Source organism: Urocitellus parryii, chromosome 7 (assembly GCF_045843805.1).
Source record: "Urocitellus parryii isolate mUroPar1 chromosome 7, mUroPar1.hap1, whole genome shotgun sequence".
NCBI lineage: Eukaryota > Metazoa > Chordata > Mammalia > Rodentia > Sciuridae > Urocitellus > Urocitellus parryii.
The window spans coordinates 42,117,477-42,261,655 of record NC_135537.1 but is presented as its reverse complement, the minus strand read 5'-3'; the positions used below and the strand labels follow the sequence as shown (position 1 = coordinate 42,261,655).

Genomic DNA, 144,179 nt, shown 5'->3' with positions numbered 1-144,179 from the left:
CTAGAACTAGTGAAGTTATTTGATTATCTAGAGTCACTTTTAACATTTGGTAGGTAGGAACAAAGGAGTTTTTAGGTTACTTACTCTGCTAATATGAAACTATTAATCTTCGACTCAGGGACATATGAATTAAGGGCTTTTATTTCTGGGCTGGCTATTGAATCATCACTATCCACCTTTGTGTGAGTTCCTATATTATTCCAGCTAGTCTCTTCCTAGCTGTGGGTAGTTTTCTCATACATATGCATTGGTCAGTACTCAGTTGAATACTTGATAGGGACTCTGAAAATCTGTGGAGCTGTCTCTGCACAGCTCTCTCCTCTAGTACTCTGTCCTGAAAATTCTATCTGTCTTGGACTTCCTGACATCTCATGTGTGTCTCCTCAATGCAGGTGCCTGTGGGGTTCATCTGGACTTCTTTTACCTGTGAGTGGCCTAGAAGCTTGCTCAAGGCCATAAGCTGCAGCAATCATAAGGGTGACTTCCCTATTTCTCATCTTTCATGGAATACTATTCCTTGTTGCCTAATAGCCAATGTCTTAAAATAATTGTTTCATATATTTTGTTCATTTTTTCTCTTTTTGTAGTTTAAGTCAGAATGATAAAGCTGCTCTCTGTTACACCAGCATGTACAGAAGTACAAGTCTGACTAATACATTTATTGTATAAATAATAATAATAGTAGTAATAATAATAACACTTAAATTTTCCTCCTCTCCAAGAAAGGAATTGAAGAATATAAATGGCAATTATCTAAATGCATACATTTTAAACATAAATTGTTTGAATTGTGCCTGAAGGTATTTTTTTTTCCTCTTGGGAGTAAAGTGTGTTTTTCCAGCTTTCTGAAAAATTTAAGTGATAGCTATATCTACATGAAATGACTCATTCCTTTTGAAAAAAAAAAAAACTCTCCATTATTTGGAGAAGTGCTTCTAGAATCAGTTTACAAGTTTCAGTGGCTAGGACATGGTGATTTTAGAAGTGGTCCAAGTCACTGGGTGACTGGTATTGAGAATAATCGTTTTTTCCCTACAGTGTTTTCATATTATAGGAAGTTTCCCTGAGGAATAAATGTAGAGTTGTCCCCAATATATGTACCAATTTTTACTTGGCAAAATATTATATAAAACTTCTTATAATTATTAATTGCATTAATAATTTTATGGCTTGGACCAATTCCTTGGAAGTACCTTTGGCAAATGCTTATTTAATTGTTCAACACCCAAATCAAGTGCAGTTTTCCTTATAAGTCTTCCAGAATGACAACCCTACCTTCTTCTGTTGCACCTATAGCATTTTGTAAATCACACTATTGTAGCCCTCACAGGGCTTCATGGTCATTAGTTATTATCATGTCTCTTTCCACCTTTAAGATTGTCATGTTTTTCCATAACAGGATCCTTTTGTTCATGTTTATATTGGTCCTTCCCATTTACCCTTATTACATAAAGGCCATAATATTTTTAAACTGAATAAATATGCATGACATTCAGGGATGGGGATAGGAAATAACATGGGTAGTAGCCAAGGATAACTAGTAAACAGTAGTGTAATATAAAGTTGGATCAGTAGGGTGCGGTCGGAATAAGAAGAATGGGAAAAGTTAGGAAGAGCATTTGCACTTAAATCAGTAGAAATAGCTAGTCACTGAAGATGTTTAAACAAAGAAGACCATACAAGTTGTACAAAACCATGTTGAGCATTTTTCCTTCCCCCCAAAGTTCAAATTTGATCATCTTTAAATTTCATCATATTACCAATATTTTAAAAAGTACTTCAAGGTACAAAATAAAAAAAATTAGTATAGAATCTTCCTTAAAGACTTTTCTTCTCAAATACCTGAGGGTGTTTTCTAAGTTTCATAAAGCTACTTTAAAAACCATCTATGTAAATGTTCTGTATTTGCACTGAAAAATAAAATTCTTTCAGAACCGTTCAACAATTAGTCACCATCATGTCGACTTTACAGGAAACTTTTTCTTCATCTTATATATCTGGTAAAAATCTAAAATAATTGAATATAATGTCAGAGGAATGAGGAAATGTTGATAATGAACAGAGAGACTGAATATCTCAAAATGCGCAAAAAAAAATCAAATTAGAATATCAAGGAAAAAAAGAGTAGTTCATACAGTGTCACTTAAATCTGTTTCAAAGAAATTTATTTTAAAAATAACTCTAATTTTCTAAAGTTTGGCAATGAACTTGTAACACCTCCAGAACAAGGACGTAACTACTTGTATGAAGGATTATTGTGAAATGAAGTTGAAATCCAACATGCAAAAATAAAATCCAGTGCAGTAAAAAAGTCAAAAGGAATCTGTAGTTTGTGGTCACACCAAGCAAGTGATGCACTGCTTGGTTCCCAACTCATAATGAGAGCCTCTGGTCTTCATGTTTCCTACTGCCTCCTGGAGAGCACCCTGGAATCCCACTGCTGCCTCATATGAAACACACAGGGCATAGGTCTACAAGGGTAGAAGTGGGGCTACTGTATGTAGGTGGTGCAAGCCCGGGACTGAGCCAGTCACTCCTTCCTTCCTTGTTTCTTCATTCTCTCCTTCCTTCCCTTCAAATTGCTACACTGTGTGTGCAAAGGCAACAGAGATTCAAAAGGACACATATCTCTTTGTTCAAGGAAAGGTAAAATAGGGATGTGAACAAAAGGAATTCTATGGGATCAGTTGAACTTAAAAAATGCCAATGAAAACACAATTTATTTTGCTGTTATTTTTGTCTCCCCTTCTTCCCTATCCATTCTCCTCCTTGGACCATGGAAGGCATGCAGACCCCTTAGGACTACATTGCCTACCTTCTCTGAACAGCTGACTTCCTGTTAGTTGCTGCCACTGAGACTGCTCAGGTCTCCAGCAGTAGTTGAGTTGCACCAGGACAGAAGCACTGCTCCTCCTTCTGTGTAGCTCCAGTTCTCATTAGTCTTGCTGACACTCTGTCTCCTCCTTCCTCTTCATCCCTAGACTTTGTGATGGGTGTTCACCCCTTTTTGGTCTCTGTATGCATTAATGGCCTTGGTTGCTGCTTTGGTAAACAGTCATGGGTCACTTAATGATGGGGATATGTTCTGAGAAATGCATTGTTGGGTGACTTTGTCATAGTGTGCACATCATAGTGTACTTACACAAACTAAGAGAGCTATGATATCACTGGATGACACATTCTTAGGGGACCATTGTCATATATGCCATCTATGGTTAACCTAAATATAATTATTATATAGCACATGATGGTAGTTTATTTACCTGAACAACCCAGAATGCTTTCTCTAAGCCTCTGCTTGAAAATAAAACATAGTAAAATAAAAGAAGATTGTTGTTTCTGCCTGGGAAAGTTAAGGAAGGGGTAAATTTTTTCATTGATACTTAAATGATAAGTATCTTCCAAGCGTATCAGCAAGAAGAGAGAATTACATATAGAGGAGAGAATTCCTAGAAATCATCGAGTATAAGATGTCATGTTATGATTATGGCATTATGAAACATAAGGCTCTATTTATTCACCAAGGGTCAAGTCCCTAATATTTATTTAGGTGATCTTCTTTGAATTCACTGCTTCGGATTATTTACCGAATTTGGCAACATTTCCATCCTTTTTAAGTTAGTAAAAACAAAAATGATGATTTATTTGTCAGTGATTATGTATCATATGTGGTTCTAATCCTTTTTGTTGTGCAATGTTATGCAGGATGCTGGAGAGGGTGAATAGTCCCATCAACAAAACACCTAAACATAATGTTGGAATTTCCTTATGATCTGCTAGAAAGAATGGCAAAAGTCCATCAGTCTTTAAAGCAAAATATTAGGTTATTACCTTTATGGTAATAACCTTTATTATGTGCACTAGAAGACTCAGAATTCCAGAATAGACCTTAAAGATCATGTGATGTATTGTATCCCTTTGATAGTGTATTGAGTATTCCCAGTATATACTCAGTTACAACCTTGTGGAACTCCTTTATCCTATCTTGCAACATTATCTAGAAGACAGTTAATCTTCAAGTTAAGCTGAAAAATAGCTCCTCCTTCTATTAGAACTGCATCCCCAAAATTCCTTCTGTACTACTCTAATGTTACACGTGCTCCCTGGGAGATTGACACAAAAAAACACTGCATAATAATATCTACCTCATTTAATAAATTCTGCAGCAAGCAAATCTACTAATTTTTTTGTAAATACAAGTTTTCCAAATATATTTGACCACAAAATATTTCTTTATGGTTATATTTATTACAACATATTATAACATTCTGGGAACTGATTGCCTTTGCTAGGCCCTCTAAAGAGTGAAGCATGAAGCAAGGGAAAAAGTGGGGCTATTGTATGTAGGTGGTGCAAGCCCAGGACTGAGTGAGTGAGAAAGGAAACCAGGCAGGCATGAATAAGATGTGTTGACTGCCACTTCACAGTGAGCCAGAAGGTGAGACAGCAGAATGTTCTACAGCGACTTTATCAAAACAGGATCATTCTCACAGGGACAAAGGAGGGGGAATTTATCACTTTTAGTTTTGCTGTCACTTCTCCCTGCTGCTATCTTTGTTTCACAATAGCTCTTCCTCCATGGCCAATAGGGGAGCCCTGTCCTTGAATGCTAAAGTGGTGGAGATGTGTCCTGAAGAGAAGCTCAATCTGTGGGGTTTGAGGGCCATTCAGATCCCAGGCCTCAACCCAGATGCCGGCCAGCTCCTGTAGCTTGGCAAGATGGATGCAGTGTTGTTCTGTGGAGTGGCTCCTTCAGGAGAAAGGGAGGTTGAGGGAACTGAAGAAGGCACACACCACCACCTTAGAGGTATGCATCCTCCTTTCATAAGGCCGTCCTTTAAACGTGAATAAGTTTAATAGGTCTCTGAGAATTTTTAAATTCCTGAGACTGAATCCCTTGGTTTGCCTCCCTGATGGCTGCTCTTTTATTTATTTCTAGTCTATTTTAAAAGGATGCTCTAAGATCAAACCAAGCCCTAGGTTTCAGACAGGACTGTTCTATGTTCTAAACAAAGAAGTATTTCCCTTCATGCTGCCAGAGACTGCATTGCTTTTTATGGAAGCTCCATCACATTCTTTCTTCACAAACCTCTCAGATGTTTTGTTTTCTTTTGCTGCTGCCTACTCATCCTACAGTTAAGTTTTGAGGATTTCATTATCCAAGAGTAGCACTTGAAACTTTTCTTTTTAAAATGTACTGTAGTTCTAATGAGTCTATTGCCTCAGTCAACCAGTTTAACCCAGTGGTTTGCTTATATTATTTGCTTATATGGTTTGCATGCTCTCCAACTCTTCACTTTCCATTATGCTACATTATAACCCCAGCCCCAGATCTCTTTTTAGATTTGTACTAATCTTGAAATTCAAGGGTCTCCAGACATTTCTGAATTCTCAACACCATAATTAAAAAATAATTAAAAATTAGATGTGTGTATAAATTATATAAACATATAATTATGTTATTATAGTATCATATTAATAAATCCCAGGAAAAGCCTTCTAAATATTTATTATCAGCTCAAGGAAGTTTTGTACAATTTTGAAATTAGAATTAATTTCAAATAACCTTAAATATCCAGGGAAATAAAGAAACTTGCTTCATAGTTAAAAATCCTATATTTTAAAAATCTTGCTAATTATATTGTCATTAATTAATATCTCAAGACAAAATAAGATTCATTAATTAAATATAGTGAATGGAAAGATACATATGATGTTTTCTAAATTGGGGTCAATTTATTTGGGGATCTGATTAGTTTTTCATTTTTGTCCCCTTAAATATGACTGAGAGAAATGTTGAAATTTCAGTTTTGTCATTTTCTTGTTGTTCACTTCAGTTCATGTTATTGGTGTTTTGATTTTTTTTTATTTCTTTATAGGAATCTTTATCTATTTTGTGGAAATGTTCCTTTACTTAGGACCAGATAATATAATCTTTAAACCCACTTCATGAGGCATATGTGAATGAATCCACTCTCAGGGTGTGCAGTACCCTGAGAGCAACTGAGAACTTGAAGTGAGTCTGTAACCCTCTGCACACTGGGGAGAAGCCTTGTGCTGGGAGGAACCCTGTGCACTGTGTGTGGTAATATTACCTGATTCCAAGCTTAATACAGGTGTTATTATTGAGTCCTATATTAAATATGAGCTTTAATATTTAAACAAACTATTGGATTTATAACTAATAAAAATATTAAAGCTAATATTGGTTATAAATTAAATAATGTGTTATCTTCACTATTTTTAATATAAATATAGCTTCTAGTAGTCCCATGGTACACCCAATGGATCATCTTGCACAACCTATTTTGACAATCATTATTCTAAATCATGTCAGATTTATAATGGCACTTGGAGTAACATACTTATCTCTCTGCCTCTCAGCAATCTGGTAAAAATAATGACAGGTCACTCCTGTTATAAGTTTGGGTCCCAAATACATACTTCTCTTCTCCTTTACCACCTAATGGTAAGGAGTACAACAGATAGTTAAGTGGAAATCAAAGTATTAGCCTATTTAGGGATGTCTGTTACTCCCAAAGTATAATGACTCATGGATGAGATGAAGATGTAACTGAGATTAACATAGATGTCTCCTCCCTCAATCTACCCCTCAGCAGCTGGCCCTGAAAAAGACTGGGATCTGCAGATCAGCCTCACAATACTGCTGCTCAGAGAATCCGTCTATCTCATGGTGACTGGCAATGATGCTCACTAACTGCTGCTCAAAGAGGAACACAGCAGAGAGCTCAAGAGGGTAGGAGGGGCTCTAAAATTTACCCCTACATCTGCTACTGCCAGGACAGAAGATATCATGTATTTGTCCCATTTTTCTCACTTATCTAAGACATAGCAGCTGATGAGAGTCAAGAGGAGCTTCTCTTCTAATGCTGAGGGGCAGCAGTATGTGGGGTGTGTGGGAGGTGAAACACCACCCCGACCCCCACTGCCTGCTGCAAGACTCTCATAGGTGGTCTGCCCTACTCTTCTTCCTGTAGGAGGTGCAAGAACAAAGCAGAGAGAATAAAACCAGTAATGTTCCCCTTAACTCCCCAAACTCAGAATTCAGTAAGCCCCATCAATGAAATGTAAGGATAGATAAAAAGGATTCCTTCCCAAAAACGTTACCTGGCAGAGCTCGTAAAATGATTACATAAAGTATTCATAGAAAGTTCCTGAACATGAACACACACATAGTAGGCATTCCTTAAAATTGGTTTAAAAAGTTATAATGGTCCTTGAACTAATTGAACTATGATGGGAAGACGTCCGTAATTACTAATAATGACTAATTTTTCAACAAGCACTTTAGTTACTCCTTATATATTATTGCTATTATTAAGTACCTAACAAGGTTTGTTGGCATAGAACAATACATTTCCATGAATTGAACTTGGGCAGTAATTCAATAGAAAAATTTATAGGCAGTGTAGAACCCCTTAAATTGAATTAGATTCTTAAACATAGTACTTATAGTACCCTTGATGTAAGCTTTTTTAAAGCATTAGGGGAATCAAACAAACAAGGTCTATATTTTTGCATAGGGTGTTTTATGTTCAGTGCTGCAATATTTATGTTTGGCACTATTCACTCCATGGGAAAATATAGGCTGTGTGTCTTTTATTTGCTTGAGAGTTCAGACTCACTGATACCCAAGGGTTTACTACACCCACAGGTTTTGTCACAATACTTATATTCTGAAAAGGGATTTTTTGCCACTCAAAAGCAAGTAAAGTCTAATTTTGTAATTGTTGTACACTGTAAGATGTTATTTAATATGTGGAGTACCTAAATGATCTACCATAAGTGAATGACATAACATAGTCTATTTATGCAGTAAAATGGCTTGCCAGAATCGGTTTCATTTCCAACCAGTGGCCAATTTAAAGAGTTTTATTCTTTTTTCCTGCTTTCTTAGGCCATTATTAAATTTACTGTCAAAGCAATCAAGAACAAATAAGCCAATTCTCCCAAATCCAATAAGAATAAATGGAGGGCTGGGGTTCTGACTCAGTGTCAGAGTTGCTTGTTTAGCATGTGTGAGGCACTGGGTTCGATTCTCAGCCCCACATATAAATAAACAAAATAAAGAATTACTGACAACTAAAAAATATTTTAAAAAAGAATAAATGAGTGCTGATTTCATCATTTCAATTAATGTTTTGCCTATGAACTATCTAAGTATTTCTTTCTTAGAGGTGTTCCGATTTCTCAGATCTTGAAATAACAACAGTCAAGGTCAACTCGGCAATATTATTATTTACAAAGGCTATGTAAAGTACCAGTTTTCTTTCTCAGAAATAGCAGAAGACAAGCACTGCATTTTTCTTTTGATTGGAAGGACCCAATGGTATTTATTATTTGAAAAGTTAAAGAAGGACTATTGCACATATGAAGCTACAATGGTCAAGAGTCTGCTGACCAGAAGTCAGAATCTGAATTAGGAAGCAGGTGGTGACTGTAAAAGGATCAAGACTTTCTGAAATAAAGAACATGCATGATCCAGCTGTATCCTCCTTCTCTCCAGTCTGCACCAGCTTTTGCTCTACCTATATACTATGCCAAATTAAAAGTATTTCTATTATTAAAATAAAGAAACAAATAATTTTAATAATAGTAGCAATCATTTTTTGAGTACTAGTATGTGTCAGGGACTTTCCAGAACCATTGAAATGCTTTTCCACTGCAGAAACTGAAGTTCAGAGAGACGAAGTACATTGAGCAAGATCATGCAGCTCTTAGGTCAAGGAGCGTTTGGCTCAAGCCAAATCAAAATCCATGTTTTTCCACAATGTTGTTATTGTGTTAGAAGAGAGTTAATCTCATCAAATAATTATTTGTGTTTAATTTGTACAGAAAAGCTAAGCTATTTGGATTCTGGTCCGCTGCCATTCACCAGCAATATTTCTGTAGGGAAGAACTATGCTAATTTCAGTTCAATGATGCTTATTCAAAGCCAGGGATTTATGAGTATAAATACCTCTGTGATTAAAAAAAGACAATCTTCTATTCTTCCAATCCATCAAGTTAACTGTTTCAGAATAAAACAGTGCTTAAATAAGCTGTTGCATATGGATGTTTAACAAAGAAATGAAATCAACATTTATCCGAACAAGACATCTACAAGAATTTGCTTTCTTGACCCTAAAAGATCTTGATAGAAGTGGGGTGTACATTAGGTCATACTATAGGATGAGTTCATAGAGATGAATTAGTCACCAAAGAACCAGAGGTTGTTAGTAGTCAGTTTTCTCAAACACCATGCTGTTGCAGGGTATCACAGACGCAGAAAGAATCAGACAAATCTGGCATTCAGTTATGGCATGGCAACTAACCATAAACAGGCCAGGTTCTGACTTAGGCATAGGGTTAACAAGAAAGGCTAGACTTCTTACACTTATTCACTTCTGAGTAACAGTTCCTTTCATGATCCAGTTCTGTTGTGCGGCTTTTGCAAATTATTCTTGAGACCAACCTAGAGTTCATTTCTTTAATCCTCTGGGTAAGTCTGTAACCCTCCTGATACCTGCAATAAATTCCTTCCTGCTTAAAGGAGTGGCTTGGTTTTGCACCTGAATTCTGATTGATACCTGTGTGCATAGAATGGGTTCTGCTTCTTAGATTCGCTGGTTAAAGGAATGTGCATTTTGAATTAGCCCATATCGTTTACATTTCAGTGTTACTTAATATTTTAGGTGTTAAACATCATAATCACATCCTAATCCAGGAAAACGTACACACCTATTTATTCTTTGTTTACCAGAGTGCCAGAGGACTTGACTTTTCTTTAAACTCAGAAAAACTGGCAAGAGATAAGGCTCAAGGAAATAAAAAAATACAAAAACATCAGGGGAAGATAAGATGGAACTTAGAGGGCTGCATGGAGCATTGTTTCCTCTAACTTGCCCCATTTCTTTTTCATGTGTGTAACAGAAGAAGGACAAGGGGGCGGGGAGAAGGGGAGGGGGAGGAGAAGGAGGGAATAAGGAAAAGAATGGGACAGTCACAGCCAATGTTTTAAAAATCATATAATAGAAAACAGAGACCATCCCTGAGCGCCAGTCATACAGGAGGATTAAAACACCAGTCCAAAGAGAGCATGTTCACCATCTTTGGTTAGCAAGTTTAACTATAAGAAGGAGCTGCCTCCCTCCTCAACTCCTGCATTCCCATATCTTTGTGTGTTTTCCAAGAAGAAATCGTTCTTTTCAGATTTATTGAGACATAACTGTCAGGCCAAAAACTGCATACATTTAATGTACACATCTTGATGAGTTTGGATTATGCTCACATCTGTGATATTATCACCACAACCAAGGTACTAAAATCCATCACTTCCAAACGTTTTCTTGTGTTCTTTTACAGTTTTTTTGTGGTTTTTTTTTTGTAAGAATACTTAACATGAGATATATTATCGATATATTTTAAAGTACATAATATAATATTGTTAACTATAGGTATTTCATGGTCGAGCAGATTGCTAGAACTTTTTCATTTTGCAAAACAGAGATTTTATTCAAATAAATAGACATCTAGTGGTCATAGATTGGAAGAATTAATATTGTTCAGGTGCTCCCATATCTAAAGATAGCTGTGATTCAAAGTAATTCCTATGAATATTACAATGGCATTTTTAAGCATAAATAGAAAAAACAATCCTAAAATTCTTATGGAACTACAATAGAGAAAAAAATAGCCAAAATGATTTTGAGAAAGAAGAAGAAAGCTGGAGGCATCTATACTTCCTGATATCAAAATATATTGCAAAGCTATAGTAATCAAAATAGTATGCCACTATTCTAAAATCAGACATAGACCAATACAACAAAATAGAGAATACAGAAATAAATGCATGTGTAAGGGTCCGGCGAAGCGTCAGAGGAAGAGACCACAAGAGACTGGCTTCATGCAATAAGCAGGAGGGAGTTTATTGAGGATCCAATTCAGCACGCTGAGGCCCCAGGCAGGCTCCCTCAAAAAGCAAGAGCAGCCCAGAGCCCCGAGCAGAGGTCAAGCAGTGCTTAAGTACACTTTTTGGGGAGGGCGAGGGCTTTGCATACATCAGAACAAATCATTATGAGGCACGGGAAAATTGAACAACAACTCTGAGACATGATTAGTACATTCATTGGCGGGAACAGATTGAGCAGGGATGATTGGTCACTCCTAAGCGGGGTACACATTCAAACTGATTGGTTTTAGGGCCTAAAGGACTACGTGACAAACTACACAGAGTCCCAGGTTATTAGACAATCAGGGAGTCAGTGGGAATATTAACTGGGCAGTTAGGGTATTGTCCTAACAGAGGATTTTAACAATACCTGGTCCTTCACTTTTTAACTCAGGCCCTGCAGCTTGGAAACTTTACAATGCCCCGTCTTTTACACTTTAACTCAGGCTTTGCGGCTTAGAATCAGCTTAGAAATTTTACCTTTACACATATACATGTGGTCAACTGATCATGGACACGGGTGTCAAGAACACACAAGTGAATGTAGAAAAATAATGTTAGAAAAACTACATGTCTATATGTGGAAAAATGAAATTGGACCCCTACCTTATCCCATATACTACAGTCAACTCAAAATGAATCAAAACCTTAAACAAGACTCAAAACTATAAAATACCTAAAACAAAACACAGGGAAAGCTTCTTGACATTATCTCTTTTTATTTTTTAAAGAGAGAGAGAGAGAATTTTTTAATATTTATTTTTCAGTTTTTCGGTAGATACAACATCTTTATTTTATTTTATGTGGTGCTGAGGATCGAACCCAGTGCCCCGCGCATGCCAGGCGAGTGCGTTACTGCTTGAGCCACATCCCCAGCCCTCTTGACATTATTTCTGGCAATGATTTTTTTTTATCACCCCAAAAGCTCAAGCAAAAAATAATAAAAAATGGCACCACATGAAAGTAAAAAGTTTCTGTACAAACATAGTGAGAATTCATCCTACAGAGTGGGAAAAATATTTGCAAATCATCTATCTGTTTAGGGGCTAATATAAAAAATACATAAGTGCACTCAATTACAAAAAAGAACAAACGAGTTGATTAAAAAGTGGACAAAGGACTTAAGTATGATGAGATTGTAAGATGGTACAGTATTGAAAACAGCTTGCAGGATTCTCAAAAAATTAAAACAAACTGTGACAGGACCCAGTAATTCTGCTAAATGTGTATCCCAAATAATTAAAATCAGAATCACAAAGAGACTTCTGGACTGTAATGTTCATCATAGCATTATTCACAAGAAGCCAACAAATTGAAACAACCCAAATATTCATTAACAAATGAATGGATAAAGAATATGTAGCTCTGGGCTGGGGATGTGGCTCAAGCGGTAGCGCGCTCGCCTGGCATGCGTGCGGCCCAGGTTCGATCCTCAATACCACATACCAACAAAGATGTTGTGTCCGCCGAGAACTAAAAAATAAATATTAAAAAAATTCTCTCTCTCTCTCTCTCTCTCTCTCTCTCTCTCTCTCTCTCCCCTCTCTCTCCTCTCTCACTCTCTCTTTAAAAAAAAAAAAAAAAAGAAAATGTAGCTCAGTTGGTAGAGTGCTTGCCTCACATATACAGGCCCTAGGTTCAATCCCCAGCACCACACACACACACACACACACACACACACACACTCTGAAAATATAGGATATTGGTATAATGGAATATTATTTAGCCTTAAAAAAGAAGAGAATCCTGCCACTTTTGACAATATAGATGAAATTGAAAGACATAAAGCTGAGTGAAATAAGGCAATCACTGGATAAATGCTACATAATTTCATATAAGGTATCTAAAATAGCCAAGCTCATGGTTAAATGATGGCTCCCAGGTGCTGGGGGAAAAGGAAAATAAGGAATTGTTCTTCAATGGATATGAAGTTTGTGTTATGCTAGAGGAAGTCTTCAAGGTGCCCTAGTCATTAGAGTCTTAACACTAAAATCAACCCCTCTTTCTAACCCTGTCCCCAATCAGTGGAACCTTTTAAATTTCCTGACTTTGACTTATCCCAAGAAATCAAGAAAACAAATTATTAAAGTAAATCATGTCCAAACTCACCAGAGTAGAAATTCTTCTTATAATATCCCTGCAGAATGGCCATTTAACCTCTGCCTGAATAGTTATGTTAATGGCTTTGCTGCCTAATTAATTAAGAAAAGGAATTCAGGTCAGATGTGAGGAACAGTCAGGTACTCTTCCTTAAAAAGCAATTAACTACTTGATTTTAACATTTACACTCTTTGAAAACATAATGTTTATGTACTTTGCGCTTCCCACACCCCATTCAGGTGTAAACAAAGTGACAAAGTGTTAGCCTTTCCTGGTGCATCTGCTAACACAATATTAACTTCTCTAACAGCTGAGTATGGCTGGACCTTCACCTCTACTTTATTTCTTCAAAATAACAGTTGTCAGATGCATAAATACAGACATGTCTATATAAATAAAACCACAGAAATAAACATATGCAGAGAATCATATGCTCCTACTAAAATAACACAACTCAATCAATTGATGTTTTTGCCTTTTCAAGTTCCTGTGATAGTCAAAGATTTATTCTCATTGATATGGTAGACCACACACAACTACAGTGTAGCTGGGAGCGCATGGTGTTTGGGTATGCTAAAGAGAAATGAACTCATTTTTCTAGAATGAAAGCATGAGTCTCAAGCTCAAAGCTTATAGAGACCAGGCAGTTGATATAAATGAAGGAACTCGTGAAGAACTGGTGTTTGGTTGGAAGCATGTGCCCCACCAAAAGAAAGACCCTAGGAGACTAGAAAGCACTAACCAAGTCTTTCATAAAGAAGTATAGATTTGATTTTTTAGATTTTTCTATTTTTAAAAATAGCCAGACAGCTTTGTTTTTAAGAAAATCTCTTTATTTGTTTAATATTTGACACAAATTTAAAACAAAGAAAACAAACTACTAATCAAACAAAATACATTTGCAGGCTCATGTGCCTCTAGTTTTATAACTTGTCTTAGACAAATGGGTCTTTTCAGAATCTTTCCTAAAAGTTTATCTTTATTTAGTTGTCTATTCAGATATGAGTAAGATACTTCTCTAATTTTGTTAAAGTGCTTAAGCTAAATTAGAGGGAGAATGTCTTGGAGATGAATCATCTTAGAACAATGATTGTTACTTAGGATGGAAGCAGTTGTGCTAAGTTTTGGGGGAAAGTCCAGAAATAAAAGTATTTCCTCAGAGAAAATATGTTAAAGACAGTCTTAGGGCCACTGTCCCATAGATGGAAATGTTCTGTATGTGTTCTGTCCAAAAGGATAGCCACTAGTTACATGTGACTGCTGAGGAGTTGAAATGTGGCTAGTACAATGAGCCAAATTTTAAATAATATTCCATTTAAGCTTAAATTTAAATAGCCATTTGTAGTTAGTGGTTTCTGTGCTGGAGAGAAGCTCTAGGTGTATGCCTCAGAACAGGGCATTTTTTTTCCATAGATATTACCCCAAGTACATCTACATAGATACTGTCAAATAGATTTCCAAGTTTGTTTTGCTGATGTATATGTTTAACAGCGATTGGGTTTCTATAGCTGACCACTTCAACACTTGGCTTGGAAAAATCTAAAACTTCTAATAGTTGGATGACTAAGATATGAACTATTTGGCTTTCTACTTTGAACTTCCTGTTCATTCTATCATCATATTTCTATTGGGCTGTGTTTCTTATTTCCTTTCCTCTCTCCCTCTCTCTCTATTACTTCCTATCTTCTTTCCTACCTAATTTGGAAAAGCAATTTATAAATTCTCTATTTTAACCTTTTACATGTTAAATGAATATAAGATATTCCTCCAGTCTATGTATTGTTCTTTTACTTTGTTTGTAGTATTGATCAGACATTTTTAAATTTTAAGGTGGTATTGATAGGGAACAGACATATATGAGTGGTGGGAACATGAATTTAAGGGAATAATTCTATAAAATGGGCTCATTGTGCTGACCCCCCACTAGCTTTCTTTACCAAGAAGCAATTTACCTGCAGCCCTACCTGGCTTATAGGATAGATGACATTCCTCAGCAAATCTGCAGGCCTGAAATAATGTCAATAAGAGTAACCCTGAAGGAGGAAACTTTTGTGATCCTTTCATAGACCAGACCCAGGAACTCAGAGAGATAAGGATGTTTTCTCCTAACCATAAAACCTATAAGAATCTGTGGTTTATAATCTAATTAGAACTGGTTATCATGGGCCAAAGTACTTAGGATTGTCATGGCAGTGGGGACTTCAAAGTCTGTTGTTCTCCTGCTGTCAGTCACAAGTCAAGAGGTAGACCTGGGCAGGACTCTCTGGAAACAAAACAAGTGCAGAAGAGGCACTCTGTCCCTCTCTTCTCTGAGAGGACATGCTCTCTCCCTTGAAAGTGTCCCCTTTCCCGCCCTTCAGTAAACTCATAGCTCTTACTCTGAGTGACCTGTCTGAAATCTGACTTGATCATAACAATCAAGGTGTGAAGGAAGGATCTTCATGCCGTCTCAGTTTCCTGGAAGGCCCATGTCCTGTAACAGTAGATGTTTCTATCACTATATGGCTTATGTTGTCTTTTTTTCTTGTTTAAGAAATTTTTGCAGAAACAAAATCTATTTTATCTGATTTAATGTAACTCAAACAACATTCTTTTGCTTTAGAGTATCTGGATTTAGTAAATAAAATAAAAGAAGATTCCAGTTAAATTCGACCTCAGACAAATAATGAACATTTTTCCTTTTATTATAAGTATGTCTCATGAAATATTTGGGACATACTTATAACAAAATTATTCATTGTTTACCTAAACTCCAATTTTAACTGATTATCCTATATTTCATATGTCAACCCTATTTTGTTTAGAAAATGCCTGATATATAGTTTTCTTTTATTTGCCTTCCAAGTCTTCAAGACCCTTAGGCATTAGGTGTCTCTCTCATGATTAGCATTTAAATGGGATTTATTTTTTTACTTAACATAAGAGTATGCCTTTCCTGGTTCAATATACGGAAATCAATAAATGTTATTCACCACAGCAATAGACTTAAAGATAAGAACCATATGATCATCTTGATAGATGCAGAAAAAGCAATCGACAAAGTACAGCATCCCTTTATGTTCAAAACTCTAGAAAAACTAGGGATAACAGGAACATACCTCAATATTGTAAAAGCTGTCTATGCTAAGCCTCAGGCTAGCATCATTCTGAACGGAGAAAAATTGAAGGCATTCCCTCTAAAATATGGAACAAGACAGGGATGCCCTCTCTCACCACTTCTGTTCAACATAGTTCTCGAAACACTGGCCAGAGCAATTAGACGAAAGAAATTAAAGGTGTAAAAATAGGAAAAGAAGAACGTAAATTATCACTATTTGCAGATGACATGATTCTATACCTAGCAGACCCAAAAGGGTCTACAAAGAAACTATTAGAGCTAATAAATGAATTCAGTAAAGTGGCAGGATATAAAATCAACACGCATAAATCAAAGGCATCCCGGTGTATCAGGGACAAATCTTCTGAAATGGAAATGAGGACAACCACTCCATTCACAATATCCTCAAAAAAAAAAAAAAACTTGGGAATCAACCTAACAAAAGAGGTGAAAGACTTATACAATGAAAACTACAGAACCCTAAAGAGAGAAATAGAAGAAGATCTTAGAAGATGGAAAAATATACCTTGTTCATGGATAGGCAGAACTAACATCATCAAAATGGCGATATTACCAAAAGTTCTCTATAGGTTTAGTGCAATGCCAATCAAAATCCCAATGGCATTTCTTGTAGAAATAGATAAAGCAATCATGAAATTCATATGGAAAAATAAAAGACCCAGAATAGCAAAAACAACTCTAAGCAGGAAGTGTGAATCAGGCAGTACAGCAATACCAGACTTCAAACTATACTACAGAGCAATAGTACCAAAAACAGCATGGTACTGGTACCAAAACAGGCAGGTGGACCAATGGTACAGAATAGAGGACACAGAAACGAATCCACAAAATTACAACTATCTTATAATTGATAAAAGTGCTAAAAGCATGCAATGGAGGAAGGATAGCATCTTCAACAAATGGTGCTGGGAAAACTGGAAATCCATATGCAACAAAATGAATCTGAATCCCTTTCTCTTGCCATGCACAAAAGTTAACTCAAAATGAATCAAGGAGCTTGATATCAAATCAGAGACACTGCGTCTGATAGAAGAAAAAGTAGGCTCCGATCTACATATTGTGAGGTCGGGCTCCAAATTCCTCAATAGGACACCCATAGCACAAGAGTTAATAACAAGAATCAACAAATGGGACTTACTCAAACTAAAAAGTTTTTTCTCAGCAAAAGAAACAATAAGAGAGGTAAATAGGGAGCCTACATCCTGGGAACAAATCTTTACTCCTCACACTTCAGATAGAGCCCTAATATCCAGAGTATACAAAGAACTCAAAAAATTAAACAATAAGATAACAAATAACCCAATCAACAAATGGGCCAAGGACCTGAATAGACACTTCTCAGAGGAAGACATACAATCAATCAACAAGTACATGAAAAAATGCTCCCCATCTCTAGCAGTCAGAGAAATGCAAATCAAAACCACCCTAAGATACCATCTCACTCCAGTAAGATTGGCAGCCATTATGAAGTCAAACAACAACAAATGCTGGCGAGAATGTGGGGAAAAGGGTACAATTGTACATTGCTGGTGGGACTGCAAATTGGTGCGGCCAATTTGGAAAGCAGTATGGAGATTCCTGGGAAAGCTGGGAATGGAAACACCATTTGACCCAGCTGTTCCCCTTCTCGGACTATTCCCTGAAGACCTTAAAAGAGTGTACTATAGGGATACTGCTACATCGATGTTCATAGCAGCACAATTCACAATAGCTAGACTCTGGAACCAATCTGTATGCCCTTCAATAGACGAATGGATAAAATAAATGTGGCATTTATACACAATGGAGTATTACTTTGCACTAAAAAATGACAAAATCATGGAATTTGCAGGGAAATAGATGGCACTAGAGCAGATTATGCTAAGTGAAGCTAGACAATCCCTAAAAAACAAATGCCAAATGTCTTCTTTGATATAAGGAGAGCAACTAAGAACAGAATAGGGAGGAAGAGCATGAGAAGAAGATTAACATTAAACAGGGATGAGAGATGGGAGGGAAAGGGAGAGAGAAGGGAAATTGCATGGAAATGGAAGGAGACCCTCATTGTTATACAAAATTACATACAAGAGGAAGTGAGGGGTAAGGGAAAAATAAACAAGGGGGAGAAATGAATTACAGTAGATCGGGTAGAGAGAGAAGATGGGAGGGGAGGGGAGGGGGGTTAGTAGGGGATAGGAAAGGCAGCAGAATACAACAGACACTAGTATGGCAGTATGTAAAACAGTGGATGTGTAACAGATGTGATTCTGCAATCTGTATACGGGGTAAAAATGGGAGTTCATAACCCACTTGAATCAAAGTGTGAAATATGGTATGTCAAGAACTATGTAATGTTTTGAACAACTAATAATAAAATTTTAAAAAAAGAATACAAAAATAAAATAAATGCTGGCAAGGACATGGGGGGAAAAAGTGGGTTATACACTGGTGGTGGGAATGAAGTTAGTTCAGTCACTATGGAAATCAGAATGGTTGTTCCTCAAAAAACTAAAAATAGAACTACCTTATGAACCAGCTGTCTATTCCTCAGGAAATAGCCAAGGAATTAAAGCCAGCAGACTATGGAGATACTGCATAGCCATGTTTATTATATACAATTCACAATAGCCATGTTATGGAATCAGCCTAAGCTAGCATCAATAGATGAATGGATAAAAATGCACAATAAAACATTATTCTGCCACAAAGAAGAACAAAAGTGTAATATTTATATTAAAATGGATGAAACGGAAGATCATAATACTAAGTAAAATAAGTCAAACAAAGAAAGATAAGTATCACATTAAACAGGGACGAGAGGTGGGAGGGAAAGGGAGAGAAAAGGGAAATTGCATGGAAATGGAAGGAGACCCTCATGGTTATTGAAAATTACATACAAGAAGAAGTGAGGGGAAAGGGAAAAAAAATACAAGGGGGAGAAATGAATTACAGTAGATGGGGTAGAGAGAGAAGATGGGAGGGGAGGGGAGGGGGGATAGTAGAGGATAGGAAAGGCAGCAGAATACAACAGACACTAGTATGGCAATATGTAAATCAGTGGATGTGTAACTGATGTGATTCTGCAATCTGTATACGGGGTAAAAATGGGAGTTCATAACCCACTTGAATCAAAGTGTGAAATATGATATGTCAAGAACTATGTAATGTTTTGAACAACCAACAATAAAAATTTAAAAAAAAGAGTATGCCTTTCAAAGGCAAATTAAATCCATTTACATTTATTGTGGTTACTTCTTTTTGAATATTTACCATGTTTTTCACTATGCTTATATTTTCTCATTCTCTTCCCAGCCTTCACCTATGTTAATTGGATGTATTCATTCCTTCTTTTCCATGCTCACTTGATGCTATCTATGATCCTGTATTATTTTAGTCATTGACCTTAATATTTAAACAAAATTCTTTATTGAAGTTTTAGATTGTTATTTTTAGAGATCTGCATGCTCTTTTATCATATTTTTCTATTATTCTATTTTTCTATTATTTTAATTCCTTCTCTTTTGTGTATTTAGTATTTTAAGTCACTTTTTGCTAGGAGCCACAGCAAAAGTATTATGATACATGGCACCTTTGGTTTAGGTGACTGCCAGCTAGCCATTGAGATGATATGATTATGTTAAGCTTTACATTCATATGGAAATTGGACTCCTGCTGTTCACCTTGGCCTGTTACTGGACTCATGTTATGGGACTCCCGGAGAGTTCCCATTGGTTGGGGAAGGATAGTAGGAGGGAATTTCCGGGGGAGGTCCGGGCCCCCAGTTCCGGTGGAGACACACGTGTGTCGACCGGCTTGTTAGCAGGGCGCACGTGGGGACTGGCGGCCTTTTTAAAAATAAAGCTTTGTTTCCTGCTTGAGCGGCTTGTGTTTCTGTGCCCAGCCGGATTGTGGCAACTTTTTTCACAGTCTCTGTCAGAATGCCTCATACTGTCAAGTTGGAGGAGATCCAATAGTGATTTTTACTGAGAATTTTTATGATGGTGTACTGGTAGGAAAGCAGGTCTGATACCAGGTACCACAGAGGGGACACATAGAACCATTGACTCATATTCTTTACAGTAAAAAGTTTGAAGAACAGTCTCACATCAACACCATAGCACTGTTTGCAAAGCATTTTCATGTATAGTAATTCATTTAATATTCTCAAAATTCTTGTAGTAGGAGGGGATAAGACAGATATAATAATTGAGACCCTAAAGATTTTTTAGAAGATTAATTCAGAAATTGTTTTCTTTGCTTGAATTTCAAATATTCTATAAGCATAAATTCCAATTTCAGGTAGTACTTTGTTAGTACAAAATTATGTCTCTTTTATTTAACTTTAGTCACATTTTAAACATATACTCATGAGATGAATGTATTTTACCCAGAGTTCCATGCATATTGTTCCTTCATAAAACATTGCCTGAAAAATGAGAATAATGAAGAAAGCCACATCGAAACTAGGTTCTTTTCAGAACACAAATTTAATATGAACACTACATCATCCTTACATTTAACACCAGAGTAGATGTTTAATAGCACAATAAAATTAGCATTATTTTCTTAGTTACATCTTATAGTAACAGTTCAATGATTTATGTTGCTATTTTAGTTAAAATTGTTAGAGGAAAATGCGGTTTAATCATGTAAAATAAACACACTTTTTTCTTGTTAAATTTTGTAGCATAATCCTTAACCTCATCAGTTACACAACCAAAACTATGTATGTCATTCACTTGAAAGCTGTCTGGATACCAGATATAATATTGAAGAAAAGAATAAAGGTCTGTGTTTCCTTTTGCAAATCAAGACCAGCAAACTTCTTATTTAATCAGTAAAATGATGCTGAGAACTTTAAATAAAGAAACCTATTGAAAGAAGGCATAACAGTGGACTCTACTTTGATTAATTAAATAATATAACTAATAAGCAACCCCAAATCCTTCACCTTTGTCTTATTAAAGAAGCAACTTGTCAGAGAGTAGTTTTAAAATTGTATCCATTGCATACATACCACAGACTGAAGATGTCTCTACAAAGGTTTAACACTTCTGATACTGTGTTAGAGGTGGACCTTTGTGAGGACAGGAGGGGTTCTGTTACACATTCTTACTCAGTATTTGGGGGCAAGTGTAGGGACTGGGAACTGTCTTCCAAGCATCCTGTGAACAGTAAAAAAAAAAAAAAAAAAAAAAAAAAAAAACATCTATCCTTTTCTCTAAAGTGCACTCACTGTCCCAAAAAGTACTTGGTATTGGTAAATCAGTGAGTATATATTGACTGAAGAAATGAGTGAATGAAAATGGCCAAAGGTTGCATTTTCCCACCTTACACCTTCTCCTGAAGTCAGACCAGTCCAGATGGTTATAAAATAGGCTTCACAGGATTGTGTCAATTGCTACCTGAAGGACTTGACAGTAGGTTGTCCTCCTACACCTGCCATAGGGTAGACATGCCATAGGGTAGACAGCACACTACTGCTTTATCATCTGTTTTTGTTCTTGCCATCTGAATGAGGTCCCAGTGTCCCAGTGACTATGCCTAGGCTCTCATGCTCTAAGGACCACCACTATTCCATCCCCCCCATGTAAGTGAATTGACCATCAGTTGCTTTGCTACATCCTTTTCCTCCCCTCAATAGAACTACCTTTCTGTAATTGGGGGACCTGGCTCCATCTTGCAGAACCATCACTCTCTCCTTTGAGGGAACTTTTCTTCCCCTAATGAACACCATATGTCTTCAAATAAATTGCCAATCATATTATGCTTCCATCTGCTTTCCCAGAAAGTTGAATTTCCAATTGGATTGAGAGGTCAATTAGAAAACTTCTGTAGGACTTTTTAAATGAAATGAAGAAAGAAATATAAGTCCTTTCTATTTTCATCTCTGGAATATGGTGACTATAATTTGTTGGGGATCAAAGTATTTTGTGTATGTGAATAGAAATGGCCTGATAAAACTAAGACAATATGCTAATGATAGGAGAGAAAGGAGGGAATGAGAGAGAATGAGAGAACATGAAATAAAGTGGAAAGTGAAAGAGGAGAAGAAGAAAGAAAAGAAAGAGATGAGAAGGATGGTATTATCGGAGTTCAAGTTTCCAAGTTTTCCTTAGAGATTTAACTATACCCATGAACATGAACTTCCCTGGGTGTCTTCTGGAAATGAATTCTTTTTGCTCAAGTTAATATGAACTTTTTGGCACTTTCAACCAAAAGTCCTAATGAACATATGTGAACAGGCAGCCAAATCCCAATTGTAACATGGTGGAGCTCTGGATAGTAACTGTTATCTACATATCCCTATACTTCACCAGTGAAATGGGCTCTCTAGAAATCTCAGAATCCCCTAGGTGACTGATGTCCATCTTATGATTTTTCTACTGTACCTTTGGACACTGAATCTTGCCTCTGTTAGCTTATCTTTTATTTTTTTTAATTTACCTCAATCCTTTACCCAACTTGGCATTATCATGTCCCAGACTTCCATGATACTCAGCTATGTTCACAGAAGCTGCCAAGGTCTCTTGGTTCTTGAAAATATGCTTTTATCCTTTTTCTTTTTCATAGAGTTTTGGGAGCTAGTCAACACACCTATGTTTTAGAAAGATAACCTTGTAACTATGTGAAGAATAAATAATGCTGATGGAGTGGAGTAGGGCAATGCTTGAAGGTAATACATTAAGAGGGTGGTAAGCAATAAGGAGGGTCTGATTAGAGGAAAAAGCAGTGAGGTTTGAAATAAATATGTCATAAAACCTATTAATCAATCAGACATGAAATTCTGGATTTCTTTCATTGGTTAGCCATTCAAATGGAAATTTTGTGGAAACAGCCCCTTTATTTATTCATTTCTTAAATAAGCCAAACAAAAATATCGAGTTTCAACAGGATAGAATGTTGTTTGGAGAACCAGCAAATAATGAAGGTTAGATCACAAAATGAATAATTTTTATTAGAGCTGCTATTATGATGGAAAAGTTATCATTGGTTGGAGCAGAGGTTGGGCAAAGAATGATAGAAAATCCATTGTGGGGTAAGGAGACTTCCACAGCATCAATTTGGAAATAGCTGTTCTCACTCTGAAAGAAAAAAGAAAAAGCAAACCCCTCATGGGTGGGGTTAAACATGTTGTCCATAAAGAGAGAAGGCTCCTTTCCAGAAAATTACTATGTTTGCCATGAAGAACAATGACACTTGGCCCAGAATGAGGCAGTGAAGAAGTTTGAACTTTGAGGATGAGTTTAAAGTCCTCATCACCACTCACTCTCTTTCTGCCTTTGGATTTCTCTTCCACACTTATAATTTATTATACTTTGAGCATTGATATGTAATTTCCATATTCAGGACTTACATCTGTATTCTTGAGGACCTAGTATGTAGAGCCCCTGACTTATACACATTGCAGATCAACACATATATTTGGGGAGAATAGAAGTATTGCAGGGAGAAAACTCTCAAGAATGCCATCTTGGGGATCTCAAGGGAAGGATGTGTCTGATATTAATGAACAGGGCTATTCCTATATAATAATGCCTCTGGATAAAACATGGAATGAATGAAGAGAAGCAAACACCTTTTGTTGTGCTGCTCGTGATGATACAAACTTTTGGAGGAGACTCACATTGCATTCTTCTAGTATTACCATCCAATTCACCATTTCAAATAAGTTTTCAAAAAGTGTTGGCTTTTATTATTTGGTTATCTTTGAATTTCTGGTAACAGTGAATCTCCAACTTGGCTGCCTCCAACCTCAGCCACACCACCAAACGCCACTGCTCATCTCCAAACATGGCTGCCTCCATCTTGGGATACCACCATTGCCATCTCAAGATGTAGAAGACTCCATCTTGGGTCTAGGTCTACAGGCCCAGTGTCTGCAGGTTTGCAGCTGCTGATGCCATCTCAGAACATAACTGCATTTGTCTGGGGACACTGACCAGGGCCTGGAGGTCCATTATTGAGGCACCTATGGGTTTGGATACACCTGAGGTCTTCCAGCTGGGTGTGCTAGTAGCCACCATCTTGCTACAGAGGAGGGAGAGAACTGGGCTCTCCCCAGCTCAGTGAATCCTGAAGCACTTGGATGGACCAGTTATCTACAGTGGGTTGGGAAGTTGGAAGAGGATGTGAAGGCATCTTGCTCTTGGTTTGCCCAGACAGTCAAGCACCCATCAGGTTCCCAGGGCCCACTAGGGCTGGCACTTGGTATCTGGTCCCCAACTCCTTCCATAGTCAGGCATCCACTAATTCCCTGGTCCCAACAGGGCCTTCCAGCTCCCAAATCCCCAGTCTCACAACACTTCTTTACCCACCAACTTGGTTCAGTGCTCACAGCTGTGTGGCTGGCCTGCAGCTCTCAATGCCTGGTCCTAATTAGCCCCATACAGAACAGTTCTCTGTGACCAGTGAACAGGACAGAGTACTCAACCCTCAGAGAAGTGCCTGACTCTTAACAGGAGCTATTTGCTTTAAGACTATATATTGTTTGCATTGGGTACTGTTAATATTGATCTTCCTCTTAAATGCAAGGTACTGGAAACCTTCAGGGACACGATAAGTCCACAGGGTAGAAATCTTACTGCTTCAGATCCACACAGCTAGATGGGAAGACACACAAACAACATGAAAAAAAGAAGGGAGAAAACCACCCCAAGCAAACTGAAATACTCCAAGAATAGAATGCATTAACAACACAGTAAAAGAAATGTTGGCGAAGGAGTTCAGAATGTACCAAGTTAAACTGATTCATGACATAAAGGACAATGTAAGGAGGAAAATCAGAGAGAAATTTCAGGAAGTGAAAGATCACTTCAATAAAGAGATAAAGATTATAAAAAGAAATCAAGCAGAAATCCTCAAAATGAAGGAATCAATAAACCAAATTAAAATTCAATGGAAAGTGTCACCCAAAAAACTAAACCACTTGGAAGACAGAATCTCAGGAAAATAAGACCAAATATATAATCTTGAAAATGAAGATGGCCACACAGAGAAGATGGTAAGAAACCATGAAAAGGACTTCCAAGAATTATGGGATAATACGAAAAGATGAAATTTAAGGTTTATTGGGATCAAGAAAGGTGCGGAGATACAAACCAAAGGAATGCACAATCTTTTTGATGAAATAATATCAGAAAATCTCCCAAAACTGAAGAATGAAATGAAAAATCAAATACAAGAGTCTTACAGGTCCCCAAATATACAAAATTACAACAGACCCACTCCACGTCACATTATGATGAAAATGCATAGCATACAGAATAAGGATAGAATTTTAAAGACCTCAAGAAAAAAGTATCAGATAGGGGGGGAAACCAATTTGGATCTCGGCTGATTTTTCAACCCAAACCCTCAAAGATAGAAAGTCCTAGAACAACATATACCAAGCTGTGCAATAAATGAATGCCAAACAAGAATTTTATATTCAGAAAAATTATTCTTCAGTTTTAAGATGAAATAGAAACCTTCCATGATCAACACAAGTTAAAAGAATTCGCAACTAGAAAGCTTGCACAACAGGACATTCTCAGCAAAATATTCCATGAGGAAATGAAAAAAAAAGTGAAAATCACCAAAGGGAAGAACTACACTGCAGAAAAAGATGATTAAAGGAGAAACTAAGTCAAATTAAAAACCAAATAAATAAAAATAAATAAATGAAAATGATTGGGAATATAAATCATATCTTAATAATAACACTGAATATTAATGGTCTAAACTCATCCATCAAAAGACACAGACTGGCAGATTGGATTAAAAACAAGACCTGACAATATTCTATCTCCAAGAGACACACCTCATAGGCAAAGACATCCATAGAATAAAGGTGAAATAATGGGAAAAAAAAATCACTCACATGGATTGTGTAAACAAGCAAGTATTTCCATACTCATGTCAGATAAAGTGGACTTCAAGCCAAATTTAGTCAGAAGGGACAAAGAAGGACATTTCATACTGTTTAAGAGAATTATACATCAAGAAAACATAGCAATCTAACAATTGTACATTTTTATGCCCCAAACGATGAAACATCTACATATATCAAACAAACCCTTCTCAATTTCAAGAATCAAAAAGACCACAACACATTAATACTAGGTGACTTTAACACACCTCTCTCATCACTGCATAGATCCTCCAAACAAAAACTAGCAAAAAAAGCAATAGAACTAAATAATATAATCAATAATTTGGACTTAACAGACATATATGGAATATTTCATCTTTTGGCAAGTGAATATATTTTCAACATCTCTAGCAATTAGAGAAATGCAAACCAAAACTATGCTAACATTTCATCTCATTTATCTCAGTCATTTCCTGATTTTACTTTGTCAGAATGGCAATTATCAAGAATATAAGCAACAATAAATGTTGGTGAGGATGTGGGTAAAAAGGTACACTCATACATTGCTGGTGGGACTGTAAAAAGGTGCAACCATTATGGAAAGTAGTATGGAGATTCCTCAGCAAATTTGGAAGGGAACCACCATTTGACCCAGCTATCCCACTCCTTGGCTTATACCTAAAGGACTTAAAATCAACATACTACAGTGACACAACCACACCTATGTTTATAGCAGCTCAATTCACAAAAGCCAAACTATGGAACCAACCTAGATGCCCTTCAACAGAAGAATGGATAAAAAAATGTGGTACATATACACAATGAAATTATGGCATTGTAGGTAAATGAATGGAGCTGGAGAATATCATGCTAAGTGAAATAAGCCAATCCCAGAAAACCAAAGGCTGAAAGTTTTCTCTGTGGATGCTAATTCACAACCAGCTAGGGAAAAATAGAGATACTTGGGATTAGACAGACTGGAGTGAAGGGAGAGGAAGAGGTATGAGAGAGAAAGGATAGTAGAATGAATCAGACATTATTACTCAATGTACATATGAGTACATGACTTATGTGATTCTACATTGTGTACAACCAGAAGAATAAGAAGTTACACTCTGATTATCTATGATGTGTCAAAATGCATTCTACCTGTCATATATAACTACTTAGAATATTTTTTTAAAAAAAATGCAGTTTCTGCTCTTTCTCATTGTGCAAGCCAGATTTTACTTTGATATGGATTTATGTGGATGGGAGAAACATATAGGGACATGAAGGTGACTCAATATCTATTGGTCCTCTTTTCCATCCACTTTGTCCCTTCCTGGAAAGGAAGACAGAGACAGCTGCTTTTAGCAAAAAATTGGCAGTTTCTCCTAGAGAGGTTCAATTAGCAAAGGTGATTTCCTCATTGTCTCTCAGACGCAGCCCCTACCTGGTAGGCTGCTGCTCCCCAAAGGACAATGGTAGCATTTCAGCTGATTTAAGTTATGATGGATGGGGACAGTTGCATCTTACCTGTCAGTTCATTGTATCAATAAGATTGAGCTCTCCTTTGGGTTGTCCAAGACAATAAATGCAGAACAGATCTCCCACCCTTTTCTGTGAGGAAGAAACATCATATTCAACATTCCAGATTGCCTATTTAATTATCTTGTTAAGTGAAAGAGGTTTCAAATGTAAGTTTGTCTTGCATGCTGAAAGTGAAAAGCCAACACAATATACATAAACTGACACCCCCATCCTATAATCTTTAAAAAGATTGTGAAAATCAAAAAATTAGTAACAGAAAGATTAAGCTAGGTGTATGCTATAATTTAGATATAAATCAGTATCTAAGTTTAATAGTGTTCATTTTCGAATGCATAAAGTAACTAATAAGGAAATGGTAAGCATCTGAAACATCCTAAAGATGTCAAACTGTATCTGTGGGCAGAAGACACAGAAGTTAGTAAAGCTACCAGAGCTCCACCTTCCTTTTGGTAATGTATCCAGCTCTGCACCCGCATACCCAGATCATTTTTTATTGCAAACATCTGTATCTGTTTTCCCAAGGGCTTTCTCATTTCAGAGACAAGGAAAGCTGAAAGTGCTGGGAAAGCAAATAGGTGAGACCTAGAGGATGAGTACTTCAAATGTCTCAACCTTCAGACGGGTTCCCCCTGAGTAGTTCTCTACATAGTTTTTCAGAGGTCCCTAGTAGGATTGAATTCCAATCACCCATAAATGGTAATCTGGTCACTGACATTCAATGTGGACATCAGTTCCTTTCTTGTCGCATTTTTCCACTCTCTACCATCCTTCTAGTGGTTATTCCCCAAATAAATTACTTGTGCTCAAATCGCCATTTTAGAGTCTGCTGCTGAGAAAGCTAACCAAGGAGAAATAATAGTTTTACATTGCTACTGCTATCTGTTTATGAAAATAACATTTGCTCATTAGAGGAAATTTGGAAAACACAGAAGTTTTAAAGAAGAAAACAAAATAGCCCAAACATAAATGTAAAAAAATGCCTATTATTAAAATTTTTATGTATTTTCATCCACAAGAATAAATATCTAGGAAAATGTGTTTATCAAAGTTTATGTAAGTAACTATGCTACCCCTGAGATGTTTAACTTAGCAAATTTTACTTCTAGTCTCAATTTTCTTATGAGCAAAATGTGTACACGAATACACACACACACACACACACACACACACACATGACAGGATCCTTATAAATATTAAATGCCATAAAATATGGGAAAGTATCTAATGCAGGGTAGGTGACTAATATTCATAGTTATTATTGTTCTCCATTTCAGGAGTTTTCAATGAAATAGAGTATCTGGCCATGACTTTCCCAGTCTACTTTGGTAATCTCTAATCAAATCCAAATGTTCACATACAATAAATACTTAAAAATATATGGATCAGTGCTTCTCAAAGTACAGTTTAAGGAGAAAATCACCTGGGAAGCTCATTGAAAAGAAAATGTACAAGTTCTACTAAATCAATCTTTGAAGAAGAGCCCAGGGATATGCATTTCAGAAGAAGCAATCACTTACATGAAGCTAGTGAAAGCAGCCTGGGAAGTCTGAGACAGTGCTGTGGCTTTCACTTTTGTTGGAGTCAGACCCACTGGAGAACAATCTGAGGATCTGGACGGAGACTTTGTCTACTCTGAAAAATCATAGCTGTTAAGACCCTGGATTTTGAAGCCAGAAAGACGAGTTCAAATCCTGGCTTAGCACTTGCTGTTGAATTTTGAGCACGTTGCTTAAATATCATGAGCCTCGGGTTCCTTTCATGTAAGATATAGGCAATAATGCTAACCACCTCAGAGGATTGGGAGGGCACTGCTTAAAGGAGATAATAGGGCAGGTAAAGCATGAAGCATGGCACTGACCACATGGTAATTGCTCCATAAATTCCATCATCTTTATCATCACTGTCATATCCTCTAAGGAAAACATGGTGAATATAATATTATTAACAAAGTATTTCTTGAAAACACCCAAAAGGTAAGTTGTAGGTGGGCTGTCTCTGCAGAGAGACAATATATTTGTAAGATAAAGCAAACGTTTATTATTCAATTGGACCATTATTCAGGAAAAGTGTTAAAACTGGTGGAATACTTTGACAATGGAAATCCAGGATTCATGCAGGCAAAGAAGAATATGTGGTCACCCAATTTATAATCCATTCCCCACTTTGCAAAGAACCTTTACTTGAATGGAAAATAGGAACACTGCAGATATTATCACTTTCTGATGGTATCAAAAACTTATACATCATTCCTGAGTTGCCCCAATTGTAGAAAAAATCCAGGCTAAAACTATGTTTTCCCATTTTGTATTAAATAAATTATCTCATGCCTTAGCAGGCTGTATTTGCCAGATGTGTTACTTTTTAGATTTGTCTACTAGGTATAACCACATAATGGATAGAGTTATAAAAAAGAGTGTCTGAGCAGGTCATAATATAATTTCTGGGCTTGGAAGAAGAGGAGGCCTAATGCACTGGAGAATCATAAATAAATAAAGATTTAGGATAGTTTGATTATTTGGACTCTATTCTGGCGCCATCACCAGCTGGCTGTGTGAGCAGAGGGAAATTACTAGCCTCTTCTGTGTTGCACAGCTCTATCATCTGCAGATTGAGAAAAATGCCACCTGCCCTGTGTCCCTCAGAGACTGGTAATAAGATCAAATGAGATATCATGGTAAGTGTTTTGAAAAAGTATGACAAAAGAACATTTATTCTTGGTAAAGATTGGAGCCTCACTTCTTAAACAGAGAGCACCCGTATCTCTTTTTAAGCCACCAAGGAGAATTGAAAGAGGCAATGTATAATTATAATAAAGCTCGAAAGATCTGGTCTCCTGGGCCTCATCTTCCTCGATCTCCCATTGTTGTGGCAGATGATTAATCGTCAGGCTCCTTGACTTCCCTCTTTGCTGGCTCGCCATCCTAGGGTCCTCGCCACTTTTCAAATCCATCCTTGGGTTTTGCAGCCATCCAGGGCAAAAAGCCTTCCCTGGTGTTAGGGCATGCCAGAGCTGAACCCAGAACCCCCATTAGCCTAATTGACAGCACGACTTTCCCCTGGGGAGAAGAGTGATAATCTAGCTATTTATCTTGTCTGTAGGTTTATCACCACTGTGCTCAGGCAGAGATGTTTAAATATAAAAATGAGGTAAGGCACATTCTTTCCAGACTATGTGCCATTAAAGCCAGGTTGGGGGTCAGAAGAATGAAAGGGGAGCATCTGGGATTGTGGTCCTCTCTGTTGCTGCTTTATGTCTCAAGTGGCCTTGGAGTAAGGGGCCGCACATGAGGGCACCAAAGGACATCTCTTTGTAATTGGGAGCAGGCTGGAGCTGCGTGGCCACTGCTACCCATGGAGCGACTGCCTGCAAGCGGCTAGACTGCTGCTTTTCTGCAAGGCAGGAGAGGCCCATTAGAAACATGAAGGGGCGGCTTAATTCTGCAACAAGATGTGTACAAATGTATGCCTCCTATCAAAAGCCATGCAACAGCTTCCAAAGTTAATTAAAAGCTAATTTTCTAATGAGGTGGCAACACTGGCAACAACATGCTATCAGTATGAGAGCCACCGCCAGCAGCCGGTGAGGGAACAAGCAACCTCCCTCTTACAGGATGGAACATCCTACCTGCATCCATTAATTAGCCTCCAGCTGTATTGCTTTAATACTAGACACTCATATAGACTGTCATAAAAATCATAAATTGCTTTGGCATTGCCATGCTAGTGTTGATACTTATTATACAGCAGGACTATTTCTAGCCATAACACCACGGGCGATGGAATCCATTCCTGGAAATAGTAAGTCTAGGGGCAGTGCCATGGACACTCTGTTATGTCAAGTGCCATGGGCACTTTAATCCTTTAGGCACTTGTTAATTGTAAACCAGACTTGCAATTAGCTTTAATAAATAGAGGGAAAGTGCCTTAAATTAACTGCACTTATGTTGGTTTTGCCTCTTGTTTTGATTTCAAACACATAGCCAAGCAGGATGACTCCTGGTCATTATCTTAATGATATGGGTCTCCTGGCCATAGTCAGAATGTGCCAGACACCTGTGGCCATTCCTTGGCATTCTTTATAGGAAGTATGTAATGATGTCATGCAAACAGACCCTGAATATCATCATATGAAAAGAAAGCATTACTATAGAAATTCAGGATTATGGATACTTGACACATCATTTGTTTGTTAAATGATATCAACAAATAATTTGAAGACATATTTAGGGTCTTTAATATAACCTAAGAAATTGAATAAAAGTCTATTTGCTATCATTTAGTAATTTAATGGTGAACAGCAGGTAGAAAAATCTACTTTGAAAGTACAGCTTCCACAGCAAGGTTCTTGCTGCCAGTTCAATAGGAAAGTCTTTTATTATTATTATTATTTAAGTTATTCTTCTTGGAAAATAGTCAAGTTAACTTTTGCAGTTTTTTAACCTTTTTAAATTTCTTTTAGTTGCAGATGAATACCTTTATTTTACTTATTTATTTTTTTAAAAAATTTATCTTATTTAATGGAACCTAGTGCCTCACATAAAATAAAAATGTATTTTTATTTAATGGAACCTAGGCCAGCCCTCTACCACTGAGCCCAGCCCAGTCCCACTTTAATCTTTAGGTACATCTTATGCTTAGACTCTTATTCTTTCTCTTAGTCTCTTCCTTCAATTGTGTCTTCTCATTCTTTCACTCATTCTCTGCCTTTTGTATTTGTACATTGTTTCTCTTGTTCTTACTCTTGCTCTCTGTGCCCTTGCATCCTAGCATTCTCTACAGCTCTCTGGAACTTATAATATGATGGTATGACTGAATTGTTATCAGTTCATGGAAATTTCCAGAAATCCTCCTCACAACTTATTGTCCACTAATAAACTTCGTGCCTTCAGTTAAACCAATCATCAGAAAGGAGAATGAGACCATAGGGATAGCTTAAACAGGACCCCATTGCCTGAGGGTGGGGTTGGTCTGGCATTCCCAGGAGTAATGGCTGCATGAAAGAGGTGTATAAATGACTAAACAAAACTTGGGTTCTGTTTGGAAGAATGAAGTATAAAGTAGCTGGTAGGTCAGCAACCAGCAGTCTCTGCTACTAGGATCATAAGCAGTGTTAACAGTGAGAGGGGAATAGGATCTGAAGAATAGAGGTCGGGTCTGTCCCCAGAAAGCAAGATGTAAAGTCAGTGGGCTATTCTAGACAAGAAGATAGTAGAGCTCCGTGTTCTGTGAGAATAAGGTAGACACCATTAACAGGCCTAAGGAAAATAATCCTAGGGAAAGAGGCTTCACTTAGGACTCACTGGTCCTTTATTAAGTGTGTGTTGAGTGCCTACTGAGTGCCTGGCACTGTAGGGAGAATGGTGGACAAGATAGAGTCCTCTCATAAATCTTACTCCTTAGTGGGGTAAAGAAATAAAGAACAAATGAAACACATGAAAGTCAGGCTGTGTAATATAGTGGAGAGTTCTTGGCTTAGGATAGGAGCAAGTATTGGCTAGAATTGTCAGGGAAAGCATCTCTGAGGAATACAAAAATAAAGAAGCAGGAATTGACAATGAGCTAACTACTTGCTACAAGCAAAACTCAGCTAAAAGGAGTGTGCCAGAGAATTCTTGCCTTGTCTGTAATAGTTTCATTTCTGAAACATTATTGTAATGTTTGTAATTAAAAATTATAACCAAAGACATACCTTCTGCTAAGAAGTTTGGATATATTCTTGATTCATTAAAAGATTAGTCATTGAGCACTTACTATGTACTAGGCACTAATATAACTGAGTTCTCAGGAACAGCATTAACAAAAGCAAGATGTTCCTGCTACTGGGGAGCTGACATTCCCATCTAATTTCCACCTGTTAAAAAAACAGACAAGCAAACAAGCAAATGAACAGTGTGGTAGATTCTAATCTTATTTAGCAGATGAGCACAATGTAGAAATATCAAATACCTTGATTAACATTATACTTCAAAGCCCCAAACTTTTAAAATTATTAACATTGCCTTCAATGAACAAACATTATAAAACAACTGTGGTAGAAAATGCAGGAGGTAACTAAATCTTAATGAAGGCAGTCTTCAAAATATTCCTAGTAAAGACAGGCATGAGTACATGATATAAGATCATAAAACAAATTATTAAAGTTAAATTATTTATATGAACAACTAAATTGCTTTAGTAAAATTCCCATAATTCCAATGAAGATGAAAATGGGAAAATCTGTAATGGGGTTTTGATCAGGATTTTTTCCAGAACAGTCCATGAATGAAAATCACTGGTTTGTATACTTCCCTGCATGTCTAGTTGCAATATTTTGAGATGTCCAGAACCTTCATCAGATTTCAAAGTGGCTTGTTAATTCAGAACGATCCAGTATTGTCAATTTAGAAATCACTTATATTTTCAAAGGGAGCTTTCTAATGGATTTCAAAGTAAAAGAGTGTATTACAAAGTGTATTTATTACTCTGTACCCCCCACCCAGCATCAGGACTTCCAAAGAATGCTCTAATCAGTACATCTAAGCCCCTATATGAACAAAAGTAGGTAAAAATCACTAAGGAAAAACATAATAATTTTTCACTTACTTATATCCCAAATAAGAAGGGGGAGGCAAGCTCCTCATTTTCTGTTGCTCAGATCTAATTGGATGACAGGCAAGAAAAATGAGCAAATCTGATAAATTCACATGATCTTTCCACTTTCATTGTCGAAGAGAATGCTCTTCAGCTAAAAATGGTGGGACAAATACTGGTAAGAGAAAATTGAAGCCAGAAATCCGTAAGAGGAATGTAATTTATGTATAAGTTTTTCATTTCAATGTTTTGGGGGACTTCAGGTGAGTAAGCAGTCCTGATGATCAAAAGCATGTCAGGGAATTTAACTCCTTGGAACTTGACTCCAAGCAAGATACTAGAATGAATTGTTTAAAATATATTTGTGAGCCATTAAATAGAAGTCAACTCTGAACACTAAAAAACCTGACTCATTATCTGTTTTTTAAGGATTTAACTTTTATTTTTTATTTCTTTTTTATTTGGTATGAGGATTAAACCCAATGCCTCACCTATGCAGCAAGCACTCTACTACTGAGCTACAACCCACCCCAGCCCTCAGATTATCTTTTAAGCTAATGTTTCTTAAATAAAACATATGGATATGCGGTAAATACACTGCAAACGATGCTGTATTTAATTATTTCCCTATTTGGGAATATTAAGGTTTTTTTTTTCCTTCTTAGAACCTAGCACATCATGACCTTGGATGTTAAATACAAAAATTGGCAAACTAGATGGACATGGTATAACCTTCTCAAACATATCTTTTATTCAAATCAGAGAGATATAGAAGTCAAATAAAAATAATTTAGACAACTAGCTCTGGAGTAAGTCATTTTTAATTTGGAAAATCAGATCTACCATTTCTAGATTATGAATGAAAAAATTACTTCACTTATCTAAGCCTTTCAGTTTCTCAGTATAAAATGTATTGGTAATACACTTCAATGGATTACCAATGGGCCTACACTGACATAAAACTCAATAAATGATAGCTTTTGTTGCTATTATTCCTAGTTATTAAATTTAGTAGTTTTGGTAGGTGAAAGCCTAAGCAATGCTCAAAGAAAAGTGGCTAATATAATGGCATAATAAATTTTAAGACTTTTAAAGAAATTATCACATGAGGAATATTAGTAACAAGCCCTAATGTTCTCACATGTTAATATAATGCTCCATTAGAATGGTATTAATAATCATTAATGTTAATTTTATTTCAAAGTGAGCTCTGCCAAGGTAGTCAGAGAACTGTGAAATCACACTTAATAAACGTCTAAAAACGTTGTAAAAACATGTGAAAAAAATAGTATTGTTGTACATATAAATGTTTCATTGAAAGTAACTGAAAGACAACTACTATGATTTGAATATTTAGAAATGTGTTTCTATATTTTAATTTCCACATTAATTGGGAAAAAGGTATTAATTTCTCTGTGAATCTATGTGTATCCACTGCTCATTGAGACATCTCATGAAGCAGTTAGTTTGCTCAGTCCTTAATTTGAGAGTTTGCTATGCAATTCTAGATGTTGCTAACTAAATGACTTTTTCCTAGTGACTGTTCCAGTGTAAGGACCCATTCCGATTTTCTTATTGATTTATTCATACCATTTAATGAGTTCCACCTATATTCAATGCCACAATAGAAAAGGATGGATCAGACATGGAGTAAGCTCACAGAGAGATAACAGGCTACATCAATAAGACTAATACTTTATGGGCTGTGAAAAGAACTTGTGAAAGGTATACTTGAGGTACTTTGGGGAGGAACAAAAAATGTCTCTTGAGTCTTGAAGCACCATGATAGAGATTTGTGACTACATTTGTGGTACAAATTGGAAAGAACCTAGAAGGTAGAAACAGAAAGACCACAGAGAAAAGGGGGAATACACAGGTCAAGGGAAATAAAGAAGTGGAACTAAAGGAAGGACTTCATGTAGATTAAATACTTTAAGAAATGATATGTGGACCTTAGACTTCATTCTGAGGGCCACTGAAACTTAGGGGCAGATATTGAAAGGGGAAGCCACAAAGGAGGCTGCAAAGAATCAGGTGGGGAAACACGGCATGACAGATGTCCCAGGGAAAAAAAAAGCATCAAGCAGAAGGTATCTTCCATCAGTGTGAAATGCCACAGATGGGCAAAATAAGAATTAAGTTTCCGTTGAATTGGGCAGTTAGGAGATTATTGGTAACCTCAGCTGGGACAGATGAGGTGGTGATGTGAGGACAGAAATCAAAGTACAATAGTGAAGAGTGGAAAGAGGTTCAAAGGCGAGCTAGTGAGTGTAGATGAACCTTAGGCAAGATTTCTTGTGAAGAGAAGATAGAAGCAGTGGTGCTAAGGGCCTGATTAAAAAAATGCTCAAAGTAAGGAAACAGCCTGCAAGAGAATAGATGTAAAGGAGACAGGATGTGAGGCCAACACTACTTGGCAATTGACGTGAAGGGAGGGAAGAAGAATCATGTAGTACAGTGTCATGGTTTAGATTTGAGGTGTCCCACAAAGCAATTCTGTAACACAATGCAAGAAAGTTTAGAGGCAGACACAGACCCATTATAGTTCCATATTTTTCTTATTTATTTAATCAACAAATATTCATTGAGTTTCTACTAAAAATACTATAATATAATATAATATAATATAGTATAATATAATATAGTATAGTATAGTATAATATAGTATAGAGTGTTTGGGTTATGAGAGTTTTAACTAATCAGTGCATTAATTCACTGATATATGTTAACAGGGCAGTAACTGTAGACAGGTAGGGAGTGGCTGGAGGAGGTAGGTCACTGGGGGTGTGTTTTTGGAGTTGATATTTTGTCCCTGGTGATAAGAGCTCTCTCTGCTTTCTGTTGCCATGTCCTGAGCTCTTTACTCTGCCACGTTGTGCCCTACCTTGGGTCCAGAGCTATGGAGTCAGCCAACCATGGACTTAACCTCTGAATGCGTGGGCCAAAAATAAACTTTTCCTTCTCTGTTGTTGTTCTTGTCAGGTATTTTGGCCACAGCAACAAAAAGCTGTGACCAAACAGATATGTTTTTACAGAAAGAGGTGCCACTTAAAGAAATATGAAACATGAGGTGGGAGCTGATAAAAAAAAGAAGATGAAGTCTTTGGATGATCTCAGTCTGAGATCCTTGTGAATATTATTTTCTAGATCAATATTTGCTAAAGTGGAGTTCATGCATCTTAGGGGATTCAAAATATTTTCTGTTAATTTACTGGATTGCTCTACAGTTCAAATATTACAGTATTGCATGTGGCAAATTATATAAAATTATGATTTTTTTGATAACAGCGATTGAACGATGGTTGCTTACCCACTGAGTCACATCTCCAGCTCCCCTCTTTTTTATTTTGAGACAGGGTCTCACTAAGTGGCTTAGAGTCTCACCAAGTTGCTGAGGCTGGCTTTGAACTTGTTATCACCCTGTCTTAGCCTCCTGAGCCACTGTGATTACAGGCACATGCTACCATGCCTGGCAAAAATTAGAACCTTTAGAATACTTTTGTAATTATAAGAGTTTCAACAAAAATCCTTTTACCACCAAAGATACACAGATTATCTTGTAGCACAATATTTTAAAGAGTGGCAGAACACTAAAAAATGTTTCACGTATATATTTTACAGAAAGACAACTATGCCAAATTTGCTCACCTTTTCTTTATTTAAATATTTCCTTTGCTTGGATCATAGGCCACCTTACTCAGCTGGTTTTCCTCCTTCTTTACTAACACTTTTCTCAGCCTTCTTTCCTGGAGTTTCCTTATCTTGCTGATTTTTCTTTTTAACATGGACATACCCAAGATCTTTTACCTAGCAGATTTCCTCTTACACATTTTCACCCATTCTCTGGGAGAGCTCTTCCAATTAGTGACTTAAAATTTTACCCTATATGACTCCCCAATTTTTATTTCCATCTTTTCCTTCTCAAAACTTGACAATAATTTAACATCTCCACTTTAAACATCCAACAAATATTGATACTGGGATTGAAACCAGGGGTGCTTTATCACTGAGTTACATCACCAGTAAAATGTGTAGAATATTCAAGTCATATGCATTAGGTAAAAATGATGAGGCAAGTGGCTTGCAAGTGCTGGGGCAGGATGGAGTATCAGGTGAAGATTTTAAATAAGGTATTCAGAGGTGGGTCTTATTGAGAAGATGTTCTTTAAGTAAATATTAGAAAGAGGTGAAAGAGTGCATAACAGAAGGAACAGTTAACACAAAGGTCCTGAGGTTGAAGCATATATTCTGAAATCAAGAAGTGTCTGAATTTTTTTCTTCCCTAGGTGCTTTTTATCCCTATAGCATTTCTTACCACCCACATTTTTTTTTGGTGCATGTGTATGTATCTTTTCATTTGTTTATTTTTTATATCTGTTTGCCTACTGCTTCATACTCTGTGTGAAGAGTTATTATTAATGTTAGTTTTGGTTCATATACTAGAAATACTATATTTCTAGTATTTTTTAGTAGAAACTCAATGAATACTTGTTGATTGAATAAATAAGAAAAATATAGAAATATAATGGGTCTGTGTCTGCCTACATTTTTGCATCTTTTGGTTTAAGATAGCAACCAACTGGGTATTACTATTGTCATAGGCAGAAGAGTGAAAACAAATTAAGTTTCATATTTTATATTCATATGACTCTCTCATAAAGTCCGGAAAGTTAAATAGCAAAATAACAAATTAAATATTATCATAGGATATATCGGGGAATATAATTTGGGATTTTTATTAGCTTTTATGTTTGTTTCAATATTGAACACATGATTGTATATCAAAGAATGATAAAAGTTTATATGTGTGTGTATGTATGGTGGTTTGCTGAATTGATTTGAACTTTTGAAATAGAGACATCAGGGTCAGTGTATATTAAAACCTTGCTTTGGGATCTTATAATTTTTGGTTCAGTAGATGATAATTGTGGTGTACCTCCACAAGCCACAATTTAATGAACCTGGAGCCTCATTTCTAGGACGAAAGAGGACTGGGAACCTGGAGCTCGATAGTGCTGTTTTGTTTCATTAAATGTTCTCACTGTCTGTGTAGGAATAAATGTGACTTGTCCCTGACAGATGATAAAAGGCAGCAGACATCATTAGTGTCCATCACATGACTTCTGACACCTACTGGAGAGAGGGCCTCTGTTTGCTCATGATCAGAAGTAAAATCCTTCTACAGATTGATTTGAAATTGCTTCTTAACTTCAATGTACAGACCTAGCCATAAAACCAAGAGTGGTTCCTATTCCAACCTTAAAAACCATCTTCTGAGGTTTTATCATTTCAGCTCTGTATTTCAGTATGTTTCAAGGGACAGCCATGTTCACAAAGGAAGAAGGCTGCGTAGAATGCTTTATTAGAATTTCAAAAAAGTACCATCTCGAGCTGCTCATTACCAGGAACAAGCTGATGCCAAGCAATTTATGATTATTAAAACATATAATTTGCATTTAAATTAAGTGAATTAATAAATAGCAGAGATTAAAATAATGTGTTATATTTTCTTATTGTTTGATGCTCTAATTTTTACACATACTAAAATAAATAATAAAATTTAAGGGTGTTCTTTTTTTACATAGAAGGTATTAAGAAAAATATGAATTGGAGAAATTAGTCTCCATTATTTCCAATTTTGTCAGGAGAAAGTGTTCTTAGATGCATGCTTCTTTAAAATATTTTCTTTTTAAGAAATTGGACTACATTTTATTTGTTCTAAGACATTTCTCAACATTAATCTATGTAAGAAACTTTTTAAAAGACATTTAAATACTTCATATGCTTTGATTTCCTATATAAAATGTTTTCCTTCTAACAGTGAATAACATCCTTATTAATTGAACAATTAATGTTTATGGAAAAATTGTTATGTGTAAGTTATTTTGCCAGGTACTATGGTGAAAATCAAAACTGCAAGATCCTTTTTTCTCGAAGTATTGGTTTCACTTATACATACACAACTTAAATAAAGACACAAAAATCATTTAAAAAATGCAAAACATAACAGACCTATAGAAAACAATTCCAAAGTGATTTTACTGTATACATTCACCCCGGAAAACCATCAATTCACACTCTATTCCCCGGGAAATTCTGGGACATGAGATAATAATGCTCCCATTATTATCCCTGACCCCTGAATCTCTTCTCAAGTCCTCCCACAAAATAATAATATCAAGAAAGAGTGCAAATAAAATTATAATTATCTGAAGATTTTAGCCATACTAGAAAACAGAAAATACTATGAACTTCAAGTTAACTATATAATTCATATATAAATACCACATTGTAACAGGGCTCTTGATATGACACAATTGTAAGCCTGGATGTGCAGAAAGTAGAGAAAAAGAAGCTTATAAAAAAAAGAAAGAAAGAAAGGTGGGGTGGATAGACAAAGCACAGACCCCAGAAAAAGAAGCTAAAACAGTAAGTGGTCAAAGACCGCATTGGGTATTTGGCAGTCCACAGAACCAGCTATGGGGAAGAGGTCTGAAAGTTACAAGTATTAAAGAAGTTAGCAGCTTGAAAAAGCACTGCTGTTTGGAAAGAACCATAAAAATAGAGAAAACATTATTCCTTGGTGATGTACCAGAAATGAGAATGGAGAAGTTAAGAGGGAAAAAATGAAGAATCTTTCAGGGACTAAATTGAAATTAGACATGCCAGTCCCTACTTCTCCCAACAGTATCCAGTAAAGAAACCGCCCTCTATACTGACAGAAGGCCAATTTCTAGACTACGGACTATACCCACAAAAGGACTAGGAAGAGAAACATAATAAGGTCTATTCGACAAAAAGCAAATGAGAACAAGAACAAAAAACTCAAATCAAACTACTTCAGTGATGAAATGCTCAGTACTAAAAAAGAAGAAAGAAAGCTCACAAAAATCAGAATTTAAGAAAAAAATCTTAAGTGGAAAAGGGGGAATAATGCAATAAGGGTTGTTGATTCATCTCAGCAAAGAAAATGAAGAAAAGGATAAACCTATCTCAGCAATATGAAAAAATTAAAACATACCAAAAATGTAATAGTTTCTTGTAAAAACTTAATAAGAGACTTTTGAAGAAAAAGCAGGAAATAAATTAATCAAAATGAGATTAAAATACAGATGCTCCTCTTTCTCCAGATATCCAAGACTTCCAGTGAATGCCTCAACTGCAGATAGTGCTGAATTTCAAATATAGTTTTTCCTTATACAGAGATAAAGTTTAACTCATAGAGTAGGTAAAAATTCATAGATTTTATAAAGCTTAATTCATAGATTAGGTACAGTAAAAGATGAACAATAATTTATCTTGGATTTCAGCAACCTCAACATACATTTTTTTTCATTACTGAGAGCTTTTCTTATTCAAAGGAAATACTTCATGGCTTCTCTTTGGCATATCTCCAAATTACCATATCACTATTTTTGTGCTTTATTTTACTGTTAATAAAGATTACCTGAACTCAGAGAGTGATAGATAATCTGATAACTGAGTCAGCTACTAAGTGACTAATAAATGGGTGGAATAGATAGTATGGATATACTGCAGAAGGGGATGATTCTCAATGCAATGGAAGCAGATTTCATACTACTACTCAGAATGGTATGCAATTTAAAAAATTATGACTTTGCCATTTTTGAAATTTCATTTAATATATCTGGACCACAGGAAACTGAGGGTAACCAAAACCACACAAATAAAACACAAAATAAAACTGTGGATAAGGCAGGACTACTATAACCAGTAAAGGATCAAAGAGAAAATTATGGAAATGGAAAACATGGAAAGAAAATTCAACAAACATATAGGTAATCTAGATAAAAGTAAAACTATATGAAAACCTTTTGGTATAAAAACTTATTTTTACATATTCAAAAAGCACATTGTGTGCTTTGAAAATTCAAAAATAATTTTTTGAGACAGGTTCTCGAAAAATAATTCAAATATAAACAAAGAAAAATGTAACAAATTACAAAGATGAAAATATTAAGCTGTAGAGAAAGTGGAATAAAATCATTGATATTTTATAAGTAATATATGAGATTCAGGGTTATCATGTTAAGATTTATAGTCCATTAGTAAAAGGTTATTTATGAAAAAATTATATTAAAGGCATTAATAAGGTGTAAATACAAGAGTAAACTACAATGAAATGCCCAATTTCAAAAACACCAAAATAATTTTTTTAGGTAACAAAGAAGCAACAAATGGAAAACATGGTTTATATAAGAAAATACATATGGTAACTAAACAAAAACTTACATGTAGAATTAGTACCAATACATGGCTATATAAAAATATAAATGAGCTTAACTCATTTATTTCAAGACAAATTTTCAAATTGACTCATAGAGCAAATATCAACATCTGTACTATGCAAGGAATACCTAATGTACAGTGACTAAAAAATGCTTAAATAATAGGGATGGGAAAGATTACATCAGGAAGGCAAATAATAAGACAGTAGAAATTGCTATATTGACACAATAAAAAACAGAATTAAGATCAAGAAGCCTTAAGAATATTAAGCTAAAAGTTGCAACTCACAATAAAATATAATATCTATTAGTATCAATACACCAATTAACAGAGCTACCATCTTCACAGGGAAAGACTACAGAAGATACAAAGAGGAACAAAAACACAGCAATCAAAGATGTTACATTCTACTCTCAACATAAACAGATCAAACGGAAGAAAATCAAATAAAGGTACAAGAGATATATTTACTTAAAATTTTTTTTAGTTGTAGATGGACACCATACCTTTATTTTGTTTATTTTTATGTGGTGCTGAAGATCAGACCCAGTGCTTCACAGGTGCGAGGCAAGAGCTCTAAGGCTGAGCCCCAGCCCCAGCTCATGGGTACAGGAGATTTATACAGCATATTTAGTAAGATTGACTTTATATACCAATTGTAGACATTACCCTTTATGATAAAATATATAGCCCTTTCCCTTGTACATGAATCACAAAAAACTGATCTATAGACGATGAAATAGAAAATAGCAGCATGTACCACAGAATAGAAATATAATGAACATTGCTATTACAATGCAGTAAAACTTGAACTTAAAAATTAAATTTTAAATTAAAAGCCCTTCTATCTCTAAAACACACACACACACACACACACACACACACACACAAATATTTAAATTTTCTATTAAATAACACTTGCCTGAAAAGGAAAAGCAAAATAAGAATTTTTTTGAACCAACAGATCTGTGGAATAAATTTAAAGCAGAGATATAATATTTTTTAACCATTTATTTCAGTAAAAATAAAACAATAAAAATAAGTTTTAAATTTCTAACTGAAGAAAATAAAAAATCAGAAACCAAGCAAAACCAAAACAAAGCATGAGCATTAGGTAGAGAACATAAAACAAATAGATTAAATTAGTATATAAAAATATTATTCTTAAAAAAAGATAAATAAAAACATAAAAGGGAGAAAACCTAAGTATACAGCATAAGAATGACAAAAGGAAATAACTGTTGATATAAAGAGAAAACTTTAAATAATAAGAAAATATTTTATGCTTTCTTATGCTACAAAATTTGAAGACCTAGGTGAAACGGATATTTGTTAACTTCAGTAGAAACAGAAATTTAAATAGACAAATTCCCATAGAAGAAAGAAAAAAAAATCAAGAAGGACTTCACAAGAGCAATAGGATTACATGGTTTCACAAAGGAATTTAAGTTAATTCTAAAAAGGAGATGGAAATACTGCATCATAAACCGATTCAGAGTAAACACGGTACAGAAAAACTCCCCAACTTTTTTTTTACAAAGAAAATGTAACACTGATGTCTAATCTGAAATGTAATAATGATGCTTGATCCTTGTGTTTAAAAAAGAAAACTAAAAACGGATATAATTTATGAAATTGATATAAAAAAATAAGTAACAGACCACAAAATATCATTAATAACATAACACAGCATGACCAGGTAAGGTTTATACTGTGTAAAGATTATCAACAATAAGAAATTTATTACTACAGTAGGATTTTTCCCTAAAAAGGAAATATAATTTTTCTCTCAGAGAAAAACCACATGATTATCTACATAAATGCGGAAATACATGATGAAAAAGTTCAATAAATATTCTGATAAATCTTGAGAGACTAGAAATGGTGGATTCTTCCTTACTTCCTTACATTAGTATACACATATATGTTTATTTTCTATATGTATCAATTTTACATAATCAATTACATATTTTATACATCCTTTATTTATATTACATAAAACAGATTCATATTTTTATGTATAAGACTTATATATAATAATTAATATGCAACATTTATTATACTATATATTTATATATTCATGATTTATATATTCCATAATTATATATATTTACAAATTATGTGATTTTATAATTGATAAATTATTTATAACCCACTATTCATCTTATATATGATTGATGAATTATTATATAACACTAATTATATGCTTAAAGGCTAAATTTCTCTAATATGGAAATTTGAAACCCTAAATGCTCCAAAATTGGGCATTTTTTGGATGCTAGTATGACACCACAAATGGAAAGTTCCATACCTGATCTTATGTGATTTGATGCAGGTAAACTAAAATACAAAATTACCTTCAGGTTATGTGTATAAGGTATATATAAAACATAAATAAATAAATTTTAGGGTTAGACTTGGGTTCTGTCCTCCAAAATCTCATTATATATGCAAAAATCCCCAAGTCTGGAAAACAATCTGAAATCTGAAACAGTTTTGATCCTAAGTGTGTTAGATAAAAGATATTCAACCTATAAATGTACACATATGCATACACATAATTCTAAATTAAAGCCAGACTTATGTAATGATGCAACAGAGTAATTTCTGCAGAGTAAGGATGACCACTTTCTCAACTAGTATTTAACATTATGATAGCAGTATGACTCAGTCTTCTTAGGCAACAAGAATTAGCAACATAAGAATTGAAAAAGAACACCCCAAAAGACCTTGAATTATGCCAATTTACAGATAACAGGAGAATACTTGGAAATCCTTAAAGAATCAACTGTAAGGACAGGTGTGTTGGCATGTACCTGTAATCCCAGCAGCTCAGGAAGCTGAGGTAGGAGAATCACAATTTGAGCCCAGTCTCAGGAATTAAGCAAGATTCTGTCTTAAAAAAAAAAAAAAAAAAAGGAAAAAAGGTGGGGTGTGTACTGGGGCTTGGTAGCAGAGAATACTTTGGGTTTAATCCCCAGTTATCACTTAAAAACAACAAACAAACAAAAAAAAAAAAACTACATGAAACTGTAACAATTTTTTGGCAAAACAGGATATAAATAGCCAAACTCTAAGTTATCAAATCGCTTGCTCAAAATAACTTAGGTAGCAATCTAGTCCATGCCTCATGATTGTGATAAATGAATAATAAAGTGGCACATAAATAAAATATGACTATGTCAGGAGGTAATAACTGTTACAAAGACAAATAAAAGAGATAAGTGGGTGAGAAGGTCTTGAATGGGTGAAGATTTGCAATTTTAAACAGGGTAGGCCTCACTAAGAAGATGACACTTATGTAAAAACTTGCAGGAACATGGCTGAAATGCCTACTCTCAACATTTCTTTACTATAAGGTACTGAAAGAACTAGTTCAAACTGCCAGGATGGGGAAAAGTAAGTAGTACAACAACTGGAAATGAAAAAAAAAAAAAGGAAAATCAAAGTTACCATTATTTGAATACACTTTTAAGTCCTCATATAAAATTCAAAAGAATCTTCAGACTAATTATTAGAATTAACAATTTGTTTAACAATATTATTTCAATAAAATTAACATAAAAAATTCATTTCTATTTCTACAAATAAGCAACAAATACTAGTTTAAAAATAAATATTTAGCATAACACAAATATTAAAAGGTACCTGTGAATAAATCTACCAAAAAATTTAAAGTTTAAGAAAAACTTTAAAAATTTTTGCTAAGTAATGAAAAATACCTGAATAAATAAAGGTTGAATATGTTAAATGTGGTGATTATTCCCAAGTTGATTTAATGAAATTTCAGTAAAAATATTGTCAGGGTTTGTCAGGAAACTAGTGAAGCTGTTTCTAATACTGAATAGAAGTTGAAAGAATCACAAATAACAGAGCTATTTCTGAAAAATAAGGGTATGAACTAGCCCTATAATATCAAGTTAATTATAAAGAAGTTATTAAAATGATGTGGTGATGGCACAGGAATACACAATGAAATATACAAATCCATGTGTCAGAATACTCCAGCGAACCAGAATATAGAATCCAGAGTGAGCAATTGTACCTGTTGCTTATAGGAGGGAGCAGCTCAATAAATGGTATGAGGACAACAATACAGAACTGACACAGATAAAACATGTTCAAGCAGTGCCTGAACATTCCTTGAAAATTAAGGCAGGGTAAAAGGGACTATCACCCAAAATGTGTATATTTTTATTTTGGGTGATCAAGGTAGGACTCACTGAATAGATGGTATTTGAGCAAAGCATAATAATCAATTTCAGAAGAGATTAAAGACTTAAATAGAAGAGGAAAAATTGTAAAACATTTAGAATATAGAAAGCTGTTTTCATAGCTGGGAGAGGTGGTGAACATCAGTGGTCCAATAGACCCCGGAGGCTGAGGCAGCCTCAGAGACTTAGTGAGATTCTCAGCAACTTAGCAAGATCCTGTCTCAAAATAAAAATATAAAAAGGAATGGTGAGGTAGCCCAGTGGTAAAATGCCCTGGGTTCAATCCTTAGTACAAAAAAAAAAAAAAAAAAAAAAAAAAGGAAAAATATTTCCATGACTCTGGAGTAATATCCTTGCTTCTCTACATTTAAAAATTTTAAAAAATTGTACTAGGTGAGGTGGCACGCACCTGGAATCCCAGCAGATTTGGGAGGCTGAGGCAGGAGGATCCAGAGTCCTAAGTCAGCCACAGCAAAAGTGAAGCACTAAGCAATTCAGTGAGACCCGTCCCTAAATAAAATAAAAAACAGGGCTGGAGATGTGGCTCAGTGGTTGTGTGCCTCTGAGTTCAGTTCCTGATACAAAAATAAATAAATAAATAAATAAAAAAGATGTATTTGATCACATTAAAATCAAGAACTCTTGTGCGAATAGACACCCCAAAGAAAGTGAAAATATGACACAAATACTAACATTATATTTGGAATACACACACAAATAATTTAAAATATTAAATTAATATTATCAGAATATATTTAAAATTAATAATTTTTCATCCTTCTTAAGAAAATTGGAAAAATATTTTGAAAATGGGCAATAAAATGAAAAAAATTTTCACAAAGAGAAAATATAAATGAATAGTAAAATATATAAAAAAGGTGTTCAAATTCGACAACAGGAAAGAAAAATTTGACAGTAAAATGATTTTATACACTAAAAATGGCACAAATTAAAGAAATATGGCAATACCAAATGTTGGTATGCTGGATACTAGGTACCAGGGTTATTAATTTTTATTTCAACAACATGCATACTTTTACATAGTATATATGAAATATATGCATTTTAAAAATATCTGGGTCATTTCATATTTAAGAATAAAGAGGTTGATCAGAAATAATCAATTCATCCATGAAAGAGTGTTTACAAAAGAAAGTTTCAAAAAATTTCCTAAGACTCAAATATGTTTCTAAGACATAATTTGGATAGCTATATTAAAATTTCTTTGACTGCATTGAATAATAATTTGTTAATTAAAATTTAATACTGCATTTGAATCCAATAATTAATGTAGAATTAGGAATGCTTGGACTAAAAAAAATGTGAAGTCAGTGGAAAGTTCCATTGCACACTCCAATTCCACATCTTATTTATTGGAATTGTAACTTGCATAGACCTAGGACAGTGGTTCTCAACATCAGTGATCCAACAGATGGTGGGCAATGATGACCCCAGGGTAAACATTTGGCAACGTTTGCAGACACTTTTGGTTGTCATAACTGGGCAGGGGAGATGCTACTTGTACCTAGCTATATACTGGCATCCAGATCCTGCTAAACATCCTACAACATACAGAGTTATCTGGACTCGTACAAATAATTGTCTGGCCTCAAATGCAAATAAAAACAATGTGATAACCTATTCAGGGAAGTAGGTGTAATACTTTATTATTTAAAAATATTTACTTTGTATACACAATGGGTATGAAACCATGTTAGTGTTGGAGATACAGCAATAAAACCCAGAACTTCTTCTTTAAGAATCTTGGAGTCAAGGTAGAGAACAGTTACATGAATAGATAATTACTATGGAATAATTTCTATGAAAGACAGAAAAGAATCACTGAACTTAGATTTGGGTGTAAGGAGTTGGGCCTTGAGCAGCGTCTTAAAAAATAAATAGGAATTTTTTGTATTCATCAAGAGAACATGGTTTTAAATCAGAGAAAGAAAAGAAGGTAACAGTGAGCATAAAGGAACACCAACAAATTTCACAACCTATTCTGCCACACACACTCTTTGAGACACCAGCTGGAGCAAGCTGGCACTAATGGGTCTCTATATTCACTGGTTTTCCCTCACATGGAATATCTTTCTATCCACTTTTATTCCTGCCTCCCTTTGATGAAACCATCATCATCTTTCAAGATCACATGTCATGTCATGAGACAAGAATGTTTTATTTCTTTGTTTTTAATATTCATTAACTTGTTTTAAGCATAAAGAAGAGCCATTGGCATTTAGCAAATCCTCAATTTTTTAATGAAAAATGAATAAGCTCAAATATTCATCCTTTCTGAAGCATTGATCAATTTCTCACTGTGAAAAAGCAGAATTGTCTATTTCTATAGTGCTTATGTTGAGGATTTGTGAAAAAAGACATATTTATCCAATGGGTGATTAAAAATTATGGAAAATAGAAGAATATAATAAAAAATAGAGACATACCTACTAGGTGTTGGGACTCAATATGTATCTCTGAAAACCATCTCCCTTCTAGTCTTCCTGAAGCATAGACTGAAGGAGTCATTCAATATAAAGTAAAAATCACTTGTAATTCATAGCCAGAGTCAAATACTCCTTACTTTTGCCAAATATTCTTCTAACACATTTTAAAAACACACATAAATACACACAAAGACATGTATATTTAAACAAATAGAATGGTATTACATGTCATGTTTTATAACTTCTTTTTCACTTCTCTTCATGTTATTCAGTATAAATATGTATGATTTTAATGATTTCATCATGCTTATTTTATGGAAGAAACAATTCATTTAGAGAGACTCTAATGTTGGACATTTATATTACTCTAAGGGTTTTTTTTGTGCTACAAACAATGCTGTGGATGACAAACTTTGCTCATTTTTGTATACTACTGGCATTGTCATCCAATATCTACAAATACTTATGAAAGTTAAAGCCTTGGAAGGATACTATAAATGGATTTCTAGAAAGTATGTGAGATTCCTATTTCCTCAAGAAGGTTAGAAAACAGACTTATTTCCTCAAATTCTTCATTAATTCTAAGTACAAGGTTTCATTCTAATTTAACATACTATAATCTAATAGTATTTCCAGGATGATTTTTGACTCATGAATCAATTCCTAGAGATAACTTTCCCAGTAAAAGATTCCCACAGTGTCTACTATGACTTCCTCTAATAGTTTTTATGAATACATTTTTTACATAGAAATCATAAATTTCATCAGAAATTAACTTGGTTTTAATCATGGTATGAATGTGCTTTAATTTCCAAAAGGATACTCAATTGTTAAAATACATTTAATAAATAAGCTTTATTTTCATTGTAATTACATATGATGCATTAAGTAAATGTTTATATATTTTTATCTATTCCTGGACACTGCATTTTTTTCTGCTGGTCTCAATACTTTTTCCTTGACTATGACATTATTTTTATTATTTATACTTTAATATTTACAGATTAAGTTTCACTTTTTACTTTTCTATTCCCATATTAGAAAAAAGTTATATTTGTACAATTGATTCTTCCTGTCCAGGAAGACCATTGGTGTCTTTTTTATTAAAGCTTCACTTGTAATTCATAACCAGAGTCAAATACTCCTTACTTTTGCCAAATATTCTTCCAACACACATAAATACACAAAGACATGTATATTTAAACAAATAGAATAGTATCACATGTCATGTTTTATAACTTCTTTTTTACTTCTTTTCATGTCATTAAGTATAAATATATTACATTACCCTGTAGAGTTTTTATTTAAATAAAGGCTCATCACATATCTTATTATTTTTTACATAGCCCATAATTTTAGTTGCAGTTGTGAAAGATACTTTTAAATTATGATATTTTACTAATTTTTATCATTACTGTTTATATATATATGTTGATTTATAAAACTATTGATTATCACATAGTTATTTTCTAAAGGAGAATATTATATAAATCTCGTTCAATATTTTGTTAGTTTTCTGTGAGACACATAATCAGAAAATGTTAGGCTTTTCCATTTTTGCCATGTTTACCACTCACTCTGTTGCTTTCAAAATCTGATTGCACTCACTATTGCTTTCTGAAAAATGAAAAATAATGCAAAAGCATATACCTTTCATGATTTTCTTGAGAATACTCTATTGTTAAGGTACTAAAAAGAATAATGATTACAATGTATTGAAGTACATCAAATATATTAAATCTATGAATTATAATGACAGTAAAAGCAACATCAATAACAGTTTCAAATCTTCATTAGTCACCTTTAGAGAGTGCTAATGCATAAATGTGAAAGGAAAAAATACAAGTATTTATCCTTCTTTTCCTGTACGAGGTACATTTTAGGGTAACCAAAAAATCGATAAGATTTATCTAATAATTCCACATAAATGGAATGGCATAGTAGTCACTAGAAACTGGAAGGGAGAGGGAGGTAGGAAGATGGAAAGAAGACATATAAGGATCATTAAAACACAAAGAAGAATCAGTTCTGATTTTCTGCAGCACTGTACAGAAACTATTGATGAAAATGATGACTAAAAGAGTGTGACATTCCTAAGACACAGAAATGATTAATATTTGAGGAGATGGAAATACTTATAACCCTGATTTGATATTACACCTTGTATAAATGTCTCCAATTATATAACAATGTAAAAACATCCTATCTTGATTATAATAATAAAATAATTCCATGTAATAAATACTTAAGGAATGACAGAAAATTGCCATTTTTCAATGCAAAAAGATATAATAGCTCTAGAAATAATTGTGAATGGATGCTAAAAGATATAAACAGAATATTAATAGGAAACTTTATTTTGGCAAGAATCAGTTTATTATTACATGAACTCACAGATATATTTCAGAAATCCTGTGAGATAAACAGATATATTATGTTCCTTATTAATTGCTGTGAAATACTCTTGGCTTAAAAACAAGTAACAATAACAAAAAAATCTGTTTGGAGCTAATCTAGCTTAAGACCTCATTGCAAGTTAAAATAAAACATGAAAATAGAGAAATAAAATGAAAACGATGAAAAAGATCAAGTCTAGAATACTGTTACGTTCTAAAGGACCTGTAAATCCATGGCATGAAATAAAAAGGTTTGTTTTAGAATAAAAGAAATTTAAGAAATGTTAAACTGAATGGAGTATGAACCTTGATTCAAAATCTATTGTAAATAGTTATTTTGGAAACAATTAAGGACATTTTTATACTAACTTGTATTAGATGATATTAAGATATTGTATTTAATTTGATTAGCAAAACTAATGGCTTCCTGGTAATACACATCAAACAAACAAGCAAACAAAAAGCAACTTTCTTCTCAGCTAAAAGAGCATATTGATTTATTTACAGGTAAAATGCCACCATGTCTAGAATTAAAAATACTTCATGTTATAAAAAATGGAGGAAATTCATATAAGGGTGGCAAACTTTTATGACTGTTTATATAGGTGATGCTATATAGAAGGTCATTGTATTATTCTATTTTGTGTAATTCAAAAGATTAGCAATAAAAGTGAAAGCAGTTAAAAATGAGAGAGGAGAATAGATGAGGATCAGTGATGATTGTAAGTAAAGGAGCAGAGATGGTTAATAGGGAAAATATACGATGAAGTAGGAGAGAGTGCTAATCCACCAAAATACCACTGGGGTTCAAAACAACAGGGAGAGAACTTTAGGGACTGCCCAAACTCAGAACAGTGAGAGACAGGGTAAAAAAGGAAAAATTGGAGAAGGGAGCTGAAGCACTCAAATAAGATGCACGGAAGAACAGTCCCTGCATGGATCACAAATGTTCGGCACTAGCATCACCAATAGTTTATTTCTCATTAGTCTACCAACTCTCTCACACTGGTGTTTCAAGTAAACCATTCTAGTAGAGGCTAAGACATGATCTCCTCAAGGTCTTTCTATCAAGCATTACATCCAGCAATGTTTGTTCATAAAACCTCATCTGAAAAAGAAACTAATTTCTGCAATTTGAGACTTAAATACTTTTAACCTCATTTTATAAATATGAAAAAAAGTAAAATTAAAAAAAAAAAACTCTGAATTTTGTGGTACCCTGGGACATACAGAGAAGGCAATCCAATGAAGACCTGCCTAGTCACATTCAATAGAGCAACTGCAGAAGCAATTTGTTACTAGCAGATGGATAGTTGAGCACTAAAAGGGATGATAAACTAGAAAGAAATTAGATATTGAAATCAATTTCTTTTAGGCTTATCTTGAACCTTCAGTTTCACACAAACAATTGTATTTGAAGAAGTCAGAAAAAAATGCCATACTAAGAGGGGTGCCCGTGAAAACAGAACTTTACACATGCTATAGCCTTTATAGTCACCATTTACTTGATTGGTCCAAATATTTATAGTTCATTGTTATGACTGCCAAAACTGGCAACCACAAGGATTGTTGTCTCAATTAGGACAGTAAACAGATTGTCTCTTTTTTTAATGAAAAAATCTAAAATGTAATACTTCACAGTTTAACATGTTTATTCATCTAAACGAGCTAAAAAATAATGGTGCGACATCTGTTCGAGAAGCATTGGTACCTCAAATTTTGGCTGCCTCCCTACCAATTTGGTTGTTGTTTTAAAAAATGAAGAATAGGAGGGGGTACTGTCATCAAAAAAAAAAATCTTCTGGCATGTAAAGTATCTTATTTTTCTTGAAATAAGGATCTCATATCTGTTGCTAAGGATAAAAAAATGTATAACAAGGAGACACTATGCTGAATACGGCTGCAGTTCAATTGTTTTAAATGAATTACTGATCTTCTATGGATATTTCCATACTACTATAATTTTTTTACATGACTCTCCAAGTTCCCTCTATACCTACCTTTATAGTCAAAACCTCAAAAATATGATAAGAATGTTCCTGTGGGTTCTGAATTCATCTGCTACATTTAAAAATTTTTTTTTAATTGTTGGTTGTACTGATTCTAGATATGGTGTCAGAGGAACAAAATCTAGCAAACACATTCTATCCAGACTGCATTGGAGTAATTCTAATAAAAGAAGGCAGTGCTGCTAAGGGAGAAGGGGTAGGAATCTTCTCAGAGAAGCCTCAGGTAAGTGTAAAGAAGTCTAACTGTTGTTAAGGAGAGAATATAAAATTATCTTAGGTAGTTTCTAGTTCAAGAACCTTATGTTATGATGAAATACATTAAAATTGAATAAGTTTTAATTTCAAAAAGTTGATTTCTGAAACTCAGTCAAAGCAGTAGTCACTCTATTGAATTATCATTGATTATATACTTTTAGAACCTGCAAATGCTTTAATATTCATATAAACATTATAATAAAATTTTAGATTTATTTTCATTTGGAGAGAAGACGCATGCTAAGTTGAATTCAAACATTTAGCATGTTTTTAAATAAATATGCATACTTGATTTACTAGACAAAACAATGTTTCTATTTTGTAGTAACCTTAAGGCTAGTTATCTTAATTTTCAAGAGAATCAGAATGAAAACAAGACCTATATTTGTAGATATAAAAATATGTATCGCAATACAACCAAAGTTCATAAATGCTAAATGCTGTTGATCAATATTATGATGTTTAAATTTTATTTATTAAATTAAAAAATTTCGGATCATCTGTACATCAAGAAATCTAGACTCAGAACTAAAATACATTAGCTTAAATTTTAACATGCATTTATTAAATTTATGTGCAGATTATTATGCTATTGGACAGAAATGAGTAAGAAGATATTTTAGATCTTACAATCATCAGTTGGGATGAGAACATTTCTTCTGTCTTTATGAAAAACCGGTAAGAGATACTCTTTATATATTTTGCTCCCTTAAAATAACCATCAATCCTACATTTTTGTTGAAATAGTTTTAAAAGAAATACTAGATGAGGTTAGATTTTTACAATATTTCCCCTCAGATAATTTATACATTATTTACCCTTGTCTAAACTTACATGAAAAATAAGAACCAGCAACTCTTCATACTTCATTCACAGTATTTCATAGGCTATATTTCCAGCATTGGTTGGAAATCTATTCTGCAGAGTATGTTAATAAATAGATTTGAACATTCTGAAAAGTCATTATAATTTTTTTCTGTTTTTGTCTTCTGAATTATTCCAAGCAGTAAATTATTGGAGGGAAAATAACCTGTCTAAAATATGTTTGATGCCAGTCTCAGATTTCTGCCAAATACCACTCACTTTTCAAAAGTGCAATCTCCTGAAACAGCAAAAGATATCACCTTTCTGTCTTCAAAGATTCAAACCAGACTTTCAATCTGGGATTTCTCTTTACAGTATTGGCTGCTTCCCAGGTAATGTGAGTTCACAAAATTTGTATTTCACAAAAACTGTTGTGTAAACATATATCATCTCATGTTACCTGCTATTTTCTAAAATCAAAGCTTTAAACCTTTTGGATGTATGGTTTTCTGAGGTCATCATAAATCAATCAGTCATACAAATGTACTAGCTATTGACTTAGGTATCAATAACACTGGGCAATAAAATTTGCCTATATTTACAGTATATTTAGGCTAACATGTATTACTATCATTTCCCCCCAAAAGAACACCTCATGAATAGAACAGAATGGTAGTTTTTCTCAATATGATAAATTTTCAAACATTTCCAAAAACATAATTATCTATTTTAAATACTGTAAACCCTGTTAATATCTCACTTGTATGGGTAGCTAATAAGTAATTATTACATATCTTCTCATTTAAATTAAAACTGAAAACCAGGAATAATCTTTATTTAATATGACTGTTTTTAACACCATATGGGAGGGAAATAACTAAATGAAAATTGTTCACGTAAATGTGATGGGAGTAGAGGAAAGCAGTATTTCTTGACATGTGGCATGTCAGTCAGGAAAGTAAAAGGCCCATCATATCCAAAATGCCAGCTTGGATATTCCCTTGCCTCCCACTTTGCGAACAGACATACCACATGGCATAAAATGCTGCAACCTTTCCTAAAAATGCCACTTGGATTGGTCCACTGTGGTGAGGATATAAGAACTCTTGGTCTGTCTCTTGAGTTTGTGAGTTCAAGAGAAGAATCCAGTAAATAACACTGGCTAAATTTTGTCCTCAGATGTTTGGCATAAATGATCTGTGAGGATATTGGAACCTTTGGCTGTTTTCACACTGATGAAATAAATTATGCTACTTTAAAAAACTCTACAGAGCATAATGTTACACTGTCATATTCAACTTTTTGCAAAAGTACCAAAGATATGTTCTTTAAGAAATTCTTATAAAGCCATAATATTCCTAGGGTATTTATCAAAACTTTTGTCTCTTGGCCACTATGAAAACAATCTGAATACTGTATTTATTCTTCATAAATACCATGTGTACACTATGAAATACATTATGCAGATATCTCAAAATATCTATTTTCTATGTATTTTTATATAAGGTAGTAGTTAACAACTCTTCTATGGATATATAATTTCCATTTTTCTAAGCTTTATGTTTTCATGTCTTTTTAAAATGTAGTAAAATTTGATTATCAAAAAAGTTGAATAGCCTAGTCATTATGCTCCAACGAGTGGAAAATACATTGAAAAGTTTATATAAAAAGAAACTACATGAGAGTATTATGAGGTACATATTTTCTTCTATTATTTATTTTCCCTAAAAAATTCTAATTGATTAACTCTTAAAAGATAAAATGTAAATTTGGAAAACAACTTTGTGTTTTTCAGATTTAGGACACAACCCAAGAAAATGATTCTGAGTAGATAAGACTTCTGCTATTCTGTGCTGTGAAAAAGACTGCACAATTAAATGACAGATTGTTACATATCTCTCTAACAAGAAGGGCAAACTGATACTGCAGGCAGCCAGAACAACATAATTAAAATAGAATTCCAAGTTTGTATTAATAGAGTAATAAGTTAATTAAAATCAAGATCAACCGAACTTTCTATTTACACCAGTTCAGGCAGCCCAAGAGGGAAGGAACTCTATTTTAGAGACATATGTGACTCTTTGAGCTTCTGTCATCCAGGTGCCATTTCTGACGGAGCACATGTGCACTGAACAGTTGGCAAAGAAGGAAAAGATTACTGTAGATGTATGTGCAGATAGTCTCTCTAATGATATAAAATATGCCTGGAAAGAAAGCAGGATTTCTTTGTAAGAGAAAAATTTCCCATGACTTCTCGATCTTTCTTAGGTTCTGAATGTGATTTGAGTATGTTCCTGTAGATTAGGATACATACTTTTACCTATGATGTATATAGAACAAAAACACATTAAATAATCTGTAAGTGATGAAGCTATACATGTAAGTTAGGTAAGACATCTGAAAACTTGGATGTTATCCATTTTATCTAAATGCAACATGTATAGGGAGCCTGTCAAAACTGACAGATTTATAAATGTATCTGGTAGCCTACATTATACTACATTGCTACATAAGGTTCTTTTCTTGATATCCTATACAACTATTTTAAAAAGCTATTTCAGCAAACTAAAAGTAACAAAAGAAAATACTGAAGATGTTGTAGTTTCAGTACGTTAGAAAGTGTTGGTCCCAGTGGGTGCTTTTATAAAATTATTTTCCTTTCAAATATTGATTGCTGCTCAGCTAATCTTCATCTGGGTCCAGATCAGGCTCAACATCCGTGGACAGTCTGAGATAAAAGAAAGCATAGAAAGCCAGCAGGAGGGCCAATATAGCTGCAAGTACAAGGCCAACTTCCTAGGGAAGAAAAAAAAGCAGACTTAAAATTGATGGAGAGAGACTGGTTAATGTCATAAGTTTCATTAGATAAAATAACTGTATTATTCCACTGTGTGGAATGAATCATTTGAATCTAATAATCACATTCTTTTTGTTCAACACTTTTTGCCATTAAATAAAGAAACTTATTTTGCCCATGTCAGAACCCATTTCAATGGCAAGTACATCAGTGGGTGAGTCATTTCAAATATTATTACTTTTAGTTAACCTAGTATTTTTCCTAATAGTAAAATTAAAAATTGTTTTGATAACTTTTCATAGTTTATATATCAAAATGTTGGACACAAGCAATGTACTTTGTGCCTATACAGTTTATCTGTTTCTCTATTTGAGTATGTTTAACTTCATTTGTTGCTTCAATTATATTTGCTATTAGTCATAGCATTTGCACATACAATTTTTAAAAAATTTATCATTCCATTTTTAATGGGAAAAATGGCTATTATAACCAGGTTCTAAATTATGTATCTATATATATCCTCAATAATTACCTTGTTCAAATTTTAAATTTTAACTATTAAATCTTTTAGCTTATCTTGTGGGTGATCAAAAACTTGGTACTCAGCTCCTGAAGCAAGATATAGTACAATCTGTCACAACTGTGTAGCATGGTACTAGATATTTCATTGAATAATTTGGTGATTACATTAATCAACTACATTAAATAACCAAAATTTTTACCATATATATTATAAAAGTCATATTCGTTCTCAAAAAGTATGTGTGTATGTATTATAAGAAAACTTTCTCAATATTAATATGTCATTTGGCTTAACAACAACAACAAAAAGGCACAAATAGAATGCTGGACCTGATATTCCTTTCTTTTTTTCACTTTTGTAGCATATCCTTTAACTCTCATTGTTTTATGGAAAAGCAATTTATTTGCATTCACATGAATAGATTTTACATCTCATAAGAACATAAAATAATATGCTACTTAATAAACTTTAAAAACATTAAAATCAATTTTGTTTATAATCAACATGGAATTTTCATCTGAATGTTGAGATTACAAATAGATAATTTTATGCAGAGTTTTAGGTTCATAATTAAATTTATTTACATATCCAAGCTATGAAAATAAATAATAAAAATTGTGAGGTTGAAAAACTCGGTGTCAATTTTTTTAAGACTTGGTTTTTAAAATCTGATATATCAATATAATGTCAAATGAAAGTGAATTTTTCTTTGTTACAGTTGGAACACTTTGGCATCTCAAAAGGGCATGGCAGCATCAGACAGGTTTCATTTATTTTCTTATATCCACAGCTGTGCTCCCAGACCCATCTGGTTACACAGCTACTAATTTTAAGAGGATGTAATAAACAAGTGACACACAACTGCAAACTCCATCTGTTCTGTATAGTGGACAACAAAACTGATCAACAGCAGTCACCATTTCATTTGCTCAAGCTTAATGCAAAAATGAAGTTTTTATTCTTGATTGGAGGCCATGTTTCTCATCTTATTGATAATCAACTTTAATTGCTGCTTTTTAACTCTCGTTCTTAAAATAACTCTGATTTATTGTTACAGTATACTTCCAGGATATCCAGAGGAATGAAAAAGAAATTTAAGGATAGAAAACAGACGCTATTCATAGAATACAACTTCAGAAAATCCATTAATTCAATTATGTCTATTCTACATATGGCATGGGATGGTTTAGAAACATTGGGTGGGGAGGTAGAACAAATAATTTTCTTCAAAATGTCCAAAGATTTGTTGAGGAGACAAGCACGTACAGGAAAAAGTTTGGGGGTGGGGATCAAAAAATTATGAAATTTGAGAATAATGCTTTGAGGATGCTGATGACTCTAACCATAATTTAAAAGACTGATAGGCATTTATGAATTCCCTGCCCCTTGGCCATTTTTAGCTTTAATTCAGAAATAACAAAAAAGAACAAATGTAACATTTCAAGCTGCTCATCTCAAGGGGTTGTTGGCAGGATTTGGTTAACACTGAATATTTTATTTATGTAGCAAAACTTTGATCTTTATTTTTTTTATGATTGTGCCTCTTGAATAAACCTTTTAAACAGCAAATTAACTAAAAATTTTAGATTCTTTTCCTTCAACATGCTAGGAATCACAGATATTTGCATTCTAAAAAAATTTTTAGTGGCGCTGTAATTCTTAAAACATAATCTTCTAATTGAACAGCAACTAAATAGCAAATATAGTTATGCAAATATTTTTAGATGGCATTCATTTCAACCCCACAGTTTTTATTATTTTATTACTGTGTCATAATGTAGTACATTTTATTTACATTTGTAAGACACAAGAAGTGAATGACTTCTCAATTGTAAATTAGTTATAGATTTTAACACAATCTATTCATACGTTATGCTGAAAACATTAACTCTTCCCCCAAAACATTTTCTATTATTAAATGTCTATTTACAAAAAACATTAAAAACATAAAAGGCTCTATTGTATAATTCTTTATATCTCTATACTGTGATTTGCATCAGTACTCTTGATTTAATGTGATACTTAAAATATGTAAGTGATTTCTTGTCTAAGTTCTTTCAAGAAAATCATGACTTACTCATTTTCCTTTCCATAGATTTTACAATATTATGATACTTACAGTAATTTCTCAATACATCATGGTTTGAGTAATATTTATATAATCTTTATACAAAGGATACTAAAATTCTGTAATGCTTTTAAATCATTACAACACTAATCCATAATACTATCCCCACAACAAATCTGACAACATTTCCTAATATATGATAGAACCACATAATGCAGAAATAGTTTAAGTAAGGGAAGGCCACTGGAAAACATTTTAGGGAAGTCTTATTTATACAAACTAGATATTATTAATTCTAACATGTATTTTCTCAGTCAGCTAACTATTCATAAATTACTTCCATGTGCTAAGTTCAGTGCTTGATGTTTATACTGCAATATTAATTCTTTGGACAACATTATATGGGGTAAATGGCATAATCTCCAGTTTACAAACTTGCAGCCTAGACTTAGCTAGACCATGGCAATAGAAAGGGCCAAAAAAGATGTGATCCAAGCCTGCCTCATCATACGTTCAGTGTTGTTGTCATTGGTGTTATTTTTCTATTTCATGCACCTGTTCATACTCTCTGTAGATTCAAATTATTTAAGTGTAAAACTATGATTCATTCAAAGGAATAAGTAGTAAAGTGATAAAATAGTATAATATTATGGTCATTCTCTATCAACTAGATAAGAGTCAAACATGTTTGATGTTCATTAGTCTTTAGTTGCTTCTCTGACATTATCAATATGGATAAAATCACTCACTAGGGAAATTAAAAAGCATTAAATGGCAATTGCTAAAAGAAATTTCGTTATTTAAAATCCTATGCCAAAATGACAAGGCAATCAAAATTTGACAGGGCAAACTAATTAGTATGCCAGATTTGAAATGTAAAACACCTTCATGGTTCTGATTCTAAAAAGTTTCATATCATCTTAATGGGCTCTCTTCACATAAATTTTCAAGCTAAGTAAACAATATTTAAAGTTAAGGTCTTTGTTTTCAACAGGCTTACAAATCAAAATGATATGCTAGCTTATTAAAAAGGAGTTATGTTCTGATGTCAAAAACTCTTCTGTATATACCTTAAATTGTAAATGAAGTCTAAGAATAAACATTCATAAAGCTAAAATTAAGACATTTTTGAAGATAAATTTTATATTGTTTTTAAAGGGACATTGGATAATTGTATTATAAAGGAGGTTTAAGCTCATACTGGGATCATAATTATTTCTCCAAAGTAAAAAAATAACAAAAATTATCAAGCAAATGGGAAAAAAAGGATGTGTATAAAAGAGTAAAATACAAATAATTGAATGGCTGCACTATTTCTCAATTCCTAATATATAACTGCTAATTAAACTTTTACACAAATGAATTTTGTTACACCAGAATTTTCCTGACAAGTGAATAAACAAAAACTCCACTGCACTGTGAAGGATAAAAGTAAGTGACATACTTCCCTGAAAGACAATGACAAAAGGATCTTAATAGAATAGATAATCATCAAGTAACGAAACGTAAAATAAAAATCTAAGCATTGATTTTAGAAAAGTCATGTCATTGAAATATTTTAAAGGATGAATGAAATTTCATATGAAATTAGAAAAACTCTTCAAAAGATTAATTTCTCTTTTCAACAAAAAGATATTTTTTTCATTAAAAACTGACACATAGCACTAACTGAGGAGACTGTGTTGTGAAAACATACCACATCACATGGCAATGCTTGATCAAAATCAGCAATCAGAAGCAAAAAGAAGGCAGTGTTTTGTGATCATAATAGCAAATTCTGGAAGACAACCAAATATATCATCTGGCAGTTCAACAGCTGTTACAGCTTGGTAGTAATACCTTGGCATTTGCTATAAGCTATAACTTAGAAAAATTGATTTCTCATCTGCCAGATAAAAACCAAAATCTCCTTTTAACATTTTAATATTTAAATAAAATATATGTACTGGTCATTTATTATTTTACACATTTGGTAGTAAGACTGCCAAATTAATTTTTCTAGTTAGTTTACCTCAATTCTAGTACTTGGCCAAAAAATATATAACATAAGCAATAATGTAAATGTAATTTTGTGAAACTTTATTGTGCTAGCATGTTGAATTAATAACTGTTAACATCATTCTCAATTGCATTTATCCCTCTTAAGCAGATAAACTGGTTTTCTAAAAGGATAAGTTTGGGAATATCATTAGAATTTCAACATAGAATACTGGCAACAATAACAAAATAACAAAATTATATATATATGTATTTATGATCTAAGTATATATGATTACAACTATACCTTAATCAACTATAAAAATAAATTCACTGAAAAAGAAAGAAGGGTTTTTGACTAAAGACACATACATCACTGAAATGTTTGAGCAATACACATAGTAGTTAGAGAAAAATTATATTACAAATTTAAGAAAAACGGCTTACTTATGAAACATTGTTTTATTTTAAGACATTACCCCCCACCAAAAAAAAAAAAAAATCTCAGGCTAAGATGTTTTCCATTAATTAAATTCTTTACAAAAATTCTTCAATTCTGGCATGGTGTTTAGATTTTGAAATGTCATAAAACATTTAGAATTCAATGTTTATGCAATCCAGTTTTAGAAAATGAAATGGCATATACATATGAAATTATAAAGTTATCAAATAGTTATCTACCTTTATGCCTATTGCTGTTTTCTTTGCTTCTGCTTTTAATTTGGTTGCTCGTAAAATAGGTTTGGTTTTTTTATAATCCTGTTTGCCTAGAAAGAAACAGTTTTAGACAATGAGTTATGCTTATATATAATTTGAGCCTAAAAGTCATCTGAAATGTCAAATTATGTTTAAATAGAGCAATTAAGGGACACATAGTTCCAAACTTGTTCCCAGTTGTGACAACCATAAACTTGGTACCCAAAGGTCAGCTTCTCCTCTCTTACTTCTTCAGGAATAAAACTCTCACAGACATCTTTGATTTGTCTGACAGACATTTTTGATTTGATGTGCAATTAATGTTAAAATCATAATTCATTTTGTATTTTAAGTTTATGGTAAAGGGAGTAAAACACTGGGAAGAATTTGGAAACAAATGTAAAAATGAGGATATGTAAGATATTATTAATAGGAAAAATTAACTTTTGCCTTCATAATTGAATAATAGCTAATTATAAACTTGTATAGACATATTTAGTATTCATACAATCAATTTGAGAAATATTTACTAGTTTTCTCTAAGAGACTAAAGGAATGTGTAAAACAATTTTGGTCTCCTGAATTCATTAGAAAAATATGTACTTAACTTTTGTTTCCTCTTAATAGAGGATAGAACTAATGTGTATAGATTAAAGACATAGGACACCTATATTTTGATACTAGTCTCAATCAATTCTATCATGTTTCACAGTGAAAGATGAGCAAAACTGAATTATCACAGAATTTCTACTTTGGTACACCATCTGGTGACATCACCAATAAGCTATAAAAGAGATAAAATACAGTCTGGGCAGAAAAATAGATTTAATAATAACAATAACAAAGGCATTAACTATATAATATACCATCAGCTAACTAAACTCTTAACTAGGAAGAGAATCAAAAGAAAATCTAATATAATAGTTTGATGTATTTTTTCTGATTGGGAGTTAACATGGTTAGATAATCTATTTCACATTTGCAATTTGCCTTTTTGTTTCCATCTTATTTCTTTTCCTTTTAATGATCAGCTTCTTCCAAAACTTACCCATACATTTCCTTTATCTAAATGATAAAACTTGTAACTTTAATTTCCACATCCTCACAGTGAAATAAATCTGAGGGCAGTTTATCTAAAGTATATAATAAAATTTAATCTGCAATAAAGCTGTTTTGAGGAGATCCAACATGGCGGCCGGCGAGGAAGCAGTGATTCCAACGTCTCCACTTTAACGGGATAAGAAAGACCCATCTGAACAGCTGCAGCCTACCTACGGAGGAACTTCTACCATAATTCCCTTAAGAGGAGAGCAGCTGTGATCTGGTAGGTTTATTGGAAGTGACAGTTTGTCCCAGAGAAGTGGATCTTGGACGGCCACTCGGGCACAGAGGTCTAGTCCCGCAGCCATCAGCTACCCGGCTACACAGGTGGCCCTACGGCGGGTGCAGAAGTCAAGTCCCGGAGCCAGCAACCGCTTTTGCAAGCGGCGGACACCCAGAACGGCTTGGGCCGCCCCGCCTGAACCGGCAGTCGGCCTCCGCCATCTGGGCTCCCCCGGGAGGCATAGCGCTCGCTCTGGGAGCAACCACTTCTCCCGCCCGGTTCCAAACCACGCGGCCGCAGCTACCCGGCTACACAGGTGGCCCCGCGGCGGGTGCAGAAGTCAAGTCCCGGAGCCAGCAACCGCTTTTGCAAGCGGCGGACACCTGGAACGGCTTAGGCCACCCTGCCCGAACCGGCAGTCGGCCTCTGCCATCCGGGCTCCCCCGGGAGGCCTAGCGCTCACTCTGGGAACAGCCGCTTCTCCCGCTATTGCAAGCGGCAGACACCCGGAACGGCTTGGGCCGTCCCGCCTGAACCGGCAGTCGGCCTCCGCCATCTGGGCTCCCCCGGGAGGCATAGCGCTCACTCTGGGAGCAACCGCTTCTCCCGCCCGGATCCTAACCACGCGGCCGCAGCTACCCGACTACACAGGTGGCCCCGCAGCGGGTGCAGAAGTCAAGTCCCGGAGCCAGCAACCGCTTTTGCAAGCGGTGGACACCCGGAACGGCTTGGGCCGCCCATCCCGAACCGGCAGTCGGCCTCTGCCATCCAGGCTCCTCCAGGAGGCATAGCGCTCGCTCTGGGAACAGCCGCCTCTCCCGCCCGGTTCCTAACTACGCGGCCGCAGCTACCTGGTTACACAGGTGGCCCCGCGGTGGGTGCAGAAGTCAAGTCCCGGAGCCAGCAACCGCTTTTGCAAGCGGCGGACACCCGGAACGGCTTGGGCCGCCCCGCCCGAACCGGCAGTCGGCCTCCGCCATCCGGGCTCCCCGGGGAGGCATAGCACTCGCTCTGGGAGCAACCGCTTCTCCCGCCTGGTTCCTAACCACGCGGCCGCAGCTACCCGGCTCCACAGGTAGCCCCTCTGCAGGTGCAAAAGTCAAGTCCTGGAGCCAGCAGTCGCTTTTGCAAGCGGCGGACACCCAGAGCGGCTTGGGCCGCCCCGCCCGAACCGGCAGTCGGCCTCTGCCATCCGGGCTCCCCCGGGGAGGCATAGCGCTCGCTCTGGGAACAGCCGCCTCTCCCGCCCGGTTCCTAACCACGCGGCCGCAGCTACCCAGCTACCCGGCTCCACAGGTGGCCCCACGGCGGGTGCAAAAGTCAAGTCCCGGAGCCAGCTGCCGCTTTTGTAAGCGGCGGACACCCTGAGCGGCTTGGGCTGCCCCGCCCGAACCGGCAGTCGGCCTCCGCCATCCAGGCACCCCCAGGAGGCCTGGCGCTCGCTCTGGGAACAGCCGCCTCTCCCGCCTGGTTCCTAACCACGCGGCCACAGCTACCCGGCTCCACAGGTGGCACCGTGGCGGGTGCAGAAGTCAAGTCCTGAGGAGGGAAGATGGCAGCGAAGGGAGTGCATCACCCCAGTGCGCCGCGTCACTGAGCAGGAGAAAGATGATGTGAATCACCTGAAGGCTATTGTGTAGGGAATTTCCAGTGAAATTGAGGTGCTCCAGAATCTAGTGGACAGATTTCCATCGTGCGAAGTTCGACTGCGGGAGCTCCATTTCTCCGCACGGAGGGTCGCATAGCCTGATAGGCAATCGCCCCGCGGCTGGAGTCTGTGGCGCGCACTGGGGAGCGGCAAGGTGCCAGAGCGGGGGAGCAATGATACCTGTGCCCCACTGGAAAGACAGGCCAGGTAGCTTGCCAGCGTGGTGGACACGTAACACCGAGGCAGTCGCGTCACACTGGTTGGAGTGGGGGTGGAGCAGGGACGCCGACCAGGTCCGGAGGGGGCTCAGCGACCCATTGGAGAGGTAGTCAGGTACCCCCATTGGGAGTGGGGGCTGTGCAGAACTGCGACCCACCGGCCTAGAGGCCTTCCAGCATGGTAGACGCGTCACACCAATTGGAGTGGGGACCCAGCAGAGCCGCCACCCACATCCAGATCAGGACCAACGACCCCAGGGCGTGGTAGTTACGTTACCACAATTGGAGTGGGGGCAGAGCAAAGCCGCCACCCGTGCCCGCAGGGGGGCAGACCTGCGACCGATCAGCGTGGTAGACAGATCACCCTAATTAGAGGAGGAGCATAGCCACTACCCGCCCTGCAAGGGAGACTCCCCAACTATACAAGAGCAATATAAATAAATAGGGGGTAAATTTCAAAAACACAACAGTTGCACCAAGCAGAAAGAAACGCGAGCAGTATGAAAAGACAAGGAAAGAAAGGACCACAAGCAATGCAGGTCAACTCAACATTAGAAGAGGTAATAGCTGCAACAGATGGAATGTCAGATAAAGAGTTCAGGATATACATATGCTTCAGATTATCTGGAGTCTCAAGGAAGACATGAGACAATGAAAAATCAGACAATGAAAAATCACATTGACAAACAAATCCAGGAAGTAAAAGATCAATTTCACAGGGAGATAGAGGTAATAAAAAACAAACAAATAGAAATCCTAGAAATGCAGGAAACAATAAACCAACTTAAAAACTCAATTGAGAATACTACCAGCAGGGTAGATCACTTAGAAGAGAGAACATCAGACAATGAAGACAAAGTATTTCAACTGGAAAAGAACATAGACAGCTCACCAAGTCTGCTAAGAAACCATGAGCAGAACATCCAAGAATTATGGGACAATATCAAAAGACCAAATTTAAGAGTCATTGGGATACAGGAAGGCACAGAGCTCCATACCAAAGGAATAAACAGTCTATTCAGTGAAATAAAGGAGAAAACTTCCCAGACTTGAAGAATGAGACAGAATCCCAAATCCTAGAAGCCTACAGGACGCCGAACGTGCAAAATCATAGGAGATCCACACCTAGACACATTATAATGAAGATGTCCAACATACAGAATAAGGAGAGAATTTTAAAAGCTGCAAGAGAAAGAAAGCAGATTACATTTAGGGGTAAACCAATCAGGATAACAGCTGATCTCTCAACACAGACTCTGAAAGCTAGAAGATCCTGGAATAACATATTTCAAACACTGAAAGAAAATGGGTTCCAACCAAGAATCGTGTATCCGGCAAAATTAAGCTTCAGGATAGAAGATGAAATTAAAACCTTAAACGATAAACAAAAGTTAAAAGAATTCGCAGCTAGAAAACCATCTCTTCAAAAAATCCTTGGCAAAACATTACAGGAAGAGGAAATGGAAAATAACAATGAAAACCAACAATGGGAGGTAGGACAGTAAAGGGGGGAAAGTAGTCAAAGAGGATAACAAATCAGGTTTAGTAACATCAATAAATAAATATGGCTAGAAGAACAAACCATATCTCAATAATAACTCATATCTCAAACCATATCTCAATAATAAATGTTAATGGCTTAAACTCACCACTCAAGAGACACAGCCTAGCAGAATGGATCACAAAACAAGACCCAACAATATGCTGCCTACAGGAGACGCATCTGATAGGAAAAGATATTCATAGACTGAAGGTGAAAGGTTGGGAAAAATCATACCACTCATATGGACTGCAGAAACAAGCAGGAGTGGCCATACTCATATCTAATAAAATAGATTTCAAGCCAAAGTTAATCAAAAGGGATAAAGAAGGACAAGTCATACTGCTCAAGGGAACCATACACCAACAAGACATAACAATCATAAATATATATGCCCCAAATAATGGTGCAGCTGTGTTCATCAAGCAAACTCTTCTCAAGTTCAAGAGTCTAATAGACCACCATACAATAAGCATGGGAGACTTCAACACACCTCTCTCACCACTGGACAGATCTTCCAAACAAAAGTTAAATAAGGAAACTATAGAACTCAATAACACAATTAACAACCTAGACTTAATTGACATATATAGACTATACGACCCAACATCAAGTAGTTACACTTTTTTCTCAGCAGCACATGGAACCTTCTCAAAAATAGACCATATATTATGTCACAGGGCAACTCTTAGACAATATAAAGGGGTAGAGATAATACCATGCATCTTATCTGATCACAATGGAATGAAACTGAAAATCAATGATAAAAGTAGGAAGATAAAATCAAGCATCACTTGGAGAATGAACAATAGTTTGCTGAATGATCAATGGGTTTTAGAAGACATCAAGGAGGAAATTAAAAACTTCCTAGAGTTAAATGAAAACACAGACACAACATATCGGAATCTATGGGACAAACTGAAAGCAGTTCTAAGAGGAAAATTCATTGCTTGGAGTTAATTCCTCAAAAAAAGAAAAAACCAACAAATAAATGATCTCATACTTCATCTCAAAATCCTAGAAAAAGAAGAGAAAAACAACAGCAAAAGAAGTAGAAGGCAAGAAATAATTGAAATCAGAGCTGAAATTAATGAAATTGAAACAAAAGAAACAATTGAAAAAATTGACAAAACAAAAAGTTGGTTCTTTGAAAAAATAAATAAAATTGACAGACCCTTAGCCATGCTAACGAAGAGAAGAAGAGAGAGAACCCAAATTACTAGCATACGGGATGAAAAAGGCAATATCACAACAGATTCTTCAGAAATACAGAAGATAATCAGAAATTATTTTGAGTCCTTATACTCCAATAAAATAGAAGATAGTGAAGGCATAGATAAATTCCTTAAGTCTTATGATCTGCCCAGATTGAGTCAGGAGAATATAGACAACCTAAACAGACCAATAACAATAGAGGAAATAGAAGAAACCATCTAAAGATTACCAACTAAGAAAAGCCCAGGACCAGATGGGGATACAGCAGAGTTTTACAAAACCTTTAAAGAGGAACTAACACCAATACTTTTCAAGCTATTTCAGGAAATAGAAAAAGAGGGAGAACTTCCAAATTCATTCTACAAGGCCAACATCACCCTGATCCCGAAACCAGACAAAGACACTTCAAAGAAAGAAAACTACAGACCAATATCTCTAATGAACCTTGATGCAAAAATCCTCAATAAAATTCTGGCGAATCGGATTCAAATAAATATCAAAAAAATTATACACCATGATCAAGTAGGATTCATCCCTGGGATGCAAGGCTGGTTCAATATACGGAAATCAATAAATGTTATTCACCACATCAATAGACTTAAAAATAAGAACCATATGATCATTTTGATAGATGCAGAGAAAGCAATCGACAAAGTACAGCATCCCTTTATGTTCAAAACTCTAGAAAAATTAGGGATAACTGGATCATACCTCAACATTGTAAAAGCAATCTATGATAAGCCACAGGCCAGCATCATTCTGAATGGAGAAAAATTGAAGGCATTCCCTCTAAGATCTGGTACGAGACAGGGATGCCCTCTCTCACCACTTCTGTTCAACATAGTCCTCGAAACACTGGCCAGAGCAATTAGGCAGACGAAAGAAATTAAAGGCAAAAAAATAGGAAAAGAAGAACTTAAATTATCACTATTTGCAGATGATATGATTCTATACCTAGCAGACCCAAAAGGGTCTACAAAGAAGCTATTAGAGCTAATAAATGAATTCAGCAATGTGGCAGGATATAAGATCAACACGCATAAATCAAAGGCATTCCTGTATATCAGCGACAAATCCTCTGAAATTGAAGTGAGGACAACTACTCCATTCACAATATCCCCCCAAAAAATAAAATACTTGGGAATCAACCTAACAAAAGAGGTGAAAGATTTATACAATGAAAATTACAGAACCCTAAAGAAAGACATAGAAGAAGACCTTAGAAGATGGAAAAATATACCCTGCTCATGGATAGGCAGAACTAACATCATCAAAATGGCGATATTACCAAAAGTTCTCTATAAGTTCAATGCAATGCCAATCAAAATCCCAACAGCATATCTTGTAGAAATAGATAAAAGAATCATGAAATTCATATGGAATAATAAAAGACCCAGAATAGCAAAAACAATGCTAAGCAGGAAGTGTGAATCAGGCGGTATAGCGATACCAGACTTCAAACTATACTACAGAGCAATAGTAACAAAAACAGCATGGTACTGGTACCAAAACAGGCGGATGGACCAATGGTACAGAATAGAGGACACAGTAACCAATCCACAAAACTACAACTATCTTATATTTGATAAAGGGGCTAAAAGCATGCAATGGAGGAAGGATAGCATCTTCAACAAATGGTGCTGGGAAAACTGGAAATCCATTTGCATCAAAATGAATCTGAATCCCTATCTCTCGCCATGCACAAAAGTTAACTCAAAATGGATCAAGGAGCTTGATATTAAATCAGAGACACGGCATCTGATAGAAGAAAAAGTTGGTTATGATCTACACGCTGTGGGATCCGGCTCCAAATTCCTCAATAGGACACCCATAGCGCTAGAGTTAACAACTAGAATCAACAAATGGGACTTACTCAAACTAAAAAGTTTTTTCTCAGCAAAAGAAACAATAAGAGAGATAAACAGGGAGCCTACATCCTGGGAACAAATCTTTACTCCACACACTTCAGATAGAGCCCTAATAACCAGAATATACAAAGAACTCAAAAAATTAGACAATAAGATAACAAATAACCCAATCAATAAATGGGCCAAGGACTGAACAGACACTTCTCAGAGGAGGACATACAATCAATCAACAAGTACATGAAAAAATGCTCACCATCTCTAGCAGTCAGAGAAATGCAAATCAAAACTACCCTAAGATACCATCTCACTCCAGTAAGATTGGCAGCCATTAGGAAGTCAAACAACAATAAGTGCTGGAGAGGATGCAGGGAAAAGGGCACTCTTGTTCATTGCTGGTAGGACTGCAAATTGGTGCAGCCAATTTGGAAAGCAGTATGGAGATTTCTCGGAAAGCTGGGAATGGAACCACCATTTGACCCAGCTATTCCCCTTCTCGGTCTATTCCCTAAAGCCCTAACAAGAGCATGCTACATCGATGTTCATAGCAGCTCAATTCAAGATAGCAAGACTGTGGAACCAGCCTAGATGCCCTTCAATAGATGAATGGATAAAAAAAATGTGGCATTTATACACTATGGAGTATTACTCTGCATTAAAAAATGACAAAATCATAGAATTTGGAGGGAAATGGATGGCATTAGAGCAGATTATGCTAAGTGAAGCTAGTCAATCTTTAAAAAACAAATACCAAATGACTCCTTTGATATAAGGGGTGTAAACAAGGACAGGGTAGGGACGAAGAGCTTGAGAAGAATATTTACAGTAAACAGGGATGAGAGGTGGGAGGGAAAGGGAGTGAGAAGGGAAATTGCATGGAAATGGAAGGCGATCCTCAGGGTTATACAAAATGACATATAAGAGGAAAGGAGGGGTAAGACAAGATAATACAAATGGAAGAAATGATTTACAGTGGAAGGGGTAGAGAGAGAGAAGGGGAGGGGAGGGGAGGGGAGGGGAGGGGGGATAGTGGAGAATAGGACAGACAGCAGAATACATCAGACACTAGAAAGGCAATATGTCAATCAATGGAAGGGTAACTGATGTGATACAGCAATCTGTATACGGGGTAAAAGCGGGAGTTCATAACCCACTTGAATCAAACCGTGTAATATGATGTATTAAGAACTATGTAATGTTATGAACGACCAATAAAAAAAATACACCTTTATAAAAAAATAAATAAAACTGTTATATATATATATATATATATATATATAAAACAGCGGAATGCATTACAATTCTTATTACATATATAGAGCACAATTTTTCATTGTGCTCTGGTAGTATACATAGTATATTCACAGGAATTCATGTTTTCATACATGCACTTTGGATAATAATGATCATTGTATTCCACTATCATTAATTACCCCATGCCCCTCCCTTCCCCTCCAACTCCTCTGCCCTATCTAGAGTTTGTCTTTTCTTCCCATGCTCCCTCTCCCTAACCCACTATGAATCAGCCTCCTTATATTGAAGAAAACATTTGGCATTTGGTTTTTTGGGATTAGCTAACTTCACTTAGCATTATCTTCTCTAACTCTATCCATTTACCTGCAAATGCCATGATTTTATTCTCTTTTATTGCTGAGTAATATTCCATTGTGTATATATGCCACAGTTTTTAAAATCCATTCATCTATTGAAGAGCATCTAGGTTGGTTCCACAGTTTAGCTATTGTGAATTGTGCTGAGATAAACATTGATGTGGCTGTGTATCTGTAGTATGCTGTTTTTAATTCCTTTGGGTATAGAAGGAGGAGAGAGATAGCTGGGTCAAAGGGTGGTTCCATTCCCAATTTTCCAAGAAATCTCCGTACCGTTTTCCATATTGGCTGCACCAATTTGCAGTCCCACCAGCAGTGTATGAGTGTACCTTTTCCCCCACATCCTCGCCAACACTTATTGTTGTTTGTATGCATAATAGCTGCCGTTCTGTCTGGAGTGAAATGAAATCTTAGAGTGGTTTTGATTTTGCATTTCTCTAAATTGCTAGTGATGATGAACATTTTTTCATGTATTTGTTTATTGATTGTACATCATCTTCTGAGAAGTGTCTCTTAAGGAATAAATCAGTTTCTTAATATGTCTGCTAATGATTTAGAAGCACCTTTAAAATTTCATACAGATTTTTAGAATTTGAAATGGCAGAGATAAGAGAATCATATGGATGGAGGCAATGTAGAAATGCCATAGTAGTATTCATTAGACACATAAAAATGTTTTTGTCTAAAGAAGTATGTATTATTATTATTTTAAGGAAGGCATATGTTCTTTCATTAACCACTATAGTATACCAGATATTCTGAATCTATGAGCAGAAGCTTAATAAATATTATTCGAAGATGTGGTTTAATGATCCAGAAATAAACCAATTGTAAAAATGTATATCAAATGATTTAAATGTAATTAATGGAATAAATAAAATGCAGAAAAATATCACTCTGACCCATTTTAAATTAGGAACATTTAATTTTGGTAAAAACTTTGACAAGTTTTCACTCTAATTTCACATCTGAACAGTCAAGTTATTCATGTCATTATTCCTGCTGAGCTATAAACAGTTCAGAACAATGAAAATGGTGACACATCAAATGCTTCCACTCAGGGTTACAAAGCACATTTCTAATAAAAATCTAAAAAGAATTTTGATGATTACAGATTTGAAGTCAAAGGTGATTTCTTGTTTTATCCTGTATACATCTTAAAATAATCTCTGGTAACAAAGAAGGAAAAAAATAAGTGAAGAAGAAAGGTTTATTTTAACCAATACAATTTCCATGCAGATATGCAATGTTTTATTTTTTAGACCACATCAAACTGAAATTTTTTATGTCTTTTTTTCCTATTTTTTAATTTTTTTACTGGTACGTTATAGTTGTACATAATGGTAGGATTCATTGTCACATATTCATACATGCACACAATATAATAATATAATTTGAACAACAGCATTCCTCAGTGTCTCTCCATTTTCCTCCCTCATCCCTCTTCCTGGTCCCTTTCCTCTATTCTCCTAATCTCCTTTTAATTTTCATGAGAACTATTGCCCCCACCCCTGGTACCCTGCTTTCCCTTCTTCCATTCTAGATTTCTCCATTGTGTATATATACCACATTTTCTTTATCCATTCATCTGTTGATAAACACCTACACTGGTTCCATAATTTGGCTATTGTGAATTGTGCTGCTATAAACATGGAAATACATGTATGGCTATAATATCCTGAAAGTACTTCTTGAGAATGAACACTAGGGAATAGAATAGCTGGGTCATATGGTGGTTCCTTTCCTAGTCTTTTGAGGGACATTCATGCTGATTTTGATAATGGTTGTACTAATTTATAAATCCCATTAACAGTGTAAAAGTGTTCTCTTTTTTCCACATCTTCATTAGCATTTAATTCCATATGTATTATTGATAGCTGCCATTCTAAATGGATTGAGTTAAAATCTCCATGTAGTTTTTCTCAGATATACAATATTTTTGCTAATATGTCTGTCATAATATAGACTCAAATATATCTCAGAGAGTCAAAGTGAGAATTCATCACTCTCCTCCAAGTGCCATATAATCATTGGTAAATAATGTATTATATTTCAATTAAACTCCTATATCCTCTTATGAGAATAATACTTCTAGATTTGTATTAAAGTTGATATGAACATTTGAAACTGTATTTATAATCGATGGTATTAAACATGATTGTACACCTGGTACTCTTCCAAACAATACATCTGTCATTAATTTAGCATTCTCCTTGCTGACTATGATATCCAAAAGTATATGTTGCAAACTGTGGTTTTGGTCTACTAAGTGAAAACATTGACTAGGGGCATCTGTTCAATTCTTCATAAATGAAAATGTCTTAATATATAGTGAAATAAGTTTACAGCAGGTGAATTTCTATGACTTCAAGATACATAATATGCCATTATTATTTAAAAATATAAAATATAAAATTCTCTACCTTCTGAGTAGTAACACCTAGGGAAAAATAATAATCTAGATTTTATATGTAGATTATTCATTTAACACAGCTAGGTCTGATCTCAGTTATACACACAAGGGAATAGGGGTACAGTTCAGTGGTAAAGCATGTGGTTAGCATGCACAAGGCCTTGGGGTTCAATCTCCAGGACCAAAACAAAAACAAAAACAAAAGTATCTGTTAAACAGTTGCTTAGTAATTTCATATAAAAGAAAAAAACTGTTACTCAAGCCTATAAAGCCAATCTGAGTCCTCAATCATCCATTTTTTTTTGTCCTCAAGGATACCATTCATTACATAATTTCTATATTTTCATTTCTTATTAAAAGGTTTAGGTAACAAGGTCTTTCTCAATTGTACATTTCTGATCAACTGTTTATGCTTCCTCCCTCTACTCTAATTCCATAATACTGTTTAATTTTGAAATTATCATACATTGAAATTTACATTTTTCCTTTTGATATACATTTCTATAAAAGGTAATGCAAGTATAGATTCATGTAGAATAAAATCAGGATACAGAATAATTGCAGAACCTCTCAAAACTGCAACATACTATATGTTTATAGTCCCTACTTGTCCCCCAATAATTCCTAGCAACCACAGATCTATCATCCATTTCTGTAGCTTTTCCTTTTCAACAATGTGGCAATAAAGTGACAATACTCTCATTCATTTAGTGTAATGTCTTTGTGATTTACTGAAGTCATATAATCAAGACTTCATTCTTTATTTCTAAGTAGTATTCAATTGTATGGTGGTATCAGAGTTTATTGATTGACTTACTGAAGAGTATTTGGGTTACTTATAGTGCTAAGCAAGTATGATTAGAGCTATTATAAACATACATTATTATGGTTTTAAATATGCGGTGATCCCCAAAAGTTCATGTATAAGACAATTCAAAGAATTCTAGAGGTGAAATGATTGGGTTATGGAAGTCTTAACCTAATTAGGACATTAATCCACTTCATTAACCTGGGTGGAAACCATAGACAGGTAGGGTGTGGCTGGAGGGGGTAGGTTACTGGGAATGTACCTTTGGGGATTTATATTTTGTCTCTGGTGAGTGGAATTCTTTCTGCTTCCTTGTTACCACATCCTGAACTACTATTCTCTGCCACACCCTTCCACCTTGATGATCTGCCTCAATGTGGGCCCAGAGCAAGGAAGATGGTCTTCTATGGACTAAGACCTCTGAATTCATGAATAACAAACTTTTCCTCATATGAAATTGTTGTTGTTGTGTATTTTGGTCACAAAGTTAAAAAAACCAATTAAAATAGAAAGTGGTACTGAGAAGTGGGGTTGCTGCTGTGACTAACCTGATGATGTGGTTCAGAAGCTTTTGGAGCTTTTTGGAATTTGTGGCAAGAATTTTGAAAAGTTTAGAGATGCAAGCTGTAAAGGTTTAGATTATTGTAATGGGAGCTTACTGGGTGATTCTGGTGGAAGCTCACAAGACTAGGATGCTGATAGAACTGTGGATAGTAAAGATTAGGCTCATAAAGGTTTCACAGGAAACCAAGGACTCAGTTGGAAATCAGACTGGAGGTCATTCATGTTATGTTATGGCAAAGAAGTTGTATACATGCTCAGGTCCTATAACTTTCTGTGAGGCTGAATTTAAAGATGGTAGACTAGTCTGAAGGAGAAAATTCCAAGGCAGAATTGCTTTTAGGAGGTGACATGGGCATTGCTGGTGGCTTTTAGACAAGTTTATTCTGAAAAATTATGATTAGAAAGGAAAGAAGAAAGATTTGATAAACTTGCAATTTGGTCAAAAAAGTGTAAGAAAGTGTTAAAGGAATGACAACCACTTAAAAATGCTAAATACTTACCCAAATACAAGAGAAAATATAGCTTGAGGGCATTTCAGAAATTTGCAAGACTATACCCATCTCCAGGCTCAAGGGTATAAAAATAAAAATTCTTTTGAGGAGAGAATTGGGGCACCATGCTTACACAGTGGGATCTAAGACATTGTTTCACCATGCTCAATGGCCCTGGGACTCAAACTGCTGCTGTAGCCATGGTCCCTGGAGTCCTGGCTACTGCTAGAGATGGTGGCAGACCTTGGTGTCAACCACGTGGTGCTGGTTCTGCAGGAATGCAGGATGCAGGAGTTAGGGAGTCTTAGAAGTTTCCTGAGATTTTAAAGGAAGACCTGAGATGCCAGGCAAAGTGTAGCCAGGTCAAAGTTCCTGTTGGCTGCCCCTGCAAGGATGATTCATAGAGATTTAAGAAGGAAGCTGCAGCTTCAGTGGAGGACCCTGAGATGCCAGTACCATAGAACATCTGCTGAGGAAAGCTGAAGAAATTGAGCAGAGACAAGCTAAGAGAGAGCCTATGTGGGGCTATAACTAGCAAAGTCATAGGAGAAGAACTTCATAAGTCCTTTGGAGAGAATATCATGATATCATGTGCCCCAGATGCTGGAGGTAGAACTATAGGACTTGTTTGCCCAGCTGAATTTTGGTCTTGCTTTGGTCTCATCCCTTCTTTCTATGTCCCTGTTTCTGCCCTGTGGAATAGAAGTGTTTATTCTGTGCTTGTATATGTCGCATATATGTAACTTGCTTTTTGAGTTTTATAGGGGAAAACATCTGAGAGTTTGCTGTGAGTCTCAGAGGAGACTTAGGACTTGGGGCTTTTGGGTAATGCTGAAACTGTTAAGACTATGGAGACTCTTGAAAATGGAATAAATCCATTTGGCATTGTGATAATTGGATTATGAGACCTTTAACCTTTCAGAGAATTAAGACACTTGAATGGATTAACTGGGTGGTAACCCTAGGCAGGTAGGGTATGGCTGAAGGGTCACTGGGGTCATGAGTTTGGGGTATATATTTTGTCCCTAGTCAATGGAGCTCTCTGCTGCTTTGCTGCCATGTCCTGGCTTGTTTTCCTTTGCTATGTACTTCCACCCTGATGTTCTGCTTCACCTCAGCTGAAACCAATGGAGTCAGCTGTCTAGGAACTGTGACCTCTGAAACCATGAGCCCCCAATAAACTTTTCCTCCATTATGTTGTTCTTGTTTGGTCTTTTTGTCACAGTGGTGAAAAATCTGACTAAAACACAGATGTAGAGATCTTTGTGTAAGCACAAATTTTCCTTTATATAAGGGTTAGACTACTACTGAGTCACAGGATCAGGATATGTATGTGTGTGTGTGTGTGTGTATATATATATATATATATATATATATATATATATATATAGATAAAATTTTGCAAAAAACCTGACAGCCAACCTATTTCCAAAATAGTTGTATCATTCTGCATTCTCATTTGCAATGTACATGAGTTTGGGTAGCATCACTAATATTTGGTACTGTTTTGTCTAGGTTAACAAATTTTGGCATACTATCATTTATTGTATTCAATTATAATCCATTTTATTTCCATGAGGCCATCCCTAGTGTTAGTAATTTGCATTTTTTTCTCTCTTTTAGGTAGTCTAACTAAAGGTTTAACAATGTTTTTAATATTTCTAACTGCTACACTTTTGGTTTTGTTAATTTTCTATTCCCTATTTTGTTCATTTCTACTCCAATCTTTATTATTTCTTTTCTTCTGCTTGCCTTGAATTTGGTTTGAGCTTCATTTTCTTGTTGACTTGGGTATAAAGTTATTGAGTTAAATTTTTTTCTTTATTAATATTGTCTTTAACACATATGAATTTCCACATAAGTACTTGTTATGGAGCATCCCCCAAAAGCTCATGTGTTCAAGAACGAGACAAGAATGCACAGAGGGGAATGGTAAGATTATAAGAATTATAACCTGATCAGTGGATTGATCCACTTGAATGAGGTAACTGAGTGGTGACTGTGGACAGATAGGGTGTGGTTGGAAACAATAGGTTATTGGAGGCATGTCTTTGTGGTGTATATTTTGTCTCTCTCTGCTCTCTGGCTGTATGAACTGAGTAGATATCCTCTGTCATGCCCATTTGTTATGATGTTCTTCTGCACTTTGGGCCTAGGGCAATGGAGTTCACCAGCCATGGATTGGACCTCTGCAACCATAAGGCAACGTAAACTTTTCCTTCTCTAAGTTGTTCTCATTGGGTCTTTAGGTCACAACAATAAAAAGTTAAAAACAGCATTGCTTTAGCTCCATCTCTAAAGTTTTATCTTTTGTTTATACTCATCACGAAGTATTTGCCATATTACTTCCTTGCTCTTTTGGTTATCTAGAAGAGTATTATTCAAAAAACATTTAAAAAATTTAATTATATAAACTGCTTCTGTCAGCAATTTCTAATTTTATTCTATTGTGCTAGAGAATAAATCACATAATTTCAATTTGTTTAAAGTTTTTAAGACTTATTTTATGGAGAATGTTCTATGTGCAGTTTAAAATATGTAATCTGCTCCTATTGGGTAAAGTGTTCTACAGATCTAGTTGTAGCAGTGCTTTAGTCTTCTATTTCTTTTATGATTCTCTGCCTAGTCATTCTATTGATTATGGAAAATGGAATATTAAAGTCTCCAACTAATATAGCTTAGTTATCTATTTCTCACTTCAATTATGTCAGGACTTGTTTCCTATATTTTAGGGATCTTTGCCAAGTGCATACATGTTTATAATTGTTATATCTTCCAGAAGAAATACCTCTTATCTTTATAAAATGTCCTTCATTTCTACTAAAAACTTTTTTCATAAAGCTTATTTTGTCTATTTGAATAGCCATCCTGGCTATTGGGGGTACTGCTTCTTAGTTTATCTTTCTCATTCTTTTATGGTCAAATTATTTTGATCTTGAATCTAAAGTGTGCTTCTTGTAGACAGGATCATTTTTTTCTTCTTATTCTACCATTCCCTGCCTTTTGGTTGAAATGGTTATTCCATTTACACTTAATACAATTAAATTAATGATAAAGATGGATTTCTGTTTGGGTTTTTTGTTTTCTATTTGGCTTCTGACATTTTGTTTCTCTCATACTGTTTCATGTTGTGTTCTTATTTTCTAGTCACTTTTAATTCCTTTGCTTTCTTTTTTCCTTTACTACATTTTAAAGTTATTTTCTTAATCATGTCTGCTACTGAAAAATTATCTCATTTTTTTGTTCATCTAAGAATGGCTTAATTTCTCTCTTTGTTTAATAGTTGTGCTGGATACAGAACACTTATTTGATATTCCTGTGTTATCAGCACACCATAAGAAATGGATACTCTCATTGCTTTCAATATTCAATCTTTCTTATGGTTCTTTTTAGTTATACATGACAATAGGATTCATTTTGATGTAATTATAAAAGCATGAAATATAATTTATTCTGATTCAGACCCCAGTACTTCCCTTTTTCCCTCCCTCTATTCACTTCCCTCTATTCTACTGATCGTTCTGCTATGTACTTATGGCTTTTTAAATTTTTTTATTTAGCATCTTATGGATGTACATGATGGTGAGATTTACTGTGGTATATTAATATATGCACACAGGAAAGTTAGGTCAGATTCATTTCACTGCCTTTCCCTACCCCATTCCTTCTCCCTATTTTTTCTTATTGCTTTTATGTAGAACAGATTTTCAGCCTCCTCCCCTACTTTTAATATCATGATATTTGAAGTAAATTTCTTTATGCAACCGATATTTGGGTCATTTTTAAAAGATCAATTTGAAAAAAATATATGTCCTTTAGTACCTTTACTATGCTTAGACCATTTATATTTAATGAAACTATTGATATGCTTTATTGAGAACTATCATTTTATTGTTTCTCTTTGCTCCCTTTGTTTTTTAGTATTTCATTTAAATCATGTATTTTGATTTCAACTATATTTCTTAGAATGTTTTCATGGTTGTCCTTGAGACTATGCATGTGTGTGTGTATGTATGTGTGTGTGTGTGTGTGTGTGTGTATATATATATATATATATATATATATATATATATATATAACCTTTTAGAGTTTTATTCAATTTCTTATTTTCTAAAATAACACAAGTTATTTTAAATTTTTTTAATAATACAACAGATTTTACATTTTAATATAATGGAAACAAGCAGTGAATTGCTTTGTAGTCATAGTTCAGTTAATGGTTGCTTATCTCTTTTGACTTTGCTGTTCTTATATTTGAATTCCATGAACATGTGTCATTGCTAGGGAAGTTTATCCAGATAGTGAACTTTTAATAATTCACACATTTACAAGTGTATATACTACTGCAGAACAGGTATATTTTGCTTAATAAAATGTCAGGCAAGATAGTGATGTCCTTGGTTACAAAACTACCAGACTATGATGTGTGTACTTATTATAGTCTGGTAGTTTTGAAATTAAAAGTGAATGGAAAGAGGGGAATGAAAGGAGAGGAGGGGGTATAGGGTTAGGAAGGATAGTAGAATGAATCGGACATATTACCCTATGTGCATATATGATTATTCGACTGGTGTAACTCTATATCATGTACAATCAGAATGAGAAGTTAGAATCCATTTATGTATGATGTGTCAAAATTCATTCTACTGCCATGTATAACTAATTAGAACAAATTAAAAAATAGTATTAAGCAGGAAAAAATGGTGAACAGTAGATAGATGATAATTTGTCATGTGATAAAAATCACGAAAAAAGAAAAACAGAGCAAGGGTAGACATAAGGTAGACAATAAAGAGGAGATATCTACTGTTTCTGATAGGATAGTCAGGGATGTCACTTGAACAAATATTTGAATGAAGTTAGAGGGCAAGTCTATATGTTAGAAGCAATTCCAAACACTGAGACCATTGAAGTTTAGATTCAAAAGACACTAACATAAAGGGGAAGAGAGTTTAACAGGCCAGATAATTAAAAATAAATATTTCCTAATGTCAGACTCAGAACAGAACAGACTCTTGTGTTGATTTTCTAATTTCTGAATGCAGAGGGTCAAATGACGGCCTGGGAAATAAAATTTCCAGCTTGGTTTTCTGATGTAGAATATAAAAGCTATTTTAAGAGTAAGGCTGAAATACCAATAATATTCCCCCATCTTACTAGAATGATCTCAAAGACAATGCATACTCTAGAAGAAATTTTAGAGATTGACTATATCAATAAAACTTTAAATACATAGTCACCCTATTTTCACAGACCTATTCATGACTAGCTGATCATGAAAATCTTGTAGAATTTTCTTAACTGTAGCAGAATAACAAATTTCTTATCATGGGTCATAACTATATATTTAATTAAGCTAATGTATTTTTCTACATTGTGATCACAGCAACTGTAAGAGGCTGCTTTTCTTTAATGGAAGGCATAGTTGTATACTTATAATCCTATAGCAGAAGTAGATCAACTGTACATCTTGGTGTTCAATCTGAATCCCAGAGTTATTAATGGCTTCAGTACTATACAACATATCAAAAAACAAGGATATGAAATAAGCTTTGGGGAGGACTTTGAAAGTGCTGAGAAGCCTCTTCAGATATATACATAAGAGGGAGAAGTATGAACCTCCTCGGAGATTTGCCACATAAATGTGATTCATGGAAGTTCACTGATGTAAAGTACGTCAGGATTGTCTCCCAGAAGTAAACCTGCCATACTCTGCCATCCATTTACCACTTGAAAGTGGCATAGATACAACTTCTTACAAAAACAAAAACAACAACAACCAAAAAAAAAAAAAACACACTAGAATTATTTGATAATGGTATGCATCCATATCTATGACCCAACATTCTTCTACTAAGTGAACATTATAGAGGAACTCCGGTACATGTAAACTGATAAGCAGACATGTATAAAAATATTCACAGTAGCATTGCTCATAACAGGATACATAGGAAAAAAGTCAAGAAATTGAGAATAATCTAATTTACCTAAAACCAGAACAGGTAGAAAAATACCAGTATATACAAACAAGGGAATACTAAAAAGAACTGAAATTAAGTAAAGTATACCAACATTCATTAATAAGAATAAAACTCAAAAACATGATATGAAGCAAAATATATATTATATACATTGTGATTTTATTAATATAAACTCAAAAACTAAACAATATTTTCTTCACATATTTAGGTAGCATAATCCAAAAAGAGACTTAAAAAAGTCAAGATCGTGGTTGTTTCTCAAAGGCATGGAGTGTTGTTGCAATAGGGAAGAGGCATACAAATAGCTTCTAAGCTAATAGTATATGTTTTATGATTGATACATGGTTGTTCATATTATTGTTTAAAAAATCTATAATGCACAATTTTTGTGTGTTAGCCTGAAAAGCTATAGTGTTGAGTAGTGCACGGGTCAATAAAAAATTATTCAATAGATTGCCAGATAATCTACTATACCTCTTGGAGTTTATGAAATGGGAGAGTCAATGGAGTCTGAAGACTTTTTAGCTGAGACATAGAAATAAGTCTTTAGTGAATCCCAATAAAAAAGAAGTGAAAAAGTCTTTAAGGTTTTGGAACACTGCCATACCTTCTTCAGTAAGTATGGCTGTTAAGAAAAAACTCCTAGATTCCTACCAAACTGCTAGAGATGACTACTTGGTCATGAGATTACCAGATTTAAGCTACTAGTTATGAACTGAGGGTTATCTAGATTAAAAAAAAAAACATAAAATTGGGTACATGACTGTAATATTTTTTTTAAAAGTTTACAGATAGCTCTTTATAATGTCTTGACAACAATTGGATATAGACTGCTATGCTATTATTGCTAACCTTGGAGATGACCCTAAAGTACAATGAAAAAGGGAAATCCCACTCAAATTGTGAGTGGTATATTTTGTTGTGCAGTTTATCTAGAAGAGAGGTAACTTCAGAAAAGGTACAATACTAGTTTTCCTCAATAGGAAGTTTTGGATTTTTAATGCTTATGGGTAAACAGGGAAAATTAAAAAAAAAACAGTGTTGGCTAGGACAATGTATGCTTGTTATCAAGGATAAATTGTCTTGTTAAAATATATAGTAAATATCAAAAGGAACATGGGGAGATGTGAGGGAACTCCTGGGGTTAACTACTATAACCAATCTTAAATTTAATGATATTTCCATCTAACTTTATAACCAGGGTAATCACCAAAAGCTTAGAGTTTCAGAAATGAAGATAAAGATACATTCTAAACTCAAAGACTTAAGCAGACGAAGATAATTATTAGGGAGAGGATCTAGAATAAAGTATTTGAAGAGGGAGGTCACAAATTAAAATAGTTGTGATGAGCTAGAGAACTGAGAATGGTAGCCTGAACCTACATTCTTGTTCTTGTTCCCTACAAAATCACCATTATCAAATTTTAAAAAAAATTCTTCCTCTTCTTTTAAGGTTAGATTGGCATAGCACCCCTGTCCTCGCACCACTCCTCCAAAAGAGAGTGAATATCACTTGCAATTGTAGACTTAGAGGACACCAGTTCAGGTTTGGTTCAGATATGCATCTAGGTACTTGCTGAGGATCCTGGAGATATCTTTTAGATTCTGCTGAATTATTTCCATTGTTAAGTAACAGAAATTGAACTTGGAATAAAATGAAAATGAGAGAGGAAGGGAGAAAGTGGAGAATCAATTTTGCCAGGACTCAGGAGAACTGGAGGAATAGAAAAGACTTGGACACTTTTCCCTGAGATCACTTTAATCATTTTTATCATACACTAAAAAATTACCCATAAGATTTCTTCCAATTACAGAAGATACAGAAGACTTAAGATCCACTCAGTAATATGGGTATAGATCCCAACTCAGACAACTTTACCAAGCTAAACAAGTCTACCTCTGCATTCTACTGTTAAATTAAAATATAAATATATACTTGAAAATGTATGGTACTCAATATCAATAGAATTTCCTGCTTTAAGTCTTCAACAGGATTATGAGTGTCAAGTAAAAGCAAAATCATAATTAAAAATCATACATCAATACAAAAGATTTTCAATTATGCCTAGAATTTTTATAGCAAAGATTGTTACACTAATATTCATAATTTTATTTATATATATATATAAATAGTTTGCAGATAATCTTTAGTATCTGTTTTAAATAAAATATTTAGCCATTTTTAGATACAATTTCTAATCAGTGAATATTATGTGTTAGAAATTCATTTGTTTACATATTAAGTATGATTAGAACATATTTAACTTAAGCATAAGCACCATCTCTATAAAGAGAGGTACACAATATAATTACTAAAATATATATTAATGTTAATGGATATAAAACATATTTAATAAATCTCATAAATATTTCAGTACTTCACTATTGCATTTATCACTACCCCTTTTATATTATTTTAAAAAACAATAACTTATATGCTCTACTTAATTCAATATAAAAATCTTTATTTATGTCAGAAATTATTACATATTCAAAGCAATAGTTTTAACTATTACATGCTTTTACCTGGAAGTTGCCTTATTTTAATAAAAAATTACTTAACTGCTTTTCGTGCCTTCCTGTTCAGTTCTTTACCCTTGCCCAGAAATAAGACTACATGTTTGCCCTTTGTTGATACTGCTGCCCAAGCTCATTACCATGTGAATATTTGGTTATTGTTTTATAAATGTTCATTTTTCAGAAGCTCACTTTTTTCCTTTCTCAACGTGAACTTTATACTAGCCACATTCATTATCAACGTGGCAGCACTGCTCTTCCTCTGCCTTTGCTGCTTTAAAAATTAATGCACTGTTATTTTCTGAATACTGCATAAGCTGCTTATGAGTACATTATGCTATCAAGCAAGCACATGCAGAAAAGCTTCCTAAACTGTTATTCTTTCAATGAAAATACAGCTGGTTCTGCTTCAAAGGCACATCTTTTCACCTGCAAATGGACTTGCTCCTACACTTATTCCTCAATTCATTGTCTTTTATTTGTGTCTGGAAATCTTTAATTGCCTTTAATTAGAAAAAAGTAAATTCAGTGCTTTAATCTTGCAAATACATTCAATCATAATTCTGTCTGGGATGAATACCAAGTTCTATTCACTGTCTGATCTCTATAACAAAGATATATAATTTATTGTCCATTTATATAGACCACACCAATTAAGATACAATAGAAAAGCAGAGAGATAAGAGTCAAAATATTTGAAAAGAAAAATTTGCAATCTAAATTTAATTACTCAAATGAATTATTGGAAGATGAGTTATTTACAGCATGCCAAAGATACTGACAAATAATATTTGCTAATCAACAGTAAAGACTTTTATATTGCCTTCAACATTTTTAGAATAATTTCTCATCAACAGCTTCAAATCCCTCCTCCCAGATTCATAAAACAAAACACTATTTGGAATCTTACTTTTCTCATATTATCAGAATTAGATATAAGAGAACAATACAATCTGTTGTATAATTTCCCAACTGCCATATGAACACAATTTTAGTTACTATATTACAAATTATATAAAAAAACAAAAGATTCATTATAAAACCAAAAATTAATAGTCTTTCTTAGGGATCCCTATAGTAATCCACAGTAGTTATGTCAATAAATAAATGGTATACATTTTGATACCTTCAAGATAGACACAATTATAAATACAATAAAGTAACTAATTAAAAATAATCAAATTAACAAAAGGACAATTATTATGAAATTAGAAACAATAAAAAATGGTTTCAGTGGATTGTCACCAGAATAGTATACCTTTATTTGTAGCCATGCATACAAAATTATACCAATGTTCCAAAAAAGAAAAAAGGGAGATATTATCTCTAAACATAAAATTTGCAAAAAGCATTTTTTCAATATTATTAGAGATATCTGTACTTCAGAGAGTAAACTGGTAAATTAATCCTGAGAAATGAAAATCTCTTGCAAACTTTTTATTTTAATGACATAAAGTTAATTTATACCCTATGGATGTGGCAGATCCAAAGTTCATGTACCTGAACAGCCCCTCAACAAATGAGGCGTTGAAATAGAATGTCTTAACCAACACACATAGAAATCTCTCAGTAAAGAAATAGTAACTTAGGTAAAGAAGTAAGAGCTGCCTACATATCAGAATTCATGAACCCCCGAGAAAGCTTTCCCACCACAGGAGAACAAAGAGAGGTAGAAACAACTAAAGGTATATTTCTTTAAATAACTCAATAGAAGTCAGTAATACTAAAGTAACTTTTGGGAAGATGGTACACCCCATAGTACTCAGCCATTGAGGAACTAGGGGAGGGACCTGGTACTCCAGGGGATAAAATGCTGGTTATACCCAATCTGTGTGTGCTTGCTTGCCAGACTTTATTTAGTAGCATACCCTTCTGCAGAAGTAAAGTTTGCTTTTCCAAACTACTTCTGAGTAAGTATGTGTGATTCCTTGTGGCATCCTCATATTTCTTTTTTGTTTGTTTTTCTTTTTCTTTTCTTTTTTTTAGTTGTAGTTGTACACAATAACTTTATTTTATTTATTTATTTTTTTGTGATGCTGAGGATAGAACCCAGAGTGCCTACAGCTGAGCCACAACCCTGCCCCTCACCCATGCCAGCATCCTGGTATATCTAACAAGGGAAAAGGTAGTTAAATAAAAGGTAATCTAAAGCACATCAAAATTTAGTTTGTACTTAGCAAACAAGAAAAAAATCAAGAACTTGGGGATATAAGGAAATAAAATCAAAGAAAAACAACGGGATAACAAGAAAAAACTGGCTTCAAAAAGATACATAAAACATTTCAGTAAGTTTATCATTTCAAGAGATATGATAGAACAATCAAGACTAATACAAACACTAGGTTAAAACAGGTAAATAGAATTGTAATTATCTGAGATTAGGGAAGTTGTTTTATTGATATTTAAGCAAATATTTATTAAATGCCTTCCATGTAAATCACTAGAGTGAAGAAAAAAATTAGGATCTTCTGACATGAGGAATATTTAAATTTCATAGCTACAAATAAAAAAGACATGAAAAATAGGAAAGAAAAACTAAATTTAAGAATTTAAAACTTGATACACTTTATATTAGTCAAATATACCAGAAAAAAATTAAGGTAACAAAAAATGGAAGAAAAAAATGAAAGAAAAACTTAAAAAATTTAAAGAATAAAAATGACCAAAATTTTCAAGAAAGAAGGTTGGAATAAAGATTAGCAAGGAAAAGTCACCAGAAATATGAAATATAAAATAAAATTGGATAAATGTAGATTTTTTAATTCACAATAAATGTAATTGGATTAAAACTGCTTAAAAAGAATTTTAGGCTATACCAAAATCATGTAAACATTGAAGTAAAGATGAAAATAAGAGGATAAAAAGATCAAAATACTAAAGAAATGTGATTTATCAATATTAATGTAAAACAAGAAGAACTCTAAGAAAAACTTTATGAGAACTTTATAAATATAGAGGTCATAATAATAGGAAAGGGGGAAATATAATAAATATATATCAATTTGCAAATGCTAAGCAATAATCACCTAGCTTCAAAATATATAAAGCAGAAATTAATAAAAAAGAAATACAACAATTAAAAGTTTCACAGTTTTAGGATATTATAATTCTCTTTCTTGTAAAAATTATAGCTAGAGTATACAAGTACAAAATAAAATGCAACACCATAATTAACATAAGTATTAATGCATCCAAATATTAGAAAATACCTATGCCTTTCAGCACAAAGGGAATTTTAATAAATTGACTACATGATAACTCAAAGAGAAAATCTTAATGTAAAAAAAATATTATACAGAAAATACTCTGAACAAAACACAAGGTTAAAAATTAGTCTGAGGAGACAAATGTGAAGAATTTTTGTATGTAATTGACGTTAAGTTGTTATCAGTTTAAACTACACCATTATGTGTAGTGCTAGCCTCATGGTAACCACAAGGAAAAAAAATATGATAGATGAGAAAAAGATAAAGACTTAAGTATTTCAGTATAAAAATAATTAAATTGCAAAGAAATATAGCAAGAGAGGGAAAGAGCAACAAAAGAAACACAAAACACATGGAGACAAAAAAATGTCAATAGTAGTTCCTTCTCTACAGATATTTACTTTAAATGTACATGGATTGAACTCACTTATCAAAAGATTGAATGGCAAAATGGATTTTTAAAAAAGGATTCAATTACCTATTGTCAATAAGAGACTCATTTTAGATTTAATAACATACATAGGCTAAAAATGAAGACATGAAAAAAGGACAGGATATGCAGTAATTACAAAATAAAAATGGGCAGGGGTAGCTATACTTGATAAAAAATAAACTAATGTAAGAAATAAAGAAGGGCATTACATAATGATAAATGAGTCAATTCATCTGGCTGCATCATGTGGTCCCACCCAAAAGGGGGCAAAAGAGGAACGTAAGACTGGAGGCTTCCAGAGCTATGGAAAGAAGGTGACAACTCCTTCTCCTCTAGTTAGTTCCTATAGAAAGTGGATGCCCAGAGAACTCCTAGCCCTGGCCTGGGGTCAGGAGACAGCCAGCTGGGGTAGGAGCTTAGGGTGTAGGGCAGTGATTCCAGTGTATGCAAATGGACCCTGACACTTATTTGCTTCCCCAACTGCCTCAGCCTCCCCCACTCCACCTTGTTGTGCACTGTGTTGTTCTCCTGCACTCCACTGGGCTGATGTTTCATGCTGCAGAAAAACACTCCACCCCCTGCCTTCCATTTTCCCCACACTTTAGCCACCTCCAGGCCTGTTGCTATAGAGCCTACCTGTATGTCAATAAACAACAGCTGAAGCAAAAATAAATAAATAAATAAATAAAAATGTATATAGGTGTGCTTTCATTTTCACAGGAATTGCAAGAATTCAATGCCAAAATCCATGGATGCTCAAGTCCCTTTTATAAAATGGTGTAGTATTTGCACATAACTTATACATGTTTTCCGTTATACTTTAAATCTTCTTTAGATTACCTATAATAACTAATATGAAGAAATGCTATGTAAATAGATGTTATGCTGTATTATATTATTCAGGGATATTGATAAGAAAAAAGTTTGTACATGCTCATTACAGATGCAGTTTGGTTTTCCAAACATTTTTATCTGTACTCAGTTGAATCCACGTATATGGAACCTATGATATGAATGACCTACTACATATGCACCCAACATCACAGCATATATGGTACTGAAAAGGGAAGTATAAACAATACAATATTAGCAGGAGACTTCATTAATTGATAGATCATCCATACAGAAATCAAGAAGGAAACAAATAAAAATCCTATTGAAAAAAATATATATATATATGACATTCCACCCAATAGCAAAAGTACACATTCTAGGATACAAAACAAGTTTCAACAAATTTAAGAAGAGTGAAAACACTCAAAATATCTTTTTTTTTTTTTGGCCACAATGGAATGAAATTAGATATCAATAAGAAAAGCAAAATGATGGGAAGAAGGGTAGAGGGAAAGGGAAGTGGCAAGGAAATGAATTACAGTAGATGGGGTAGAGAGAGAAGATGGGAGGGGAGGGGAGGGGAGGGGAGGGGAGGGGAGGGGAGTGGAGGGGAGGGGGGATAGCAGAGGATAGGAAAGGCAGCAGAATACAACATACACTAGTATGGCAGTATGTAAAAACGTGGATGTGTAACCGATGTGAATCTGCAATATGTATACAGGGTAAAAATGGGAGTTCATAATCCGCTTGAATCAAATGTATGAAATATGGTATGTCAAGAGCTTTGTAATGTTTTGAACAACTAATAATAAAACAAATTTTAAAAAAAGAAAGAAAAATAAAGTTAGAACAATAAATATTCATCCTTTTACATCAAAAAAAAGGGAAGTGGCAAGGGATTAGCAAGGGGGTGGAATGTGATGGACATCATTATCCAAAGTACATGAATGAAGACACAAATTGGGTGTCAACCTACTTTATATACAGAGATATGAAAAATTGTGGTAATATGTGTAATAAGAACTGTAATGCAAAAAAAACACAAAGTACATGTATAAAAACAGAAATTGGCGTGAACATACTTTATATACAAAAAATATACTCTATGTGTGTAATAAGAATTGTAATGCATTCCGCTGTCGTGTATTTAAAAAATAAAATCAATTAAATAATAAAAAGAAAAGAAAAATGGGAAAATTCACAAATGTATAAAATTAAACATCCATTGAGTCAAAGAAAACTCAAAAGAGAAATAAGTAAAAATTTTAGACAAATGGAAATGAAAACACAATATACCAAAATGTATTGGCTCTAGAAAAAGTAGTTGAAATAGTTTGAATGACAATTCCAAAACTCACATGGAAATGTAATCTCTAAATTCATGTTGATAATATTTGAAGGTGGAGCAAAAGGGAGGTAACTGGGATTACATAGGATCATCAGGGTATACCCACATATTAGAATCTGTGACTTTATAAGAAGAGGAAGAGAGACTGAGCTGACCATGTTTTCATTGTCTTGCCATGTGGTACCTTTTTCTATGTCTTCTGGAGCATGAAGGCTGCCATAAGATGTGGATACTATCCTCTGGGCTTTTCAGCTTTCTGAACAATGAGCTAAAAATTCTCTCTCATTTATGTATCACCAGGTCTCAGACAGATTTTATACAAATAGAAAACAAACTGAGACAGTAGTACTAACAGACATATATAATAATGAACAACATTTTAAAAGAAAAGAAATATCCCAAGTATATATCCTAACTTTACATCTCAGGAAATTAGAAAAAAGAGTAAACTAAGTACAAAGTTAGAAGAAAAAAATAAAATAATAAAAATTAGAGAAAAATAAATGGAATAGAGAGAAGAAATGCAATAGGAAAAATTAACAAGGGGGTTGGAGTTGTGACTTCCAATGGAGCGCTTGCCTTGCACATGTGAGGCACTAAGTTCAATCCTCAGCACCACATTAAAAAAAAAAAAAAAACTAACAAAATAAAGTTATTGTGTCTACAAGTAACAAAATATTTTTAAAAATTAACAAAATGAAGAGTTTTTTAGAAAGGTAAAATTGACAAACCCTTACCAGGACTAAGAAAAAAGAAAAAGGATTCAAATAAATACAAACATAAATGAAAGAGCATACAATATAGGTGAAGCCATGGAAATGAAAAAGATCAGAATGGACTATAATGAAGAATTGCATGCCAACAATTGAATAACTGGAAGAAACAGTACATTTCTAAAAACATGGGCATATTTCTATAAATTTAACAAGGATACAATTAAAAATAAATAGAAAGCCTAGACATAGAAATAACAAATAAGGAGACTGAATCAGTAACCAGAAACAAAGAAAGTCCCCATACCAGAGGCCTTTACAGGCAGATTCTACCAAACATTTAAAAAAGAATAATGCCAGTCCTTCTTAAATGTTTCCAAAAAATATAAGAGAGAACACTTCCAGATTAATTTTATGAAGCCAACAACCTAAGCCAGACAAAGGAAAAATCAAAGGAAACAAAATGAAAATAAAATATAAAAAATATATAAAAACCACTAGCCAACATTTCCAATGAACACAGTTCCAAAATCCTCATTAAAAGTAAATTTCAATATCAATTAAGAAGATCATTCACAATGACCAAAAATGTATCCCTGCATTGCAAGGATAGTTCAACATATGCAGCAGCTGTAAATATGATACAGTATACTAACAGAATAAAGGATAGAAATCACAGGATAATTTCAACAGATGCAGAAAAAGTATTTGATGGAATTCAGCAACTTCTCATGATAAAAATTCTCTACAAATTAAACATAGAAAAAATGTATCTCAACACAATAAAGGCCATATATGACAAACCAATAGTCAACATCATATTCAATGATGAAAAAACTGAAACTTTTCCTCTAACATCTTAAACAAAGCCAGGATGCCCACTCTTACCACTTCCATTCAACACATTATTATCTAGAGCAATTAGGCAAGGCAAAGAAATCAAAGGCATTCAAATTGGAAACAGTAAAAATGTCTCTGCAAGTAGTATGATCTTTTATATGGAACCCCTGAAGACTCTACAAAAACACTGTTAGAACTGGTAAATGAATTCAGCAAAGTGGCAGGACATAAACTCAACATAAATAAAATTAGTTGAAGTTGCATTTCTATACATTGACAATGAACTTTCTGGAACAGAAATTTAGGAAACAATCTCATTTTAATAGCATCAAAAAGAAGAAAATACACAGCAGCAACAGACTTGCATACTGAAAAATCATAAAAGGGTGATGAAAGAAATTAGAGCAAGTGCAATTAAAGGAAAGATACTTCATGTTCAGGTATTGTAAGAATTAATACTGTTGACATGTCCATGCTACCTACAGATTGAATGCAATATCCATCAAAACTTCAATGTTATTTCTTACAGAAATAGGAAAAAAACAATTCTGAAATTCATATACAACCACTAAAGATTCTGAATAGCCAAAGCAATTTTGAGCAAGAAGAAAGCTGGAGACATCACACTTCCTGATTCCAAACATCTATTTCAAAGCCACTCTAATCAGAACAGTATGACACTAACATAAAATCAGATATATAGATCAATTGAACAGTCTTATATAAGTATGGACCAGTGATCTTTGGCAAGAGTGCCAAGACTGACCAATAGGAAAAAAAATAGTTTCTTCAGTAAGTGATGCTGCTTAAATGAAATATCAACTTACAAAATAAGGAAGCTAGTTTCTAATCTTACACCACACACAAAACCAAGTCAAACAGATTAAATATTGAAAGTGCAAACTGAGTTAAAAATAGATAAGCAAAACTAATTTAAACTTAAAAGTTTCTGCGGAGGATAGAAAACAATGAACACAATGAAAAAGCAACCTATGGCATGGTAGAAAAAATATGTGGAAAGCCTATATTTGAGAAAGAGTTAATGCAAAAATATGTAAGTAACCCACACAACCCAATAGTGAAAAAACCTGACTTAAAAATGGGCAAAGAATCAGAACAGACCTTTTTCTAAAGACAGGAAAATGGCCAACAGGTTCATGAAAATGTACTCAATTACCCTCGTTATCAGGGGAATGCAGATAAAACAAAAGTGAGGTATAGTCCTACTCCTACTAAGATGGATATAATAAAAAAGTATTTTAAAAACTGAAGGTAACATTGATAGTGACAATATGGAGAACAGCAAATACTGTACCATTGGTGGGGCCATTATAGTGATTCCTCAAAAAATTAAAAGTAAAACCAATTCCTCTTCTAACTATATACTCAAAAGAAAGGAAATCAGCACTTTGTTGAGATATTTCCTCTTCCATGTTCAATGCAGCATTATTAACAATAGCTAAGATAAGGAAACAACCTCACTGTCGGTTGACAAATTGCAAGATAGAAATTGGGGTGTGTGTACATAAATATATATATTTATATATATATGCCTATACGCACATATACACACACACATAAACATACATACATAAAATGAAATGAAATGTCATTCAGCCTTAAAAAAATGATCTCTTGCCACTTGCAATAACATGGATAAACCCAAAAGGCATTATGGTAAGTGAAATAAGTCAGACACAGAAATAAAAATGCTTCATGATATCTTGTATTTGGAATCCTGAAAGGAAAACAAAAGGCAAATACATAGAGAAAGAGGGGTGCTTACTAGAGGTAAGGGAGGGGGCAATAGGTACACATAGGTCAAAGGGCACAAAGTTATAATTACATATGATGAATAAATCTAGGGATTTAATGTACAACAGGGGGACCATAATTAATAAGGTACATAACCGAAAATTGCTAAGAGTAGACTTTTGGTGCTCTGAGGACACACAAAAAAGATAACTATGTAAAATGATGACTTTTAATTGGATTGATTATAGTAATTATTGTTATATATGTGTATATCTATGTATGTGTATATATTTATGTAAGTATGTGTATATATACATATGTGTGTGTGTGTATATATATATATATATCACTTTTCTAAACCTGTATATTGTTGAAAACAATACAAAAAATTCTTAATTGGCTGTATGTATGCCAGATTATTATTATTTTACTTTATTATTATTCTACTTTTTCTGCATGTCTTTTCTTTTACAGATTTTGTTTTAAAATTTTCAAAAATTTATGGCATGTACATCTGTGTCATATTTATGAACTAAATATATATACCCTATGTTTTGGTATAAATTATTTTTAATTATTTTCTGACTTCTCCTGGTAATTCTTTATTTATTCTTCAGTTACTAAAAGACATATTTTTATTAACGTATTACATTTTTATTTCCAAAAGAATGAGAGTTAGCAGGGATGAAAGGGTACACAAAAGGAGTGCACTGTGGGTGGGGAGGAAAAGTTAAATTTTTTCTTCTGATTTCCAATTTTCTACACTTTCCCAGAGGAATATGTTGAATATTGCTTCTTTAAAATAGGAGGGTCTTTCCTTGAGATCTAGTATGTAACTAATATTGTATAAACACGCATGTATGATAAGTACATAAAGTATGTATTTTTATGGCAAGCTTGGCTAAATATAGTTTTTGCTCTTAAAATCTCTAAGTTTTTCTTTGTACATTTCTATGTATCATATGTATTACAAAAAAAATATGTCTTAATATCATGCATAATTGCTTTTCTCTTTATCTTAACTCACAGGAGTGTATCAAAGGGAATTCAGTGCTTACCAATTTGCTTTCTGTACTGATCAACAGGAAGTTTTATAGTGGAAGCATCTTTTCTACCCATCTTTGATCTCCAAAATGCCTGCTGAAAAGAAAGAAAACAATTATAATGAAATCCTTAAAAAGACTATCTACAAACTTCAGGAATAATTTATTCCTTAAAATTCATCTTTAAAGCAATGGGTAAAAATGACTTTGACTTATTTCCATTAGATATCCATAAAGAACACAAAATTCTTTCAAATAAATTATCAAGGATACAATTGCTGGTAATTAAATTTTCCAATTATTTGTTCTTGGAAACATTTATTTTATCAAGAAATATCAATGCTCAATTAAACCACACTGTTAGATACTATTATCTGTAAATGTGAAAATCACATAGTATTTATTCAAATGGGCTGGGGCTACATGCTTGCTCTTGGTCACATGTTTTGTACAATTACCTACTGCATTGCACAAGATAAGAAGGCAAAAGTTTGAATTTCAGGAAATTTGTATTCTGTTTGTAGACAAAATGGATGACTTAGGTTCTAGTGGTGTCCATCTTAATGTAAACAATAAGGATACTACCATTTATTTATATTTTGTATACTATATATACTGTTTCATTAATCCTCAATATTATCTTTCAAATCCTACTATTTCTGTTTAATTTATTATATTTAAATAAAGATTATAATCTGCTCACCAAATGTGTATTCCAATTTCTTGCTTGCACAATTAGACAATATTTCTTAGCCTAAATTCAAGTATAAAATTGAGTTTTTCCTAAAAAAAATTTGAATGGAAATGATATGCATCACTTTCAAACTTTAGCATGAAAATCTCTCAAGCATAATTCTGCATCCTTTTTCCCCTTCTAATAGGCTCAAGTGGAAATGAACTCCAGATATCTCCAAGTTATATTTGTAGAAACAGAAATTTGGTCAGACTGAGTGGGAATGGAGAAGAGTATTCTCATGAATTTCTCTATCACTTGTAGTAGTAGTAAGCTTTTTACTGCTATGATCAAAATACCTGACAAGAACAACTCAGAGTAAGAAAATTTACTTGGGCTCATAGTTTCAAAGGTTCAGTTCATAGTCAGTTGATTCCATTGCTCTGGGCCTGAGATAAGGCTGATCATCATGGTGGAAGGGGATGGTGGAGACATAGCAGCTGGGAAGCAGAGAGAATGCAAAGAGTCAGGGACAAAATATAATCCCCAAGGGCACACCCCCTCCCACCTATTTCCTCCAGCCATATTGTAACTGCCTACAGTGCCCACCCAGAAATAAATTCAAATTATTAACACATCAAATGTATTAACCCACTGGTTGGGTTACAGCTCTTATTAATCTAATCAATTTACTTTCAATCATCTCTGCATTGCCATATGAACTTTTCTGGGGTCATCTCACATCCAAATCATAATACCACCCTATTATCCCACTTATGAGAAAGGAACAAAATTCAATTGTAATTGAGTTCTTATACATCTGTGGGTTTTATTCATTACAGATATAAGTTTTGCTAAAATAATATCAACATTGGTGCAAGAGAAGTTGTTCTTCACTGCATTTAGTTAAGGTGCTATAAGGAGAAGATAAAGTGAGGCAAGAACTGCTCAGCTCACAAACAAAAATATTAAGAAATAGAAAGTCCAGTAAATTGGGGACTAATGAGATGGTAATGCTAATTGCTAAAAACAAAACAGCAAGAAATAAAACTGAAAAAGACTTTGAAAAATAAAAAACATATTAAAATTTCTCAGCTCAAAACAGAAAGAGAAGGGGTGACAGACAGACAGAAACAAAGATTAAGGATGTTACTGTCTAAACTGAGCCTATTCAAATTACTTACAAGTAGACTTCTTGGGTAAAAACAGAGAATCACAGGATAGAAACAAAGCATAGAAACAAAGCTTAGGTTGAGAATTATATGTATAAAAGAAATTAGCATACAATTATTGGTACAAGGAGCTCACTAAAAATGGTAAGAAGCTTTGCAATATTTGAGGGAACTACATTTATCAAGAAAGCAAAAACTTCATTTAAAAAGGTCTAAAAGTAAAAACCAATGCTTGGGTCTTTATATTTAAAACAGAATTATAAAGAAGAAAAATGAAGGAGTTCCTCTGAAAGGATCATAATTGGGGTCTAAGCAAGAATCTTCTTTTGGTGAGGCTGGAAAAGGGTGAGTAAATTTCATGGTCTATAAACCTCAAGTAACCACATCCTAACTTGAGAAGACTGTGCATTATTAGCTTTAGATTCTTGGTTTTGAACTGGATGCAGTAAGTTATAAACTCTATCAAGTTTTCTCTTACTGAGGAGGCAGGGAAAAGGACGTACATGGCTATTTTAGGGCCAGAAAGGTCAAATATCATAAAAATTTTTGGTTGCTCACAAAAATACATGCTTTTCTTTTTTTTTCCAGGCATATTTGGCTACACTTGCCAGCTTCCTCTCACTAGTTGTGGGCACATCACTGATTTCAGCCAATAGAATGTGAATAAATTGCTTCCTACTTCCAGAACTGACATAAATTTTTTTCATGTATACTAATTTATCTGGTTGAGATGAGAATGGATTAAGAAATGACATAATGAGGATGGAGACTCTGTGACAGCCTGGATTTGGAATGAGTGCATGGAGGAAAGCTCTCCAACCAACTTATTTTTCACTTTCATACTTTTTTGAGAACAAGAAATAAACTTGCAGCATTTGAGCCACTATACATTTCTTACATCTACTTGTTAAAGCAGTTGGTATTACTTCAACTAAAACAAACAGGTAGAGATCTCTCCATATAAATGGATGCAATTATCAAATTGCAAGTATTTTAATAAGCATTATTAAGGTTCTAAAACACCAAGTGCATTTGAAATCTGTTCAGATCAAACTGTATTTTATGTGTGTGTGTGTGTGTGTGTATTTATATTCTCACAGAGATAGCTAAAATGATTCCATATAACACAGTAAAAGGCATCTCTAATTTAATAATTTCTATTTACATGGAAGAAAATTATTAAATTCACCTAAAACCTATCTTTCTAATCATAATAATATTCAGATTTATAGTATTAAAGCAATATCTGGGAATATAAATATATTAAAAAATTACAGAAAAAAATTAAGACTTCCACTCTAATAAACCATTTAATTTTTCACGTAAGATAACAGATTTCTTAAATTTTATAAATAAAACCAAGGTATCTCTAATCCTATAGTTACTTGTTATAATTCAAAACATTCAAAATAATTGTCAAGACAAGCACCATAAATAATGTTCATAGATATATTATAATTTATTCATATAGAAAATCCATTTGCATAGTGATTTTGCATTTATTAATTGTGAGTTGTTATTTTTATCTTAATTGTGTGAGCTATAAAGGATATCACTCAATTTATGAGAGAAGTTAATTTATACAAATAAATACACAAGATAATATCCCTTTTTCAGTATAGTTTTGTTTTTTATCCTTATGGAATATGTGTAAAAAGAAAAAAAAAAAGAAAATCGGGTTACTAAAAGCTATCTGCCAAGATGGCTACTCTGAATTTCCTTCCTGATCATTTAAACCAACATCCCAGGAAGAGTTAACAATTTAGTGGCCAGTATTTTATTCATTCATTGCCTGTAGTAAATAAAAAGTAAGGGGTCAATTGAGAATATCTCTTCACTAAAGGAAACTGAATTTCACTAATTTGTAAATGTGCTCTGTATGACAAAAATAGCAAAGTATTTAAATTTTTATCAGGGCCTGTGCTCTATAAACAGACACATTTTATAGGTATAATAGTCTCTGAATATAAAAACTTTAAAACAATTTCCACCAAGGAAATATATTATCAATTGATTTTCAATTTTTATTCTTAATTATTTAAAGATTGTTAATAATCAAAAATTTAAAACTTTTAACTTTTACTATTGTTTCTGAAATTATATCCAATTATTTATATAAGCAAAATCATTTCACCAAATTATAAAACAAAAAACATCTATAGAATGCACACTTTAAAAAACTTACATTTAGTTAGTTGTAACAAACACAAGAAAGTGAAAAATATTTTAGTTTACTAATAAACACATTGAGGCTATTTTAAATTACCTCAATAAAGAGATACCCATTCATCTGTATGGTTCAAACTGTCAATGCCTCATATATCTAGAACCTCTAAAATGTCCTGACTTTTCTTTGTTCTTCAAAGTCTTGCAGTAATCATCATTCATTTCTATTGCTTTGATGGTTAGATAGAAAACTCCCAAGAAATCCAGGGAGACATTAGCAATTTCTAATAAGACAGCTATTTGCATACAAGATCAGCCACAATTTAAAATGTGTTGTGATAGATGCGGAAAGGGAATAACAGATTTATATTAGCATGTACAATACCAAGATTGTTTTCACAATTTAATTCCTTAGAGATTATGTCTCATCACTTCCTTTTATAAAGAACACTACATTCCCTGAGGAGATAACTTGCTCTGAGGCCCAGCTAAACTAAAATATGGATTAATAAGATAGTATTTATTATTTATGAATTTTGCTGTAGGAATTATTTCAGATTAAATCATCAGAGAAGTTTTTAACATTCTTGAAATTTGATAACACATACTTAAGGAAGAAAGAATGCTAATTTTATTTAATGCCTAAATTGTATATTAAAATAATTCATCATTAATTTTTTCATTAATTAAAACTTTACACTCTAGAACTTTTAAGATTTAAGATATCTTTGTTCTTAATATGCTTTCTTAACCTGAATTTAACATAACAATTTTGCCACATGTAATTTTCAGCAAAATATGTGACCTTTTAAAACAAACAAATGTATTATTATATTCAATCACATTCCATCCAAGTCATTTTATTGCTCATTTATACCTTTTTTATGAAATCCAGAAAGAACAAGTAAAGAAATAAGAAACCCAAAGCCTTCACATATGTCTCTGCTTCCAGAAAAAGCATTAAATCCAGACTGTGACATTTAAATATATATCAAAACACAGGTTATTAAAAGATTCAACCCATGACCATGGAAAAAATAATTATCTCAGTTTTTAAAGCTAAGAGAAGAACCCTTACCTAAGAAAATCCTCAGTTTAAGCATGAAATTATAATTATGTAGAAATATTTTATATGGCTGGATCAAAATTGAGAATCAGTCATGAAAATACAACCACATGCTAGCTGCTAGGACATAGTGTTGAAGAAAGAAGATATTTATTCCTGATCGAATGACCCTGTTTCCAAAGTATTCAAACTTGAAAATTGTTCATGATGACATATTTCTTAAAGAAAAAAAAAACTAACATAAAGATCCATTAATGATCTGAGTTTGTCATTTGTTCCCTACTCATGTTCTGTACACTATCAATTTCAGCTTTTAGTTCCATGAAGAAAGTCATGAACATTTTCATGGATTTACTCAGGCTCTGTATTCTGCTTTAAATGTCCTTTCAATACATCACCACAAGTGGAAACTATATTTTAATAATGCACACCAGTATCATCTCCAATGAGTAATCACTTACACCTAGCCTGATAGGCATCATACATGATTTAGGTCTCCAGAGATTTAAAGAAAAAAAAATGATTTGAAATACTACCAGAATGTGAAATAGACAATGCATGTTATTATAAACATAAAAATTAACATTATATTAAATAATGTTAGTTATCTCAATCCATTATTGGTTGCATTTATTAATATTACTACTAATTGTTAACATTTTAATAAGTAAATAAATATAATAACCATCCCTAGGTATCCATGGAAGATTTATTCTAGGACCTCTCAGAAATTCAAATCCCCAGAAACTTTTATAAAATGGCAAACCCTTTTATAAAATGGCATAGTTTTTACATATAGCCTGTGTATATCCTCCCATGTACTCTAAATCATCTCTAGATTACTTATAAGCCTTTAAACAATCAAAATTTAATACCAATTGTTATAATTTCATGTTAAGAGAATAATGACAAGAAAAATCCTATTTATTTTCAGTAAAAAAACAATTTCTTTTTTTCAAATATTTTCAGTTTGTAGTTGAGGCTATAGAATTGAAAACCTTGGGTATCAAAACCTTATATACAGAAGGTTGATTGTATTGGGACAAGTCATTATTATGAGAAACAAAATTTTGTATAAAACTAGAGAGCTAACAGTCTTTCAAAACTTTTCAAGATCAAATGACCTTTATTTTATATCAGTTTTATTATCAGCTTACTATAATTTTGCCAAATTAATTTCATTTGTAGCAGCACAAAAAATTACCTAAAATTTTGAATGTGAAAAGATTACTTCCAAAACCCTAATAACTTGCCAACATTAATATAAATGTTCATAAAAGTAACTATAGAATAGTTAACTGTGTCAACCTGAAAAGTTATGCTCCAGGAAAAGAATCCTAGTTGCTGGGTTTCAGCCTTCAATCTATGGAATTAAAATTAATGCAGTATTAAAATATAGTTCTAGAATTACTATATTTTCTTATGAAAAACAAAATAAGCAAAACAAAAAACAAAGTAACTCAACCTCTATTGCACACCGTACACAGTTCAAGATAATCAGGACCTAAACAGAAGACCTAAAAAAATAAAATAAATATTAGGGAAAAAGTAGAGATAATTTATAAGACCTGAGAGAGGCAAATATTTCTTAGTTATAATACAAATAGCAAGAAACATAGAATAACATGTGTTACATCAAAATTAATTTTTGTGCATAAAACATACTAGTAAAATATAAATAAGGCAAGTAATAGATAGGAAGTATTCATAATACCTGTATCTGACAAATGAATTTGCATTCAGAATGTATGAGGAATACTCAATAATATTTAGAGATACAGACCAATTTTTAAAAAGGGAGTAATAGGTTTGAATAGTAACTTCACCAAAGATGATATATGAATGACAAGTAAGTGCATTAAAAAGTTAACAGCATTGGTAATCAGCAAAATGCCAATTAAAATTGGAACTGAAGTACCACTGCACACCTCCTAGAATGGTTTAAATACGCTGAGTGAAAGAAGCAAAGGTTTCTTTGGACCCAAATTAAATAGGCACTCATCAGTTTTATTTGTCCTTGTAGCATCACTTGACCAGGGTGATCTCCTCTAAGTAGAAAGGAACTAGGATTGAGGAAGATTTTGCTCTTTTTGTTGTTATGCTTTGTTTTTACTCTTGAGGCTCATTTCTAAATAAAGATGGAAATTTGAGTTGGTTTAAATGATAACTAAAAGGAACAAGTAGAAAATGAAGGGATAAGGGAGAAAAAAGTAAAACTGGACCAAAAGTAAAAAATGATTGAGAATTCCAAGTAGATAGGAAGGGGTAGAATCTAGTACATATTTGATTGAATAATCATATTACACTACCTTTCACTTTAATAGGAAAAAGAGAAACAATGGTTGAAATACATACATACACATACACACACACACACACACACACGCACATACACACACGCAAAAAAAATAGTAATTTTAAGTTTGGTAGCCAAAAGGAGAGAGAGAGTTTTGGTAGCTCTGCTTTATTATGAATTAGGAGGAAAGATTATCTCCTGTGAAAAGGAAAGTAGAAAGTACAGAGATACTGAATTCATGCTGTGGAGGAATACAGAGTTGTCTAAAAAGAAAACAGTTTGAAGGAAAATACTAAGAGATCAAATGGATTTGGTAACCATTAACCTATTGTAGCACTGGACTACAGGACTATAAATGTATTTCTTTATGAGTGCTCAGGTGCCCAGTACAGGCACAGGGAAAAGGTAGTCAGATCAAGCAGAGTTTTAGTTCTTCTAAATGGGCACAACAGATGGGCAGTAAGGTGAAAAAAAAAAAGAGTTTAGGATAGTACAAAAAGTGGGTGAAGTGATGTCCCATGGTGTCTAAAGCTAGAGAAGAAAGTGAGGATAGCGGGGGTTTAGATTTAACCAGAAACTTGATTGGTTTTTGATTCTAAGGTTTAGATGATGTTGAACAACAAAACTCGGGAGTAAAAGATAATTAATATTAACAGTAGAAGAATTACAGGTTATTTGTTGGAGAAGAACTAAAGTTATTAAATAGTGAGTTTGAGGAATTGATCTTATTGAGATAGCACTTGTTTTGGATAGAAAAACATGAAAAACTAAGGAACTGAGAGAAAGGATAATGCACATATTATTACACATGTGAACAGGGAAAACATTGGGTTGGTGGCAGAATTTGGGCTTGGGCACACACACACAAAAATTGTGAATTAAGAAGACTAAGGAGGGATCTGAATGCCCATAGATGCAGATAGGGAGAGGGGGCGGAGGGAGAAACAGTACAGTTAAATGGAATGAACCACAAAGGAGCTGGGTGTTTCAACTTGCCTTGCTTGTTTGTTTGTTTGTTTTTAAATTCAGAAAAGTAAATGATCTAGAGACAGCAATATAGAAATATGATAACAATCAAACTCTTAACTCACAGGTATGCAGAAATTTAAAGAAAGAATAGTCTCTGTTTTAGAATGCTTCAAGAAAGTGGTGTCTATAAGAAGAATCAAGTTTAATGTCACAAAGTAAAAGTAATACTCAATGAAGTGCTCAATGACAGAGTGTTCAGGTGGTATATAAAAAATATAAGGAGAAAAGAGAATAGCAGGAGAGTGGTTCATGAAAAGAACCACAGTATAATGCAGGGCATAAGCATTCACAGAACAGGAATGTATAGAAACGTGGACTATATTTATCCCAAAACGATACTGAATGCTCCAGTCTCTCAGGAGTCAATTGCAGCCTGGGGAAATACCAGTCAATCTAGGAAGGGTTGGCAAGCTGAAATTCAGCACTGGTACACTTACAATATCAGGGCAATTCAAGGATGTAAGTCAGCATTTGTAAAAATGTGGCCATCATTCCCAGTCTAAGAGATGTCTGGAATGTTCATTAAAATGCATGCTCCTGGGCCCCATCACAGTTCTGAATCAGAATCTCAAGGGCTAAGGCTCATAGATCTCAAATTTTCCTTGGCTTTTAGACTTCCCAGGTGATTATTATGACCATTAAAGATTAAGAACCACTGCTTTTCTTTATAACAAGCTCACAGGTAATTTTTTGCATGCTGTAATTTGCAAAGTCTTGTTGGAAGCAGATGTGAGTTTGAGCAGGGCCTGTGGGATCCTTTATCCTCTTTGTTGCATGGTAAGGTCTGGCTGGGGCAGCATGACTAAACTGTGGTAGTTTCTCATGATTTTCTTTTTAAATTTTTTTTATTAAATAAGCTTCTTCTGAATGCAACAGTCATCAAAAAGTTTTGTATGATAACTGAATCAGATTCTATTTAATAAGATTAGAAAGACTGAAAATTTTGAAGATAATTAATAGAACAGGGGAAAAAATTGCTAAAATCCAAAGGCAAATCCACTAAGGAAGATATGTAGCAAATATAAAGTAGTAATATTTGGTGTTTGACTTTTTCAGAATTTAGAAGCAGCCTCGATGGGGCCATGAGTCAGACAAAAAACTGAGAGACAATAACAGTGCTTTTTAACTATATATAGTATAATTAATCAAAAGGTCCAAGACCTTACCATTTAGAAATAGTAAGACTGGGGAGGGATCAAGGAGGCAGCATGTTCAACAAGGGGATCAACTCCCTGGCAGCAAGATAATGTATGTATAGGGTATGTGGTGAGGTTGGGAGTGAGGGAGTATTAGAAATATAACTGATAAAATGTTTATAATTGCTATAAGAAAACAATGTGCTTGTTTTTCCCAAAACCTAACAGAATTAGTTGATCCAAACATAATTATATCACAAATTCCTTGGGCCCCACCAAAAAATAACCCACAAATATTTTACTTACTTTCATTTTAATGCCTTTTTAATGCACAGATTGTTGTGGCATCTGGACACATGACACACTAGAAAACAACACATTAAATTTATACTGCCCAGAATAGACAAAAAGCTGCCTTGTGTGTACCATCAACAACACTCATTACTGGAGGAGGGGGTGCCACATTAGCTGAGTCCTTTGGGATTACTTTTTTAAATTCTGAACTTTATACAAATATAAAAGGGATAGTTACTTCAAATCTGAGAAGCCACATAAAGGAGAGAATTTCTAGTGAGTAATCATTTCCAACACAGGAAAATGATTGTTAAAATCACCAAGTGTTTTATTTCAGCAAAACAGGAAGTGCACTTTAGTTAATTTCCTGTATATTTGCAAAAGGAGATCGGTTAGTTAAGCTAGGACTGGTCTATGAGATACCTATTATGAACTTGTAGGCATCAAATTAAAAGGTCATTAGTCACACAAATTACATTATTCTCTAAATAAAGGTTATTTTTATGAAAGTTATTCTTTCAAAAGAGTTTCTAAAGGTTACAATTAAATAGTATCAAATTAAAAAATGCAGACTCTGTTTTTATTATTACAAAGTATGGTGAAGACATAAAAAAAATGTAAAAAACAGACTTCTACAGTTCTGGCATAAAACCAATAAGGTGGGCAGCTTCACTCAAGAGCCTGATTAGTCAAGAGGAATGAGAAGAAAGAAGTGAATGTTTGGCTTTAGGGATTACACAGTTGAGAAAGGACAGTTTCATATCCATTTTGAATATTAACTAACCTACTTTCAGTCTTCTTTTGCTTATGAGACAAAAAATAACTGAAAACATTACGAATAAAGGTCTCAAACCTCGAGTTTTCAATGTGCATAATCTCTTTAAACTGGTTTGTTTTAAGAGAGGTCTAGGAGATCCAGAGTTGCTTCAGCTTTCATATAGATAATATAATCCATACTTCTTCCAACTGGTACCAAAAACTGGTGACTAAAGGATGAAGAAAAGTGATAGATACACTGTAGATGTAAACATCTCAAATGGCAACTACTTTTTAAGTTTCCAATAATTTTTTTTCTGAAGATTTATTAGTAAAAATACATTTGTATCTGTATAGCCCAAATGTTAGATGAATATGATTAGGAATTTCTGAAGCATGTGTGTTCAGTGTAGATGAAATGTTCTGATATACTCCAAATATGATAATATGTTAATAAAGTCTATTGAAAATCCTCTGAGTCTGTATAGGTGCCTTGTCAGTCTCAAAGAGTAGGCTTGAATATGCCACATTTCCCAGTGTTATTTGTCCACATTTATTAAAAAGCTGATTTAGAATTATAAAGGAAGGGAATAGCTTTTGGTTAATGAATAAAAGATATCAATAACTGGCTGCAACACAGACTTATTTATTACTTCCCCAGATTCGCATGATCCTATTAACAGAAGCTTATAACAGGATGGCTATATAATTTATCATCCAAACCAGGACCCTTTTGTGAAAGCAAGGGACCCCACTACCCAAAGTCAAATGTGTAAACTAGGACAGCTGGAATATATCCTTGCCACAACTATGAAACACAAGGACAATTTATAATATACCACAGTTCAACTAGTAAGGTATTGCAATAAAAGGGAAGGAAGGCAAATCTTCTTTACCAATACTTATGTTTCTGGAAACATTCATATTTTAGAAATTTCCTGCAGCAAATATGATAATATAAGAGAAAGTTGTGCTATGAGAAAACAATGTCATTATTTACAAAATTACTCTGAGGCATGTGGCACCACCGAGTACTTAGTCCTAAAATATTAAGTTGTTGGTTTCCAAGGTAACACTTTTCCTGATTCTGCTCTCCATTTAGATTTTTTTCTTGGCCTCCTTTATAAGCACTCTACCTCTGCCTGTGAAACTGATAATTGATGTTCCCGAAGTTCACCTGTTCCATATAATATGCCCTCCTCTGGTGCCTTATTCTTTCAAATATACACTAAGGTCTTGTCTCCCTAGCCCTGACTACTTCTATCATACGTTCAGAATCATTCTGACTGAGAATGATCAACCTAATTTTCTCATTTATCCTTTGTCTAACTTTTCCCCCCTGCTTTCTCCCTCAATTTTTGGTTTCCACTCAACTCACAAATACATCACAGTAATATCACAAATACAGTATTGTTTTTATTGCATGATGTCCTCAATTGGTGATGCCAACTTTGATTACTTCACTAGGGTAGTTTCTACACAATTTCTCCACTGTGAATTTAAGCTTTTTCCTTAGTAATCAATGTGTTTATAAAAAGCTTTATATCTTGTTCTTTATAAAATTTTGCAACTATTAGTTTACCATCTATTGATGTTTCTTGAATTATTGAAACTCTGACAGTTACCAAATAATTATTTTCCAATTTCATCATTCCTACCACATTTATTGGTTGGTGTTGTACTATGTACAAGAGTATTTGCTTCTCCCTATTTACTCATTTGTGTTTATAGCACTATACAATCATAGATCACTTTTTTATCAATGAGTTAGATTTCATCTGTATCATTTGTTTATTTTAATGCCCAAATTGCTTTGGTATTGGCCAATAGGATGTCCTTCAAGGTGGTTTGTATCCTTTTGACATATCACCATAATTTTTTAAAAAATATTTATTTATTTGTGTGTTTTTTTAGTTTTAGGTGGACTCATTATTTTGTTTTTATGTGGTGTTGAGGATCAAACCTAGTGCCTCATGCATGCTAGGCGAGCACTCTACCACTGAGTCACAACCCCAGCTCTATTAGGTCATAAGCATGTTCCTGTACATATTACAAGTCAATTAGGTTTTTTTCTTAAAAAAGGAAAATGTTTAGAGTAAATTTAAATTACAAAAGACTAAAGAGAAATGAAGTAAATAGAAAACCCCTATCTCTTACCATGCACGAAACTCAACTCAAAGTGGATCAAGGTCCTAAGAATTAACCCAGAGACACTGTACCTAATAGAAGAAAAAGTAGGGGCTGGGGATGTGGCTCAAGCGGTAGCGCGCTCGCCTGGCATAAGTGCGGCCCGGGTTCGACCCTCAGCACCACATACAAAGATGGTGTATCCGCCGAAAACTGAAAAGTAAATATTGAAATTCTCTCTCTCTTTAAAAAAAAAAGAAGAAGAAAAAGTAGGCCCAAATCTCCAACATGTCAGATTAGGACCTGAATTCCTTAATAAGAGTCCTATAGTGGAACAATTAAAATCAAGAGTCAATAAATGGGTAAATTCCAACTAAAAAGGCTTCTTCTCAGAAAAAAAAATCAGTGAGGTGAATAAAGTGCCTACATTTTGGGAACAAATTGTTACCATGTTACCACATGCATATCAGACAGAGCACTAATCTCTAGGATATATAAAGAACTCATAAATCTTAACACCAAAAGAACAAATAACCCAATAAATAAATGGGCCAAGGAACTAAACAGCCAATTCTCAGAAGGTGATATATAATTAATCAACAAACATATGAAAAAATGTTCAACATCTCTAGCGATCAGAGAAATGCAAATCAAAACTACTCTAAGATTTCATCTAACTCCAGACAGAATGGCAGCTATTAAGAATATAAAAATTGGCAAGAATGTGGGGGGAAAAGGCACACTCGTACACTGCTGGTGGGACTACAAATTGGTGCAGCCAATCTAGAAAGCAGTATGGAGATTCCTTGGAAAACTGGAACTGAAACCACCATTTGACCCAACTATCCCACTCCTCGGTCTATACCCAAAGGACTCAAAAACAGCCAACTACATGGACTCAGCCATATCAATGTTTATAGCAATACAATTCACAATAGCTAAACTGCAGAACCAACCTAGATGCCCTTCAATAGATGAATGGATAAAGAAACTGTGATATATATATATATATAGTATTCCATTGTGTGTGTGTGTCCACACACACACACACACACACACACAACACACATACACAATAGAATAATATTCAGCATTAAAAGAGAATAAAATCATGGCATTTGCCTCTAGATAGGGCAAAGGGGAGGGAGGGGATGTGAGGGGGCATGAAGGTAGAAAAGAAGGTAGAATGAGATGGACATCATTACCCTAATTTCATGTATGAAGACATGAATGGTGTGACTCTATGTTGTGTACAACCAGAGATATGAAAATAATGTGTTCCATATATGTGTAATATGAATTGAAATGCATTCTGCTATCATATATAACAAATTAGAATAAATTTTTAAAAATAATGACATAGTACTAACTCTCATCAAGACAGAATAAGAAAAATATACAAACAATATTAGGAATGAAAAAGATAACAGGACTAAATATTCTGCAGAGATTATCCAACAGGAGGATTCCATGAAAAACTATTAGTTTCAATAAATTTGAAAATTAAAATACATATTTCCTGTTGCTATTGTTTTAAATAATAAAAGCTTATAAACTTTACATGGATGTTGAGTTTTTGTTTTTACATAAATTTGTCATAGATTTTTGCAATAGCAAGAAAATGTGAGACACTCTGAATGTTCAGAAACTTCTTTCATTTCTCTTTTCAGAGAACCTGCTACTCTGCTCTGGATAATCCCACAGTCACTGTGAATTTCTGTCATTCCTCTCTCTCTCTCTCTTAAACTTAACATTTCTTAGAAAACAGATTTATCATTACCAGCACCAAAGTGAAAAGGTTAAGTAACATTTATTCAATCAACCTTGATAATACCCAGCAAATAATAATAATAAAATCTTTCTGTAAGAAGACATATAAATATCTTGAATTCCTAATTGTGAAATTCTTTATTCCACACAGACATTTCAAATTCATAAGTACTTTTTGTCACACCAGTAAGGAATACTACTCTAATTGAATATTCACATTTGAAAAGTAACACATTCATAAGATCAATGCTTTTTAAATAACTCAAGCACTCAACAAAGGATATCCAAAGAAATGATATTTATGTTTCTGATAGTAATTATACCTGATTCATTCTCCCACCATAAAAGAAACTCATAGCTAAATGTTGAAAAGACTCTAAGGACCAAAGAAACTATATTATCTAAAAATTAAACAAACAAATAATGAGTGCTTACTGTGAACCAGATACTGTGAAAATCACATTTATATATGATAAATAACCTTTAAAGAATTTGGCCAGATCTAATCATTACCATCATCCTGTGTTGAACCCAGTTTATGTACTTGCCCAGATTTACTACCTACTGAATTCTCAGTCACTTAGGCAATGCCCTTAGCAAGCAACAGGTACTACCTTCAACTTATCTTCTAAAACCACTGACTGACATAGCGCTCCTTTGTGGGTAAAGGAAGAGGCACAGCTCCAACATCACCTTTACAGTCACAGCAATATCTATACACTGACCCACAGAAGCTTGGTTTTTCCTACCACTTCCATATTCCAATGAAGCCTCACAGCCTACACTGTGGGATCTGACTTCCCCCAACAACTGCCCACAAGGATTAGGAACACAATCTGAAAGAACAGGGATCATATGTGCCATGAGAAGTAGTTTGACCAATGAAAACCAAGAGTTGGGAAGATGTTGGCAGATAAATCTCTTTCCCTACCTTAATTTAACTGATCGATTCTATACAGTTTGTTTGGCAATGCTCCGCATGACTGAGCAAGTGCCTAAGACAGTGTCTGGGTTTTCTTATACATCTGAGGGCTGCTTAGTCATCAACTTTTGTTTTTCTTCCTTCACTGTTTCTCTTTCTTCCATTTCTCCCTCACTCTTTATCTTCCAATGTTTTACCCAACCCTAGGTTGTGCCTCAAAATATGTTATCTGGGGATCCTAGGATAAGAAAATACATTATTGCATTTCTGCTACATTGATTCCTAAATATATGGCAGGATTTTTGTTTGTTTGTTTGTTTGTACTTAGCTGAGATATTCTGTGCTTTCTGAAAATAATTTTGAATGCAGAATGTAGACACAGAATAATTCTCCCTGGGAATTCAGAAAAGGCAAGAAACCTAAAAAGGTAGATTCCTGATGTCTATACTACTCTAAACCCAGATAAAGAGGAAACTATGAGAGTAGCAACAGAGATGTAGAGAATGGAATGTCAAAGTAAATATAAAAATGTTCTGAGTAAAGCAAGAAGGAGCTGTGATCAAGTTTTTTTTTTTTTAAAAAAAGAAAACTGATTTCAGATTACTCATTAAAATTATCATTATATTCATATTGATAGGTAATACTTTTTATCAAATGTGGTAAGCAGAAGTCTAAGATGACTCCCAATGACTCTCACCTTTGCATAATTGCCTCCCCAGCTTGTGTGTGGATGGAATTTGTAACTATGATGATATTCTGTGGTTATGTCACATTGAATGGGAAGACAAGTTTCACATAAATTAAATTTTGGTCTAGAGATCAAAATTAGAGAAATAAGAAAAATTTTAGGTGAAAAAGATTTGATGCAAGAAATTTTCTCCAATGCTGGATGGCACCAATATTGATCAAATCCTCCTTCTGAAAAGCTGACACTTAATCTCTATATTGGGCTCTAAAGAAGGATATTTCCAAAAGAGAGTGATCCATCATCAGCAATTTGTTATTTGCCTCAATAAACAGACTGAAAATAATCACCAATGTTCACATTAAAGAGCTGCAAACAGGAAATTCATAAGAACTTTCTGAATTTAAAAATCCAATGATTTTAATTTAGTTAAATATATTTTATTTCACTTTCTATTATATACTGATACTTTTATATTTATATGGCTAAACACATCATCTCCCTCTTCAGTCATATCATATTTATGTCCTAGCTTTTCCTATCTGACTTATGTTCATTCAGATATGTAAGATGCTGATTGAAGCTTCATTTTTTTTTATTTTCAAAGGATTTAATAACATATATGTGGGATCTCCTTGCTTAATGAGTAGAAAATGAATATAGACAACTCCACATTGTATGGTCCTTAAACACTTGCTCATATAGTTATTCACTGGAAACAAACATAGAGAAGCATAAAGCAGTAACAAAAAACAGGAGTAGAGATGTGCAACATTTTTATTTGTAGTTTTATGCCTTATACAGAATCACTTGCTTTGTTACATGGTAAATGCATAGAATGATAGAATTCTAGGAGTTTTAACTAACTGTGTCATGTCAATTTGTTTCCTCTATTTAAAAAATTCCATGTAACTTTTTTATCCAAATCCACATAAAGAAAACAAAATGGTATTTGTGTAATGGAGTATTCCACTTGTGTGAAAACATCACTTATAAAAAGAAAGAAAGAGGTTATATACCAACTGAGTTCCCATATTCTTCACATTTCACTTCAGTGAGCATCATTGTAAACAATAAAGAAAGGATAAAAGAAGATGCGGAATAGATTGAAGTGACAAAATTTACTGAAAGGACTCATGCACCATTCACTCTGTGACTAATGAGAGAAAAAAAATGAAATTTATTTTGGGAACTAAAGATTGAAACTTAAAACATTTGTTCTTAAAAGAGCAAGAAATCTCTCTGGAGATAATTAAGTTGTTGGCTACTAGTAATGACCGGTTTCATAGATTTCAAGTGCTGCATTTCATGATGTTGAAGTAAATGGTGAAATTGTTGATAGAGAGGCAACAGAAAATTTTAAGTAAAAGTTTTTGCTTCAGAATTTAAAATGAAAAATATGTAAGTCTAACATAGTAACAATTTGCACAATATTTCATATTCAAGAAGATATCACTACATAAATAATGGAGTTCCTTTAATTTGACAAGCATACTATTTGCTACCTTCCCATTAATCAATAGTTAACACATTTATTCACAATGCATTAATTACAAATTCTTTCTTATGGAACACTATATATGTGTTGGTCCTTATACACATATAAATATGTATAAAAATTCTATGCAAATGGAGGCATGGGTGTCCATTCTTTTATATTTACATGTGCCCAAAGAGACAGCTTCATGTATTGTTCATAGTATAGTTATTTTTCAATTAAGTTATAAAATTAAGGGATGTAAAATATATCCAGAGAAATATGGCATCATTTATAATTAAAAAGAGAATCAAAGAGAACAAAATAAAAAGAAAAAATTAAAATAAATGCTATAAATATAGTTATAGGCAAAAAAAACAAGTAAAGATACTCTGAGCAGAGAGGAAAATGCCTAAAATATTAAAATGGAAAATAAGAAAATTCATTTGTTTAATAATATAAGCTAACTCCTCATGAAAATCTACATTTCCTAGAATATTTTGATGATATATAGAAAATAATGAGTAAATTATGTCTTAAGTGTGAAGTACTAAGGAAATAGATCAGTAAAACAAAAAGTAATATCATCACAGCATACAAACAGAAAATTCACATATAGACAGAAAAAAATCACAGTTTACATTGCATTCATATTTAAAATCAAACATCATTTTTTCACATTTTGAAATCCCCCCCAAAATATGGAAAGGAAAACAAGCCAGGACTTTAATATAATATTTTTTTCCAACCTGGAACAGCTGCAAAAAACAAATCTTGTTGGAGATAAGCTTGGTTATAAATATCAACATTCCTTTAAATAAGGGAGTCCAGTTTTCATACCATCTGCCTCTTTCTAAAAGGGAAAAATATGAAAATCATAAACCAGGACATTCCTTTCAAATAAGGCATTTAAAAATGAATGTAGTAAAACGGCTATGAATTATTCTGAGTTCCTGCCTTTAAACTTGTTCTGGGTAGCTCAGATCAAAAAATGGGATTTTGTAAAAGTAAGCAACTCTTAATTTCATGAGTCAATTCCCTAAAGCTAATAATAAGCAAAAAAAAAAAAAGTTGTTTTCCAACTTTTTAATGTAATTAGCCATCATCGTAATCTCTTACTGGACCATATTTCTCCTGAATGTGTCATGCAAACTACGGTTTATTTTTTAACTATATGTGTCATTTTTGTTACCTCTATTTTTCCAAATTCTTTTAGAATCTTGTTCTAAATGCATTCATGCTATCTCTTTCAATATAAAAATCTAGTTACAAACAGAACTATACTTTTCTTTTAATTTAGATTCCATTCTCTGCAAAAACCCTGGCTATGCCTTTTTCAACACCCAGTTCTTTTTATATTCAAGTTGAGTTTGGATTTTATCTTAAAACCTTCTTTCTTCTTTTGCCCTTAATTATTTTTCATTCTTTGTTAATGACCTTGTGATTGAACATTTTAATTTTTCACTCTGCCATATCATTATTATTTCAGGGATGAATTCCATAAACCATATCCATTATTTAACCCTTTAAAGCACTCACAAGAAAGAATTAATGCAAGATGGTTTACCTAACAGAGGGTTTCAAGCAGTAAAACTAGACATGCTTGCATAAGGGAATATATGGTATAGTAATACCAAGATTACTTGAAGAAAAGTAGAAGAAAACACAGAGAAAAATGATATAGTTTATTTTAACAATATGTAAATATTTAGTTAATTCCCTGCATTACATTGGTAGGATTCTGAAAAAGTTACCCAAGGAGCCCCAGTGTAATTCATTCTCATTTTCATATTCATTGTCTCTCTTTTCTTTTATTATATATAAGCCCATATATTGCAAACAAAAAGAACAAAATTAAATCTTTAATCATGAGCTTCTGAAGATATTTTGAGGTGCCAAGACTGTACTTAAATGTGTCCTTCTTTAGAAAAATATATCCTAGGGCCTTTTTAAAATTCAGTTTCATTGTTTTTAAGCCATAGACCACCTAGGTCTGTAATTACAGAAAACAAAGTTCCTTTAAAAATGACAAATGATATTTAATTGCTTTGTTGGAATGCTGCATCTTCAGTGTATAAGGAAGGAGAAAAGAGAGAGATTTCACTATAATAATGGTCAGCATTATTTCATCAAATTAATTATTTAATAAACATTTATAGCACTCAATATTTCATACTTTGCATGATTTGGTGTAGGCACTACCAAATTAATGAACAATCAGATTATCAGTGTTGAAACATAAAAGTTATTTTACTTAGATCTATCAAAACTATGTTTAAAATTATTAAAATAATTTTTCACACTAAACCTAGTCTATTGTTTATTTTCTGACTTCTCTTAACTGGAATGCAGTACCAAAAGAACAGGGATCTTTGCTTTGCATACTAAAGATTCTCAAAAAATAGGGACAATGTCTAGCACAAAGTAGTTACATATTATTAAAGAATATGAGCATAATAAAGTATAGATTAACTCTTCTCTACTTTAACTTGTTTCCTCTGAGTCTCTTACTTTTTTAGTTATTGACCCATGTAAGCTCATTTTACATTTTTAAAATGGGTACAATAAGAACACTTATCTCATGGCTGTATTATAGTGGCTAAATTAAATAAATAAATCAGATAAAGTACTTAACATGATGCTTCTCACACAATAAGTGCTCAGTATTACTAATACCTCTACAATGTGCTGATTCAATAAGTTACTGTTAAGGTTCACAGTGCAAACAGTACTTTAGACTCCCCCTCATAAAACACCCTGACCTTAACCCCATGCTCATTAAAAATCAATAAGCTCCATTATATATAGGTTCTTAAGAATGGTCTCAGAATATACTAAGCCTGTAACAACTTAATTACAGGTAATTGTACAGTTTCTGCTACTGCTAGATCTCCTACCCATCTTTTATCAACAGCTAAGAATCTTCAATAAAAGTATCTTTAGATAACTTACAAGATGCTAAATAACCTTTTATTTGTGATAATAAATGTATATTGTCCTTGCTTATAAATGCTGGAAACTCTGGATTAACATAGTATCACTTACATACTTACAGTATATGTACATAATGGGTACTCAAAAATATTTACTTTCTAAAATTGAATGCTTTAGAACAACAACAACAAAAAAGCACACACACTATTCACTATTTTTTAAACTGGCAGCTTAATCTCTGATTGCGTGAAGTCCAAATTATACTTCTGTTTAAGAAAAGGACCTTCTCAGGTGACCACTTCTGCCAATTCTTCCTTATGTCCTCTTCTTGATGTTAGTATTACTTAGTCTGTAAGTCAATTTTTCTACTATATCTGCCACATGCATTGTGCATGTCAATACATTTTCCTATATTAGAGCAGTAGCCTGACTTTAATTAAACTCATTCTATCATAGAGGTTTGGACCTTTCATCTGCGATAATAAATGTAGCATTTCTGTGTTTATAATAATCCTGGATCTAACATATAATGGCAACAAGAAACCCAATTTTAGAACAAATCTTAAATTATAGTAACAATAATGAGATCTCTTCACACTATTATAATGGACAGAGTCCAGAGCACTGACAACATCAAATGCTGGTTAAGGATGTGGAGCAATGGGAACTCTCACTAATTGCTGGTAGGAATGCAAAACAATATTGCCATTTTGGAAGTTTGGCATTTCTTACAAAAATAATCATATTCTTATAATATGAAGCAGCAATCATAGGCAGAACACAAAAGTTTCCTTCTATATGATACTATAATGGTAGATGCATGTCATTATACATGTGTCCAGAACTATAGAATGTACATTAGCAACAGTTAACCTTAAAGTAAGAAATGGATTTTGGGTGATGCTGTATCAATGCAGATTCATCAGCTGTAACAAATATAAGACTCTAGTAGGAAATGTTGATAATGAACAAATTATGCATGCAATAGGACAGGAGGCATATGGGATATCTCTATACCTTCCTCTCAATTTTTGCTGTGAACTTAAAAGCTGCTCTAAAAAAAAGTTTAGAGCTATCAGAAAAAAAAATTTCCATAATAGTACTGCATAATTATTTAACTAGTTATAAAATTTTCCCACTATTAAGAAATGATTGAGATTTTCTTATCAAGTTAAACAAAATTCTTATCCAGAGGCTATTATATTTCATAAGCCCCCATAATAAAAATCACATGCTCAAAATTCTGTAGAACTATTAAATCTATACATGCTAAGGTATACATTTTCAATCATTGCTGAATTATAAACAATTTAAAGATAAAAACAACTGAGTTTCCCAAAGCAACTTTTGCAGTAAAATATATAGTTTTTAAAAAAAAAAATGCTAAAAATTTCTAGCAATCCCTGTGCCTCAAATCTTCTGTATCTCCCATTTGACTCTAGCCATCCCAATTTGCACAGCTCTGCTCAAATTCCCATCCATATTCATTTTAGTCTGGGCACTTGGGTTCATTTCCTAACTCAGAAAGAAAATACAGGCCATCAGGTAAATCAGTCAATATTCGCGCTTGCTCTAAGTTTCTCACAGACACCAACACACAAATTTACACATAGCCTTAGACACAAATCCTGTCTTCATTAGTACTTCTACTTTGATCTCAGGGTAAGAAATGTTCCGTCTTCTGCCAAGGCTTTCCCTGTGTACAGGAGATTACCCCCAAAACATGCTTTTTGTTCCATTCCTTCTATATGCTCTGTCAGTGCCTCCACCTGGGGCATCACTTGCAATACTGAATTTGTAGCAGAATTGATTTTTACTATCTTCAGTCTTCTTTCCCACAAATCTGTATCATGGCACTTCCAGAACAATCTTTTATGATTTAAGTTTAGTCAAGATATTCCCCTGAAGTATGCTATATCATTGAATATTTCCCCATGTCCTTTAAGATGCAGTTCTTACTTCAGAGTTTGGTAAAATCTGGCTCATAGTCTCTCCGATCTTTTTAACCTTTATCTTTATCCCACACATATAATGTGCTCCAACTATTTGGAATGAAACACAGTTTGCTATTATATTACACAATACTTTACTATCTTTGCTCATGCTCTTCCTTTCTCTAAAAATGCTTCAAAATATTTTTTATTAGGATATGTTCTATTCTTCCTTAAAACAGAAAAAGGGTATGGCAGTCACTAATTTGACTCTAATCTTCTAATTCTCCTTCCCCTCTGGTAGAAGGCAATATTATACTTCACAGTTCCCCATTTCAAATTAAACAATTTGCTTTGACCAATCAAATTCATAAATGACAATATATAATAAGCCAGTCTTCCCACTGCTGCTGTGATCATGGAAATACTTTCTGATGAAGTGGTCAACATCTTGGGTCCCTAAAGCTTCCCTATCAACCCATTTGGGGCAAACAGCCTATAAAAGAAATAAATATTTGTTGTGTCATAACAGTATTTTTTGGCCGGTTTACTCCTGCAGCACAACCTAGGCTATTCTTACTTATACAGAGGGTTACTTTTGTTACATTTTCATGAGTGCAACATCAACTGATTTAAATGTTGCTTCTCCAAGTGTTGATAGCATTATAGTCATGTTCTTATTATAACACAAGAATGTAATAAAATGACTGTCGCAGTTATCTATTTCCCTTATTAAACTGTACTCCTAAAAGAAAGAACTGTGTACTTCGGTCCTGCATTCTCACCATACAGTGAGAATACGCATAGTAAGTTCTGAAAATGTTTATTGAATTAACTGTTCATTCATTCAGTCATCAAGAACAAGAGACTATTCTAGTTAGTAGAGATAGAGTAAAAACAAAGCAAACAAAAATTCCTGCCATCATAGCCTCATATTTTTCTGAGGAACAATGGCAATAAGCAAAAAAAAAATTAATAAAATCATATCTTATTAAATAGTGATAAATGCTATAGAGCAGGGAAAGAATATCAAGTATTGCATGGTAGTCAGATAAGACCTTCAATTTGAAGGTGACCTTTTTAATACAGATACAAAGGAAAGTAAAGATACTAGCCATGCAGATATCCAAGACAAGAACAATGCAAAGGCAAACAACCTAAGCAAGTGAAGGAGGATGAGAATATTCAGAAATGAAATTAGAAAACAAGGGGTCAGGTTTATAGGTCAATTTAAGAGCTTTAGCTTTTATCTTGAGTGCAATGAAGGACCACTGAATGGTTTTGCAAAGAGTCAAGACTGGGAAAAGACAGTAGAAGATAAGGTCAAAGAAATGACAGCCCCAATCTTCCATCTTACACCATATTTCCTCTCTCTATAATACATGTGCAGCATGGAGAAACCTTAAAAAAAAAAAACAACACTGAATATCTGATATTTTAAGTTCATTAATTGCTAGGCAGCAAGATTGAGTAAAACCAAAATGTAATTACCAAAATATTTTAATGTACCAAAGTATAATAATGTATCAAATATCAAGAGAGAATAAGTACTTTATGTTACAACAAATCTTAGTAGATAATAATATAAAATGAATTAACAACCAATCAGAAAAAGATTAATAGCTTTATGAATCTTGCTTCATTTACTTAGATTTATCCAAATACCACAAAATAAATACAAGTAAAAACATTTCCTCAGTGTAATACTGCCTTCCATAAGAAAGAACTGTGTTCAGAACCCAGGTTCCTTGCCAGAACCAAACAACCCAAAACAAGGAAAGAAAGTGAGAGGAAATAAACTACAAATCAAAACACCTTTTTGCCAAATGTTAAATCAAATAAACACCTTGCGTTGTGTCCTTGATGCTGCCAAGTCTGAACTCTGGAGAGCCGCCAAGGGGTAAGATGTTTCCAAAACCAAGGTCTTTACTGAGGAAGCTGTGCTTGCATTCCTGGCAAATTCAATTCCAGACACCCAAAATAATATCCTTGGTTGCTTTTTCTTACTGAAATTCAAAATAGAGCATATGTAAATGTTAAATGGATGATCCCCAGTTCCCTCATTGTCTACAGAATAGAATCACAGTGAAAGCATTTCTAAAAGTTTTTTGGGTTGCTAACTCTGTTACCTAGTAAATCAAAATAAGTTTACATGGTCAGAATACACTCAGAAAATATTGCATTTTATGCCCATTTTCACAAGCCACAATTACATAATAAGGACACTGAGAGATTATATAATAGAAAATCCTATTAAAATTTCCTTTATCCAATATGTCTGCAAAGATTATCTAAAAAGTAACAGGACATATTTCCAATACATTCTAGAATCAAGTATGCATGCAAAGAAACTAATTTGAAATTATTTTCTGTTATTTCAATTTGTACCAGGCTGACTCACAATACAATTGTATTTATTTAATCATAAACTTTCAAGTATATATTATTTTCTAAACACCCACTAAATATCAACCAGAAGCACCCACTAAAAATCAAGTGAAGCATGATTTATTTATTTTTGTTCAATGAATATTTACTAAATACCCATCATGTGCTCAACACTAAACTTTTTTATACTTTTACACTACAAAAACATTCATATGAAAAATAATATCATATTTAAATGGTTAGAACTACTGCTAATAATAATAAACTCAAAATTTAGAGAATATTTCACCAATTCCAATAAGATCATTAAAAATAGCTTACAGTTGTTAAGATCACCAATAATAATCCAAGTCAGGAGTTATAACAGGAAAATGTAGTCTTTTGTTAACAAATGGTGCTACAAAAGAGTAAAGTTGGGCCCTTATCTCACACCATGGGCAGAAATTACCTCAAAAGGATTCACAAATATAAACACAAAGACTAAAACTAGAACAGTTAGGAAAAAGCTCAAGAGTAAAACTTCGTGCCTTTGACTAAGACCACAGTTTCTCAGACACAACACCAAAACCACAAGCACAGAATTTAAAAAACAGATAAACTTCATCTATATAAAGCCTGTCGCTTCAAAGAATATGATCAAGAAAGTGAAAAGACAATCCACCGAAAGGGAGAAAACACTTGTGAATCAGGTGATCGATAAAGGTTTTCTACCCAGAATATATGAAGAACCCTCAAAACTCAGCAATGAAATAAATCAAAAGATCAATTGTTAAATGGATAAAATACTTGAACAGACTTTTTTTCCAAAAATATACAAATTGCCAATAAGTGCATAAAAAGGCACAACATCATTAGCAATTAGGGAAATTCAAACACAAACTACAAGATATCACTTTCATTCCCACTAGAATTATGATACCAAAAAACAATAACAAATGAAAATGAGGATGTGGAGAGAAACTGGAGCATTCATAAATTGCTGATAGGAAAGTAAAATGGTGAACACTTTGGAAAACAGTTTAGTGGTTTCTCAAAAAGCAAAACACAAAGTTACCATACAACTAACAATTCTACTCCTAGTTTTACACTGAAATAGTTTTCATCACATAAAATAAAATAAAATGAAAATACCTCTACCTAAAATCTTGTACATAAATGTTCATGACAAGGCCCACCTATATATCCACCTCCACCCACCTATGCAGGACTCAGGCCCAGGGTAGGTCCAGGTTCCTCACCACCCCCCCCCCCCCCCCCCCCCCCGCCAACCTGTAAGCCCAGGCCTAGCCCACTTCCATCTTGAGACACTGCAGACATCGCCATAGTCTTCCCCACAAAGTAGCCTCTACCTTTCGACAGCACACAGGGCCTAAAAGCAACTACATTTCGGAGCAAATATCCCAAAGCCGATGTAAGGTTCACCATTTCAGCCCAATCTCTGAAAGATTTTGCATCCATCTTGGGGCACCTCCACTGTTATCTTGAGTTGTCTCCCCTATTGCAATCACCACCTTTAGTTGCAGTAGCATCCATCGTGGGACACCTGCAGGGTCTGGAAGCCCGGCATCAAGGTGAGGTACAGATAATCTGCATGGCAGAAACTATAATATCTCAGATCCACACTGCAAGAAAATAAGACACATAAACAACAAGAAAAAATAAGGGAGGAAAGTACCCCAAACAAATCAGGATACTATTATAACAGATCCAATGGCAGTGAAGTTGATGAAATGTGGAGTTCAGAATGATCATAATTAAAATGATCTTTGAATTAAAGAATGACCTAAATGAGCAGAGACAAAAACTAATCACTCCAACAGAGAGAAAAGAGAGCACATACAGGTAGCAAAAGATTACTTCAAGAAAGAGATAGAGACTCTGAAAAAACTCCAATCAGAAGTCTTTGAAATGAAGGAAACAATAAACCAAATAAAAAACTCAATAGAAAGCATCAGCAACAGACTAGATCACGTGGAAGACAGAACATCAAATGATGAAGACAAAGTATACAATCTGGAAAATAAAGTTCACTACACAGTGAAGATAGTAAGAAACCATGAACAGAATATTCAAGAATGAGGGGATAGCACCAAAAGAAAAAATCTAAGAGTTATTAGGATAGAGCAAGGCACAGAGCTTCAAACCAAAGAATGTACAATCTCTTCAATGAAATAATATCAGAAAATTTCCCAAACATGAAGAATGAATTGAAAAATCAAATACAAGAGGCTTACAGGACACCAAATGTACAAATGTACAACATATCTACACCAAGGTACATTATAAAGAAAATACCTGGCATACAGAATAAGGATAGAATCTTAAATGTCATAAGAAAGAGGAATCTCCCCCTATATCATCACATATAGGAGGAGAACAATTTGTATCTCAGCAGATTTTTCAACCCAGACCCTCAAAGTCAGGAGATCATGGAACAACATATAACAAGCTCTGAAAGAATAAGGATGCCAACCAAGAAATTTACATGCAGCAAAATTAGGATTTAAATTTGATGATGAAATAAAAACCTTCCATGATAAACAAAAGTTAAAGAGAATTTACAACCAGAAAGCCAGCAATACAGAACATCCTCAGCAAAATAGTCCATAAAGAAGAAATGAAAAGCAATGATGAAAATCAGCAGAGGAAGATATTACACTAAAGGAAAAACTAATCAAAGGAGAAAACAAGTCAAGTTAAATACCAAATAAACAAAAATGGCTGGGAATACAAATCATGTCTCAATAATAACACAGACTAGCATATTGCATTTTAAAAAAAACCAACAATATGCTACCTCCAAGATGCTCATCTCATAGGAAAAGACATCCAAGGACTGAAGGTGTAAGGTTGGGAAAAATCATGTCACTTACATGGACTCCAAAAGCAAGCATGGGTTTCCATCCTCATATCAAATAAAGTAGACTTCTAAGCTAAAGCTAATCAAAAGGGATAAAGAATGACACTACATACTGCTCAAGGGAATCATACACCAACAAGACGTAACTGTTATAAATATATATGCCCCAAACAATGGAGTATTTATGTTCATCAAACTCTTCTCAAGTTCAAGAATCAAATAGACCATAACACTATAAGTCTGGGTGACTTTAACACACCATTTTCACTACTGGATAGATCTTCCAAACAAAAGCTGAACAAAGAAACTATAGAACTCAATAATATAATCAATAACTTACACTTAACTGACATAAATAGAATATTTCATCCTTTAATGAACAAATCCACTTTCTTCTCAGCAGCACATGGATCCTTATCTAAAATAGACCATATACTATGCCACAAAGCAACTCTTAGCAAATACAAAAGAACAGAGATACTAACCTGCATTCTATCAGATCATAATTGAATGAAACTAGAAAATAATGATAAAAGAAAAAAATAAAACCTACCCCAATACCTGGAGACTAACTAATAAGCTACTGAATGATCAATGGGTTGCAAAAGACATCAAGGAAGGAATTAAAAAATTCTTAGATGTAAATGGAAACACTGATAAAACATCAAAATCTCTGGGACACTATGAAGGTAGTACTAAGAAGAAAGTTCATTGCATGGAGTTCATTCCTTAAAAGAAGAAAAAGTCAACAAACAAATAACCTAACATTACATCTCAAAGTCCTAGAAAAAGAACATATCAACACCAAAATTAGTAGAAGACAGGAAATAATTAAATCAGAGCTGAAATCAATAAAATTCAAACAAAATAAACAATTAAAAATTGACAAAACAAAAAGTTGGTTCTTTGAAAAAAATAAATAAAATTGACAAACCCTTAGCTATGCCAACAAAGAAAAGGAGAGAGAAAACTCAAACTATTTACATGATGAAAAAGGAAATATGACAACAGACACAACAAAAATACAGAAGATAATTACAAATTGTTTTGAAAACTTGTACTCCGATAAAATAGAAAATATTGAATGCATCAAAAAATTTCTAGAGTCAAATGATTTGCCCAAATTGAATCAGAATGATATGAACAATTTAAACAGATCAATTTTAAGCAATGAAATAGAAGATGCCATCAGAAGCCTATCAACCAAGAAAAGCCCAGGACCAGATGGATACACAGCTGAGTTCTACAAGACTTTTAACAAAGAACTAATACCATACTCGTCAAATTATTTTGTGAAATATAAAAAGAGGAAGAACTTCCAAACTCATTCTATGAGGCCAGTATCACCCTGATTCCAAAATCAGGCAAAGACACATCAAAGAAAAAAACATCTAATATCTCTAATAAACATAGATGGAAAAATTCTCAATAAAATTCTGGCAAATCAAATACAAAAACATATCAAAAAGGTAGTGCATGATGATCAAGTGGGGTTCATCCCAGGGATGTAAGGTTGGTTCAACATAACAAAATCAATAAATGTAATTCATCACATCAATAGACTTAAAGATAAGAATCATATGATTATCTCAACAGATGCAGAAAAAGCACTTGATAAAATACAGCACCCATTCATGATCAAAACACTAGAAAAACTGGGGATAACAGGAACATATCTCAACATTGTAAAAGCTATTTATGCTAAACCCCAGGCCAACATCTGAACAGAGAAAAATTGAAAGCATTCCCTCTAAAAACTGGAACAAGACAGGGATGCCCTCTTTCACCACTTCTCTTGAAGCCATGGCCAGAGCAATTAGACAGATGAAAGAAATTAAAGAGATATGGATAGGAAAAGAAGAACTCAAATTAGCACTATTTGCCAATGATATGATTCTATACCTAGAATACCCAAAAAAATTCTACCAGAAAACTTCTAGAATTAATAAATGAATTCAGGAAAGTAACAGGATATAAAATCAACACCCTTAAGTAAAAGGCATTTCTATATATCAGTGACAAATCCTCTGAAAGGATTTTAGTGTTTAGCATTTCTTTCAATAAAATTAACATTTTTTTCAATGTGTATAGAAAATTTGATTAAGGCAAAATCCCACTTTGATTCTTTATTATTTATATAATGAAACAGTTTTGAAGGTAATATTGTCTCTTATTTATATAGACCTTTAAGGACGTATATAGACTAAATAAGGAAAACTACCCCCATTTACAATAGCCTCAAAACAATGAAATACTTGGGAATTAACTTAATGAAAGAAGTGAAAAACCTCTACAATGAAAACTATAGAACACTAAAGAAAGAAATTAAAGGAGACCTTAGATTATGGAAAGATCTACCTTGTTTTTGGATAGGAGAATTAATATTGTCAAAATGACCATACTACCAAAAGCACTATTCAGATTTAATGCAATCAAAATCAAAATCTCAATGACATTCCTCATATAAATAGAAAGAGCAATCATGTAATTCATGTGGAAAAATTAGAGACCCAAAATAGCTAAAGCAATCCTTAGCAAGAATAGTAAAGCAGGTGGCATCACTATACCAGATCTTAAACTACAGAACAACAGTAACAAAAACAGCATGGTATGAGCACCAAAATAAATTGGTAGACCAAAGGTACAGAATAGAGGACACAGAGATGAACCCACCTAACTACAGATATCTTATATTAGACAAACGTGCCAAAAATATACATTGGAAAAAAAGATAGTCTCTTCAACAAATGGTGCTAAGAAAACTAGAAATCCATATGCAACAAAATGAAATTAAACCCCTATCTCTCTAAATACACAAAACTCAACTCAAAGTAGATCAAGGACCTAGGAATTAAACCAGAGACACTGTACCTAATAGAAGAAAAAGTAGGCCCAAATCTCCATCATGTCGGATTAGGACTGAATTCCTTAATAAGACACCTATAGTGCAAGAATTAAAATCAAGAGTCAATAAATGAGTAGATTCCAACTAAAAATGCTTCTTCTCAGAAAAAAAAAAATCAGTGAGGTGAATAGAGAGCCTACATTTTGGGAGCAAATTTTTACCACACGCACATCAGACAGAGCACTGATATCTAGGATATATAAAGAACTCAAAAATCTTAACACCAAAAGAACAAATAACCCAATAAATAAATGGGCCAAGGAACTGAACAGCCAATTCTCAGAAGAGGATACACAATCAATCAACAAACATATGAAAAAATATTCAACATCTCTAGCGATCAGAGAAATGCAAATCAAAACTACTCTAAGATTTCATCTCACTCCAGACAGAATAGCAGCTATCAAGAATACAAACAACAATAAGTGTTGGCAAGGATATGGGGAAAAAGGCACACTCATTCACTGCTGGTGGGACTGCAAATTGGTGAAGCCAATCTAGAAAGCAGTATGGAGATTCCTTGCAAAACTGGGAATGGAACCACCACTTGACCCAGTTATCCCACTCCTCAGTCTATACCCAAAGGACGCAAAAACAGCATACTACAGGGACACAGCCACATCAATGTTTATAGCAACACAATTCACAATAGCTAAACTCTGTAACCAACCTAGATGCCCTTCAATAGAAGAATGGATAAAGAAACTGTGGTATATATACACAATGGAATACTATTCAGCATTAAAAGAGAATATAATCATGGCATTTGCCGGTAAATGGAGTTGGAGAACATAATGCTAAGTGAAGTAAGCCAATACACCAAAACCAAATTTTGAATATTTTCTCTGATATAAGGATGCTGATTCATAATGGGAATGGTGGGGGACGAGCATGGGAGGATTAGATGAGCTCTAGATAGGGCAAAGGAGATGAAGGGGAAGGGAGTGGGTATTGGGGTAGGAAAGAACGTGGAATGAGATGGACATCATTACCCTAAGTACATGTATGAAGACATGAATGGTGTGACTCTACTTAGTGTACAACCAGAGATATGAAAAGCTGTGCTCTATATGCGTAATATAAATTGTAATGCATTCTGCTGTTGTACATAACAAATAAGAATAAAAGCAAAGTTCATTACTCTATTATTATAACAAAAAGTAAAAACAATCCATGAGGAACCGATAAAATGTGGTTGGTCCATATAATGGAATATTATTCAGCCATATAAAGGAATGAAATATTGATATATGTTACAATATGGATGATGCTGGAAAACACTGTGCTCTGAAAATCTGGCCACAAAAGATGGCTAAATACATTACTCCTGTTAGTCCCTTTATAAAAGTATCTAGCATGGGAAAATAAATAGAGACAAAAAAAAAAGAATAGTGGTTCATTAGAGGATATAGGCAGAAGGAATGAAGAATTACTTATGATAGGTATATGGTTTGTTTTTCAGATAATGAAAATATTCCAAAATTAAGTGGTGGTGGTAGTTGTGCAATTCCAGGAATATGACAAAAACCAAACAATTGTATATTTTCAAGTGATAAATCTTACTTACAATTGTTAATTATATTTCAATAAAGATATTAAAGATGTCATAATAACACAGGTCTATAGTCCTTATTTAAAATGTTTGGGCCAGATGTTTCTGTGAAGGTTTTAGATTACAGAAAGAGCAACGCATTCCATTTATCATAAAAACAATAGTCCTTAAGGGATGTGGATAAAGAATGTTAATACTTCATAGAAAAATCTTGATATAAATTGTTTCATTCAAGGCTGGTTTTTTCCTCAGTTGAGTTCAGGCAAAACTTGGGAAATTTTAATTTTGTAGAACTTTTGGATTTTTAAAATGTAAATAATGGACACTGGAGCCTTATTAAAGATAATAATATTAGTAATAATACAACTGCTGATTAACAGTTGACAAATGTCAAATGTCAACTAATATGGCAAATACTATACTATACATGGTCACATACATGATTAGAAATTCTAACTTTTGCGGGGAACAGTGGCATACACCTATAATCCCAGCAGATCTGGAGGCTGAGGTAGGAGGAGCATTATTCCAAAGCCAGCCTCCGCAAAAGTCAGAAGCTAAGCAAGTAAGACCCTGTCTCTAAATAAAATGAGAAATAGGACTAGGGATATGTTGAGAGCCTCTGAGTTCAATTACCAGTACCCCACCCTCCCAAAAAAAGAAATTCTAACTTTCTCCTCCAATAGGTATAATGAACCCCAACTGAGGAAACTGAGTTTCCTTATTATTTAGTAAGTTAATTGCTCAATATAGTATTATTAAAATAATATGCTGAATATCAAGGTCTATATAAATCAGAGACAATATTATCTTCAAAACTATTTCATTATATAAGTAATAAAGGTTCAAAGTGGGATTTTACCTTAATCAAATTCACTGTAGACATTGAAAGAAAGTTTATTGAAAGAAATGCTAAACACTAAGTGTTAATTTTAAATATTTAAAATATAAAATCCAAACATCTTCAAATATCCCATAATTAAACTATCATCTTAAGTTTCTGCAAACTTTTTATAAGTCCTATGTAAAAGTAAGGCAGTATGCAAACACACACATTATGTTTTATCTTAAAGATCTATCTTTTTATCTACTGATGAGAAATCAGAACAGATTACTTTTTTACTTTACAGGAAACTTCTTAATTCTGAAAATATGAAATTTTTTTATTTATTTATGGCATAAGTTTATATTCCACATAAATTTATATAACACCAATGTTCCTAGGATGACTAGGGGACTGTTGATATACTGTCCTTCAAGGAAAAGTTTATCATAAGTAGGACATTAGTAGATCTTTCCCAAGGCAACTTTTATTTGTGTTGCCATAGAATTAATGAATCTTGGAGTATGTTGTACTTAAAAAATTCAAGAACTAATATTCTACAATACTAATCTGGTCATATTATTCTATCATTTTAAAACCTAAAATGGGTCCTCATTGCCTATAAGATGCAAACTGCTTTACATGGTGTTCAAAAGCTTTCTAACCTTAGTCTAGCAGGTCTACATTGCCTAAACTCCAGGTGCTATTAACTATACCCTGTTCTAGCCACTAAACTTTTTTTTAATTTCCTAATCACAAGATTCTGATACAGCTTAATGGCTTCAAAAACCTTGTTCTTACCTCAATGTAACCTTATCCCTAGTCTTATCTATCTTGAATTCATAGGTGTTCTTGAAGACTCTGTTTCAATTACGTATGTTATCTGTATAATTCCTCTATACATGACAGACAAATCTGAGATTACCTGATTGCCATATAACTCACTAAATACTGCACATGCTAATCTCTATAAGCACTCATAATTTCAGCACAAAACAGTAAAGTATTCATTATTATAATAATGACATATTAACTGATTTTTGTCTTTGGAAATGAAAGTATGAAATCTTTGCAAGAGATTTGTTCCATCTCTACAGATGGGAAAGAGAAGTTCCAGATTATTAAATGTAAAGAATAAGATATTCTTGATGCTAAAACCAGTTCATAAAAGACCAGAGATACTGACATAAGAAAGCAATAATAGAGTAAATCGGGATGCCTTAAATTGAAAAGAAAAATATTAATATCATACACTAAAGTTTATAATTCTGTTCAGGAGTTGTAAAAGTTTTTCTGTTTTCCAGATACAAATAATTTATGTTTTGCATGCCAAGAGGCAAAATCAAGTTACTACTGTGTCACTACTATTTGTAGTATGCAGAGAAGCAGCCATGAAAGTGTCACATACGCATCTCTGTGGCAATTACTCTGCTGCTGCAGTGTAAAAGCCACCGTTGACAATACGGAAATAAATGAATGTGGTTGTTTTCCAATAAAACTTTATTTATTAATAATAAAATTTGAATTTTTAAATTTTCATTTCACAAAATGACAATTTTTACAAGGTCATGTAATAGATATGGTGGGCCAGAGTAGGCCCATTGGTTATACTTTGCAAATCAATAGTGTGGTTATATTTTTAAATCTGTTCATTCTCTTGAAATACTAGGTTTCATATCTGGAATAAATAAATTAGAAGGTCACAAAATTTTATTTAACTACAGAATGTTGCTACTGAATTAACTTTTACAATATATATCTTCTTATGCAGGTAAATATTAATTTTCAGTCAATTTTTAAGTAGATTTAACAAAACTATCTAAAGGTACTTCTATACTAGAGTATTCCATCAGTTTGGTACACAAACACATCATGGTTCTTTTTTTTATACAGTAGGTATCTTAGTGTTTTTTCCCCTTATATACATATGGTCTCGTGTTGCCATCACATCAGAAATATAGTCTGCATGGGAATATTTTTAAAATCCAAAACGTTGTTCTGTTGTCTTCCAGCATTTTACACTACAGAAAAGAATTTGGAAACCCACCTAATTTTTACTTCCTGATAATAACATGCTTTCATTCTTTCCTTCCTATGTAAAATAATTTTTTATTTATTATCATCATTTGAAAATTTTGTAATATTTTCCCTTTTTGTGTTGTCGTGTCTTATATAAAGATTTTCTGCATTCATAGGTCTTTCTCAGTTTGGGAAAAGTTTTACTTTCTTTTTGTTGTTGCTTATTACCTTTTTTCAAATGCTTTATTCTATTCTTTTGGAAAAATTATCTATATTCTTGTCTCATCTTCAGAATCTACAAATATTAAAGAAAATTAAGTGGTCTTCATTCTTTATACTCATATATATCATCTTACTTGTTGACATAATTTTTAGCTATATAACTTTTCAAGACTATACTCTGTATTGACTAAACTTTATCACAATATCAATTCTGCCTTTTACTGCTTCAAATACAGATATTTAATGTTATTGTGGTAGACAGAATAATACTCCCCTGACCCAAATATGTTCCATCATAATTTTGAGAAACTGTGAATAAGTTACCTTATATGGCTCAAAGGATTATGTGGCATGATTAAATAAAGAAACTTAAAATGGGAAGATCTCCCTGGATAATCTAGATGTGTCTTGAAAAGTGGATGACCTTTCCCTGCTATATTCAGAAAAAGTGACTACATAAGAAGCCATAAAGATGCCATCTTGCTGACTATGGAAATGGAAGAAGAGAGAAGAAAGGAATGTGGGCAACCTCAAAAACTAGAAAAGTCAAGAAAATGAAGATTATCTTTCTGAGCCTCCATAAAGGAATGCAGCTCTGCAGATTCCTTTATTTCAGCCCATTGTGGTATATGTCAGGCTCCTCAACTATAGAACTGTAGGAAAATAAAATTGTTGTTTTAAGCTACAAAGTTTGTTGTAATTTGTTATAGCAAGAATTTTAAAAAGTATATATCTCTAATATGTTTAGTTTCCTTGTACTCATTTTGTTTTCTCTATCTTCCTATTATTACATCATCAGTATCTGTCCTTTTTAAATAGAATTTTTCTATCCACAGAGTTCATGTATGCCTGAATATGTCAAATATCAAAGAATTCCCTGAAATGTTCTTCTTTAGCAGAAAATTACTTTTAAGTTTTCATAGGTATGCCTCTGAGTCTTCAGCTGATTTCCTTTGCCTTGATTTTGTGGGATGTTTTGTTCCACTTAATTCATTTTCAAATGCTAAATTTATTTATTTTTATATTTTTAAAAGAGTATATGCTGGTCCTGCATAGTGTAATGTTTTCCAAATATGTTTAGGAGAGATAACGTGAAGGGGAAGAGAGGAGACACAGAACAGACCCCTAGAAACAGAATCAGAAACTGATTATACCTGCCTATATTAAGAGGAAAAACACAACAACAACCCTGACATGCCCCTATTGAGAGAAATTCAGTGCTATATTAAGTCTCTATGAATAATGGGAGTATATTATAATGTTCAAGTTTATGGTTCAAAAACAATGGAAGAGAACCACATATCTTCAACCCTTCCTATATAATGAATTTGATCACTGGAAATGTTACAATATCCAAAAAATAATATCTCTACTACAGGAGCCAGGTTTTTCCATCCAGTGTTATCTTCTACCTGGTGTAGGTAATAAACCATAAACCAAAATTAGAAATTTTCTTAGGTATCCATTTGTTATTCCTAATACCCAAAATATTTAAATATTTTCAACATTTAAAGTATGCAAAACAAAAATGCTTAAAATACAGTCAAGTTTCTTTTCTCTTTGTTAAAATTTTAAGCTGTTCAATCTAATTGTTATGCTATTTTTGCAACTATGTCCCTATGTAACACTACTATGGAACTAAATTACTTTATTACTATCCCCATTCTCCATGTTCAGTGGTGTAAAGCCATGAACTTGACAAGAGTTCCTCATTTATTTACCTTCAAATTCAATGAAAGAGATTGTTAAACCTCTGGATGTAGAACACATATTTTTATTGCTGTTTAACATTTCAAAATTATTTCATAAAAATATATACATACCCATCTCACTCAAATTATCCAAAGATACTTAACATTTCTACCATATAGGAAATGTTAAATACATGTAGTAGCTATGAAAAATAATCAGTTCTAGGACTATATAATCATTATCTCTTTAGTAAGAAATTCTTGAGGGTAGCAAATACAAAATATGTCTCACTAGTTAGTATCATTTTAGTTATTCTGAAAGAATACTAAGAAATATATATTCTAAGTAGTATTTTTAAACTTCACCATTACAGCCAAATCTATTGACATTGAAAATGGGGGAAATATGCCCTAGTTCTTTCATGTAGAAACATGTTTCTACATGAAAGAACTTCTGTAGGACCAATATTTCCATGGAAATGCCTTGCGCATTGGAGTGAGGGAAGAAAATTATTCTTTGTGAAACTTCATAATTCTTCTACATACCAAATATTTTACATCTCTAAACTTCAGGGTCCCAAAAGCCATTACTCACTTTAAAGATACTTTAATAACTCAAAAGTACTACCACACATTTCCAGTTAACCACCACAGTGGAAAACCAGAGCACTAAGTTACCAGACCTGGCCTAAGATCCCTCTCCTTGTGTAGCTTCTCAGCAGGGGAGTTATCTGATCAGTGGCTGGAATATGCTGGTGTATATTATGCCAATGAGTACAGCTATGGAACATGCACAGCAGTGATTCTGGGTAAATGCATCTGTTCTGAAAAATGAAATTTTTCTATCAGCTAAATTTTTTTAGAGGATAAAAGATGGTAGGAAATACTACTACTTATTTTTGGTGTCCTATTTAAAGCACTAATCTCAATCAGCCTGTTAGTAACAAAGCTGATGTTGTAAACTTTTTACAAATTCAAAACAGTTCAAAAAGACTTACTACTTACTGAACCCCTAAAATCACTAAGTCCATTATCTTGTATTCATTTTTCCTCATTCTAGTTTCTATTAGAAATAGAGTTTAATAATGAAAGTCAAAGGAAAGAGTCAAATGTTAAAGAGTTCAAATTAAAGTTCTAAGGAAGTAAAAGTTACACATATATATCCTTAAGATTTATTACAAAAGTAAGAAATCTTTCCCTCTTCAATTTCATCCTTATCCAATGATAACATGTTACATCTACAATTGATATTACAATTGACGCCTACTTTCATTGGTGACTTGAGCAAAGAAAATAATGAATTCTATTTACAGCCTTATAGGGTCTGATCATTATTGGATTAGAAATATGCTCTCCTGTCCTTTCAGGCTATATATGCACGTCATTAAAAAAAAAAAAAAAAAAAAAAAAAAAAAAAGGAGGGATGGTGTGGGGAGGGGCTGAGGGCAGGTTATCCTGCAAAACATTTCAGAACAACCCTGAATCATTAATGAATACATTAGTGGTTTCTTGATTATTTCTAATCCTAAAGAGTAAAAAAAAAAAAAAAATCATAAGGAAAAATTAAAAGTACTTTAAACAGAATAACTATTTTGTCAATTCAGATCATATAGACAGATTATAAGTATAAAACACTTTGTAAAGATTATTATTTTAAATACATTTTCAAATCAGTTCTTCCTAAAAGGAAGGACACAAACAAGTATCCCCACTTGAGATGAGAAAGAGTTATTACCTAAAAGCAATTAATGGGTTATTACCTAAAAGCAATTAATCCTGCCAGTTTCCTGACTTGTAGGCCAGTGCTCTTCCCAGTGTTAACAAGCAGTACAAGTTTCCTTCCTGAAGATTTACACTGTAAACCTGGCACATGGAAGTGAAAGCAGAATTTTAGCTCCTTTGTTTTCTCTCTGGAATGTTTGCTCTGCTGAATCATTTGGGGCCAAGTGATATGAGCAAAGGAGAGGACATTTGAAATGGTTGTTACCCTACAGTCACTGACTGTCAAATATAGACCCAGCATAGGGGTTGAAGGGGAGAGCCTATAATAAGGAACCTCCAGGAATTAATTGTCTCAACTTTCTGAGAAAGTTCATTGAGCTCAGAAAAGCAGCAGAGAAAAATAACTGCAAGTGAAGAGAACAGAGTCCTAAACCCTTCTTTCAGAATCATCCACATGGACACCAACATCTCCTGAATTAAGGGATTCACCAAGCACCAGGTAAAGTAACCCCACTCCAACACCAACACCAACACCACCAAGTCGCTCTTCTCTGCAAATATTTTGGTCTGCATACTTGTTCACTAATAAGGAGAAACAGAAAAACGAATAAGCAGAAATGATACACGAAAGGTAGGCCTCAATGAGAACTGCAGAACCAAGAAGGCAGCCCGGGGGTGGGGGGTGGGGGTCGCAAGATAATTGACAGCAGAACGGTACCAATCCCTAGCCAAGTGGAAAGCCTCAGGAAGTGGGCGGGACTAACGTTTCCAAGGCCCAGCGCCGGCACCAGACACGCTGGCAGGGCAGGAACGGCGTGTTCCTTAGCAACCGCGGCGGCCACGCCCACCCTGCGCCCAAACCCCGCGCCCGCTATCCCTTCAATCCCACCTCGAACGTCTATCTCTCGGGAAAGGGTCCTTAAGTGATTACCGTACCTACTAGGTTTCCCGAGCTCCGGGTTCCTCTTACAAAATCTCCCTTCCCCCAGTCCACTCAAGTACCGCTCCCAGGGGCCGAACGATCGTGTCCTAAACGTTTTGAGGACTCAATTAAGGAGGTGCGCCCGGAGCTTTCTTTGCAGGGTCTCCCCAGCCCCCTAGCCCTCACCAGATAGACACACACACACACACCTCCGCTCAGCCAAGGCAAGGGCTGACAAACTTCGTGTCCGGCTGGGAATGTTGCTGTCCACCGTCCTGTCACTCAGAGGCAGGGGCGGGACGAGCCAGGCGCACGCCGCTATTCCCACAGGGCGGTTCGTAAAAGGGGCAGGGCTCACTCGGCAGAGGCGGGACCAACCCTCAGTCTTCTCTCTGATTGGTTGGTCTCTCTCCCGCCTCTGCGCGAGTCCTGAAAGCTAAAGCGCGCCTTGAGGCCTTTCCTTCTTTTTGAAATAAGTCAGAAGCTATCACACCTGTCAGGCAAGGTAGAAATGTGAAAACTGACTTATTTTACAGATATAGGACCAAAAGAAGTTATTGTGATATTGAACACGCCCCACCCCATACACCCTTATACTGCCAAATTGACACTCACAGGCAAGTATCCCTAGATGGAAGACTGAACTGTATTTGAAAACAGTGTATTGATTGCAGCTTTGGCCAGCCAAAAAAATAAAAATAAAACGGAGAGAGAGAGAGAGAAAGAAAGAGAAAGATAATGAAAGAAAGAAAAAAGAAACTTTATGTTAATTTTAATTTAAAATCTTAGGAAAGCTAATTGCTGAAATATGACCCACAACTAGGGCTTGGGGTCATTTTCGGGTACTTAGTTTTTATATCTATAAAATAAGGAAGAAATATTAAGATATTAGTTGTTACTTGGAATACATTTGACAATCTAATACTTCATGTAATAAATTTATATAATCTTACAAAACCCACTAAGAGAAGTTATTATCCACAGCCTATGAACAATGAAACATAGGCTAGGAGAGATTACATTTATTTAATTATTCAACAAAATCTAAGTGTCTGGAGTCATTTTTATACTTTAGGAAACTCAATTTAAATGTCCTTCAAAAAAAATCATGCAACTTTCAGTGTAGTTTTTTTCTTCATGAATTATAATTTACCTATCTCTGGCTAGTCCATCATCTTTAAAAAAAAAAAAAAAAATCTCATGAGAAAGTAGCATTCAAAAAAAAGAAAAGTATAAATAGACTAACCAGAAGGTTCTTTGAAATTTCCCAGGATATCATGGCCAGGAATTGAATCCAAAATGTAATTTTATTTTGTGTCCTCCTAAATCATCTTCTAGTCTCCAGTTAATCTACCAGAAATAAAGGTAAAGTTAAACGTGATTATATTAATATCCTTAATCAGGTTCCTAGTGTGTGACTTTAAAATAGCAAACCCCACCCCTTTTTTAACATATCAAACCAAAACCAAGAAAAACAGTATCTCTAGATAGTGCTTTGAGATTCAATTAAAATGCCCACCATATTGTGATAAAATTGTTGGAATAAAAGAAACACATTCCAATTGCAAATGATTTTATTTTCTTGTCCTGCTGAATTTCTAAAATCTGAAAGCTTGCTAACTGCAAATAACTCTGCAAAACTTTCTCAGTTTGTGTGACTCCTAGTCTTCATTAAGTTTTTTTAATCTTTCAAAAATATTTGGTTTTAGTCTAAAAAGAAACAGTTACAATTGTATGTTAAGTGCATTATATAAATAAGTACTGCAAATTTAAGCATTGAATGTATTTATTTGAATCCATTTCAAATAAGTATAAGTATAGCAAATACGCTTGGACAGTCTCACATATATGTGAGAAAATACAAATATACATTTAAATAAATGCATTATATGCTTGTAAATTTATAATCATTGAAATAAACACAGTTATGTATTATCCATAGGTACAGCTCCAGATTTTTGAAGCATATATTCAACTTTTTTGAAACTCTATACTTTCGTATCTAGTTACACACCCAGTATAAAATACTGTGCTACATATGAATAATAAATTTTTAAACTATGTCCCTGTGAGGAAATAAGGAAAAAAGAGCAGATAATAAGTCTATCCCTGAATCACTTGTGAACATATACTTAAGAACTTGTCTTAACTAGTTATTCTACATTTTACTGATGTGTAAATGAGCACTAGCTAACTCATCCTATAATATAACTATTGTGAAGTAGTTTTATAAGTTTTTCAAAAGGTGGTCCAAAAGTGATGTTTCCAGTTAACTTTTAATACTCCCCAAACTTGGAGTATTGAGAGTTTTGTGCTATCCACATCTCAATTATTTCTATTGCACATCATGCTTCTGCTCCAAAACTTGGAAAATGTGTGATTTGAAATTATTCCATAGTTATAAATGTACATTGGAAAAAATTATGAGGAACTAATATAACTAAGCAAATATTAAATATATTTTAGAGATATATAACAAGACCTAAAAGGCTTAATGTAAAATAAAGCATTCAGATATATTTTATAAATATACTTATTTCTTTATCATATAATGACATATATTAGGTTCTATTTGTGACAAATTGAAATATACACTAGAATCTAATAATTTTGTGTGCTTACACCTTTGACTTAAAATAATACACTTAAAAGTTTCACGGAATCAATTTTACTCATTTGTAGAAACTGTTTTATTAATCATGAAATTTAAATATCTTAAAATGATGATTCTGCCAAAAATATTGTGAAGTCTATTGAATACATTAAAATGTTAAATATAACATGAAATTACTTAATTTTGTTTAGAAGAGGTTTATCTTAAGTTTTAATGGTTTAATTATCAAAGTACTGGAACTGATTGCTTACTTAATAGGTCAGACCCATGTTGCTATTTGCCCGCATTTATCTTAGGACAAAATCAGGGAAACGTTTAGGGTGAACTTTGTTTAAATTATTTTTAAAGAAATTATTTTTCATGAGACTTAATTTAAGAAATCTTGCTGGGTATGGTGGTAAATGTCTGTAATTCCAGCAGCTATGGAAGCTGAAGTAGGAAGATTGCAAGTTCAAAACCATTCTCAGCAAAAGCGAGGTGTTAAGCATATTCAGTGAGACCCTGTCTCTAAATGAAATATACAAAGCATGGCTGGGGGTATTGTTCAGTGTTCAAGTGCCCCTGAGTTCAATCCCTGGTTACACTCTCCCCCCAAAAAAGCTTTGTGATCCCCTAAAATTTTGCATGAAAGTCGTGGTTTTGCCTTACAGTACTATATTTAAACCACTTATTAGAAACTTGAAAATGGGAATGGTCTTCTTAAAAGAAAAGCTTCTTTCTCAAAAGTCAGAAAATTTGTAAATCACAGAAAATATTTTCTGTTGACATGTACAACATTCGAAATTATATTTGCATATCACATATAAAAAATGAATTTCATGGGAAGAATGAACCTATATTATTAAGTCATTTTTCAATACTTGTTTGTTTTTGAATAATTGAATGCAAGATGGTCTCTGAAATCATGAAAAATTATCTATTATAGATGATATATTATACATGATATATTTAAATAATATAAAAACATGTGTAGAGAATAGTTTCACATAAGTGAAAGAAAAATGGAGTCACAAATCAAGTACTATAAGAATGCGATTTCAAATATGCAGCTACCTGCTGCATCTGTAAAAAATGAAATGTAGATAAGACATATCTTTTAGCCTAGCCAGTTGAAAAGGCTCACATTTACACTTTTTCTCTCAATTTATTGAACAATTAATATATGTCAATAATTCTAAACATTTCCCAAATCATGATTCAGCTTACAAATAATTCACAGATAGCATTTTCTCTCATTAATAAAATGAGAGATAATAATGGCTTTTACAGTTGATAGCCTCCTAATGTCCAGGTGCTGACTCAGTAATCAAAGCTGCTTTGATTTTGTGCTGCTCATCTCAATGAGCATTCCTATTTCTCACATCCGGGGAAAAGAGCTACTGCAGAATCCCATAGGAGCTTCATGCATCCTCAACAAAGCACTGGGACTTATCAATGTATATCAGGGATTCATATCTGCTCCTCAATATTATTGCTAAGATTCATCAACATTATATTCATTTAATACTACAGTGCTAAAAGCAATCTCCATCTGCTCTTTTTATAATACTCTAGTTTCTCCCCAACTCCAGTATTCCAGAGTCCCTTATGATGCTTCATTTGTTCTTTTGTACATAATATTTCATCACTTTTTAATGTATTTATACATAATTTATTTATTTATTATGTGCATTATTTATTATTTATCTCTACCCCAAGAATGTAAGTTGCTTGAGAGTATTGATCTTTGTTGGTTCTATAAATTGATGTATCCCAAGGGAACCTAATAAACACTCAAGAAAGGGTTTTTGATTAAATTGCCTTACATAGCTATGGTTGATTTATTTAGAAATATTCTAGTGCTTGAATATACCACAATTCACATTTTTGTTCTGTTGTAGGATTTTGGGATTGTCACTAGATTTCATCTGTAACAAATAAAATTGCTGTGTAAACACATGAATTTTCTAATGCAAAATTTCCAGACATTCTCTTTGGCTTATAATTCAGAGTAGAATCAAAAAAAGTTGTAGATCAAGTCCATATTCTAAATAAAAGGAAATTACCAAATTGTTTTTCTGAGGTATTATACCCTTTTGTCCTCCTAACTGAAATGTTTATAGTATTTAAATACATTAATCTTTTCAGAAAAACAATTTTTGTCTTGATAAGTTTATTGTTTTTTATTTCATTGATTTCTGCTCTTACCTTTATTATTTATTTTCGCCTTACTAAATTTTTTGTTACTATATCTTTAAGGTATAAACTAAAATAATTATTTAAATTTTTATTCTTTTCTACTGTAACCATTTAAAACTAGAATATTATGACTAAGAATTTCTTCGGTTTTATCCCATGCACTTGAAATGTAGTTTTTTAATTTGCATTCCTTGGGAAATATGTTTTAATTTCCTTAGCTCTGAATTTTTCTTTTATCATTGGGTTATAGATTTAGAATTCTGCTGTTTAGTTTGCAAGTACTTGAAGGTTTTGTAGTTTCTAGTATGAACTTTAATTTCATTAGGATTAGAGAACAAACTCTTTTAAGAATTTACACTTTTGAAAATTACTGATACTTTTTTAAAATAGCCCAGCCTGAGGTTTATCTTGGGGTGGGGGTAGGTATATTCTACAATTGTCAGATGTAGTGTTCTATGGATGTCTATTGTAGTCTATATCTTTTTTGGGGAGTGGGGTACCGGGATTGAACTCAGGAGTACTCAGTCACTGAGCCACATCCCCAGACCAATTTCTGTTTTATTTAGAGATGGGGTCTCACCAACTTGCTTAGTGCCTCCCTTTTGCTGAGGCTTGCTTTGATCTCCAAATCCTCCTGCCTCAGCCTCTAGAGTCACTGGGATTACAGGCATGCGCCCATCATGTCCAGCTGTAGTCTATATTGATGTTTTCAACATATTCTATCACTTACTGAAAAGTGTTATATCTCCAACCATGCTTGGGCATTTGTCTCTTTAATTATATTAATTCTTGCTTCATGTATTTTGCAAGTCTGTTAGAAACATACGTTATAATTTATGTGACTTTCCTGATGAATCAACTCATTTAGCTTATGGAATTGTGTGGGTTTTTTTTTTCCAACTCTGTGGTTATATCTAGAAGTCTACTTTACCTGATACTAATAAAGTTAAACTGCATTTTTTAGGCTTATTGTTTCTACGAAATTCATTCCAATACCTTTATTTTTAAGTCTATCTCTTTTAAACAGTGTTTTGTTGAGTTGACTTCTATTATTCAGTCTGAAAATCTTTAATTCATTATCTACTTTATATTCCACTTACACTTACTGTAATTATTGATATGGAAGATTTTTAGCCTACTATCTTTCTATATATTTTCTCTTTTCCAATCCTGATTTTATCTTTTGTTTCTCCTTTCCTGATTTCATTTGGTTCAGTCAAATATTTTTACCCTTCATTAACTTTATTTTAATAAGATAATGGCTTCTATTTGCTTTTTATCAATATTTGTTTTATTATGTTATTAGTGGTCATTCTGGCGTTAACCATTTGTATCCTTAAATCCTTGCTGAGATTCATTAGTGTTATCTCCACTTAATGTTACATTGCTAAGAGTAATCTCCTATGTTCCTCTTCATGCAATTCCTCTTTCATGCTATGCCATTTTCTCCTCAACTCTAACAACTAGAGCTGGAGTTCACAGTTTCACATTTCACACATAACACTTCACAATTCCCGTTCATACATCACACTTCACAAATGTAAGAAACTTATAACAGTATAATTCCATCTATCTTCTTCCCATCTTGTTATATATGTTTCTTTTAAGTTAGAAAAACTAAAAAATGCAGTTACTTTGTCCAAAATAATTGATTTTTTCAACGAAATTAAGAGATTTCACTTTTATATTTACTCCTTATGGTACATTTTGTTCTTTCTTACATTTCCAATTGTATCATTTCCCTTCATATTACAAGATTATTATTTTTTATAGTATAGGTGTATAGGTGATATTTTCTCTCAACTGTTATTTGCCTGAAAATATCTTTATCCTCTTTTAAAGTTATTCTGATTTTTTAGTTGAAAGCTTTATTTTATTTATCTCAGCATTAAAATGTTATGCAATTGTCTTCTTTCCTCCATGTTTATAATGCCAGATTAGTCATTACTTATTGTTGATGTTCCTCTGTTTGTAGTCTGTCTATTCTTTCCACATCTGTCTTCAAGATTTCATCTTAGTTTCTAGAAGTATCATTACCACATGCTTATGCATATAAGCTTATTGAAATTTATCCTACTTTAATTTTCTTGAATGCTTGATATGGAAGCCAAAGTTTCATATCATTTGGGAAATTTTGTCTATGATTTTTTCAAATAATTTTTCTGACCCATTATAATTCTATCATTTGGGGATTCCAAGTACAGGAATGATCATTGTGTCATCCAGGTCCCTTCACTAAGTTTGTGTTCATTTTTTAAGATTTCACTCACTGTTCTTCAGATTGAATGCCCCACTCAGCTCCCTATAATTTGATTTGAAGCTGATTTAGTGAAGCTTTCGATTCAGTTACTGTAGAATTTCTAGGATTTCCATTCATATATTTCTAGTTTTCAACTGAGATTCCTAATTCTTGCATATTTTCCTGTAAGTCTTTGAATATGTTAGTAGTAGCTGTCTTATTCACATTACCTGACAATTAAAATGTCTATGATTTCTTGAGGTCACAATATATTGACTACTATTATTCCTGACTATTGGTCCTATTTTCTGTCTCTCTGCATGACTGATAATTTTTTATTTGATACTGAATTTATTCATCCATTTTCTGTTACCATAACAAAATACCTGATATATTCTAACTTTATAAAGAGAAGGGTTTTATTCAGTTTGCAATTTTGGAGATTGAAAGTTCAAGATTGGGCATCCTCAGTGATTTGAGCTCTGGGAAGAACTGATGGAGGATAGCATCATGGTGGGAGCATATATGACAGCAAGAGACCTCATCACAAGATAAGAGGCCAGGGAGATTGGAGTCCCACAGTTCCTTCCAAGGACTTGCTTCTAATTGACCTAAGGACCCCCCAATAGGTCCCAGCTCATAAAGGTTCCACATCACCTCTACATCGCCAAACTGGGAACCAAACTTCTAATACATCAATTCTTGGGGAACAAACCACATCAAAACCATAGCATGGGATATTGTAAATGATATGTTTTAGAGACTTGATTATTTTATATTATTTTGAAAAGTGATTTTTTTTCTAGCAGCAAAATGAGTCGCTCTCAATCACTTTGCATTTCTATAGTATTTTTATGTGCTCTATTAAGGTAGATTTGTTGACATTTCCAAGACACTCTACATAGGCTACCTCAAATTACAAATTCTTTTTCCCCTTATGTTCTTATCAAGGCTTGGTTTTAAGCTTCTTAGTGTAAGTTAGGAGTAGGCTTTTCTTTATGGTATGGTCTTTGCACCCATTTGCATCCGAAGTCTCAGTCTTTTGCATGACCCATTTCTGTGGTTTCTTTGCTCTGCCTGGGTTGGATATGATCTCTTCAGCCTAGTTAATCTCTAATGTCATTATTCATCTTTTAATTTATAGCACCCAGTCTTTAGCAAGCCTTTTAACATCTTTCATTGTAAGTGCACAGCCTCATTCATGGCCAAGGACTTTTGGGAAACTCTCAAACTTTCAGTTCTCCCTTAGGTACTTCTTTCTTCTCTTCAATATCCTGCCCTGTAGAAGCTAGCCATTTTCATGGCCCCAAACTCTGAAATTTGACTCCACAGACCAGTGGGACTGGTATGTTTTGCTTGTTTTCCAACTACTCATATTGTAATCAGGAAATTGGTCCCAAACAGAGAGTTACAGTGAACACTACTCATATTGTGATCAGGAAATTGGTTCCAAACAGAAATCTACAGTGAACATGGGGATCATGTCAAATGTTTCCCTTCTCTCAGGAATCACAGTTATGTGCTGACTCTTTCATAATGCCTGAAAAATTTCACTCATGTTATCTTGTACAGTAACTTACATTAAAAAAACCTAGTCAGTTTTCACCTATTCTGATATAGCATGAAGCAGAAGTCCATATTGATGTTTGAATTTTTATTTTGTATTTTGCAATTCTGCTAAAGTTCCCTTTAAATATTATTTATTTTCTATATAATAATTTACTCTATAAATAATGACAATTTTATTTTCTCCTTTTCAATATTTTTAATTCATTTTCATGGCATAACAGCCATTACAATGCTGAATAGAAGTGATGGTGGCAGGTATTATATTTTTTCCTCTCAAATGGAAAGCTTTTAACACTCATTATGAAGTATTTCTTGATTTGATTTTTTTTAAACTAGGTTAATGAAATTCTTTTTTATATCTAGTTTTTAAAGACTTATTTTTTAAAGACCATAAATGGATATTAGCTTCATCATATTTTTATGTAGATATTTTTAAATGATCATGTTTTTAAACTTTATTCTGTTGGTAAAATGAATTCAATTAATCATTTTCCAATGTTAAAGTGTACTTCAAGCGCTCTTCTACTATCCCATGTTTAGTTGAAACCCTGGCTTATAGTCCAGGTGAGCAGCTGCTACTACACAGGGCTGCAATATATTATTGGGAACCCGAACTTTAGGTACATCCTCAAGTATTATTGCCACACAGCATGACCCCACCTAGGAGGGTCACGTATCTAGGCCAAGGAAACAGGAAATCCCACCAGGTGGAAGTCTTCATAATTTTTAGTCCTTACAAAAGCCAGAACATGAACTGGATCTTTACTGGGTCCCAGGACCTGTTAGGGCCAGCGTCATGATTTGAGCACTGTTTGGGCATATGGCACATCACACTTAGAGCGTTCCCATGTTTAATTACTGTTACTATCTTGAAATTTTTAATAACTTTATCTTTGAATTTATGTTTTGTAAGTGAAGTTTAATGGGACAATAAAGCATGTGCATAAGCCGAGAAAATAAGCACAAGATAAAATGTGCACTACCATTCCTTGATATCTTATTTCATAGAGAGTTCATGATGCCCATGAGCAGGGAAGTCTCATGGATCCATGATATGAAGTTTCAATGATATTTAAAACAAGTGTTAGATAAGTGTGTTATGGAAGTCACTTGCTTCCTTATAGCATTGGGAGAA

The 144,179-nt window shown here is 33.9% G+C and overlaps 1 protein-coding gene across 1 annotated transcript; it reads right to left on the bottom strand.

The window, feature by feature from the left end:
• Positions 1 to 54,128: 54,128 nt before the first annotated feature.
• Positions 54,129 to 134,731, bottom strand: Triqk (triple QxxK/R motif containing). Its single transcript, XM_026383638.2, has 5 exons — positions 134,654 to 134,731; positions 119,187 to 119,346; positions 94,922 to 95,003; positions 62,526 to 62,611; positions 54,129 to 57,275 (listed from the first exon to the last, which is right to left on the bottom strand). The coding sequence occupies exons 3-5, from the start codon at positions 94,980 to 94,982 to the stop codon at positions 57,162 to 57,164; spliced, it is 261 nt and encodes an 86-aa protein (XP_026239423.1). The 5' UTR covers positions 94,983 to 95,003; positions 119,187 to 119,346; positions 134,654 to 134,731; the 3' UTR covers positions 54,129 to 57,161.
• Positions 134,732 to 144,179: the final 9,448 nt, after the last annotated feature.

What these genes read in the sequence shown, in the direction of transcription:
- Triqk (XM_026383638.2), bottom strand. Translation starts at nt 94,982, where the DNA reads ATGGGTAGAAAAGATGCTTCCACTATAAAACTTCCTGTTGATCAGTAC. An exon ending in TCAGTACAGAAAGCAAATTG is followed by an intron (nt 62,612 to 94,921) that starts GTAAGCACTGAA and finishes GTTTCTTTCTAG; the next exon opens with GCAAACAGGATTATAAAAAA. An exon ending in AAACAGCAATAGGCATAAAG is followed by an intron (nt 57,276 to 62,525) that starts GTAGATAACTAT and finishes TTTCTTCCCTAG; the next exon opens with GAAGTTGGCCTTGTACTTGC.